The sequence below is a fragment of the Bombus vancouverensis genome, chromosome 6, assembly GCF_051014615.1.
Source record: "Bombus vancouverensis nearcticus chromosome 6, iyBomVanc1_principal, whole genome shotgun sequence".
In the NCBI taxonomy this organism is placed as follows: domain Eukaryota; kingdom Metazoa; phylum Arthropoda; class Insecta; order Hymenoptera; family Apidae; genus Bombus; species Bombus vancouverensis.
Window position 1 is genome coordinate 6,416,894 of NC_134916.1, and position 144,179 is coordinate 6,561,072.

Here is a 144,179-nt window from a genome sequence, read left to right on the forward strand (position 1 = left end):
TATACCATATAACGTAACACGTTATAAGGTTATACCATATAACGTAATACGTTATAACGTAATACCATATAACGTAATACCATATAGCGTAATACGTTATAACGTTATACGATATCACGTTATACTATATAACGTAATACGTTATAACGTTATACCATATAGCGTAATACGTTATAACGTAATACCATATAACGTAATACGTTATAGCGTTATACCATATGACGTTATACCATATAACGTAATACGTTATAACGTTAGACCATATAACGTAATACGTTATGACGTAATGCCATATAACGTAATACGTTATAACATTATACCAGATAACGTAATACGTTATAACGTTATACCATATAACGTAATACGTTATAACGTTATACCATATAACGTAATACGTTATAACTTTATACCATATAACGTAATACGTTATAACGTTATACCATATTACGTAATACCATATAACGTAATACGTTATAACGTTATACCATATTACGTTATACCATATAACGTAATACGTTATAACGTTAGACCATATAACGTAATACGTTATGACGTAATGCCATATAACGTAATACGTTATAACGTTATACCATATAACGTAATACGTTATAACGTTATACCATATTACGTAATACGTTATACCGTTATACCATATTACGTAATACCATATAACGTAATACGTTATAACGTTATACCATATTACGTAATACCATATAACGTAATACGTTATAACGTTATACCATATTGCGTTATACCATATAACGTAATACGTTATAACGTTATAACGTTATACCATATGACGTAATACGTTATAACGTTATACCATATAACGTAATACGTTATAACGTTATACCATATTACGTAATACGTTATAGCGTTATACCATATTACGTAATACCATATAACGTAATACGTTATAACGTTATAACGTTATACCATATGACGTAATACGTTATAACGTTATACCATATAACGTAATACGTTATAACGTTATACCATATTACGTAATACGTTATAACGTTATACCATATTACGTAATACCATATAACGTAATACGTTATAACGTTATACCATATTGCGTTATACCATATAACGTAATACGTTATAACGTTATAACGTTATACCATATGACGTAATACGTTATAACGTTATACCATATAACGTAATACGTTATAACGTAATACCATATAACGTAATACGTTATAACGTTATACCATATGCCGTTATATCATATAACGTAATACGTTATAACGTTATACCATATGCCGCTATACCATATAACGTAATACGTTATATCGTTATACCATATGACGCTATACCACGTAACGTAATACGTTATAACGTTATACCATATGACGTAATACGTTATAACGTTATACCATATAACGTAATACGTTATAACGTTATACCATATTACGTAATACGTTATAACGTTATACCATATTACGTAATACCATATAACGTAATACGTCATAACGTTATACCATATTGCGTTATACCATATAACGTAATACGTTATAACGTTATAACGTTATACCATATGACGTAATACGTTATAACGTTATACCATATTACGTAATACGTTATAACGTTATACCATATTACGTAATACCATATAACGTAATACGTTATAACGTTATACCATATGACGTTATACCATATAGCGTAATACGTTATAACGTTATACGATATCACGTTATACTATATAACGTAATACGTTATAACGTTATACCATATAGCGTAATACGTTATAACGTAATACCATATAACGTAATACGTTATAACGTTATACCATATGACGTTATATCATATAACGTAATACGTTATAACGTTATACCATATGCCGCTATACCATATAACGTAATACGTTATATCGTTATACCATATGACGCTATACCACGTAACGTAATACGTTATAACGTTATACCATATAGCGTAATACGTTATAACGTAATACCATATAACGTAATACGTTATAACGTTATACCATATGACGTTATACCATACAACGTAATACGTTATAACGTTATATCATATAACGTTGTACCATATAACGTAATACATTATAACGTAATGCCATATAACGTAATACGTTATAACGTTATACCATATGACGTTATAGCATATAACGTAATACGTTATAACGTTATACCATATGACGTTATAGCATATAACGTAATACGTTATAACGTTATACCATATGACGTTATACCATATAACGTAATACGTTATAACGTTATACCATATGACGTTGTACCATATAACGTAATACGTTATAACGTTATACCATATAACGTAATACGTTATAACGTTATACCATATTACGTAATACCATATAACGTAATACGTTATAACGTTATACCATATAACGTAATACGTTATAACGTTATACCATATAACGTAATACGTTATAACGTTATACCATATTACGTAATACCATATAACGTACTACGTTATAACGTTATACCATATGACGTTATATCATATAACGTAATACGTTATAACGTTATACCATATGCCGCTATACCATATAACGTAATACGTCATATCGTTATACCATATGACGCTATACCATGTAACGTAATACGTTATAACGTTATACCATATAGCGTAATACGTTATAACGTAATACCATATAACGTAATAAGTTATAACGTTATACCATATGACGTTATACCATATAACGTAATACGTTATAATGTTATACCATATGACGTTGTACCATATCGTAATACGTTATAACGTTATACCATATAACGTAATACGTTATAACGTTATACCATATAACGTAATACGTTATCACGTTATCACGTTATACCGTATCCCGCTATTCCATATAACGTAACACGTTATAAGGTTATACCATATAACGTAATACGTTATAACGTAATACCATATAACGTAATACCATATAACGTAATACGTTATAACGTTATACGATATCACGTTATACCACATAACGTAATACGTTATAACGTTATACCATATAGCGTAATACGTTATAACGTAATACCATATAACGTAATACGTTATATCGTTATACCATATGACGCTATACCATGTAACGTAATACGTTATAACGTTATACCATATGACGTTATAGCATATAACGTAATACGTTATAACGTTATACCATATGACGTTATAGCATATAACGTAATACGTTATAACGTTATACCATATGACGTTATAGCATATAACGTAATACGTTATAACGTTATACCATATGACGTTATACCATATAACGTAATACGTTATAACGTTATACCATATGACGTTGTACCATATAACGTAATACGTTATAACGTTATACCATATAACGTAATACGTTATAACGTTATACCATATTACGTAATACCATATAACGTAATACGTTATAACGTTATACCATATAACGTAATACGTTATAACGTTATACCATATAACGTAATACGTTATAACGTTATACCATATTACGTAATACCATATAACGTACTACGTTATAACGTTATACCATATGACGTTATATCATATAACGTAATACGTTATAACGTTATACCATATGCCGCTATACCATATAACGTAATACGTCATATCGTTATACCATATGACGCTATACCATGTAACGTAATACGTTATAACGTTATACCATATAGCGTAATACGTTATAACGTAATACCATATAACGTAATAAGTTATAACGTTATACCATATGACGTTATACCATATAACGTAATACGTTATAATGTTATACCATATGACGTTGTACCATATCGTAATACGTTATAACGTTATACCATATAACGTAATACGTTATAACGTTATACCATATAACGTAATACGTTATCACGTTATCACGTTATACCGTATCCCGCTATTCCATATAACGTAACACGTTATAAGGTTATACCATATAACGTAATACGTTATAACGTAATACCATATAACGTAATACCATATAACGTAATACGTTATAACGTTATACGATATCACGTTATACCACATAACGTAATACGTTATAACGTTATACCATATAGCGTAATACGTTATAACGTAATACCATATAACGTAATACGTTATATCGTTATACCATATGACGCTATACCATGTAACGTAATACGTTATAACGTTATACCATATAGCGTAATACGTTATAACGTAATTCCATATAACGTAATACGTTATAACGTTATACCATATGACGTTATACCATATAACGTAATACGTTATAACGTTATACCATATGACGTTGTACCATATAACGTAATACGTTATAACGTTATACCATATAACGTAATACGTTATAACGTTATACCATGTAACGTAATACGTTATAACGTTATACCACATAGCGTAATACGTTATAACGTAATACCATATAACGTAATACGTTATAACGTTATACCATATGACGTTATATCATATAACGTAATACGTTATAACGTAATACCATATAACGTAATACGTTATAACGTTATACCATATGACGTTATACCGTATAACGTAATACGTTATAACGTTATACCATATGACGTTGTACCATATAACGTAATACGTTATAACGTTATACCATATAACGTAATACGTTATAACGTTATACCATATTACGTAATACCATATAACGTAATACGTTATAACGTTATACCATATAACGTAATACGTTATAACGTTATACCATATAACGTAATACGTTATAACGTTATACCATATTACGTTATACCATATAACGTAATACGTTATAACGTTATACCATATGACGTTGTACCATATAACGCAATACGTTATAACGTTATACCATATAACGTAATACGTTATAACGTTATACCATATTACGTAATACCATATAACGTAATACGTTATAACGTTATACCATATAACGTAATACCTTATAACGTTATACCATATAACGTAATACGTTATAACGTTATACCATATTACGTAATACCATATAACGTATTACGTTATATCGTTATACCATATGACGCTATACCATGTAACGTAATACGTTATAACGTTATACCATATAGCGTAATACGTTATAACGTAATACCATATAACGTAATACGTTATAACGTTATACCATATGACGTTATACCATATAACGTAATACGTTATAACGTTATACCATATGACGTTGTACCATATAACGTAATACGTTATAACGTTATACCATATAACGTAATACGTTATAACGTTATACCATATAACGTAATACGTTATCACGTTATCACGTTATACCGTATCCCGCTATACCATATGACGTAACACGTTATAAGGTTATACCATATAACGTAATACGTTATAACGTAATACCATATAACGTAATACCATATAACGTAATACGTTATAACGTTATACGATATCACGTTATACCATATAACGTAATACGTTATAACGTTATACCATATAGCGTAATACGTTATAACGTAATACCATATAACGTAATACGTTATATCGTTATACCATATGACGCTATACCATGTAACGTAATACGTTATAACGTTATACCATATAGCGTAATACGTTATAACGTAATACCATATAACGTAATACGTTATAACGTTATACCATATGACGATATACCATATAACGTAATACGTTATAACGTTATACCATATGACGTTGTACCATATAACGTAATACGTTATAACGTTATACCATATATCGTAATACGTTATAACGTTATACCATGTAACGTAATACGTTAAAACGTTATACCACATAGCGTAATACGTTATAACGTAATACCATATAACGTAATACGTTATAACGTTATACCATATGACGTTATATCATATAACGTAATACGTTATAACGTTATACCATATAGCGTAATACGTTATAACGTAATACCATATAACGTAATACGTTATATCGTTATACCATATGACGCTATACCATGTAACGTAATACGTTATAACGTTATACCATATAACGTAATACGTTATAACGTAATACCATATAACGTAATACGTTATAACGTTATACCATATGACGTTATACCATATAACGTAATACGTTATAACGTTATACCATATGACGATGTACCATATAACGTAATACGTTATAACGTTATACCATATAACGTAATACGTTATAACGTTATACCATGTAACGTAATACGTTAAAACGTTATACCACATAGCGTAATACGTTATAACGTAATACCATATAACGTAATACGTTATAACGTTATACCATATGACGTTATATCATATAACGTAATACGTTATAACGTTATACCATATAGCGTAATACGTTATAACGTAATACCATATAACGTAATACGTTATATCGTTATACCATATGACGCTATACCATGTAACGTAATACGTTATAACGTTATACCATATAACGTAATACGTTATAACGTAATACCATATAACGTAAAACGTTATAACGTTATACCATATGCCGCTATACCATATAACGTAATACGTTATATCGTTATACCATATGACGCTACACCACGTAACGTAATACGTTATAACGTTATACCATATAGCGTAATACGTTATAACGTAATACCATATAACGTAATACGTTATAACGTTATACCATATGACGTTATACCATACAACGTAATACGTTATAACGTTATATCATATGACGTTGTTCCATATAACGTAATACATTATAACGTAATGCCATATAACGTAATACGTTATAACGTTATACCATATAACGTAATACGTTATATCGTTATACCATATGACGCTATACCATGTAACGTAATACGTTATAACGTTATACCATATAGCGTAATACGTTATAACGTAATACCATATAACGTAATACGTTATAACGTTATACCATATAACGTAATACGTTATAACGTAATACCATATAACGTAATACGTTATAACGTTATACCATATGACGTCATACCATATAACGTAATACGTTATAACGTTATACCATATGACGTTGTACCATATAACGTAATACGTTATAACGTTATACCATATAACGTAATACGTTATAACGTTATACCATATAACGTAATACGTTATAACGTTATACCATATTACGTAATACCATATAACGTACTACGTTATAACGTTATACCATATGACGTTATATCATATAACGTAATACGTTATAACGTTATACCATATACCGCTATACCATATAACGTAATACGTTATATCGTTATACCATATGACGCTATACCATGTAACGTAATACGTTATAACGTTATACCATATAGCGTAATACGTTATAACGTAATACCATATATCGTAATACGTTATAACGTTATACCATATGACGTTATACCATATAACGTAATACGTTATAACGTTATACCATATGACGTTGTACCATATCGTAATACGTTATAACGTTATACCATATAACGTAATACGTTATAACGTTATACCATATAACGTAATACGTTATCACGTTATCACGTTATACCGTATCCCGCTATTCCATATAACGTAACACGTTATAAGGTTATACCATATAACGTAATACGTTATAACGTAATACCATATAACGTAATACCATATAACGTAATACGTTATAACGTTATACGATATCACGTTATACCATATAACGTAATACGTTATAACGTTATACCATATAGCGTAATACGTTATAACGTAATACCATATAACGTAATACGTTATATCGTTATACCATATGACGCTATACCATGTAACGTAATACGTTATAACGTTATACCATATAGCGTAATACGTTATAACGTAATTCCATATAACGTAATACGTTATAACGTTATACCATATGACGTTATACCATATAACGTAATACGTTATAACGTTATACCATATGACGTTGTACCATATAACGTAATACGTTATAACGTTATACCATATAACGTAATACGTTATAACGTTATACCATGTAACGTAATACGTTATAACGTTATACCACATAGCGCAATACGTTATAACGTAATACCATATAACGTAATACGTTATAACGTTATACCATATGACGTTATATCATATAACGTAATACGTTATAACGTAATACCATATAACGTAATACGTTATAACGTTATACCATATGACGTTATACCATATAACGTAATACGTTATAACGTTATACCATATGACGTTGTACCATATAACGTAATGCGTTATAACGTTATACCATATAACGTAATACGTTATAACGTTATACCATATTACGTAATACCATACAACGTAATACGTTATAACGTTATACCATATAACGTAATACGTTATAACGTTATACCATATAACGTAATACGTTATAACGTTATACCATATTACGTAATACCATATAACGTATTACGTTATATCGTTATACCATATGACGCTATACCATGTAACGTAATACGTTATAACGTTATACCATATTGCGTAATACGTTATAACGTAATACCATATAACGTAATACGTTATAACGTTATACCATATGACGTTATACCATATAACGTAATACGTTATAACGTTATACCATATGACGTTGTACCATATAACGTAATACGTTATAACGTTATACCATATAACGTAATACGTTATAACGTTATACCATATAACGTAATACGTTATCACGTTATCACGTTATACCGTATCCCGCTATACCATATGACGTAACACGTTATAAGGTTATACCATATAACGTAATACGTTATAACGTAATACCATATAACGTAATACGTTATAACGTTATACGATATCACGTTATACCATATAACGTAATACGTTATAACGTTATACCATATAGCGTAATACGTTATAACGTAATACCATATAACGTAATACGTTATATCGTTATACCATATGACGCTATACCATGTAACGTAATACGTTATAACGTTATACCATATAGCGTAATACGTTATAACGTAATACCATATAACGTAATACGTTATAACGTTATACCATATGACGATATACCATATAACGTAATACGTTATAACGTTATACCGTATGACGTTGTACCATATAACGTAATACGTTATAACGTTATACCATATATCGTAATACGTTATAACGTTATACCATGTAACGTAATACGTTAAAACGTTATACCACATAGCGTAATACGTTATAACGTAATACCATATAACGTAATACGTTATAACGTTATACCATATGACATTATATCATATAACGTAATACGTTATAACGTTATACCATATAGCGTAATACGTTATAACGTAATACCATATAACGTAATGCGTTATATCGTTATACCATATGACGCTATACCATGTAACGTAATACGTTATAACGTTTTACCATATAACGTAATACGTTATAACGTAATACCATATAACGTAATACGTTATAACGTTATACCATATGACGTTATACCATATAACGTAATACGTTATAACGTTATACCATATGACGTTGTACCATATAACGTAATACGTTATAACGTTATACCATATAACGTAATACGTTATAACGTTATACCATGTAACGTAATACGTTATAACGTTATACCATATAGCGTAATACGTTATAACGTAATACCATATAACGTAATACGTTATAACGTTATACCATATGACGTTATACCATATAACGTAATACGTAATAACGTTATACCATATGACGTTGTACCATATAACGTAATACGTTATAACGTTATACCATATAGCGTAATACGTTATAACGTAATACCATATAACGTAATACGTTATATCGTTATACCATATGACGCTATACCATGTAACGTAATACGTTATAACGTTATACCATATAGCGTAATACGTTATAACGTAATACCATATAACGTAATACGTTATATCGTTATACCATATGACGCTATACCATGTAACGTAATACGTTATAACGTTATACAATATAGCGTAATACGTTATAACGTAATACCATATAACGTAATACGTTATAACGTTATACCATATGACGTTATACCATATAACGTAATACGTTATAACGTTATACCATATGACGTTGTACCATATAACGTATTACGTTATAACGTTATACCATATAACGTAATACGTTATAACGTTATACCATGTAACGTAATACGTTATAACGTTATACCACATAGCGTAATACGTTATAACGTAATACCATATAACGTAATACGTTATAACGTTATACCATATGACGTTATATCATATAACGTAATACGTTATAACGTAATACCATATAACGTAATACGTTATAACGTTATACCATATGACGTTATACCATATAACGTAATACGTTATAACGTTATACCATATGACGTTGTACCATATAACGTAATACGTTATAACGTTATACCATATAACGTAATACGTTATAACGTTATACCATATGACGTTATACCATATAACGTAATACGTTATAACGTTATACCATATGACGTTGTACCATATAACGTAATACGTTATAACGTTATACCATATAACGTAATACGTTATAACGTTATACCATATAACGTAATACGTTATAACGTTATACCATATGACGTTATATCATATAACGTAATACGTTATAACGTTGTACCATATGACGTTGTACCATATAACGTAATACGTTATAACGTTATACCATATGACGTTATACCATATAACGTAATACGTTATAACGTTATACCATATGACGTTGTACCATATAACGTAATACGTTATAACGTTATACCATATAACGTAATACGTTATAACGTTATACCATATAACGTAATACGTTATCACGTTATCACGTTATACCGTATCCCGCTATACCATATGACGTAACACGTTATAAGGTTATACCATATAACGTAATACGTTATAACGTAACACCATATAACGTAATACCATATAACGTAATACGTTATAACGTTATACGATATCACGTTATACCATATAACGTAATACGTTATAACGTTATACCATATAGCGTAATACGTTATAACGTAATACGTTATAACGTTATACCATATGACGTTGTACCATATAACGTAATACGTTATAACGTTATACCATATAACGTAATACGTTATAACGTTATACCATGTAACGTAATACGTTATAACGTTATACCATATAGCGTAATACGTTATAACGTAATACCATATAACGTAATACGTTATAACGTTATACCATATGACGTTATACCATATAACGTAATACGTAATAACGTTATACCATATGACGTTGTACCATATAACGTAATACGTTATAACGTTATACCATATAGCGTAATACGTTATAACGTAATACCATATAACGTAATACGTTATATCGTTATACCATATGACGCTATACCATGTAACGTAATACGTTATAACGTTATACCATATAGCGTAATACGTTATAACGTAATACCATATAACGTAATACGTTATATCGTTATACCATATGACGCTATACCATGTAACGTAATACGTTATAACGTTATACAATATAGCGTAATACGTTATAACGTAATACCATATAACGTAATACGTTATAACGTTATACCATATGACGTTATACCATATAACGTAATACGTTATAACGTTATACCATATGACGTTGTACCATATAACGTATTACGTTATAACGTTATACCATATAACGTAATACGTTATAACGTTATACCATGTAACGTAATACGTTATAACGTTATACCACATAGCGTAATACGTTATAACGTAATACCATATAACGTAATACGTTATAACGTTATACCATATGACGTTATATCATATAACGTAATACGTTATAACGTAATACCATATAACGTAATACGTTATAACGTTATACCATATGACGTTATACCATATAACGTAATACGTTATAACGTTATACCATATGACGTTGTACCATATAACGTAATACGTTATAACGTTATACCATATAACGTAATACGTTATAACGTTATACCATATGACGTTATACCATATAACGTAATACGTTATAACGTTATACCATATGACGTTGTACCATATAACGTAATACGTTATAACGTTATACCATATAACGTAATACGTTATAACGTTATACCATATAACGTAATACGTTATAACGTTATACCATATGACGTTATATCATATAACGTAATACGTTATAACGTAATACCATATAACGTAATACGTTATAACGTTATACCATATGACGTTATACCATATAACGTAATACGTTATAACGTTATACCATATGACGTTGTACCATATAACGTAATACGTTATAACGTTATACCATATGACGTTATACCATATAACGTAATACGTTATAACGTTATACCATATGACGTTGTACCATATAACGTAATACGTTATAACGTTATACCATATAACGTAATACGTTATAACGTTATACCATATAACGTAATACGTTATCACGTTATCACGTTATACCGTATCCCGCTATACCATATGACGTAACACGTTATAAGGTTATACCATATAACGTAATACGTTATAACGTAACACCATATAACGTAATACCATATAACGTAATACGTTATAACGTTATACGATATCACGTTATACCATATAACGTAATACGTTATAACGTTATACCATATAGCGTAATACGTTATAACGTAATACCATATAACGTAATACGTTATATCGTTATACCATATGACGCTATACCATGTAACGTAATGCGTTATAACGTTATACCATATAGCGTAATACGTTATAACGTAATACCATATAACGTAATACGTTATAACGTTATACCATATGACGTTATATCATATAACGTAATACGTTATAACGTTATACCATATGACGTTGTACCATATAACGTAATACGTTATAACGTTATACCATATATCGTAATACGTTATAACGTTATACCATGTAACGTAATACGTTAAAACGTTATACCACATAGCGTAATACGTTATAACGTAATACCATATAACGTAATACGTTATAACGTTATACCATATAACGTAATACGTTATAACGTTATACCATATTACGTAATACCATATAACGTAATACGTTATAACGTTATACCATATTACGTTATATCATATAACGTAATACGTTATAACGTTATACCATATGCCGCTATACCATATAACGTAATACGTTATATCGTTATACCATATGACGCTATACCATGTAACGTAATACGTTATAACGTTATACCATATGACGTTATATCATATAACGTAATACGTTATAACGTTATACCATATGACGTTATACCATATAACGTAATACGTTATAACGTTATACCATATAACGTAATACGTTATAACGTTATACCATATTACGTAATACCATATAACGTAATACGTTATAACGTTATACCATACAACGTAATACGTTATAACGTTATACCATATGACGTTATATCATATAACGAAATACGTTATAACGTAATACCATATAACGTAATACGTTATAACGTTATACCATATAACGTTATACCATATAACGTAATACGTTATAACGTTATACCATATGACGTTGTACCATATAACGTAATACGTTATAACGTTATACCATATAACGTAATACGTTATAACGTTATACCATATTACGTAATACCATATAACGTAATACGTTATAACGTTATACCATATAACGTAATACGTTATAACGTTATACCATATAACGTAATACGTTATAACGTTATACCATATTACGTAATACCATATAACGTAATACGTTATAACGTTATACCATATGACGTTATATCATATAACGTAATACGTTATAACGTTATACCATATGCCGCTATACCATATAACGTAATACGTTATATCGTTATACCATATGCCGCTATACCATGTAACGTAATACGTTATAACGTTATACCATATAGCGTAATACGTTATAACGTAATACAAATATAACGTAATACGTTATAACGTTATACCATATGACGTTATACCATATAACGTAATACGTTATAACGTTATACCATATGACGTTGTACCATATAACGTAATACGTTATAACGTTATACCATATAACGTAATACGTTATAACGTTATACCATATAACGTAATACGTTATCACGTTATCACGTTATACCGTATCCCGCTATACCATATAACGTAACACGTTATAAGGTTATACCATATAACGTAATACGTTATAACGTAATACCATATAACGTAATACCATATAACGTAATACGTTATAACGTTATACGATATCACGTTATACCATATAACGTAATACGTTATAACGTTATACCATATAGCGTAATACGTTATAACGTAATACCATATAACGTAATACGTTATATCGTTATACCATATGACGCTATACCATGTAACGTAATACGTTATAACGTTATACCATATAGCGTAATACGCTATAACGTAATACCATATAAAGTAATACGTTATAACGTTATACCATATGACGTTATACCATATAACGTAATACGTTACAACGTTATACCATATGACGTTGTACCATATAACGTAATACGTTATAACGTTATACCATATAACGTAATACGTTATAACGTTATACCATGTAACGTAATATGTTATAACGTTATACCACATAGCGTAATACGTTATAACGTAATACCATGTAACGTAATACGTTATAACGTTATACCATATGACGTTATATCATATAACGTAATACGTTATAACGTTATACCATATGACGTTATATCATATAACGTAATACGTTATAACGTTATACCTTATGCAGCTATACCATATAACGTAATACGTTATATCGTTATACCATATGACGCTATACCATGTAACGTAATACGTTATAACGTTATACCATATAGCGTAATACGTTATAACGTAATACCATATAACGTAATACGTTATAACGTTATACCATATGACGTTATACCATATAACGTAATACGTTATAACGTTATACCATATAACGTAATACGTTATAACGTAATACCATATGACGTTGTACCATATAACGTAATACGTTATAACGTTATACCATATAACGTAATACGTTATAACGTTATACCATATGACGTTGTACCATATAACGTAATACGTTATAACGTTATACCATATAACGTAATACGTTATAACGTTATACCATGTAACGTAATATGTTATAACGTTATACCACATAGCGTAATACGTTATAACGTAATACCATGTAACGTAATACGTTATAACGTTATACCATATGACGTTATATCATATAACGTAATACGTTATAACGTTATACCATATGACGTTATATCATATAACGTAATACGTTATAACGTTATACCATATGACGTTATACCATATAACGTAATACGTTATAACGTTATACCATATGACGTTGTACCATATAACGTAATACGTTATAACGTTATACCATATGACGTTATACCATATAACGTAATACGTTATAACGTTATACCATATGACGTTGTACCATATAACGTAATACGTTATAACGTTATACCATATAACGTAATACGTTATAACGTTATACCATGTAACGTAATATGTTATAACGTTATACCACATAGCGTAATACGTTATAACGTAATACCATGTAACGTAATACGTTATAACGTTATACCATATGACGTTATACCATATAACGTAATACGTTATAACGTTATACCATATGACGTTGTACCATATAACGTAATACGTTATAACGTTATACCATATGACGTTATACCATATAACGTAATACGTTATAACGTTATACCATATGACGTTGTACCATATAACGTAATACGTTATAACGTTATACCATATAACGTAATACGTTATAACGTTATACCATATAACGTAATACGTTATAACGTTATACCATATAACGTAATACGTTATAACGTTATACCATATTACGTAATACCATATAACGTAATACGTTATAAAGTTATACCATATAACGTAATACGTTATAACGTTATACCATATTACGTAATACCATATAACGTAATACGTTATAACGTTATACCATATGACGTTATATCATACAACGTAATACGTTATAACGTTATACCATATGACGTTATACCATATAACGTAATACGTTATAACGTTATACCATATGACGTTGTACCATATAACGTAATTCGTTATAACGTTATACCATATAACGTAATACGTTATAACGTTATACCATGTAACGTAATACGTTATAACGTTATACCATATAGCGTAATACGTTATAACGTAATACCATATTACGTAATACGTTATTACGTTATACCATATGACGTTATATCATATAACGTAATACGTTACAACGTTATACCATATGCCGCTATACCATATAACGTAATACGTTATATCGTTATACCATATGACGCTATACCATGTAACGTAATACGTTATAACGTTATACCATATGACGTTGTACCATATAACGTAATACGTTATAACGTTATACCATATAACGTAATACGTTATAACGTTATACCATATAACGTAATACGTTATAACGTTATACCATATGACGTTATATCATATAACGTAATACGTTATAACGTTATACCATATAACGTAATACGTTATAACGTAATACGTTATAGCGTTATACCATATGACGTTATACCATATAACGTAATACGTTATAACGTTAGACCATATAACGTAATACGTTATGACGTAATGCCATATAACGTAATACGTTATAACGTTATACCATATAACGTAATACGTTATAACGTTATACCATATTACGTAATACGTTATAACGTTATACCATATTACGTAATACCATATAACGTAATACGTTATAACGTTATACCATATAACGTAATACGTTATAACGTTATACCACATAACGTAATACGTTATAACGTTATACCATATTACGTAATACCATATAACGTAATACGTTATAACGTTATACCATATAACGTAATACGTTATAACGTTATACCATATTACGTAATACCATATAACGTAATACGTTATAACGTTATACCATATTACGTTATACCATATAACGTAATACGTTATAACGTTATAACGTTATACCATATGACGTTATATCATATAACGTAATACGTTATAACGTTATACCATATAACGTAATACGTTATAACGTTATACCATATAACGTAATACGTTATAACGTAATACGTTATAGCGTTATACCATATGACGTTATACCATATAACGTAATACGTTATAACGTTAGACCATATAACGTAATACGTTATGACGTAATGCCATATAACGTAATACGTTATAACGTTATACCATATAACGTAATACGTTATAACGTTATACCATATTACGTAATACGTTATAACGTTATACCATATTACGAAATACCATATAACGTAATACGTTATAACGTTATACCATATAACGTAATACGTTATAACGTTATACCATATAACGTAATACGTTATAACGTTATACCATATAACGTAATGCGTTATAACGTTATACCATATAACGTAATACGTTATAACGTTATACCAGATAACGTAATACGTTATAACGTTATACGTTATAGCGTTATACCATATGACGTAATACCATATAACATAATACGTTATAACGTTAGACCATATAACGTAATACGTTATAACGTTATACCATATAACGTAATACGTTATAACGTTATACCATATTACGTAATACCATATAACGTAATACGTTATAACGTTATACCATACAACGTAATACGTTATAACGTTATACCATATAACGTAATACGTTATAACGTTATACCATATTACGTAATACCATATAACGTAATACGTTATAACGTTATACCATATGACGTTATATCATACAACGTCATACGTTATAACGTTATACCATATGCCGCTATACCATATAACGTAATACGTTATATCGTTATACCATATGACGCTATACCATGTAACGTAATACGTTATAACGTTATACTATATAGCGTAATACGTTATAACGTAATACCATATAACGTAATACGTTATAACGTTATACCATATGACGTTATACCATATAACGTAATACGTTATAACGTTATACCATATGACGTTGTACCATATAACGTAATACGTTATAACGTTATACCATATAACGTAATACGTTATCACGTTATAACGTTATACCGTATCCCGCTATACCATATAACGTAACACGTTATAAGGTTATACCATATAACGTAATACGTTATAACGTAATACCATATAACGTAATACCATATAGCGTAATACGTTATAACGTTATACGATATCACGCTATACTATATAACGTAATACGTTATAACGTTATACCATATAGCGTAATACGTTATAACGTAGTACCATATAACGTAATACGTTATAGCGTTATACCATATGAAGTTATACCATATAACGTAATACGTTATAACGTTAGACCATATAACGTAATACGTTATGACGTAATGCCATATAACGTAATACGTTATAACATTATACCAGATAACGTAATACGTTATAACGTTATACCATATAACGTAATACGTTATAACGTTATACCATATAACGTAATACGTTATAACTTTATACCATATAACGTAATACGTTATAACGTTATACCATATAACGTAATACGTTATAACGTTATACCATATAACGTAATACGTTATAACGTTATACCATATAACGTAATACGTTATAACGTAATACGTTATAGCGTTATACCATATGACGTTATACCATATAACGTAATACGTTATAACGTTAGACCATATAACGTAATACGTTATGACGTAATGCCATATAACGTAATACGTTATAACGTTATACCATATAACGTAATACGTTATAACGTTATAGCATATTACGTAATACGTTATAACGTTATACCATATTACGTAATACCATATAACGTAATACGTTATAACGTTATACCATATAACGTAATACGTTATAACGTTATACCATATAACGTAATACGTTATAACGTTATACCACATAACGTAATACGTTACAACGTTATACCATATTACGTAATACCATATAACGTAATACGTTATAACGTTATACCATATAACGTAATACGTTATAACGTTATACCATATTACGTAATACCATATAACGTAATACGTTATAACGTTATACCATATTACGTTATACCATATAACGTAATACGTTATAACGTTATAACGTTATACCATATGACGTTATATCATATAAAGTAATACGTTATAACGTTATACCATATAACGTAATACGTTATAACGTTATACCATATAACGTAATACGTTATAACGTTATACCATATGACGTTATATCATATAACGTAATACGTTATAACGTTATACCATATGACGTAATACGTTATAACGTTATACCATATTACGTTATACCATATAACGTAATACGTTATAACGTTATAACGTTATACCATATGACGTTATATCATATAACGTAATACGTTATAACGTTATACCATATAACGTAATACGTTATAACGTTATACCATATAACGTAATACGTTATAACGTAATACGTTATAGCGTTATACCATATGACGTTATACCATATAACGTAATACGTTATAACGTTAGACCATATAACGTAATACGTTATGACGTAATGCCATATAACGTAATACGTTATAACGTTATACCATATAACGTAATACGTTATAACGTTATACCATATTACGTAATACGTTATAACGTTATACCATATTACGTAATACCATATAACGTAATACGTTATAACGTTATACCATATAACGTAATACGTTATAACGTTATACCATATGACGTTGTACCATATAACGTAATACGTTATAACGTTATACCATATAACGTAATACGTTATCACGTTATAACATTATTCCGTATCCCGCTATACCATATAACGTAACACGTTATAAGGTTATACCATATAACGTAATACGTTATAACGTAATACCATATAACGTAATACCATATAGCGTAATACGTTATAACGTTATACGATATCACGTTATACTATATAACGTAATACGTTATAACGTTATACCATATAGCGTAATACGTTATAACGTAATACCATATAACGTAATACGTTATAGCGTTATACCATATGACGTTATACCATATAACGTAATACGTTATAACGTTAGACCATATAACGTAATACGTTATGACGTAATGCCATATAACGTAATACGTTATAACATTATACCAGATAACGTAATACGTTATAACGTTATACCATATAACGTAATACGTTATAACGTTATACCATATAACGTAATACGTTATAACTTTATACCATATAACGTAATACGTTATAACGTTATACCATATTACGTAATACCATATAACGTAATACGTTATAACGTTATACCATATTACGTTATACCATATAACGTAATACGTTATAACGTCAGACCATATAACGTAATACGTTATGACGTAATGCCATATAACGTAATACGTTATAACGTTATACCATATAACGTAATACGTTATAACGTTATACCATATTACGTAATACGTTATAACGTTATACCATATTACGTAATACCATATAACGTAATACGTTATAACGTTATACCATATTACGTAATACCATATAACGTAATACGTTATAACGTTATACCATATTGCGTTATACCATATAACGTAATACGTTATAACGTTATAACGTTATACCATATGACGTAATACGTTATAACGTTATACCATATAACGTAATACGTTATAACGTTATACCATATTACGTAATACGTTATAGCGTTATACCATATTACGTAATACCATATAACGTAATACGTTATAACGTTATAACGTTATACCATATGACGTAATACGTTATAACGTTATACCATATAACGTAATACGTTATAACGTTATACCATATTACGTAATACGTTATAACGTTATACCATATTACGTAATACCATATAACGTAATACGTTATAACGTTATACCATATTGCGTTATACCATATAACGTAATACGTTATAACGTTATAACGTTATACCATATGACGTAATACGTTATAACGTTATACCATATAACGTAATACGTTATAACGTTATACCATATGACGTAATACGTTATAACGTTATACCACATGACGTAATACGTTATAACGTTATACCATATAACGTAATACGTTATAACGTTATACCAGATAACGTAATACGTTATAACGTTGTACGTTATAGCGTTATACCATATGACGTTATACCATATAACGTAATACGTTATAACGTTAGACCATATAACGTAATACGTTATAACGTTATACCATATAACGTAATACGTTATAACGTTATACCATATTACGTAATACCATATAACGTAATACGTTATAACGATATACCATACAACGTAATACGTTATAACGTTGTACCATATAACGTAATACGTTATAACGTTATACCATATTACGTAATACCATATAACGTAATACGTTATAACGTTAAACCATATGACGTTATATCATATAACGTAATACGTTATAACGTTATACCATATGCCGCTATACCATATAACGTAATACGTTATATCGTTATACCATATGACGCTATACCATGAAACGTAATACGTTATAACGTTATACCATATAACGTAATACGTTATAACGTTATACCAGATAACGTAATACGTTATAACGTTATACGTTATAGCGTTATACCATATGACGTTATACCATATAACGTAATACGTTATAACGTTAGACCATATAACATAATACGTTATAACGTTATACCATATAACGTAATACGTTATAACGTTATACCATATTACGTAATACCATATAACGTAATACGTTATAACGATATACCATACAACGTAATACGTTATAACGTTATACCATATAACGTAATACGTTATAACGTTATACCATATTACGTAATACCATATAACGTAATACGTTATAACGTTATACCATATGACGTTATATCATATAACGTAATACGTTATAACGTTATACCATATGCCGCTATACCATATAACGTAATACGTTATATCGTTATACCATATGACGCTATACCATGAAACGTAATACGTTACAACGTTATACTATATAGCGTAATACGTTATAACGTAATACCATATAACGTAATACGTTATAACGTTATACCATATGACGTTATATCATATAACGTAATACGTTATAACGTTATACCATATAACGTAATACGTTATAACGTTATACCATATAACGTAATACGTTATAACGTAATACGTTATAGCGTTATACCATATGACGTTATACCATATGACGTTATACCATATAACGTAATACGTTATAACGTTAGACCATATAACGTAATACGTTATAACGTTATACCATATTACGTAATACGTTATAACGTTATACCATATTACGTAATACCATATAACGTGATACGTTATAACGTTATACCATATAACGTAATACGTTATAACGTAATACGTTATAGCGTTATACCATATGACGTTATACCATATAACGTAATACGTTATAACGTTAGACCATATAACGTAATACGTTATGACGTAATGCCATATAACGTAATACGTTATAACGTTATACCATATAACGTAATACGTTATAACGTTATACCATATTACGTAATACGTTATAACGTTATACCATATTACGTAATACCATATAACGTAATACGTTATAACGTTATACCATATTACGTAATACCATATTACGTAATACGTTATAACGTTATACCATATTGCGTTATACCATATAACGTAATACGTTATAACGTTATAACGTTATACCATATGACGTAATACGTTATAACGTTATACCATATAACGTAATACGTTATAACGTTATACCAGATAGCGTAATACGTTATAACGTTATACGTTATAGCGTTATACCATATGACGTTATACCATATAACGTAATACGTTATAACGTTAGACCATATAACGTAATACGTTATAACGTTATACCATATAACGTAATACGTTATAACGTTATACCATATTACGTAATACCATATAACGTAATACGTTATAACGTTATACCATACAACGTAATACGTTATAACGTTATACCATATAACGTAATACGTTATAACGTTATACCATATTACGTAATACCATATAACGTAATACGTTATAACGTTATACCATATGACGTTATATCATATAACGTAATACGTTATAACGTTATACCGTATGCCGCTATACCATATAACGTAATACGTTATATCGTTATACCATATGACGCTATACCATGAAACGTAATACGTTATAACGTTATACTATATAGCGTAATACGTTATAACGTAATACCATATAACGTAATACGTTATAACGTTATACCATATGACGTTATACCATATAACGTAATACGTTATAACGTTATACCATATGACGTTGTACCATATAACGTAATACGTTATAACGTTATACCATATAACGTAATACGTTATCACGTTATAACGTTATACCGTATCCCGCTATACCATATAACGTAACACGTTATAAGGTTATACCATATAACGTAATACGTTATAACGTAATACCATATAACGTAATACCATATAGCGTAATACGTTATAACGTTATACGATATCACGTTATACTATATAACGTAATACGTTATAACGTTATACCATATAGCGTAATACGTTATAACGTAATACCATATAACGTAATACGTTATAGCGTTATACCATATGACGTTATACCATATAACGTAATACGTTATAACGTTAGACCATATAACGTAATACGTTATGACGTAATGCCATATAACGTAATACGTTATAACATTATACCAGATAACGTAATACGTTATAACGTTATACCATATAACGTAATACGTTATAACGTTATACCATATAACGTAATACGTTATAACTTTATACCATATAACGTAATACGTTATAACGTTATACCATATTACGTAATACCATATAACGTAATACGTTATAACGTTATACCATATTACGTTATACCATATAACGTAATACGTTATAACGTTATAACGTTATACCATATGACGTTATATCATATAACGTAATACGTTATAACGTTATACCATATAACGTAATACGTTATAACGTTATACCATATAACGTAATACGTTATAACGTAATACGTTATAGCGTTATACCATATGACGTTATACCATATAACGTAATACGTTATAACGTTAGACCATATAACGTAATACGTTATGACGTAATGCCATATAACGTAATACGTTATAACGTTATACCATATAACGTAATACGTTATAACGTTATACCATATTACGTAATACGTTATAACGTTATACCATATTACGTAACACCATAAAACGTAATACGTTATAACGTTATACCATATAACGTAATACGTTATAACGTTATACCATATAACGTAATACGTTATAACGTTATACCACATAACGTAATACGTTAAAACGTTATACCATATTACGTAATACCGTATAACGTAATACGTTATAACGTTATACCATATAACGTAATACGTTATAACGTTATACCATATTACGTAATACCATATAACGTAATACGTTATAACGTTATACCATATTACGTTATACCATATAACGTAATACGTTATAACGTTATAACGTTATACCATATGACGTTATATCATATAACGTAATACGTTATAACGTTATACCATATAACGTAATACGTTATAACGTTATACCATATTACGTAATACCATATAACGTAATACGTTATAACGTTATACCATATAACGTTATACCATATAACGTAATACGTTATAACGTAATACGTTATAGCGTTATACCATATGACGTTATACCATATAACGTAATACGTTATAACGTTATACCATATAACGTAATACGTTATAACGTTATACCATATTACGTAATACCATATAACGTAATACGTTATAACGTTATACCATATGACGTTATATCATATAACGTAATACGTTATAACGTTATACCATATGCCGCTATACCATATAACGTAATACGTTATATCGGTATACCATATGACGCTATACCATGTAACGTAATACGTTATAAAGTTATACCATATAGCGTAATACGTTATAACGTTATACCATATAACGTAATACGTTATAACGTTATACCATATTACGTTATACCATATAACGTAATAGGTTATAACGTTATAACGTTATACCATATGACGTTATATCATATAACGTAATTCGTTATAACGTTATACCATATAGCGTAATACGTTATAACGTTATACCATATAACGTAATACGTTATAACGTTATACCATATAACGTAATACGTTATAACGTAATACGTTATAACGTTATACCATATAACGTAATACGTTATAACGTAATACGTTATAACGTTATACCATATAACGTAATACGTTATAACGTTATACCATATAACGTAATACGTTATAACGTTATACCATATAACGTAATACGTTATAACGTTATACCATATTACGTAATACCACATAACGTAATACGTTATAACGTTATACCATATAACGTAATACGTTATAACGTTATACCATATTACGTAATACCATATAACGTAATACGTTATAACGTTATACCATATTACGTTATACCATATAACGTAATACGTTATAACGTTATACCATATAACGTAATACGTTATAACGTAATACGTTATAGCGTTATACCATATGACGTTATACCATATAACGTAATACGTTATAACGTTAGACCATATAACGTAATACGTTATGACGTAATGCCATATATCGTAATACGTTATAACGTTATACCATATTAAGTAATACGTTATAACGTTATACCATATTACGTAATACCATATAACGTAATACGTTATAACGTTATACCATATAACGTAATACGTTATAACGTTATACCATATAACGTAATACGTTATAACGTTATACCAGATAACGTAATACGTTATAACGTTATACCATATAACGTAATACGTTATAACGTTATACCATATGACGTTATATCATATAACGTAATACGTTATAACGTTATACCATATAACGTAATACGTTATAACGTTATACCATATAACGTAATACGTTATAACGTAATACGTTATAGCGTTATACCATATGACGTTATACCATATAACGTAATACGTTATAACGTTAGACCATATAACGTAATACGTTATGGCGTAATGCCATATAACGTAATACGTTATAACATTATACCATATAACGTAATACGTTATAACGTTATACCATATAACGTAATACGTTATAACGTTATACCATATAACGTAATAGGTTATAACGTTATACCAGATAACGTAATACGTTATAACGTTATACCATATAACGTAATACGTTATAACGTTATACCATATGACGTTATATCATATAACGTAATACGTTATAACGTTATACCATATAACGTAATACGTTATAACGTTATACCATATAACGTAATACGTTATAACGTAATACGTTATAACGTTATACCATATAACGTAATACGTTATAACGTAATACGTTATAACGTTATAACATATAACGTTATAACATATAACGTAATACGTTTTAACGTTATACCATATTACGTAATACGTTATAACGTTATACCATATTACGTAATACCATATAACGTAATACGTTATAACGTTATACCATATAACGTAATACGTTATAACGTTATACCATATAACGTAATACGTTATAACGTTATACCATATAACGTAATACGTTATAACGTTAAACCAGATAACGTAATACGTTATAACGTTATACCATATAACGTAATACGTTATAACGTTATACCATATGACGTTATATCATATAACGTAATACGTTATAACGTTATACCATATAACGTAATACGTTATAACGTTATACCATATAACGTAATACCACATAACGTAATACGTTATAACGTTATACCATATAACGTAATACGTTATAACGTTATACCATATTACGTAATACCATATAACGTAATACGTTATAACGTTATACCATATTACGTTATACCATATAACGTAATACGTTATAACGTTATACCATATAACGTAATACGTTATAACGTTATACCATATAACGTAACACGTTATAACGTAATACGTTATAGCGTTATACCATATGACGTTATACCATATAACGTATTACGTTATAACGTTAGACCATATAACGTAATACGTTATGACGTAATGCCATATATCGTAATACGTTATAACGTTACACCATATAACGTAATACGTTATAACGTTATACCATATTACGTAATACGTTATAACGTTATACCATATTACGTAATACCATATAACGTAATACGTTATAACGTTATACCATATAACGTAATACGTTATAACGTTATACCATATAACGTAATACGTTATAACGTTATACCAGATAACGTAATACGTTATAACGTTATACCATATAACGTAATACGTTATAACGTTATACCATATGACGTTATATCATATAACGTAATACGTTATAACGTTATACCATATAACGTAATACGTTATAACGTTATACCATATAACGTAATACGTTATAACGTAATACGTTATAGCGTTATACCATATGACGTTATACCATATAACGTAATACGTTATAACGTTAGACCATATAACGTAATACGTTATGGCGTAATGCCATATAACGTAATACGTTATAACATTATACCAGATAACGTAATACGTTATAACGTTATACCATATAACGTAATACGTTATAACGTTATACCATATAACGTAATACGTTATAACGTTATACCATATAACGTAATACGTTATAACGTTATACCATATTACGTAATACCATATAACGTAATACGTTATAACGTTATACCATATGACGTTATATCATATAACGTAATACGTTATGACGTTATACCATATAACGTAATACGTTATAACGTTACACCATATAACGTAATACGTTATAACGTTATACCATATTACGTAATACGTTATAACGTTATACCATATTACGTAATACCATATAACGTAATACGTTATAACGTTATACCATATAACGTAATACGTTATAACGTTATACCAGATAACGTAATACGTTATAACGTTATACCATATAACGTAATACGTTATAACATTATACCATATGACGTTATATCATATAACGTAATACGTTATAACGTTATAACATATAACGTAATACGTTTTAACGTTATACCATATTACGTAATACGTTATAACGTTATACCATATTACGTAATACCATATAACGTAATACGTTATAACGTTATACCATATAACGTAATACGTTATAACGTTATACCATATAACGTAATACGTTATAACGTTATACCATATAACGTAATACGTTATAACGTTATACCAGATAACGTAATACGTTATAACGTTATACCATATAACGTAATACGTTATAACGTTATACCATATGACGTTATATCATATAACGTAATACGTTATAACGTTATACCATATAACGTAATACGTTATAACGTTATACCATATAACGTAATACGTTATAACGTTATACCATATTACGTAATACCACATAACGTAATACGTTATAACGTTATACCATATAACGTAATACGTTATAACGTTATACCATATTACGTAATACCATATAACGTAATACGTTATAACGTTATACCATATTACGTTATACCATATAACGTAATACGTTATAACGTTATACCATATAACGTAATACGTTATAACGTTATACCATATAACGTAATACGTTATAACGTTATACCATATAACGTAATACGTTATAACGTTATACCATATAACGTAATACGTTATAACGTTATACCATATTACGTAATACCACATAACGTAATACGTTATAACGTTATACCATATAACGTAATACGTTATAACGTTATACCATATTACGTAATACCATATAACGTAATACGTTATAACGTTATACCATATTACGTTATACCATATAACGTAATACGTTATAACGTTATACCATATAACGTAATACGTTATAACGTTATACCATATAACGTAATACGTTATAACGTTATACCATATAACGTAATACGTTATAACGTTATACCAGATAACGTAATACGTTATAACGTTATACCATATAACGTAATACGTTATAACGTTATACCATATGACGTTATATCATATAACGTAATACGTTATAACGTTATACCATATAACGTAATACGTTATAACGTTATACCATATAACGTAATACGTTATAACGTAATACGTTATAACGTTATACCATATGACGTTATACCATATAACGTAATACGTTATAACGTTAGACCATATAACGTAATACGTTATGACGTAATGCCATATATCGTAATACGTTATAACGTTACACCATATAACGTAATACGTTATAACGTTATACCATATTACGTAATACGTTATAACGTTATACCATATTACGTAATACCATATAACGTAATACGTTATAACGTTATACCATATAACGTAATACGTTATAACGTTATACCATATAACGTAATACGTTATAACGTTATACCATATAACGTAATACGTTATAACGTTATACCAGATAACGTAATACGTTATAACGTTATACCATATGACGTTATATCATATAACGTAATACGTTATAACGTTATACCATATAACGTAATACGTTATAACGTTATACCATATAACGTAATACGTTATGACGTAATGCCATCTAACGTAATACGTTATAACGTTATACCATATAACGTAATACGTTATAACGTTATACCATATTACGTAATACGTTATAACGTTATACCATATTACGTAACACCATAAAACGTAATACGTTATAACGTTATACCATATAACGTAATACGTTATAACGTTATACCATATAACGTAATACGTTATAACGTTATACCACATAACGTAATACGTTAAAACGTTATACCATATTACGTAATACCGTATAACGTAATACGTTATAACGTTATACCATATAACGTAATACGTTATAACGTTATACCATATTACGTAATACCATATAACGTAATACGTTATAACGTTATACCATATTACGTTATACCATATAACGTAATACGTTATAACGTTATAACGTTATACCATATGACGTTATATCATATAACGTAATACGTTATAACGTTATACCATATAACGTAATACGTTATAACGTTATACCATATTACGTAATACCATATAACGTAATACGTTATAACGTTATACCATATAACGTAATACGTTATAACGTAATACGTTATAGCGTTATACCATATGACGTTATACCATATAACGTAATACATTATAACGATATACCATATAACGTAATACGTTATAACGTTATACCATATTACGTAATACCATATAACGTAATACGTTATAACGTTATACCATATGACGTTATATCATATAACGTAATACGTTATAACGTTATACCATATGCCGCTATACCATATAACGTAATACGTTATATCGGTATACCATATGACGCTATACCATGTAACGTAATACGTTATAAAGTTATACCATATAGCGTAATACGTTATAACGTTATACCATATAACGTAATACGTTATAACGTTATACCATATTACGTTATACCATATAACGTAATAGGTTATAACGTTATAACGTTATACCATATGACGTTATATCATATAACGTAATTCGTTATAACGTTATACCATATAGCGTAATACGTTATAACGTTATACCATATAACGTAATACGTTATAACGTTATACCATATAACGTAATACGTTATAACGTAATACGTTATAACGTTATACCATATAACGTAATACGTTATAACGTAATACGTTATAACGTTATACCATATAACGTAATACGTTATAACGTTATACCATATAACGTAATACGTTATAACGTTATACCATATAACGTAATACGTTATAACGTTATACCATATAACGTAATACGTTATAACGTTATACCATATTACGTAATACCACATAACGTAATACGTTATAACGTTATACCATATAACGTAATACGTTATAACGTTATACCATATTACGTAATACCATATAACGTAATACGTTATAACGTTATACCATATTACGTTATACCATATAACGTAATACGTTATAACGTTATACCATATAACGTAATACGTTATAACGTAATACGTTATAGCGTTATACCATATGACGTTATACCATATAACGTAATACGTTATAACGTTAGACCATATAACGTAATACGTTATGACGTAATGCCATATATCGTAATACGTTATAACGTTATACCATATTACGTAATACGTTATAACGTTATACCATATTACGTAATACCATATAACGTAATACGTTATAACGTTATACCATATAACGTAATACGTTATAACGTTATACCATATAACGTAATACGTTATAACGTTATACCAGATAACGTAATACGTTATAACGTTATACCATATAACGTAATACGTTATAACGTTATACCATATGACGTTATATCATATAACGTAATACGTTATAACGTTATACCATATAACGTAATACGTTATAACGTTATACCATATAACGTAATACGTTATAACGTAATACGTTATAGCGTTATACCATATGACGTTATACCATATAACGTAATACGTTATAACGTTAGACCATATAACGTAATACGTTATGGCGTAATGCCATATAACGTAATACGTTATAACATTATACCATATAACGTAATACGTTATAACGTTATACCATATAACGTAATACGTTATAACGTTATACCATATAACGTAATACGTTATAACGTTATACCAGATAACGTAATACGTTATAACGTTATACCATATAACGTAATACGTTATAACGTTATACCATATGACGTTATATCATATAACGTAATACGTTATAACGTTATACCATATAACGTAATACGTTATAACGTTATACCATATAACGTAATACGTTATAACGTAATACGTTATAACGTTATACCATATAACGTAATACGTTATAACGTTATACCATATAACGTAATACGTTATAACGTAATACGTTATAACGTTATAACATATAACGTAATACGTTTTAACGTTATACCATATTACGTAATACGTTATAACGTTATACCATATTACGTAATACCATATAACGTAATACGTTATAACGTTATACCATATAACGTAATACGTTATAACGTTATACCATATAACGTAATACGTTATAACGTTATACCATATAACGTAATACGTTATAACGTTAAACCAGATAACGTAATACGTTATAACGTTATACCATATAACGTAATACGTTATAACGTTATACCATATGACGTTATATCATATAACGTAATACGTTATAACGTTATACCATATAACGTAATACGTTATAACGTTATACCATATAACGTAATACCACATAACGTAATACGTTATAACGTTATACCATATAACGTAATACGTTATAACGTTATACCATATTACGTAATACCATATAACGTAATACGTTATAACGTTATACCATATTACGTTATACCATATAACGTAATACGTTATAACGTTATACCATATAACGTAATACGTTATAACGTTATACCATATAACGTAACACGTTATAACGTAATACGTTATAGCGTTATACCATATGACGTTATACCATATAACGTATTACGTTATAACGTTAGACCATATAACGTAATACGTTATGACGTAATGCCATATATCGTAATACGTTATAACGTTACACCATATAACGTAATACGTTTTAACGTTATACCATATTACGTAATACGTTATAACGTTATACCATATTACGTAATACCATATAACGTAATACGTTATAACGTTATACCATATAACGTAATACGTTATAACGTTATACCATATAACGTAATACGTTATAACGTTATACCATATAACGTAATACGTTATAACGTTAAACCAGATAACGTAATACGTTATAACGTTATACCATATAACGTAATACGTTATAACGTTATACCATATGACGTTATATCATATAACGTAATACGTTATAACGTTATACCATATAACGTAATACGTTATAACGTTATACCATATAACGTAATACCACATAACGTAATACGTTATAACGTTATACCATATAACGTAATACGTTATAACGTTATACCATATTACGTAATACCATATAACGTAATACGTTATAACGTTATACCATATTACGTTATACCATATAACGTAATACGTTATAACGTTATACCATATAACGTAATACGTTATAACGTTATACCATATAACGTAACACGTTATAACGTAATACGTTATAGCGTTATACCATATGACGTTATACCATATAACGTATTACGTTATAACGTTAGACCATATAACGTAATACGTTATGACGTAATGCCATATATCGTAATACGTTATAACGTTACACCATATAACGTAATACGTTATAACGTTATACCATATTACGTAATACGTTATGACGTTATACCATATTACGTAATACCATATAACGTAATACGTTATAACGTTATACCATATAACGTAATACGTTATAACGTTATACCATATAACGTAATACGTTATAACGTTATACCATATAACGTAATACGTTATAACGTTATACCAGATAACGTAATACGTTATAACGTTATACCATATAACGTAATACGTTATAACGTTATACCATATGACGTTATATCATATAACGTAATACGTTATAACGTTATACCATATAACGTAATACGTTATAACGTTATACCATATAACGTAATACGTTATAACGTAATACGTTATAGCGTTATACCATATGACGTTATACCATATAACGTAATACGTTATAACGTTAGACCATATAACGTAATACGTTATGGCGTAATGCCATATAACGTAATACGTTATAACATTATACCAGATAACGTAATACGTTATAACGTTATACCATATAACGTAATACGTTATAACGTTATACCATATAACGTAATACGTTATAACGTTATACCATATAGCGTAATACGTTATAACGTTATACCATATTACGTAATACCATATAACGTAATACGTTATAACGTTATACCATATGACGTTATATCATATAACGTAATACGTTATGACGTTATACCATATAACGTAATACGTTATAACGTTACACCATATAACGTAATACGTTATAACGTTATACCATATTACGTAATACGTTATAACGTTATACCATATTACGTAATACCATATAACGTAATATGTTATAACGTTATACCATATAACGTAATACGTTATAACGTTATACCAGATAACGTAATACGTTATAACGTTATACCATATAACGTAATACGTTATAACATTATACCATATGACGTTATATCATATAACGTAATACGTTATAACGTTATAACATATAACGTAATACGTTTTAACGTTATACCATATTACGTAATACGTTATAACGTTATACCATATTACGTAATACCATATAACGTAATACGTTATAACGTTATACCATATAACGTAATACGTTATAACGTTATACCATATAACGTAATACGTTATAACGTTATACCATATAACGTAATACGTTATAACGTTATACCAGATAACGTAATACGTCATAACGTTATACCATATAACGTAATACGTTATAACGTTATACCATATGACGTTATATCATATAACGTAATACGTTATAACGTTATACCATATAACGTAATACGTTATAACATTATACCATATAACGTAATACGTTATAACGTAATACGTTATAACGTTATACCATATAACGTAATACGTTATAACGTAATACGTTATAACGTTATACCATATAACGTAATACGTTATAACGTTATACCATATAACGTAATACGTTATAACGTTATACCATATAACGTAATACGTTATAACGTTATACCATATTACGTAATACCACATAACGTAATACGTTATAACGTTATACCATATAACGTAATACGTTATAACGTTATACCATATTACGTAATACCATATAACGTAATACGTTATAACGTTATACCATATTACGTTATACCATATAACGTAATACGTTATAACGTTATACCATATAACGTAATACGTTATAACGTTATACCATATAACGTAATACGTTATAACGTAATACGTTATAACGTTATACCATATAACGTAATACGTTATAACGTTATACCATATAACGTAATACGTTATAACGTTATACCAGATAACGTAATACGTTATAACGTTATACCATATAACGTAATACGTTATAACGTTATACCATATGACGTTATATCATATAACGTAATACGTTATAACGTTATACCATATAACGTAATACGTTATAACGTTATACCATATAACGTAATACGTTATAACGTAATACGTTATAACGTTATACCATATGACGTTATACCATATAACGTAATACGTTATAACGTTAGACCATATAACGTAATACGTTATGACGTAATGCCATATATCGTAATACGTTATAACGTTACACCATATAACGTAATACGTTATAACGTTATACCATATTACGTAATACGTTATAACGTTATACCATATTACGTAATACCATATAACGTAATACGTTATAACGTTATACCATATAACGTAATACGTTATAACGTTATACCATATAACGTAATACGTTATAACGTTATACCATATAACGTAATACGTTATAACGTTATACCAGATAACGTAATACGTTATAACGTTATACCATATAACGTAATACGTTATAACGTTATACCATATGACGTTATATCATATAACGTAATACGTTATAACGTTATACCATATAACGTAATACGTTATAACGTTATACCATATAACGTAATACGTTATAACGTAATACGTTATAGCGTTATACCATATGACGTTATACCATATAACGTAATACGTTATAACGTTAGACCATATAACGTAATACGTTATGGCGTAATGCCATATAACGTAATACGTTATAACATTATACCAGATAACGTAATACGTTATAACGTTATACCATATAACGTAATACGTTATAACGTTATACCATATAACGTAATACGTTATAACGTTATACCATATAACGTAATACGTTATAACGTTATACCATATTACGTAATACCATATAACGTAATACGTTATAACGTTATACCATATGACGTTATATCATATAACGTAATACGTTATGACGTTATACCATATAACGTAATACGTTATAACGTTATACCATATGACGCTATACCATGTAACGTAATACGTTATAACGTTATACCATATAGCGTAATACGTTATAACGTAATACCATATAACGTAATATGTTATAACGTTATACCATATAACGTAATACGTTATAACGTTATACCATATGCCGCGATACCATATAACGTAATACGTTATATCGTTATACCATGTGACGCTATACCATGTAACGTAATACGTTATAACGTTATACCATATAGCGTAATACGTTATAACGTAATACCATATAACGTAATACGTTATAACGTTATACCATATGACGTTATACCATATAACGTAATACGTTATAACGTTATACTATATGACGTTATACCATATAACGTAATACGTTATAACGTTATACCATATGACGTTGTAGCATATAACGTAATACGTTATAACGTAATGCCATATAACGTAATACGTTATAACGTTATACCATATAACGTAATACGTTATATCGTTATACCATATGACGCTATACCATGTAACGTAATACGTTATAACGTTATACCATATAGCGTAATACGTTATAACGTAATACCATATAACGTAAAACGTTATAACGTTATACCATATGACGTTATACCATATAACGTAATACGTTATAACGTTATACCATATGACGCTATACCATGTAACGTAATACGTTATAACGTTATACCATATAGCGTAATACGTTATAACGTAATACCATATAACGTAATACGTTATAACGTTATACCATATGACGTTATATCATATAACGTAATACGTTATAACGTTATACCATATGCCGCTATACCATATAACGTAATACGTTATATCGTTATACCATATGACGCTATACCATGTAACGTAATACGTTATAACGTTATACCATATAGCGTAATACGTTATAACGTAATACCATATAACGTAATACGTTATAACGTTATACCATATGACGTTATACCATATAACGTAATACGTTATAACGTTATACCATATGACGTTGTACCATATAACGTAATACGTTATAACGTTATACCATATAACGTAATACGTTATAACGTTATACCATGTAACGTAATACGTTATAACGTTATACCATATAGCGTAATACGTTATAACGTAATACCATATAACGTAATACGTTATAACGTTATACCATATAACGTAATACGTTATAACGTTATACCATGTAACGTAATACGTTATAACGTTATACCATATAGCGTAATACGTTATAACGTAATACCATATAACGTAATACGTTATAACGTTATACCATATGACGTTATATCATATAACGTAATACGTTATAACGTTATACCTTATGCCGCTATACCATATAACGTAATACGTTATATCGTTATACCATATGACGCTATACCATGTAACGTAATACGTTATAACGTTATACCATATAGCGTAATACGTTATAACGTAATACCATATAACGTAATACGTTATAACGTTATACCATATGACGTTATACCATATAACGTAATACGTTATAACGTTATACCATATAGCGTAATACGTTATAACGTATTACCATATAACGTAATACGTTATAACGTTATACCATATGAAGTTATACCATATAACGCAATACGTTATAACGTTATACCATATGACGTTGTACCATATAACGTAATACGTTATAACGTTATACCATATAACGTAATACGTTATAACGTTATACCATATAACGTAATACGTTATAACGTTATACCATATGAAGTTATACCATATAACGTAATACGTTATAACGTTATACCATATGACGTTGTACCATATAACGTAATACGTTATAACGTTATACCATATAACGTAATACGTTATAACGTTATACCATGTAACGTAATACGTTATAACGTTATACCATATAGCGTAATACGTTATAACGTAATACCATATAACGTAATACGTTATAACGTTATACCATATGACGTTATATCATATAACGTAATACGTTATAACGTTATACCCTATGCCGCTATAACATATAACGTAATACGTTATATCGTTATACCATATGACGCTATACCATGTAACGTAATACGTTATAACGTTATACCATATAGCGTAATACGTTATAACGTAATACCATATAACGTAAAACGTTATAACGTTATACCATATGCCGCTATACCATATAACGTAATACGTTATATCGTTATACCATATGACGCTATACCATGTAACGTAATACGTTATAACGTTATACCATATAGCGTAATACGTTATAACGTAATACCATATAACGTAATACGTTATAACGTTATACCATATGACGTTATACCATATAACGTAATACGTTATAACGTTATACCATATGACGTTGTACCATATAACGTAATACGTTATAACGTTATACCATATAACGTAATACGTTATAACGTTATACCATGTAACGTAATACGTTATAACGTTATACCATATAGCGTAATACGTTATAACGTAATACCATATAACGTAATACGTTATAACGTTATACCATATGACGTTATATCATATAACGTAATACGTTATAACGTTATACCTTATGCCGCTATACCATATAACGTAATACGTTATATCGTTATACCATATGACGCTATACCATGTAACGTAATACGTTATAACGTTATACCATATAGCGTAATACGTTATAACGTAATACCATATAACGTAATACGTTATAACGTTATACCATATGACGTTATACCATATAACGTAATACGTTATAACGTTATACCATATAGCGTAATACGTTATAACGTATTACCATATAACGTAATACGTTATAACGTTATACCATATGAAGTTATACCATATAACGCAATACGTTATAACGTTATACCATATGACGTTGTACCATATAACGTAATACGTTATAACGTTATACCATATAACGTAATACGTTATAACGTTATACCATATAACGTAATACGTTATAACGTTATACCATATGAAGTTATACCATATAACGTAATACGTTATAACGTTATACCATATGACGTTGTACCATATAACGTAATACGTTATAACGTTATACCATATAACGTAATACGTTATAACGTTATACCATGTAACGTAATACGTTATAACGATATACCATATAGCGTAATACGTTATAACGTAATACCATATAACGTAATACGTTATAACGTTATACCATATGACGTTATATCATATAACGTAATACGTTATAACGTTATACCTTATGCCGCTATACCATATAACGTAATACGTTATATCGTTATACCATATGACGCTATACCATGTAACGTAATACGTTATAACGTTATACCATATAGCGTAATACGTTATAACGTATTACCATATAACGTAATACGTTATAACGTTATACCATATGAAGTTATACCATATAACGTAATACGTTATAACGTTATACCATATGACGTTGTACCATATAACGTAATACGTTATAACGTTATACCATATAACGTAATACGTTATAACGTTATACCATATTACGTAATACCATATAACGTAATAAGTTATAACGTTATACCATATAACGTAATACGTTATAACGTTATACCATATAACGTAATACGTTATAACGTTATACCATATTACGTAATACCATATAACGTAATACGTTATAACGTTATACCATATGACGTTATATCATATAACGTAATACGTTATAACGTTATACCTTATGCCGCTGTACCATATAACGTAATACGTTATATCGTTATACCATATGACGCTATACCATGTAACGTAATACGTTATAACGTTATACCATATAGCGTAATACGTTATAACGTAATACCATATAACGTAATACGTTATAACGTTATACCATATAACGTAATACGTTATAACGTAATACGTTATAACGTTATACCATATAACGTAATACGTTATAACGTAATACGTTATAACGTTATACCATATAACGTAATACGTTATAACGTTATACCATATAACGTAATACGTTATAACGTTATACCATATTACGTAATACCATATAACGTAATACGTTATAACGTTATACCATATTACGTTATACCATATAACGTAATACGTTATAACGTAATACGTTATAACGTTATACCATATAACGTAATACGTTATAACGTTATACCATATAACGTAATACGTTATAATGTTATACCATATAACGTAATACGTTATAACGTTATACCATATTACGTAATACCACATAACGTAATACGTTATAACGTTATACCATATAACGTAATACGTTATAACGTTATACCATATTACGTAATACCATATAACGTAATACGTTATAACGTTATACCATATTACGTTATACCATATAACGTAATACGTTATAACGTTATACCATATAACGTAATACGTTATAACGTTATACCATATAACGTAATACGTTATAACGTAATACGTTATAACGTTATACCATATAACGTAATACGTTATAACGTTATACCATATAACGTAATACGTTATAACGTAATACGTTATAACGTTATACCATATAACGTAATACGTTATAACGTTATACCATATAACGTAATACGTTATAACGTTATACCAGATAACGTAATACGTTATAAAGTTATACCATATAACGTAATACGTTATAACGTTACACCATATGACGTTATATCATATAACGTAATACGTTATAACGTTATACCATATAACGTAATACGTTATAACGTTATACCATATAACGTAATACGTTATAACGTAATACGTTATAACGTAATACGTTATAACGTTATACCATATGACGTTATACCATATAACGTAATACGTTATAACGTTAGACCATATAACGTAATACGTTATGACGTAATGCCATATATCGTAATACGTTATAACGTTACACCATATAACGTAATACGTTATAACGTTATACCATATTACGTAATACGTTATAACGTTATACCATATTACGTAATACCATATAACGTAATACGTTATAACGTTATACCATATAACGTAATACATTATAACGTTATACCATATAACGTAATACGTTATAACGTTATACCATATAACGTAATACGTTATAACGTTATACCAGATAACGTAATACGTTATAACGTTATACCATATAACGTAATACGTTATAACGTTATACCATATGACGTTATATCATATAACGTAATACGTTATAACGTTATACCATATAACGTAATACATTATAACGTTATACCATATAACGTAATACGTTATAACGTAATACGTTATAGCGTTATACCATATGACGTTATACCATATAACGTAATACGTTATAACGTTAGACCATATAACGTAATACGTTATGGCGTAATGCCATATAACGTAATACGTTATAACATTATACCAGATAACGTAATACGTTATAACGTTATACCATATAACGTAATACGTTATAACGTTATACCATATAACGTAATACGTTATAACGTTATACCATATAACGTAATACGTTCTAACGTTATACCATATTACGTAATACCATATAACGTAATACGTTATAACGTTATACCATATGACGTTATATCATATAACGTAATACGTTATGACGTTATACCATATAACGTAATACGTTATAACGTTATACCATATAACGTAATACGTTATAACGTTATACCATATAACGTTGTACCATATAACGTAATACGTTATAACGTAATGCCATATAACGTAATATGTTATAACGTTATACCATATAACGTAATACGTTATAACGTTATACCATATGCCGCGATACCATATAACGTAATACGTTATATCGTTATACCATGTGACGCTATACCATGTAACGTAATACGTTATAACGTTATACCATATAGCGTAATACGTTATAACGTAATACCATATAACGTAATACGTTATAACGTTATACCATATGACGTTATACCATATAACGTAATACGTTATAACGTTATACTATATGACGTTATACCATATAACGTAATACGTTATAACGTTATACCATATGACGTTGTAGCATATAACGTAATACGTTATAACGTAATGCCATATAACGTAATACGTTATAACGTTATACCATATAACGTAATACGTTATAACGTTATACCATATGACGTTATATCATATAACGTAATGCGTTATAACGTTATACCCTATGCCGCTATAACATATAACGTAATACGTTATATCGTTATACCATATGACGCTATACCATGTAACGTAATACGTTATAACGTTATACCATATAGCGTAATACGTTATAACGTAATACCATATAACGTAAAACGTTATAACGTTATACCATATGACGTTATACCATATAACGTAATACGTTATAACGTTATACCATATGACGCTATACCATGTAACGTAATACGTTATAACGTTATACCATATAGCGTAATACGTTATAACGTAATACCATATAACGTAATACGTTATAACGTTATACCATACGACGTTATATCATATAACGTAATACGTTTTAACGTTATACCATATGCCGCTATACCATATAACGTAATACGTTATATCGTTATACCATATGACGCTATACCATGTAACGTAATACGTTATAACGTTATACCATATAGCGTAATACGTTATAACGTAATACCATATAACGTAATACGTTATAACGTTATACCATATGACGTTATACCATATAACGTAATACGTTATAACGTTATACCATATGACGTTGTACCATATAACGTAATACGTTATAACGTTATACCATATAACGTAATACGTTATAACGTTATACCATGTAACGTAATACGTTATAACGTTATACCATATAGCGTAATACGTTATAACGTAATACCATATAACGTAATACGTTATAACGTTATACCATATGACGTTATATCATATAACGTAATACGTTATAACGTTATACCTTATGCCGCTATACCATATAACGTAATACGTTATATCGTTATACCATATGACGCTATACCATGTAACGTAATACGTTATAACGTTATACCATATAGCGTAATACGTTATAACGTAATACCATATAACGTAATACGTTATAACGTTATACCATATGACGTTATACCATATAACGTAATACGTTATAACGTTATACCATATAGCGTAATACGTTATAACGTATTACCATATAACGTAATACGTTATAACGTTATACCATATGAAGTTATACCATATAACGCAATACGTTATAACGTTATACCATATGACGTTGTACCATATAACGTAATACGTTATAACGTTATACCATATAACGTAATACGTTATAACGTTATACCATATAACGTAATACGTTATAACGTTATACCATATGAAGTTATACCATATAACGTAATACGTTATAACGTTATACCATATGACGTTGTACCATATAACGTAATACGTTATAACGTTATACCATATAACGTAATACGTTATAACGTTATACCATGTAACGTAATACGTTATAACGTTATACCATATAGCGTAATACGTTATAACGTAATACCATATAACGTAATACGTTATAACGTTATACCATATGACGTTATATCATATAACGTAATACGTTATAACGTTATACCCTATGCCGCTATAACATATAACGTAATACGTTATATCGTTATACCATATGACGCTATACCATGTAACGTAATACGTTATAACGTTATACCATATAGCGTAATACGTTATAACGTAATACCATATAACGTAAAACGTTATAACGTTATACCATATGACGTTATACCATATAACGTAATACGTTATAACGTTATACCATATGACGCTATACCATGTAACGTAATACGTTATAACGTTATACCATATAGCGTAATACGTTATAACGTAATACCATATAACGTAATACGTTATAACGTTATACCATATGACGTTATATCATATAACGTAATACGTTATAACGTTATACCATATGCCGCTATACCATATAACGTAATACGTTATATCGTTATACCATATGACGCTATACCATGTAACGTAATACGTTATAACGTTATACCATATAGCGTAATACGTTATAACGTAATACCATATAACGTAAAACGTTATAACGTTATACCATATGACGTTATACCATATAACGTAATACGTTATAACGTTATACCATATGACGCTATACCATGTAACGTAATACGTTATAACGTTATACCATATAGCGTAATACGTTATAACGTAATACCATATGACGCTATACCATGTAACGTAATACGTTATAACGTTATACCATATAGCGTAATACGTTATAACGTAATACCATATAACGTAATACGTTATAACGTTATACCATACGACGTTATATCATATAACGTAATACGTTTTAACGTTATACCATATGCCGCTATACCATATAACGTAATACGTTATATCGTTATACCATATGACGCTATACCATGTAACGTAATACGTTATAACGTTATACCAGATAACGTAATACGTTATAAAGTTATACCATATAACGTAATACGTTATAACGTTACACCATATGACGTTATATCATATAACGTAATACGTTATAACGTTATACCATATAACGTAATACGTTATAACGTTATACCATATAACGTAATACGTTATAACGTAATACGTTATAACGTAATACGTTATAACGTTATACCATATGACGTTATACCATATAACGTAATACGTTATAACGTTAGACCATATAACGTAATACGTTATAACGTTATACCAGATAACGTAATACGTTATAAAGTTATACCATATAACGTAATACGTTATAACGTTACACCATATGACGTTATATCATATAACGTAATACGTTATAACGTTATACCATATAACGTAATACGTTATAACGTTATACCATATAACGTAATACGTTATAACGTAATACGTTATAACGTAATACGTTATAACGTTATACCATATGACGTTATACCATATAACGTAATACGTTATAACGTTAGACCATATAACGTAATACGTTATGACGTAATGCCATATATCGTAATACGTTATAACGTTACACCATATAACGTAATACGTTATAACGTTATACCATATTACGTAATACGTTATAACGTTATACCATATTACGTAATACCATATAACGTAATACGTTATAACGTTATACCATATAACGTAATACATTATAACGTTATACCATATAACGTAATACGTTATAACGTTATACCATATAACGTAATACGTTATAACGTTATACCAGATAACGTAATACGTTATAACGTTATACCATATAACGTAATACGTTATAACGTTATACCATATGACGTTATATCATATAACGTAATACGTTATAACGTTATACCATATAACGTAATACATTATAACGTTATACCATATAACGTAATACGTTATAACGTAATACGTTATAGCGTTATACCATATGACGTTATACCATATAACGTAATACGTTATAACGTTAGACCATATAACGTAATACGTTATGGCGTAATGCCATATAACGTAATACGTTATAACATTATACCAGATAACGTAATACGTTATAACGTTATACCATATAACGTAATACGTTATAACGTTATACCATATAACGTAATACGTTATAACGTTATACCATATAACGTAATACGTTCTAACGTTATACCATATTACGTAATACCATATAACGTAATACGTTATAACGTTATACCATATGACGTTATATCATATAACGTAATACGTTATGACGTTATACCATATAACGTAATACGTTATAACGTTATACCATATAACGTAATACGTTATAACGTTATACCATATAACGTTGTACCATATAACGTAATACGTTATAACGTAATGCCATATAACGTAATATGTTATAACGTTATACCATATAACGTAATACGTTATAACGTTATACCATATGCCGCGATACCATATAACGTAATACGTTATATCGTTATACCATGTGACGCTATACCATTTAACGTAATACGTTATAACGTTATACCATATAGCGTAATACGTTATAACGTAATACCATATAACGTAATACGTTATAACGTTATACCATATGACGTTATACCATATAACGTAATACGTTATAACGTTATACTATATGACGTTATACCATATAACGTAATACGTTATAACGTTATACCATATGACGTTGTAGCATATAACGTAATACGTTATAACGTAATGCCATATAACGTAATACGTTATAACGTTATACCATATAACGTAATACGTTATAACGTTATACCATATGACGTTATATCATATAACGTAATACGTTATAACGTTATACCCTATGCCGCTATAACATATAACGTAATACGTTATATCGTTATACCATATGACGCTATACCATGTAACGTAATACGTTATAACGTTATACCATATAGCGTAATACGTTATAACGTAATACCATATAACGTAAAACGTTATAACGTTATACCATATGACGTTATACCATATAACGTAATACGTTATAACGTTATACCATATGACGCTATACCATGTAACGTAATACGTTATAACGTTATACCATATAGCGTAATACGTTATAACGTAATACCATATAACGTAATACGTTATAACGTTATACCATACGACGTTATATCATATAACGTAATACGTTTTAACGTTATACCATATGCCGCTATACCATATAACGTAATACGTTATATCGTTATACCATATGACGCTATACCATGTAACGTAATACGTTATAACGTTATACCATATAGCGTAATACGTTATAACGTAATACCATATAACGTAATACGTTATAACGTTATACCATATGACGTTATACCATATAACGTAATACGTTATAACGTTATACCATATGACGTTGTACCATATAACGTAATACGTTATAACGTTATACCATATAACGTAATACGTTATAACGTTATACCATGTAACGTAATACGTTATAACGTTATACCATATAGCGTAATACGTTATAACGTAATACCATATAACGTAATACGTTATAACGTTATACCATATGACGTTATATCATATAACGTAATACGTTATAACGTTATACCTTATGCCGCTATACCATATAACGTAATACGTTATATCGTTATACCATATGACGCTATACCATGTAACGTAATACGTTATAACGTTATACCATATAGCGTAATACGTTATAACGTAATACCATATAACGTAATACGTTATAACGTTATACCATATGACGTTATACCATATAACGTAATACGTTATAACGTTATACCATATAGCGTAATACGTTATAACGTATTACCATATAACGTAATACGTTATAACGTTATACCATATGAAGTTATACCATATAACGCAATACGTTATAACGTTATACCATATGACGTTGTACCATATAACGTAATACGTTATAACGTTATACCATATAACGTAATACGTTATAACGTTATACCATATAACGTAATACGTTATAACGTTATACCAAATGAAGTTATACCATATAACGTAATACGTTATAACGTTATACCATATGACGTTGTACCATATAACGTAATACGTTATAACGTTATACCATATAACGTAATACGTTATAACGTTATACCATGTAACGTAATACGTTATAACGTTATACCATATAGCGTAATACGTTATAACGTAATACCATATAACGTAATACGTTATAACGTTATACCATATGACGTTATATCATATAACGTAATACGTTATAACGTTATACCCTATGCCGCTATAACATATAACGTAATACGTTATATCGTTATACCATATGACGCTATACCATGTAACGTAATACGTTATAACGTTATACCATATAGCGTAATACGTTATAACGTAATACCATATAACGTAAAACGTTATAACGTTATACCATATGACGTTATACCATATAACGTAATACGTTATAACGTTATACCATATGACGCTATACCATGTAACGTAATACGTTATAACGTTATACCATATAGCGTAATACGTTATAACGTAATACCATATAACGTAATACGTTATAACGTTATACCATATGACGTTATATCATATAACGTAATACGTTATAACGTTATACCATATGCCGCTATACCATATAACGTAATACGTTATATCGTTATACCATATGACGCTATACCATGTAACGTAATACGTTATAACGTTATACCATATAGCGTAATACGTTATAACGTAATACCATATAACGTAATACGTTATAACGTTATACCATATGACGTTATACCATATAACGTAATACGTTATAACGTTATACCATATGACGTTGTACCATATAACGTAATACGTTATAACGTTATACCATATAACGTAATACGTTATAACGTTATACCATGTAACGTAATACGTTATAACGTTATACCATATAGCGTAATACGTTATAACGTAATACCATATAACGTAATACGTTATAACGTTATACCATATGACGTTATATCATATAACGTAATACGTTATAACGTTATACCTTATGCCGCTATACCATATAACGTAATACGTTATATCGTTATACCATATGACGCTATACCATGTAACGTAATACGTTATAACGTTATACCATATAGCGTAATACGTTATAACGTAATACCATATAACGTAATACGTTATAACGTTATACCATATGACGTTATACCATATAACGTAATACGTTATAACGTTATACCATATAGCGTAATACGTTATAACGTATTACCATATAACGTAATACGTTATAACGTTATACCATATGAAGTTATACCATATAACGCAATACGTTATAACGTTATACCATATGACGTTGTACCATATAACGTAATACGTTATAACGTTATACCATATAACGTAATACGTTATAACGTTATACCATATAACGTAATACGTTATAACGTTATACCATATGAAGTTATACCATATAACGTAATACGTTATAACGTTATACCATATGACGTTGTACCATATAACGTAATACGTTATAACGTTATACCATATAACGTAATACGTTATAACGTTATACCATGTAACGTAATACGTTATAACGTTATACCATATAGCGTAATACGTTATAACGTAATACCATATAACGTAATACGTTATAACGTTATACCATATGACGTTATATCATATAACGTAATACGTTATAACGTTATACCTTATGCCGCTATACCATATAACGTAATACGTTATATCGTTATACCATATGACGCTATACCATGTAACGTAATACGTTATAACGTTATACCATATAGCGTAATACGTTATAACGTATTACCATATAACGTAATACGTTATAACGTTATACCATATGAAGTTATACCATATAACGTAATACGTTATAACGTTATACCATATGACGTTGTACCATATAACGTAATACGTTATAACGTTATACCATATAACGTAATACGTTATAACGTTATACCATATAACGTAATACGTTATAACGTTATACCATATTACGTAATACCATATAACGTAATACGTTATAACGTTATACCATATAACGTAATACGTTATAACGTTATACCATATTACGTAATACCATATAACGTAATACGTTATAACGTTATACCATATAACGTAATACGTTATAACGTTATACCATATAACGTAATACGTTATAACGTTATACCATATAACGTAATACGTTATAACGTTATACCATATTACGTAATACCATATAACGTAATACGTTATAACGTTATACCATATTACGTTATACCATATAACGTAATACGTTATAACGTTATAACGTTATACCATATGACGTTATATCATATAACGTAATCCGTTATAACGTTATACCATATAGCGTAATACGTTATAACGTTATACCATATAACGTAATACGTTATAACGTTATACCATATAACGTAATACGTTATAACGTAATACGTTATAACGTTATACCATATAACGTAATACGTTATAACGTTATACCATATTACGTAATACCATATAACGTAATACGTTATAACGTTATAACGTTATAACGTTATACCATATGACGTTATATCAAATAACGTAATACGTTATAACGTTATACCATATAACGTAATACGTTATAACGTTATACCATATAACGTAATACGTTATAGCGTTATACCATATGACGTTATACCATATAACGTAATACGTTATAACGTTAGACCATATAACGTAATACGTTATAACGTAATACGTTATAGCGTTATACCATATGACGTTATACCATATAACGTAATACGTTATAACGTTAGACCATATAACGTAATACGTTATGGCGTAATGCCATATAACGTAATACGTTATAACATTATACCAGATAACGTAATACGTTATAACGTTATACCATATAACGTAATACGTTATAACGTTATACCATATAACGTAATACATTATAACGTTATACCATATAACGTAATACGTTATAACGTTATACCATATAACGTAATACGTTATAACGTTATACCAGATAACGTAATACGTTATAACGTTATACCATATAACGTAATACGTTATAACGTTATACCATATGACGTTATATCATATAACGTAATACGTTATAACGTTATACCATATAACGTAATACGTTATAACGTTATACCATATAACGTAATACGTTATAACGTTATACCATATAACGTAATACGTTATAACGTTATACCATATAACGTAATACGTTATAACGTTATACCATATAACGTAATACGTTATAACGTTATACCATATAACGTAATACGTTATAACGTTATACCATATAACGTAATACGTTATAACGTTATACCATATTACGTAATACCATATAACGTAATACGTTATAACGTTATACCATATGACGTTATATCATATAACGTAATACGTTATGACGTTATACCATATAACGTAATACGTTATAACGTTATACCATATAACGTAATACGTTATAACGTTATACCATATAACGTTGTACCATATAACGTAATACGTTATAACGTAATGCCATATAACGTAATATGTTATAACGTTATACCATATAACGTAATACGTTATAACGTTATACCATATGCCGCGATACCATATAACGTAATACGTTATATCGTTATACCATGTGACGCTATACCATGTAACGTAATACGTTATAACGTTATACCATATAGCGTAATACGTTATAACGTAATACCATATAACGTAATACGTTATAACGTTATACCATATGACGTTATACCATATAACGTAATACGTTATAACGTTATACTATATGACGTTATACCATATAACGTAATACGTTATAACGTTATACCATATGACGTTGTAGCATATAACGTAATACGTTATAACGTAATGCCATATAACGTAATACGTTATAACGTTATACCATATAACGTAATACGTTATAACGTTATACCATATGACGTTATATCATATAACGTAATACGTTATAACGTTATACCCTATGCCGCTATAACATATAACGTAATACGTTATATCGTTATACCATATGACGCTATACCATTTAACGTAATACGTTATAACGTTATACCATATAGCGTAATACGTTATAACGTAATACCATATAACGTAAAACGTTATAACGTTATACCATATGACGTTATACCATATAACGTAATACGTTATAACGTTATACCATATGACGCTATACCATGTAACGTAATACGTTATAACGTTATACCATATAGCGTAATACGTTATAACGTAATACCATATAACGTAATACGTTATAACGTTATACCATATGACGTTATATCATATAACGTAATACGTTTTAACGTTATACCATATGCCGCTATACCATATAACGTAATACGTTATATCGTTATACCATATGACGCTATACCATGTAACGTAATACGTTATAACGTTATACCATATAGCGTAATACGTTATAACGTAATACCATATAACGTAATACGTTATAACGTTATACCATATGACGTTATACCATATAACGTAATACGTTATAACGTTATACCATATGACGTTGTACCATATAACGTAATACGTTATAACGTTATACCATATAACGTAATACGTTATAACGTTATACCATGTAACGTAATACGTTATAACGTTATACCATATAGCGTAATACGTTATAACGTAATACCATATAACGTAATACGTTATAACGTTATACCATATGACGTTATATCATATAACGTAATACGTTATAACGTTATACCTTATGCCGCTATACCATATAACGTAATACGTTATATCGTTATACCATATGACGCTATACCATGTAACGTAATACGTTATAACGTTATACCATATAGCGTAATACGTTATAACGTAATACCATATAACGTAATACGTTATAACGTTATACCATATGACGTTATACCATATAACGTAATACGTTATAACGTTATACCATATAGCGTAATACGTTATAACGTATTACCATATAACGTAATACGTTATAACGTTATACCATATGAAGTTATACCATATAACGCAATACGTTATAACGTTATACCATATGACGTTGTACCATATAACGTAATACGTTATAACGTTATACCATATAACGTAATACGTTATAACGTTATACCATATAACGTAATACGTTATAACGTTATACCATATAACGTAATACGTTATAACGTTATACCATATGAAGTTATACCATATAACGTAATACGTTATAACGTTATACCATATGACGTTGTACCATATAACGTAATACGTTATAACGTTATACCATATAACGTAATACGTTATAACGTTATACCATGTAACGTAATACGTTATAACGTTATACCATATAGCGTAATACGTTATAACGTAATACCATATAACGTAATACGTTATAACGTTATACCATATGACGTTATATCATATAACGTAATACGTTATAACGTTATACCCTATGCCGCTATAACATATAACGTAATACGTTATATCGTTATACCATATGACGCTATACCATGTAACGTAATACGTTATAACGTTATACCATATAGCGTAATACGTTATAACGTAATACCATATAACGTAAAACGTTATAACGTTATACCATATGACGTTATACCATATAACGTAATACATTATAACGTTATACCATATGACGCTATACCATGTAACGTAATACGTTATAACGTTATATCATATAGCGTAATACGTTATAACGTAATACCATATAACGTAATACGTTATAACGTTTATACCATATGACGTTATATCATATAACGTAATACGTTATAACGTTATACCATATGCTGCTATACCATATAACGTAATACGTTATATCGTTATACCATATGACGCTATACCATGTAACGTAATACGTTATAACGTTATACCATATAGCGTAATACGTTATAACGTAATACCATATAACGTAATACGTTATAACGTTATACCATATGACGTTATACCATATAACGTAATACGTTATAACGTTATACCATATGACGTTGTACCATATAACGTAATACGTTATAACGTTATACCATATAACGTAATACGTTATAACGTTATACCATGTAACGTAATACGTTATAACGTTATACCATATAGCGTAATACGTTATAACGTAATACCATATAACGTAATACGTTATAACGTTATACCATATGACGTTATATCATATAACGTAATACGTTATAACGTTATACCTTATGCCGCTATACCATATAACGTAATACGTTATATCGTTATACCATATGACGCTATACCATGTAACGTAATACGTTATAACGTTATACCATATAGCGTAATACGTTATAACGTAATACCATATAACGTAATACGTTATAACGTTATACCATATGACGTTATACCATATAACGTAATACGTTATAACGTTATACCATATAGCGTAATACGTTATAACGTATTACCATATAACGTAATACGTTATAACGTTATACCATATGAAGCTATACCATATGAAGTTATACCATATAACGCAATACGTTATAACGTTATACCATATGACGTTGTACCATATAACGTAATACGTTATAACGTTATACCATATAACGTAATACGTTATAACGTTATACCATATAACGTAATACGTTATAACGTTATACCATATGAAGTTATACCATATAACGTAATACGTTATAACGTTATACCATATGACGTTGTACCATATAACGTAATACGTTATAACGTTATACCATATAACGTAATACGTTATAACGTTATACCATGTAACGTAATACGTTATAACGTTATACCATATAGCGTAATACGTTATAACGTAATACCATATAACGTAATACGTTATAACGTTATACCATATGACGTTATATCATATAACGTAATACGTTATAACGTTATACCTTATGCCGCTATACCATATAACGTAATACGTTATATCGTTATACCATATGACGCTATACCATGTAACGTAATACGTTATAACGTTATACCATATAGCGTAATACGTTATAACGTATTACCATATAACGTAATACGTTATAACGTTATACCATATGAAGTTATACCATATAACGTAATACGTTATAACGTTATACCATATGACGTTGTACCATATAACGTAATACGTTATAACGTTATACCATATAACGTAATACGTTATAACGTTATACCATATAACGTAATACGTTATAACGTTATACCATATTACGTAATACCATATAACGTAATACGTTATAACGTTATACCATATAACGTAATACGTTATAACGTTATACCATATTACGTAATACCATATAACGTAATACGTTATAACATTATACCATATAACGTAATACGTTATAACGTTATACCATATAACGTAATACGTTATAACGTTATACCATATTACGTAATACGTTATAACGTTATACCATATTACGTAATACCATATAACGTAATACGTTATATCGTTATACCATATAACGTAATACGTTATAACGTTATACCATATAACGTAATACGTTATAACGTTATACCATATAACGTAATACGTTATAACGTTATACCAGATAACGTAATACGTTATAACGTTATACCATATGACGTTATATCATATAACGTAATACGTTATAACGTTATACCATGTAACGTAATACGTTATAACGTTATACCTTATAACGTAATACGTTATAACGTAATACGTTATAGCGTTATACCATATGACGTTATACCATATAACGTAATACGTTATAACGTTATACCATATGACGTTGTAGCATATAACGTAATACGTTATAACGTAATGCCATATAACGTAATACGTTATAACGTTATACCATATAACGTAATACGTTACAACGTTATACCATATGACGTTATATCATATAACGTAATACGTTATAACGTTATACCATATGCCGCTATACCATATAACGTAATACGTTATATCGTTATACCATATGACGCTATACCATGTAACGTAATACGTTATAACGTTATACCATATAGCGTAATACGTTATAACGTAATACCATATAACGTAATACGTTATAACGTTATACCATATGACGTTATATCATATAACGTAATACGTTATAACGTTATACCATATGCCGCTATACCATATAACGTAATACATTATATCGTTATACCATATGACGCTATACCATGTAACGTAATACGTTATAACGTTATACCATATAGCGTAATACGTCATAACGTAATACCATATAACGTAATACGTTATAACGTTATACCATATGACGTTATACCATATAACGTAATACGTTATAACGTTATACCATATGACGTTGTACAATATAACGTAATACGTTATAACGTTATACCATATAACGTAATACGTTATAACGTTATACCATGTAACGTAATACGTTATAACGTGATACCATATAGCGTATTACGTTATAACGTAATACCATATAACGTAATACGTTATAACGTTATACCATATAACGTAATACGTTATAACGTTATACCAGATAACGTAATACGTTATAACGTTATACCATATGACGTTATATCATATAACGTAATACGTTATAACGTTATACCATGTAACGTAATACGTTATAACGTTATACCTTATAACGTAATACGTTATAACGTAATACGTTATAGCGTTATACCATATGACGTTATACCATATAACGTAATACGTTATAACGTTAGACCATATAACGTAATACGTTATGGCGTAATGCCATGTAACGTAATACGTTATAACATTATTCCAGATAACGTAATACGTTATAACGTTATACCATATAACGTAATACGTTATAACGTTATACCATATAACGTAATACGTTATAACGTTATACCATATAACGTAATACGTTATAACGTTATACCATATAACGTAATACGTTATAACGTTATACCATATTACGTAATACCATATAACGTAATACGTTATAACGTTATACCATATTACGTTATACCACATAACGTAATACGTTATGACGTTTTAACGTTATACCATATGACGTAATACGTTATAACGTTATACCATATAACGTAATACGTTATAACGTTATGCCATATAACGTAATACGTTATAACGTTATACCATATGACGTTATATCATATAACGTAATACGTTATGACGTTATACCATATGACGTAATACGTTATAACGTTATACCATATAACGTAATACGTTATAACGTTATACCATATAACGTTGTACCATATAACGTAATACGTTATAACGTAATGCCATATAACGTAATATGTTATAACGTTATACCATATAACGTAATACGTTATAACGTTATACCATATGCCGCGATACCATATAACGTAATACGTTATATCGTTATACCATATGACGCTATACCATGTAACGTAATACGTTATAACGTTATACCATATAGCGTAATACGTTATAACGTAATACCATATAACGTAATACGTTATAACGTTATACCATATGACGTTATACCATATAACGTAATACGTTATAACGTTATACCATATGACGTTATACCATATAACGTAATACGTTATAACGTTATACCATATGACGTTGTAGCATATAACGTAATACGTTATAACGTAATGCCATATAACGTAATACGTTATAACGTTATACCATATAACGTAATACGTTACAACGTTATACCATATGACGTTATATCATATAACGTAATACGTTATAACGTTATACCATATGCCGCTATACCATATAACGTAATACGTTATATCGTTATACCATATGACGCTATACCATGTAACGTAATACGTTATAACGTTATACCATATAGCGTAATACGTTATAACGTAATACCATATAACGTAATACGTTATAACGTTATACCATATGACGTTATATCATATAACGTAATACGTTATAACGTTATACCATATGCCGCTATACCATATAACGTAATACATTATATCGTTATACCATATGACGCTATACCATGTAACGTAATACGTTATAACGTTATACCATATAGCGTAATACGTCATAACGTAATACCATATAAGGTAATACGTTATAACGTTATACCATATGACGTTATACCATATAACGTAATACGTTATAACGTTATACCATATGACGTTGTACAATATAACGTAATACGTTATAACGTTATACCATATAACGTAATACGTTATAACGTTATACCATGTAACGTAATACGTTATAACGTGATACCATATAGCGTATTACGTTATAACGTAATACCATATAACGTAATACGTTATAACGTTATACCATATGACGTTATGCCATATAACGTAATACGTTATAACGTTATACCATATGACGTTATATCATATAACGTAATACGTTATGACGTTATACCATATGACGTAATACGTTATAACGTTATACCATATAACGTAATACGTTATAACGTTATACCATATAACGTTGTACCATATAACGTAATACGTTATAACGTAATGCCATATAACGTAATATGTTATAACGTTATACCATATAACGTAATACGTTATAACGTTATACCATATGCCGCGATACCATATAACGTAATACGTTATATCGTTATACCATATGACGCTATACCATGTAACGTAATACGTTATAACGTTATACCATATAGCGTAATACGTTATAACGTAATACCATATAACGTAATACGTTATAACGTTATACCATATGACGTTATACCATATAACGTAATACGTTATAACGTTATACCATATGACGTTATACCATATAACGTAATACGTTATAACGTTATACCATATGACGTTGTAGCATATAACGTAATACGTTATAACGTAATGCCATATAACGTAATACGTTATAACGTTATACCATATAACGTAATACGTTACAACGTTATACCATATGACGTTAGACCATATAACGTAATACGTTATAACGTTATACCATATAGCGTAATACGTTATAACGTAATACCATATAACGTAATACGTTATAACGTTATACCATATGACGTTATACCATATAACGTAATACGTTATAACGTTATACCATATGACGTTATACCATATAACGTAATACGTTATAACGTTATACCATATGACGTTATATCATATAACGTAATACGTTATGACGTTATACCATATGACGTAATACGTTATAACGTTATACCATATAACGTAATACGTTATAACGTTATACCATATAACGTTGTACCATATAACGTAATACGTTATAACGTAATGCCATATAACGTAATATGTTATAACGTTATACCATATAACGTAATACGTTATAACGTTATACCATATGCCGCGATACCATATAACGTAATACGTTATATCGTTATACCATATGACGCTATACCATGTAACGTAATACGTTATAACGTTATACCATATAGCGTAATACGTTATAACGTAATACCATATAACGTAATACGTTATAACGTTATACCATATGACGTTATACCATATAACGTAATACGTTATAACGTTATACCATATGACGTTATATCATATAACGTAATACGTTATAACGTTATACCATATGCCGCTATACCATATAACGTAATACGTTATATCGTTATACCATATGACGCTATACCATGTAACGTAATACGTTATAACGTTATACCATATAGCGTAATACGTTATAACGTAATACCATATAACGTAATACGTTATAACGTTATACCATATGACGTTATATCATATAACGTAATACGTTATAACGTTATACCATATGCCGCTATACCATATAACGTAATACGTTATAACGTTATACCATATAGCGTAATACGTTATAACGTAATACCATATAACGTAATACGTTATAACGTTATACCATATGACGTTATACCATATAACGTAATACGTTATAACGTTATACCATATGACGTTATATCATATAACGTAATACGTTATAACGTTATACCATATGCCGCTATACCATATAACGTAATACGTTATATCGTTATACCATATGACGCTATACCATGTAACGTAATACGTTATAACGTTATACCATATAGCGTAATACGTTATAACGTAATGCCATATAACGTAATATGTTATAACGTTATACCATATAACGTAATACGTTATAACGTTATACCATATGCCGCGATACCATATAACGTAATACGTTATATCGTTATACCATATGACGCTATACCATGTAACGTAATACGTTATAACGTTATACCATATAGCGTAATACGTTATAACGTAATACCATATAACGTAATACGTTATAACGTTATACCATATGACGTTATACCATATAACGTAATACGTTATAACGTTATACCATATGACGTTATACCATATAACGTAATACGTTATAACGTTATACCATATGACGTTATATCATATAACGTAATACGTTATAACGTTATACCATATGCCGCGATACCATATAACGTAATACGTTATAACGTTATACCATATGACGTTGTAGCATATAACGTAATACGTTATAACGTAATGCCATATAACGTAATACGTTATAACGTTATACCATATAACGTAATACGTTACAACGTTATACCATATGACGTTATATCATATAACGTAATACGTTATAACGTTATACCATATGCCGCTATACCATATAACGTAATACGTTATATCGTTATACCATATGACGCTATACCATGTAACGTAATACGTTATAACGTTATACCATATAGCGTAATACGTTATAACGTAATACCATATAACGTAATACGTTATAACGTTATACCATATGACGTTATACCATATAACGTAATACGTTATAACGTTATACCATATAGCGTAATACGTTATAACGTATTACCATATAACGTAATACGTTATAACGTTATACCATATGAAGTTATACCATATGAAGTTATACCATATAACGCAATACGTTATAACGTTATACCATATGACGTTGTACCATATAACGTAATACGTTATAACGTTATACCATATAACGTAATACGTTATAACGTTATACCATATAACGTAATACGTTATAACGTTATACCATATGAAGTTATACCATATAACGTAATACGTTATAACGTTATACCATATGACGTTGTACCATATAACGTAATACGTTATAACGTTATACCATATAACGTAATACGTTATAACGTTATACCATGTAACGTAATACGTTATAACGTTATACCATATAGCGTAATACGTTATAACGTAATACCATATAACGTAATACGTTATAACGTTATACCATATGACGTTATATCATATAACGTAATACGTTATAACGTTATACCTTATGCCGCTATACCATATAACGTAATACGTTATATCGTTATACCATATGACGCTATACCATGTAACGTAATACGTTATAACGTTATACCATATAGCGTAATACGTTATAACGTATTACCATATAACGTAATACGTTATAACGTTATACCATATGAAGTTATACCATATAACGTAATACGTTATAACGTTATACCATATGACGTTGTACCATATAACGTAATACGTTATAACGTTATACCATATAACGTAATACGTTATAACGTTATACCATATAACGTAATACGTTATAACGTTATACCATATTACGTAATACCATATAACGTAATACGTTATAACGTTATACCATATAACGTAATACGTTATAACGTTATACCATATTACGTAATACCATATAACGTAATACGTTATAACATTATACCATATAACGTAATACGTTATAACGTTATACCATATAACGTAATACGTTATAACGTTATACCATATAACGTAATACGTTATAACGTTATACCATATTACGTAATACCATATAACGTAATACGTTATAACGTTATACCATATTACGTTATACCATATAACGTAATACGTTATAACGTTATAACGTTATACCATATGACGTTATATCATATAACGTAATCCGTTATAACGTTATACCATATAGCGTAATACGTTATAACGTTATACCATATAACGTAATACGTTATAACGTTATACCATATAACGTAATACGTTATAACGTTATACCATATTACGTAATACCATATAACGTAATACGTTATAACGTTATAACGTTATAACGTTATACCATATGACGTTATATCAAATAACGTAATACGTTATAACGTTATACCATATAACGTAATACGTTATAACGTTATACCATATAACGTAATACGTTATAGCGTTATACCATATGACGTTATACCATATAACGTAATACGTTATAACGTTAGACCATATAACGTAATACGTTATGACGTAATGCCATATAACGTAATACGTTATAACGTTATACCATATAACGTAATACGTTATAACGTTATACCATATTACGTAATACGTTATAACGTTATACCATATTACGTAATACCATATAACGTAATACGTTATATCGTTATACCATATAACGTAATACGTTATAACGTTATACCATATAACGTAATACGTTATAACGTTATACCATATAACGTAATACGTTATAACGTTATACCAGATAACGTAATACGTTATAACGTTATACCATATGACGTTATATCATATAACGTAATACGTTATAACGTTATACCATGTAACGTAATACGTTATAACGTTATACCTTATAACGTAATACGTTATAACGTAATACGTTATAGCGTTATACCATATGACGTTATACCATATAACGTAATACGTTATAACGTTAGACCATATAACGTAATACGTTATGGCGTAATGCCATGTAACGTAATACGTTATAACATTATTCCAGATAACGTAATACGTTATAACGTTATACCATATAACGTAATACGTTATAACGTTATACCATATAACGTAATACGTTATAACGTTATACCATATAACGTAATACGTTATAACGTTATACCATATAACGTAATACGTTATAACGTTATACCATATTACGTAATACCATATAACGTAATACGTTATAACGTTATACCATATTACGTTATACCACATAACGTAATACGTTATGACGTTTTAACGTTATACCATATGACGTAATACGTTATAACGTTATACCATATAACGTAATACGTTATAACGTTATGCCATATAACGTAATACGTTATAACGTTATACCATATGACGTTATATCATATAACGTAATACGTTATGACGTTATACCATATGACGTAATACGTTATAACGTTATTCCATATAACGTAATACGTTATAACGTTATACCATATAACGTTGTACCATATAACGTAATACGTTATAACGTAATGCCATATAACGTAATATGTTATAACGTTATACCATATAACGTAATACGTTATAACGTTATACCATATGCCGCGATACCATATAACGTAATACGTTATATCGTTATACCATATGACGCTATACCATGTAACGTAATACGTTATAACGTTATACCATATAGCGTAATACGTTATAACGTAATACCATATAACGTAATACGTTATAACGTTATACCATATGACGTTATACCATATAACGTAATACGTTATAACGTTATACCATATGACGTTATACCATATAACGTAATACGTTATAACGTTATACCATATGACGTTGTAGCATATAACGTAATACGTTATAACGTAATGCCATATAACGTAATACGTTATAACGTTATACCATATAACGTAATACGTTACAACGTTATACCATATGACGTTATATCATATAACGTAATACGTTATAACGTTATACCATATGCCGCTATACCATATAACGTAATACGTTATATCGTTATACCATATGACGCTATACCATGTAACGTAATACGTTATAACGTTATACCATATAGCGTAATACGTTATAACGTAATACCATATAACGTAATACGTTATAACGTTATACCATATGACGTTATATCATATAACGTAATACGTTATAACGTTATACCATATGCCGCTATACCATATAACGTAATACATTATATCGTTATACCATATGACGCTATACCATGTAACGTAATACGTTATAACGTTATACCATATAGCGTAATACGTCATAACGTAATACCATATAACGTAATACGTTATAACGTTATACCATATGACGTTATACCATATAACGTAATACGTTATAACGTTATACCATATGACGTTGTACAATATAACGTAATACGTTATAACGTTATACCATATAACGTAATACGTTATAACGTTATACCATGTAACGTAATACGTTATAACGTGATACCATATAGCGTATTACGTTACAACGTAATACCATATAACGTAATACGTTATAACGTTATACCATATGACGTTATGCCATATAACGTAATACGTTATAACGTTATACCATATGACGTTATATCATATAACGTAATACGTTATGACGTTATACCATATGACGTAATACGTTATAACGTTATACCATATAACGTAATACGTTATAACGTTATACCATATAACGTTGTACCATATAACGTAATACGTTATAACGTAATGCCATATAACGTAATATGTTATAACGTTATACCATATAACGTAATACGTTATAACGTTATACCATATGCCGCGATACCATATAACGTAATACGTTATATCGTTATACCATATGACGCTATACCATGTAACGTAATACGTTATAACGTTATACCATATAGCGTAATACGTTATAACGTAATACCATATAACGTAATACGTTATAACGTTATACCATATGACGTTATACCATATAACGTAATACGTTATAACGTTATACCATATGACGTTATACCATATAACGTAATACGTTATAACGTTATACCATATGACGTTGTAGCATATAACGTAATACGTTATAACGTAATGCCATATAACGTAATACGTTATAACGTTATACCATATAACGTAATACGTTACAACGTTATACCATATGACGTTATACCATATAACGTAATACGTTATAACGTTATACCATATAGCGTAATACGTTATAACGTAATACCATATAACGTAATACGTTATAACGTTATACCATATGACGTTATACCATATAACGTAATACGTTATAACGTTATACCATATGACGTTATACCATATAACGTAATACGTTATAACGTTATACCATATGACGTTATATCATATAACGTAATACGTTATGACGTTATACCATATGACGTAATACGTTATAACGTTATACCATATAACGTAATACGTTATAACGTTATACCATATAACGTTGTACCATATAACGTAATACGTTATAACGTAATGCCATATAACGTAATATGTTATAACGTTATACCATATAACGTAATACGTTATAACGTTATACCATATGCCGCGATACCATATAACGTAATACGTTATATCGTTATACCATATGACGCTATACCATGTAACGTAATACGTTATAACGTTATACCATATAGCGTAATACGTTATAACGTAATACCATATAACGTAATACGTTATAACGTTATACCATATGACGTTATACCATATAACGTAATACGTTATAACGTTATACCATATGACGTTATATCATATAACGTAATACGTTATAACGTTATACCATATGCCGCTATACCATATAACGTAATACGTTATATCGTTATACCATATGACGCTATACCATGTAACGTAATACGTTATAACGTTATACCATATAGCGTAATACGTTATAACGTAATACCATATAACGTAATACGTTATAACGTTATACCATATGACGTTATATCATATAACGTAATACGTTATAACGTTATACCATATGCCGCTATACCATATAACGTAATACGTTATAACGTTATACCATATAGCGTAATACGTTATAACGTAATACCATATAACGTAATACGTTATAACGTTATACCATATGACGTTATACCATATAACGTAATACGTTATAACGTTATACCATATGACGTTATATCATATAACGTAATACGTTATAACGTTATACCATATGCCGCTATACCATATAACGTAATACGTTATATCGTTATACCATATGACGCTATACCATGTAACGTAATACGTTATAACGTTATACCATATAGCGTAATACGTTATAACGTAATGCCATATAACGTAATATGTTATAACGTTATACCATATAACGTAATACGTTATAACGTTATACCATATGCCGCGATACCATATAACGTAATACGTTATATCGTTATACCATATGACGCTATACCATGTAACGTAATACGTTATAACGTTATACCATATAGCGTAATACGTTATAACGTAATACCATATAACGTAATACGTTATAACGTTATACCATATGACGTTATACCATATAACGTAATACGTTATAACGTTATACCATATGACGTTATACCATATAACGTAATACGTTATAACGTTATACCATATGACGTTATATCATATAACGTAATACGTTATAACGTTATACCATATGCCGCGATACCATATAACGTAATACGTTATAACGTTATACCATATGACGTTGTAGCATATAACGTAATACGTTATAACGTAATGCCATATAACGTAATACGTTATAACGTTATACCATATAACGTAATACGTTACAACGTTATACCATATGACGTTATATCATATAACGTAATACGTTATAACGTTATACCATATGCCGCTATACCATATAACGTAATACGTTATATCGTTATACCATATGACGCTATACCATGTAACGTAATACGTTATAACGTTATACCATATAGCGTAATACGTTATAACGTAATACCATATAACGTAATACGTTATAACGTTATACCATATGACGTTATATCATATAACGTAATACGTTATAACGTTATACCATATGCCGCTATACCATATAACGTAATACATTATATCGTTATACCATATGACGCTATACCATGTAACGTAATACGTTATAACGTTATACCATATAGCGTAATACGTCATAACGTAATACCATATAACGTAATACGTTATAACGTTATACCATATGACGTTATACCATATAACGTAATACGTTATAACGTTATACCATATGACGTTGTACAATATAACGTAATACGTTATAACGTTATACCATATAACGTAATACGTTATAACGTTATACCATGTAACGTAATACGTTATAACGTGATACCATATAGCGTATTACGTTATAACGTAATACCATATAACGTAATACGTTATAACGTTATACCATATGACGTTATATCATATAACGTAATACGTTATAACGTTATACCTTATGCCGCTATACCATATAACGTAATACGTTATATCGTTATACCATATGACGCTATACCATGTAACGTAATACGTTATAACGTTATACCATATAGCGTAATACGTTATAACGTAATACCATATAACGTAATACGTTATAACGTTATACCATATGACGTTATACCATATAACGTAATACGTTATAACGTTATACCATATGACGTTGTACCATATAACGTAATACGTTATAACGTTATACCATATAACGTAATACGTTATAACGTTATACCATGTAACGTAATACGTTATAACGTTATACCATATAGCGTAATACGTTATAACGTAATACCATATAACGTAATACGTTATAACGTTATACCATATGACGTTATATCATATAACGTAATACGTTATAACGTTATACCTTATGCCGCTATACCATATAACGTAATACGTTATATCGTTATACCATATGACGCTATACCATGTAACGTAATACGTTATAACGTAATGCCATATAACGTAATATGTTATAACGTTATACCATATAACGTAATACGTTATAACGTTATACCATATGCCGCGATACCATATAACGTAATACGTTATATCGTTATACCATATGACGCTATACCATGTAACGTAATACGTTATAACGTTATACCATATAGCGTAATACGTTATAACGTAATACCATATAACGTAATACGTTATAACGTTATACCATATGACGTTATACCATATAACGTAATACGTTATAACGTTATACCATATGACGTTGTACCATATAACGTAATACGTTATAACGTTATACCATATAACGTAATACGTTATAACGTTATACCATGTAACGTAATACGTTATAACGTTATACCATATAGCGTAATACGTTATAACGTAATACCATATAACGTAATACGTTATAACGTTATACCATATGACGTTATATCATATAACGTAATACGTTATAACGTTATACCTTATGCCGCTATACCATATAACGTAATACGTTATATCGTTATACCATATGACGTTATATCATATAACGTAATACGTTATGACGTTATACCATATGACGTAATACGTTATAACGTTATACCATATAACGTAATACGTTATAACGTTATACCATATAACGTTGTACCATATAACGTAATACGTTATAACGTAATGCCATATAACGTAATATGTTATAACGTTATACCATATAACGTAATACGTTATAACGTTATACCATATGCCGCGATACCATATAACGTAATACGTTATATCGTTATACCATATGACGCTATACCATGTAACGTAATACGTTATAACGTTATACCATATAGCGTAATACGTTATAACGTAATACCATATAACGTAATACGTTATAACGTTATACCATATGACGTTATACCATATAACGTAATACGTTATAACGTTATACCATATGACGTTATATCATATAACGTAATACGTTATAACGTTATACCATATGCCGCTATACCATATAACGTAATACGTTATATCGTTATACCATATGACGCTATACCATGTAACGTAATACGTTATAACGTTATACCATATAGCGTAATACGTTATAACGTAATACCATATAACGTAATACGTTATAACGTTATACCATATGACGTTATATCATATAACGTAATACGTTATAACGTTATACCATATGCCGCTATACCATATAACGTAATACGTTATAACGTTATACCATATAGCGTAATACGTTATAACGTAATACCATATAACGTAATACGTTATAACGTTATACCATATGACGTTATACCATATAACGTAATACGTTATAACGTTATACCATATGACGTTATATCATATAACGTAATACGTTATAACGTTATACCATATGCCGCTATACCATATAACGTAATACGTTATATCGTTATACCATATGACGCTATACCATGTAACGTAATACGTTATAACGTTATACCATATAGCGTAATACGTTATAACGTAATGCCATATAACGTAATATGTTATAACGTTATACCATATAACGTAATACGTTATAACGTTATACCATATGCCGCGATACCATATAACGTAATACGTTATATCGTTATACCATATGACGCTATACCATGTAACGTAATACGTTATAACGTTATACCATATAGCGTAATACGTTATAACGTAATACCATATAACGTAATACGTTATAACGTTATACCATATGACGTTATACCATATAACGTAATACGTTATAACGTTATACCATATGACGTTATACCATATAACGTAATACGTTATAACGTTATACCATATGACGTTATATCATATAACGTAATACGTTATAACGTTATACCATATGCCGCGATACCATATAACGTAATACGTTATAACGTTATACCATATGACGTTGTAGCATATAACGTAATACGTTATAACGTAATGCCATATAACGTAATACGTTATAACGTTATACCATATAACGTAATACGTTACAACGTTATACCATATGACGTTATATCATATAACGTAATACGTTATAACGTTATACCATATGCCGCTATACCATATAACGTAATACGTTATATCGTTATACCATATGACGCTATACCATGTAACGTAATACGTTATAACGTTATACCATATAGCGTAATACGTTATAACGTAATACCATATAACGTAATACGTTATAACGTTATACCATATGACGTTATATCATATAACGTAATACGTTATAACGTTATACCATATGCCGCTATACCATATAACGTAATACATTATATCGTTATACCATATGACGCTATACCATGTAACGTAATACGTTATAACGTTATACCATATAGCGTAATACGTCATAACGTAATACCATATAACGTAATACGTTATAACGTTATACCATATGACGTTATACCATATAACGTAATACGTTATAACGTTATACCATATGACGTTGTACAATATAACGTAATACGTTATAACGTTATACCATATAACGTAATACGTTATAACGTTATACCATGTAACGTAATACGTTATAACGTGATACCATATAGCGTATTACGTTATAACGTAATACCATATAACGTAATACGTTATAACGTTATACCATATGACGTTATATCATATAACGTAATACGTTATAACGTTATACCTTATGCCGCTATACCATATAACGTAATACGTTATATCGTTATACCATATGACGCTATACCATGTAACGTAATACGTTATAACGTTATACCATATAGCGTAATACGTTATAACGTAATACCATATAACGTAATACGTTATAACGTTATACCATATGACGTTATACCATATAACGTAATACGTTATAACGTTATACCATATGACGTTGTACCATATAACGTAATACGTTATAACGTTATACCATATAACGTAATACGTTATAACGTTATACCATGTAACGTAATACGTTATAACGTTATACCATATAGCGTAATACGTTATAACGTAATACCATATAACGTAATACGTTATAACGTTATACCATATGACGTTATATCATATAACGTAATACGTTATAACGTTATACCTTATGCCGCTATACCATATAACGTAATACGTTATATCGTTATACCATATGACGCTATACCATGTAACGTAATACGTTATAACGTTATACCATATAGCGTAATACGTTATAACGTATTACCATATAACGTAATACGTTATAACGTTATACCATATGAAGTTATACCATATAACGTAATACGTTATAACGTTATACCATATGACGTTGTACCATATAACGTAATACGTTATAACGTTATACCATATAACGTAATACGTTATAACGTTATACCATATAACGTAATACGTTATAACGTTATACCATATTACGTAATACCATATAACATAATACGTTATAACGTTATACCATATAACGTAATACGTTATAACGTTATACCATATGATGCAATACCATATAACGTATTACGTTATATCGTTATACCATATGACGCTATACCATGTAACGTAATACGTTATAACGTTATACCATATAGCGTAATACGTTATAACGTAATACCATATAACGTAATACGTCATAACGTTATACCATATGACGTTATACCATATAACGTAATACGTTATAACGTTATACCATATGGCGTTGTACCATATAACGTAATACGTTATAACGTTATACCATATAACGTAATACGTTATAACGTTATACCATGTAACGTAATACGTTATAACGTTATACCATATAGCGTAATACGTTATAACGTAATACCATATAACGTAATACGTTATAACGTTATACCATATGACGTTATATCATATAACGTAATACGTTATAACGTTATACCTTATGCCGCTATACCATATAACGTAATACGTTATATCGTTATACGATATGACGCTATACCATGTAACGTAATACGTTATAACGTTATACCATATAGCGTAATACGTTATGACGTAATACCATATAACGTAATACGTTATAACGTTATACCATATGACGTTATACCATATAACGTAATACGTTATAACGTTCATACCATATGACGTTGTACCATATAACGTAATACGTTATAACGTTATACCATATAACGTAATACGTTATAACGTTATACCATATGACGTTATATCATATAACGTAATACGTTATAACGTTATACCTTATGCCGCTATACCATATAACGTAATACGTTATACCGTTATACCATATGACGCTATACCATATAACGTAACACGTTATAATGTTATACCATATAACGTAATACGTTATAACGTAATACCATATAACGTAATACCATATAGCGTAATACGTTATAACGTTATACGATATCACGTTATACTATATAACGTAATACGTTATAACGTTATGCCATATAGCGTAATACGTTATAACGTAATACCATATAACGTAATACGTTATAGCGTTATACCATATGACGTTATACCATATAACGTAATACGTTATAACGTTAGACCATATAACGTAATACGTTATGACGTAATGCCATATAACGTAATACGTTATAACATTATACCAGATAACGTAATACGTTATAACGTTATACCATATAACGTAATTCGTTATAACGTTATACCATATAACGTAATACGTTATAACGTTATACCATATAACGTAATACGTTATAATGTTATACCATATTACGTAATACCATATAACGTAATACCATATAACGTAATACGTTATAACGTTATACCATATTACGTTATACCATATAACGTAATACGTTATAACGTTATAACGTTATACCATATGACGTTATATCATATAACGTAATACGTTATAACGTTATACCATATAGCGTAATACGTTATAACGTTATACCATATAACGTAATACGTTATAACGTTATACCATATAACGTAATACGTTATAACGTAATACGTTATAACGTTATACCATATAACGTAATACGTTATAACGTTATACCATATAACGTAATACGTTATAACGTTATACCATATAACGTAATACGTTATAACGTTATACCATATTACGTAATACCATATAACGTAATACGTTATAACGTTATACCAGATAACGTAATACGTTATAACGTTATACCATATTACGTAATACCATATAACGTAATACGTTATAACGTTATACCATATGACGTTATACCATATAACGTAATACGTTATAACGTTATACCATATGACGCTATACCATGTAACGTAATACGTTATAACGTTATACCATATAGCGTAATACGTTATAAGGTAATACGATATAACGTAATACGTTATAACGTTATACCATATGACGTTATATCATATAACGTAATACGTTATAACGTTATACCATATGCCGCTATACCATATAACGTAATACGTTATATCGTTATACCATATGACGCTGTAACATGTAACGTAATACGTTATAACGTTATACCATATAGCATAACACGTTATAACGTAATACCATATAACGTAATACGTTATAACGTTATACCATATGACGTTACACCATATAACGTAATACGTTATAACGTTATACCATATGACGTTGTACCATATAACGTAATACGTTATAACGTTATACCATATAACGTAATACGTTATACCGTTATACCATGTAACGTAATACGTTATAACGTTATACCATATAGCGTAATACGTTATAACGTAATACCATATGACTTTATACCATATAACGTAATACGTTATAACGTTATACCATATGACGTTGTACCATATAACGTAATACGTTTTAACGTTATACCATATAACGTAATACGTTATAACGTTATACCATATTACGTAATACCATATAACGTAATAAGTTATAACGTTATACCATATAACGTAATACGTTATAACGTTATACCATATAACGTAATACGTTATAACGTTATACCATATTACGTAATACCATATAACGTAATACGTTATAACGTTATACCATATGACGTTATATCATATAACGTAATACGTTATAACGTTATACCTTATGCCGCTGTACCATATAACGTAATACGTTATATCGTTATACCATATGACGCTATACCATGTAACGTAATACGTTATAACGTTATACCATATAGCGTAATACGTTATAACGTAATACCATATAACGTAATACGTTATAACGTTATACCATATGACGTTATACCATATAACGTAATACGTTATAACGTTATACCATATGACGTTGTACCATATAACGTAATACGTTATAACGTTATACCATATAACGTAATACGTTATAACGTTATACCATGTAACGTAATACGTTATAACGTTATACCATATTACGTAATACCATATAACGTAATACGTTATAACGTTATACCATATAACGTAATACGTTATAACGTTATACCATATGCCGCGATACCATATAACGTAATACGTTATATCGTTATACCATATGACGCTATACCATGTAACGTAATACGTTATAACGTTATACCATATAGCGTAATACGTTATAACGTAATACCATATAACGTAATACGTTATAACGTTATACCATATGACGTTATATCATATAACGTAATACGTTATAACGTTATACCATATGCCGCTATACCATATAACGTAATACGTTATAACGTTATACCATATAGCGTAATACGTTATAACGTAATACCATATAACGTAATACGTTATAACGTTATACCATATGACGTTATACCATATAACGTAATACGTTATAACGTTATACCATATGACGTTATATCATATAACGTAATACGTTATAACGTTATACCATATGCCGCTATACCATATAACGTAATACGTTATATCGTTATACCATATGACGCTATACCATGTAACGTAATACGTTATAACGTTATACCATATAGCGTAATACGTTATAACGTAATGCCATATAACGTAATATGTTATAACGTTATACCATATAACGTAATACGTTATAACGTTATACCATATGCCGCGATACCATATAACGTAATACGTTATATCGTTATACCATATGACGCTATACCATGTAACGTAATACGTTATAACGTTATACCATATAGCGTAATACGTTATAACGTAATACCATATAACGTAATACGTTATAACGTTATACCATATGACGTTATACCATATAACGTAATACGTTATAACGTTATACCATATGACGTTATACCATATAACGTAATACGTTATAACGTTATACCATATGACGTTATATCATATAACGTAATACGTTATAACGTTATACCATATGCCGCGATACCATATAACGTAATACGTTATAACGTTATACCATATGACGTTGTAGCATATAACGTAATACGTTATAACGTAATGCCATATAACGTAATACGTTATAACGTTATACCATATAACGTAATACGTTACAACGTTATACCATATGACGTTATATCATATAACGTAATACGTTATAACGTTATACCATATGCCGCTATACCATATAACGTAATACGTTATATCGTTATACCATATGACGCTATACCATGTAACGTAATACGTTATAACGTTATACCATATAGCGTAATACGTTATAACGTAATACCATATAACGTAATACGTTATAACGTTATACCATATGACGTTATATCATATAACGTAATACGTTATAACGTTATACCATATGCCGCTATACCATATAACGTAATACATTATATCGTTATACCATATGACGCTATACCATGTAACGTAATACGTTATAACGTTATACCATATAGCGTAATACGTCATAACGTAATACCATATAACGTAATACGTTATAACGTTATACCATATGACGTTATACCATATAACGTAATACGTTATAACGTTATACCATATGACGTTGTACAATATAACGTAATACGTTATAACGTTATACCATATAACGTAATACGTTATAACGTTATACCATGTAACGTAATACGTTATAACGTGATACCATATAGCGTATTACGTTATAACGTAATACCATATAACGTAATACGTTATAACGTTATACCATATGACGTTATATCATATAACGTAATACGTTATAACGTTATACCTTATGCCGCTATACCATATAACGTAATACGTTATATCGTTATACCATATGACGCTATACCATGTAACGTAATACGTTATAACGTTATACCATATAGCGTAATACGTTATAACGTAATACCATATAACGTAATACGTTATAACGTTATACCATATGACGTTATACCATATAACGTAATACGTTATAACGTTATACCATATGACGTTGTACCATATAACGTAATACGTTATAACGTTATACCATATAACGTAATACGTTATAACGTTATACCATGTAACGTAATACGTTATAACGTTATACCATATAGCGTAATACGTTATAACGTAATACCATATAACGTAATACGTTATAACGTTATACCATATGACGTTATATCATATAACGTAATACGTTATAACGTTATACCTTATGCCGCTATACCATATAACGTAATACGTTATATCGTTATACCATATGACGCTATACCATGTAACGTAATACGTTATAACGTTATACCATATAGCGTAATACGTTATAACGTATTACCATATAACGTAATACGTTATAACGTTATACCATATGAAGTTATACCATATAACGTAATACGTTATAACGTTATACCATATGACGTTGTACCATATAACGTAATACGTTATAACGTTATACCATATAACGTAATACGTTATAACGTTATACCATATAACGTAATACGTTATAACGTTATACCATATTACGTAATACCATATAACATAATACGTTATAACGTTATACCATATAACGTAATACGTTATAACGTTATACCATATGATGCAATACCATATAACGTATTACGTTATATCGTTATACCATATGACGCTATACCATGTAACGTAATACGTTATAACGTTATACCATATAGCGTAATACGTTATAACGTAATACCATATAACGTAATACGTCATAACGTTATACCATATGACGTTATACCATATAACGTAATACGTTATAACGTTATACCATATGGCGTTGTACCATATAACGTAATACGTTATAACGTTATACCATATAACGTAATACGTTATAACGTTATACCATGTAACGTAATACGTTATAACGTTATACCATATAGCGTAATACGTTATAACGTAATACCATATAACGTAATACGTTATAACGTTATACCATATGACGTTATATCATATAACGTAATACGTTATAACGTTATACCTTATGCCGCTATACCATATAACGTAATACGTTATATCGTTATACCATATGACGCTATACCATGTAACGTAATACGTTATAACGTTATACCATATAGCGTAATACGTTATGACGTAATACCATATAACGTAATACGTTATAACGTTATACCATATGACGTTATACCATATAACGTAATACGTTATAACGTTCATACCATATGACGTTGTACCATATAACGTAATACGTTATAACGTTATACCATATAACGTAATACGTTATAACGTTATACCATATGACGTTATATCATATAACGTAATACGTTATAACGTTATACCTTATGCCGCTATACCATATAACGTAATACGTTATACCGTTATACCATATGACGCTATACCATATAACGTAACACGTTATAATGTTATACCATATAACGTAATACGTTATAACGTAATACCATATAACGTAATACCATATAGCGTAATACGTTATAACGTTATACGATATCACGTTATACTATATAACGTAATACGTTATAACGTTATGCCATATAGCGTAATACGTTATAACGTAATACCATATAACGTAATACGTTATAGCGTTATACCATATGACGTTATACCATATAACGTAATACGTTATAACGTTAGACCATATAACGTAATACGTTATGACGTAATGCCATATAACGTAATACGTTATAACATTATACCAGATAACGTAATACGTTATAACGTTATACCATATAACGTAATTCGTTATAACGTTATACCATATAACGTAATACGTTATAACGTTATACCATATAACGTAATACGTTATAATGTTATACCATATTACGTAATACCATATAACGTAATACCATATAACGTAATACGTTATAACGTTATACCATATTACGTTATACCATATAACGTAATACGTTATAACGTTATAACGTTATACCATATGACGTTATATCATATAACGTAATACGTTATAACGTTATACCATATAGCGTAATACGTTATAACGTTATACCATATAACGTAATACGTTATAACGTTATACCATATAACGTAATACGTTATAACGTAATACGTTATAACGTTATACCATATAACGTAATACGTTATAACGTTATACCATATAACGTAATACGTTATAACGTTATACCATATAACGTAATACGTTATAACGTTATACCATATTACGTAATACCATATAACGTAATACGTTATAACGTTATACCAGATAACGTAATACGTTATAACGTTATACCATATTACGTAATACCATATAACGTAATACGTTATAACGTTATACCATATGACGTTATACCATATAACGTAATACGTTATAACGTTATACCATATGACGCTATACCATGTAACGTAATACGTTATAACGTTATACCATATAGCGTAATACGTTATAAGGTAATACGATATAACGTAATACGTTATAACGTTATACCATATGACGTTATATCATATAACGTAATACGTTATAACGTTATACCATATGCCGCTATACCATATAACGTAATACGTTATATCGTTATACCATATGACGCTGTAACATGTAACGTAATACGTTATAACGTTATACCATATAGCATAACACGTTATAACGTAATACCATATAACGTAATACGTTATAACGTTATACCATATGACGTTGTACCATATAACGTAATACGTTATAACGTTATACCATATAACGTAATACGTTATACCGTTATACCATGTAACGTAATACGTTATAACGTTATACCATATAACGTAATACGTTATAACGTTATACCATATAACGTAATACGTTATAACGTTATACCATATTACGTAATACCATATAACGTAATACGTTATAACGTTATACCATATGACGTTATATCATATAACGTAATACGTTATAACGTTATACCTTATGCCGCTGTACCATATAACGTAATACGTTATATCGTTATACCATATGACGCTATACCATGTAACGTAATACGTTATAACGTTATACCATATAACGTAATACGTTATATCGTTATACCATATGACGCTATACCATGTAACGTAATACGTTATAACGTTATACCATATAGCGTAATACGTTATAACGTAATACCATATAACGTAATACGTTATAACGTTATACCATATGACGTTATACCATATAACGTAATACGTTATAACGTTATACCATATGACGTTGTACCATATAACGTAATACGTTATAACGTAATACCATATAACGTAATACGTTATAACGTTATACCATATGACGTTATATCATATAACGTAATACGTTATAACGTTATACCTTATGCCGCTATACCATATAACGTAATACGTTATATCGTTATACCATATGACGCTATACCATGTAACGTAATACGTTATAACGTTATACCATATAGCGTAACACGTTATAACGTAATACCATATAACGTAATACGTTATAACGTTATACCATATGACGTTATACCATATAACGTAATACGTTATAACGTTATACCATATGACGTTGTACCATATAACGTAATACGTTATAACGTTATACCATATAACGTAATACGTTATAACGTTATACCATATAGCGTAATACGTTATAACGTTATACCATATAGCGTAATACGTTATAACGTAATACCATATAACGTAATACGTTATAACGTTATACCATATGACGTTATATCATATAACGTAATACGTTATAACGTTATACCTTATGCCGCTATACCATATAACGTAATACGTTATATCGTTATACCATATGACGCTATACCATGTAACGTAATACGTTATAACGTTATACCATATAGCGTAATACGTTATAACGTATTACCATATAACGTAATACGTTATAACGTTATACCATATGACGTTATACCATATAACGTAATACGTTATAACGTTATACCATATGACGTTGTACCATATAACGTAATACGTTATAACGTTATACCATATAACGTAATACGTTATAACGTTATACCATATAACGTAATACGTTATAACGTTATACCATATTACGTAATACCATATAACGTAATACGTTATAACGATATACCATATAACGTAATACGTTATAACGTTATACCATATGCCGCGATACCATATAACGTAATACGTTATATCGTTATACCATATGACGCTATACCATGTAACGTAATACGTTATAACGTTATACCATATAACGTAATACGTTATAACGTTATACCATATAGCGTAATACGCTATAACGTAATACCATATAATGTAATACGTTATAACGTTATACCATATGACGTTATATCATATAACGTAATACGTTATAACGTTATACCTTATGCCGCTATACCATATAACGTAATACATTATATCGTTATACCATATGACGCTATACCATGTAACGTAATACGTTATAACGTTATACCATATAGCGTAATACGTTATAACGTAATACCATATAACGTAATACGTTATAACGTTATACCATATGACGTTATACCATATAACGTAATACGTTATAACGTTATACCATATGACGTTGTACCATATAACGTAATACGTTATAACGTTATACCATATAACGTAATACGTTATAACGTTATACCATGTAACGTAATACGTTATAACGTTATACCATATAGCGTAATACGTTATAACGTAATACCATATAACGTAATACGTTATAACGTTATACCATATGACGTTATATCATATAACGTAATACGTTATAACGTTATACCTTATGCCGCTATACCATATAACGTAATACGTTATATCGTTATACCATATGACGCTATACCATGTAACGTAATACGTTATAACGTTATACCATATAGCGTAATACGTTATAACGTATTACCATATAACGTAATACGTTATAACGTTATACCATATGACGTTATACCATATAACGTAATACGTTATAACGTTATACCATATGACGTTGTACCATATAACGTAATACGTTATAACGTTATACCATATAACGTAATACGTTATAACGTTATACCATATAACGTAATACGTTATAACGTTATACCATATTACGTAATACCATATAACGTAATACGTTATAACGATATACCATATAACGTAATACGTTATAACGTTATACCATATGCCGCGATACCATATAACGTAATACGTTATATCGTTATACCATATGACGCTATACCATGTAACGTAATACGTTATAACGTTACACCATATGCCGCTATAGCATATAACGTAATACGTTATATCGTTATACCATATGACGCTATACCATGTAACGTAATACGTTATAACGTTATACCGTATATCGTAATACGTTATAACGTAATACCATATAACGTAATACGTTATAACGTTATACCATATGACGTTATACCATATAACGTAATACGTTATAACGTTATACCATATGACGTTGTACCATATAACGTAATACGTTATAACGTTATACCATATAACGTAATACGTTATAACGTTATACCATATTACGTAATACCATATAACGTAATAAGTTATAACGTTATACCATATAACGTAATACGTTATAACGTTATACCATATAACGTAATACGTTATAACGTTATACCATATTACGTAATACCATATAACGTAATACGTTATAACGTTATACCATATGACGTTATATCATATATCGTAATACGTTATAACGTTATACCTTATGCCGCTGTACCATATAACGTAATACGTTATATCGTTATACCATATGACGCTATACCATGTAACGTAATACGTTATAACGTTATACCATATAGCGTAACACGTTATAACGTAATACCATATAACGTAATACGTTATAACGTTATACCATATGACGTTGTACCATATAACTTAATACGTTATAACGTTATACCATATAACGTAATACGTTATAACGTTATACCATATTACGTAATACCATATAACGTAATAAGTTATAACGTTATACCATATAACGTAATACGTTATAACGTTATACCATATAACGTAATACGTTATAACGTTATACCATATTACGTAATACGTTATAACGTTATACCATATGACGTTGTACCATATAACGTAATACGTTTTAACGTTATACCATATGACGTAATACGTTATAACGTTATACCATATAACGTAATACGTTATAACGTTATGCCATATAACGTAATACGTTATAACGTTATACCATATGACGTTATATCATATAACGTAATACGTTATGACGTTATACCATATGCCGCGATACCATATAACGTAATACGTTATATCGTTATACCATATGACGCTATACCATGTAACGTAATACGTTATAACGTTATACCATATAGCGTAATACGTTATATCGTAATACCATATAACGTAATACGTTATAACGTTATACCATATGACGTTATACTATATAACGTAATACGTTATAACGTTATACCATATTACGTAATACCATATAACGTAATACGTTATAACGATATACCATATAACGTAATACGTTATAACGTTATACCATATGCCGCGATACCATATAACGTAATACGTTATATCGTTATACCATATGACGCTATACCATGTAACGTAATACGTTATAACGTTACACCATATGCCGCTATAGCATATAACGTAATACGTTATATCGTTATACCATATGACGCTATACCATGTAACGTAATACGTTATAACGTTATACCGTATATCGTAATACGTTATAACGTAATACCATATAACGTAATACGTTATAACGTTATACCATATGACGTTATACCATATAACGTAATACGTTATAACGTTATACCATATGACGTTGTACCATATAACGTAATACGTTATAACGTTATACCATATAACGTAATACGTTATAACGTTATACCATATTACGTAATACCATATAACGTAATAAGTTATAACGTTATACCATATAACGTAATACGTTATAACGTTATACCATATAACGTAATACGTTATAACGTTATACCATATTACGTAATACCATATAACGTAATACGTTATAACGTTATACCATATGACGTTATATCATATATCGTAATACGTTATAACGTTATACCTTATGCCGCTGTACCATATAACGTAATACGTTATATCGTTATACCATATGACGCTATACCATGTAACGTAATACGTTATAACGTTATACCATATAGCGTAACACGTTATAACGTAATACCATATAACGTAATACGTTATAACGTTATACCATATGACGTTGTACCATATAACTTAATACGTTATAACGTTATACCATATAACGTAATACGTTATAACGTTATACCATATTACGTAATACCATATAACGTAATAAGTTATAACGTTATACCATATAACGTAATACGTTATAACGTTATACCATATAACGTAATACGTTATAACGTTATACCATATTACGTAATACGTTATAACGTTATACCATATGACGTTGTACCATATAACGTAATACGTTTTAACGTTATACCATATGACGTAATACGTTATAACGTTATACCATATAACGTAATACGTTATAACGTTATGCCATATAACGTAATACGTTATAACGTTATACCATATGACGTTATATCATATAACGTAATACGTTATGACGTTATACCATATGCCGCGATACCATATAACGTAATACGTTATATCGTTATACCATATGACGCTATACCATGTAACGTAATACGTTATAACGTTATACCATATAGCGTAATACGTTATAACGTAATACCATATAACGTAATACGTTATAACGTTATACCATATGACGTTATACCATATAACGTAATACGTTATAACGTTATACCATATGACGTTGTACCATATAACGTAATACGTTATAACGTTATACCATATAACGTAATACGTTATAACGTTATACCATATAGCGTAATACGTTATAACGTTATACCATATAGCGTAATACGTTATAACGTAATACCATATAACGTAATACGTTATAACGTTATACCATATGACGTTATATCATATAACGTAATACGTTATAACGTTATACCTTATGCCGCTATACCATATAACGTAATACGTTATATCGTTATACCATATGACGCTATACCATGTAACGTAATACGTTATAACGTTATACCATATAGCGTAATACGTTATAACGTATTACCATATAACGTAATACGTTATAACGTTATACCATATGACGTTATACCATATAACGTAATACGTTATAACGTTATACCATATGACGTTGTACCATATAACGTAATACGTTATAACGTTATACCATATAACGTAATACGTTATAACGTTATACCATATAACGTAATACGTTATAACGTTATACCATATTACGTAATACCATATAACGTAATACGTTATAACGATATACCATATAACGTAATACGTTATAACGTTATACCATATGCCGCGATACCATATAACGTAATACGTTATATCGTTATACCATATGACGCTATACCATGTAACGTAATACGTTATAACGTTATACCATATAACGTAATACGTTATAACGTTATACCATATAGCGTAATACGCTATAACGTAATACCATATAATGTAATACGTTATAACGTTATACCATATGACGTTATATCATATAACGTAATACGTTATAACGTTATACCTTATGCCGCTATACCATATAACGTAATACATTATATCGTTATACCATATGACGCTATACCATGTAACGTAATACGTTATAACGTTATACCATATAGCGTAATACGTTATAACGTAATACCATATAACGTAATACGTTATAACGTTATACCATATGACGTTATACCATATAACGTAATACGTTATAACGTTATACCATATGACGTTGTACCATATAACGTAATACGTTATAACGTTATACCATATAACGTAATACGTTATAACGTTATACCATGTAACGTAATACGTTATAACGTTATACCATATAGCGTAATACGTTATAACGTAATACCATATAACGTAATACGTTATAACGTTATACCATATGACGTTATATCATATAACGTAATACGTTATAACGTTATACCTTATGCCGCTATACCATATAACGTAATACGTTATATCGTTATACCATATGACGCTATACCATGTAACGTAATACGTTATAACGTTATACCATATAGCGTAATACGTTATAACGTATTACCATATAACGTAATACGTTATAACGTTATACCATATGACGTTATACCATATAACGTAATACGTTATAACGTTATACCATATGACGTTGTACCATATAACGTAATACGTTTTAACGTTATACCATATGACGTAATACGTTATAACGTTATACCATATAACGTAATACGTTATAACGTTATGCCATATAACGTAATACGTTATAACGTTATACCATATGACGTTATATCATATAACGTAATACGTTATAACGTTATACCATATGCCGCGATACCATATAACGTAATACGTTATATCGTTATACCATATGACGCTATACCATGTAACGTAATACGTTATAACGTTACACCATATGCCGCTATAGCATATAACGTAATACGTTATATCGTTATACCATATGACGCTATACCATGTAACGTAATACGTTATAACGTTATACCGTATATCGTAATACGTTATAACGTAATACCATATAACGTAATACGTTATAACGTTATACCATATGACGTTATACCATATAACGTAATACGTTATAACGTTATACCATATGACGTTGTACCATATAACGTAATACGTTATAACGTTATACCATATAACGTAATACGTTATAACGTTATACCATATTACGTAATACCATATAACGTAATAAGTTATAACGTTATACCATATAACGTAATACGTTATAACGTTATACCATATAACGTAATACGTTATAACGTTATACCATATTACGTAATACCATATAACGTAATACGTTATAACGTTATACCATATGACGTTATATCATATATCGTAATACGTTATAACGTTATACCTTATGCCGCTGTACCATATAACGTAATACGTTATATCGTTATACCATATGACGCTATACCATGTAACGTAATACGTTATAACGTTATACCATATAGCGTAACACGTTATAACGTAATACCATATAACGTAATACGTTATAACGTTATACCATATGACGTTGTACCATATAACTTAATACGTTATAACGTTATACCATATAACGTAATACGTTATAACGTTATACCATATTACGTAATACCATATAACGTAATAAGTTATAACGTTATACCATATAACGTAATACGTTATAACGTTATACCATATAACGTAATACGTTATAACGTTATACCATATTACGTAATACGTTATAACGTTATACCATATGACGTTGTACCATATAACGTAATACGTTTTAACGTTATACCATATGACGTAATACGTTATAACGTTATACCATATAACGTAATACGTTATAACGTTATGCCATATAACGTAATACGTTATAACGTTATACCATATGACGTTATATCATATAACGTAATACGTTATGACGTTATACCATATGCCGCGATACCATATAACGTAATACGTTATATCGTTATACCATATGACGCTATACCATGTAACGTAATACGTTATAACGTTATACCATATAGCGTAATACGTTATAACGTAATACCATATAACGTAATACGTTATAACGTTATACCATATGACGTTATACCATATAACGTAATACGTTATAACGTTATACCATATGACGTTATACCATATAACGTAATACGTTATAACGTTATACCATATGACGTTGTAGCATATAACGTAATACGTTATAACGTAATGCCATATAACGTAATACGTTATAACGTTATACCATATAACGTAATACGTTATAACGTTATACCATATGACGTTATATCATATAACGTAATACGTTATAACGTTATACCATATGCCGCTATACCATATAACGTAATACGTTATATCGTTATACCATATGACGCTATACCATGTAACGTAATACGTTATAACGTTATACCATATAGCGTAATACGTTATAACGTAATACCATATAACGTAATACGTTATAACGTTATACCATATGACGTTATATCATATAACGTAATACGTTATAACGTTATACCATATGCCGCTATACCATATAACGTAATACATTATATCGTTATACCATATGACGCTATACCATGTAACGTAATACGTTATAACGTTATACCATATAGCGTAATACGTTATAACGTAATACCATATAACGTAATACGTTATAACGTTATACCATATGACGTTATACCATATAACGTAATACGTTATAACGTTATACCATATGACGTTGTACAATATAACGTAATACGTTATAACGTTATACCATATAACGTAATACGTTATAACGTTATACCATGTAACGTAATACGTTATAACGTGATACCATATAGCGTATTACGTTATAACGTAATACCATATAACGTAATACGTTATAACGTTATACCATATGACGTTATATCATATAACGTAATACGTTATAACGTTATACCTTATGCCGCTATACCATATAACGTAATACGTTATATCGTTATACCATATGACGCTATACCATGTAACGTAATACGTTATAACGTTATACCATATAGCGTAATACGTTATAACGTAATACCATATAACGTAATACGTTATAACGTTATACCATATGACGTTATACCATATAACGTAATACGTTATAACGTTATACCATATGACGTTGTACCATATAACGTAATACGTTATAACGTTATACCATATAACGTAATACGTTATAACGTTATACCATGTAACGTAATACGTTATAACGTTATACCATATAGCGTAATACGTTATAACGTAATACCATATAACGTAATACGTTATAACGTTATACCATATGACGTTATATCATATAACGTAATACGTTATAACGTTATACCTTTTGCCGCTATACCATATAACGTAATACGTTATATCGTTATACCATATGACGCTATACCATGTAACGTAATACGTTATAACGTTATACCATATAGCGTAATACGTTATAACGTAATACCATATAACGTAATACGCTATAACGTTATACCATATGACGTTATACCATATAACGTAATACGTTATAACGTTATACCATATGACGTTGTACCATATAACGTAATACGTTATAACGTTATACCATATAACGTAATACGTTATAACGTTATACCATGTAACGTAATACGTTATAACGTTATACCATATAGCGTAATACGTTATAACGTAATACCATATAACGTAATACGTTATAACGTTATACCATATGACGTTATATCATATAACGTAATACGTTATAACGTTATACCTTATGCCGCTATACCATATAACGTAATACGTTATATCGTTATACCATATGACGCTATACCATGTAACGTAATACGTTATAACGTTATACCATATAGCGTAATACGTTATAACGTATTACCATATAACGTAATACGTTATAACGTTATACCATATGAAGTTATACCATATAACGTAATACGTTATAACGTTATACCATATGACGTTGTACCATATAACGTAATACGTTATAACGTTATACCATATAACGTAATACGTTATAACGTTATACCATATAACGTAATACGTTATAACGTTATACCATATTACGTAATACCATATAACATAATACGTTATAACGTTATACCATATAACGTAATACGTTATAACGTTATACCATATGATGCAATACCATATAACGTATTACGTTATATCGTTATACCATATGACGCTATACCATGTAACGTAATACGTTATAACGTTATACCATATAGCGTAATACGTTATAACGTAATACCATATAACGTAATACGTCATAACGTTATACCATATGACGTTATACCATATAACGTAATACGTTATAACGTTAAACCATATGGCGTTGTACCATATAACGTAATACGTTATAACGTTATACCATATAACGTAATACGTTATAACGTTATACCATGTAACGTAATACGTTATAACGTTATACCATATAGCGTAATACGTTATAACGTAATACCATATAACGTAATACGTTATAACGTTATACCATATGACGTTATATCATATAACGTAATACGTTATAACGTTATACCTTATGCCGCTATACCATATAACGTAATACGTTATATCGTTATACCATATGACGCTATACCATGTAACGTAATACGTTATAACGTTATACCATATAGCGTAATACGTTATGACGTAATACCATATAACGTAATACGTTATAACGTTATACCATATGACGTTATAACATATAACGTAATACGTTATAACGTTATACCATATGACGTTGTACCATATAACGTAATACGTTATAACGTTATACCATATAACGTAATACGTTATAACGTTATACCATATGACGTTATATCATATAACGTAATACGTTATAACGTTATACCTTATGCCGCTATACCATATAACGTAATACGTTATACCGTTATACCATATGACGCTATACCATATAACGTAACACGTTATAATGTTATACCATATAACGTAATACGTTATAACGTAATACCATATAACGTAATACCATATAGCGTAATACGTTATAACGTTATACGATATCACGTTATACTATATAACGTAATACGTTATAACGTTATGCCATATAGCGTAATACGTTATAACGTAATACCATATAACGTAATACGTTATAGCGTTATACCATATGACGTTATACCATATAACGTAATACGTTATAACGTTAGACCATATAACGTAATTCGTTATGACGTAATGCCATATAACGTAATACGTTATAACATTATACCAGATAACGTAATACGTTATAACGTTATACCATATAACGTAATTCGTTATAACGTTATACCATATAACGTAATACGTTATAACGTTATACCATATAACGTAATACGTTATAATGTTATACCATATTACGTAATACCATATAACGTAATACCATATAACGTAATACGTTATAACGTTATACCATATTACGTTATACCATATAACGTAATACGTTATAACGTTATAACGTTATACCATATGACGTTATATCATATAACGTAATACGTTATAACGTTATACCATATAGCGTAATACGTTATAACGTTATACCATATAACGTAATACGTTATAACGTTATACCATATAACGTAATACGTTATAACGTAATACGTTATAACGTTATACCATATAACGTAATACGTTATAACGTTATACCATATAACGTAATACGTTATAACGTTATACCATATAACGTAATACGTTATACCGTTATACCATATTACGTAATACCATATAACGTAATACGTTATAACGTTATACCAGATAACGTAATACGTTATAACGTTATACCATATTACGTAATACCATATAACGTAATACGTTATAACGTTATACCATATGACGTTATACCATATAACGTAATACGTTATAACGTTATACCATATGACGCTATACCATGTAACGTAATACGTTATAACGTTATACCATATAGCGTAATACGTTATAAGGTAATACGATATAACGTAATACGTTATAACGTTATACCATATGACGTTATATCATATAACGTAATACGTTATAACGTTATACCATATGCCGCTATACCATATAACGTAATACGTTATATCGTTATACCATATGACGCTGTAACATGTAACGTAATACGTTATAACGTTATACCATATAGCATAATACGTTATAACGTAATACCATATAACGTAATACGTTATAACGTTATACCATATGACGTTACACCATATAACGTAATACGTTATAACGTTATACCATATGACGTTGTACCATATAACGTAATACGTTATAACGTTATACCATATAACGTAATACGTTATACCGTTATACCATGTAACGTAATACGTTATAACGTTATACCATATAGCGTAATACGTTATAACGTAATACCATATAACCTTATACGTTATAACGTTATACCATATGACGTTATATCATATAACGTAATACGTTATAACGTTATGCCATATGCCGCTATAGCATATAACGTAATACGTTATATCGTTATACCATATGACGCTATACCATGTAACGTAATACGTTATAACGTTATACCATATATCGTAATACGTTATAACGTAATACCATATAACGTAATACGTTATAACGTTATACCATATGACTTTATACCATATAACGTAATACGTTATAACGTTATACCATATGACGTTGTACCATATAACGTAATACGTTATAACGTTATACCATATAACGTAATACGTTATAACGTTATACCATATTACGTAATACCATATAACGTAATAAGTTATAACGTTATACCATATAACGTAATACGTTATAACGTTATACCATATAACGTAATACGTTATAACGTTATACCATATTACGTAATACCATATAACGTAATACGTTATAACGTTATACCATATGACGTTATATCATATAACGTAATACGTTATAACGTTATACCTTATGCCGCTGTACCATATAACGTTTTACGTTATATCGTTATACCATATGACGCTATACCATGTAACGTAATACGTTATAACGTTATACCATATAGCGTAATACGTTATAACGTAATACCATATAACGTAATACGTTATAACGTTATACCATATGACGTTATACCATATAACGTAATACGTTGTAACGTTATACCATATGACGTTGTACCATATAACGTAATACGTTATAACGTTATACCATATAACGTAATACGTTATAACGTTATACCATGTAACGTAATACGTTATAACGTTATACCATATTACGTAATACCATATAACGTAATACGTTATAACGTTATACCATATAACGTAATACGTTATAACGTTATACCATATGCCGCGATACCATATAACGTAATACGTTATATCGTTATACCATATGACGCTATACCATGTAACGTAATACGTTATAACGTAATGCCATATAACGTAATACGTTATAACGTTATACCATATAACGTAATACGTTATAACGTTATACCATATTACGTAATACCATATAACGTAATACGTTATAACGTTATACCATATGACGTTATATCATATAACGTAATACGTTATAACGTTATACCTTATGCCGCTGTACCATATAACGTAATACGTTATATCGTTATACCATATGACGCAATACCATGTAACGTAATACGTTATAACGTTATACCATATAGCGTAATACGTTATAACGTAATACCATATAACGTAATACGTTATAACGTTATACCATATGACGTTGTACCATATAACGTAATACGTTATAACGTTATACCATATTACGTAATACCATATAGCGTAATAAGTTATAACGTTATACCATATAACGTAATACGTTATAACGTTATACCATATAACGTAATACGTTATAACGTTATACCATATTACGTAATACCATATAACGTAATACGTTATAACGTTATACCATATGACGTTATATCATATAACGTAATACGTTATAACGTTATACCTTATGCCGCTGTACCATATAACGTAATACGTTATATCGTTATACCATATGACGCTATACCATGTAACGTAATACGTTATAACGTTATAACATATAGCGTAATACGTTATAACGTAATACCATATAACGTAATACGTTATAACGTTATACCATATGACGTTATACCATATAACGTAATACGTTATAACGTTATACCATATGACGTTGTACCATATAACGTAATACGTTATAACGTTATACCATATAACGTAATACGTTATAACGTTATACCATGTAACGTAATACGTTATAACGTTATACCATATTACGTAATACCATATAACGTAATACGTTATAACGTTATACCATATAACGTAATACGTTATAACGTTATACCATATGCCGCGATACCATATAACGTAATACGTTATATCGTTATACCATATGACGCTATACCATGTAACGAAATACGTTATAACGTAATGCCATATAACGTAATACGTTATAACGTTATACCATATAACGTAATACGTTATAACGTTATACCATATGACGTTACATCATATAACGTAATACGTTATAACGTTATACCGTATGCCGCTATACCATATAACGTAATACGTTATATCGATATACCATATGACGCTATACCATGTAACGTAATACGTTATAACGTTATACCATATAGCGTAATACGTTATAACGTAATACCATATAACGTAATACGTTATAACGTTATACCATATGACGTTATACCATATAACGTAATACGTTATAACGTTATACCATATGACGTTATACCATGTAACGTAATACGTTATAACGTTATACCATATAGCGTAATACGTTATAACGTAATACCATATAACGTTATACGTTATAACGTTATACCATATGACGTTATATCATATAACGTAATACGTTATAACGTTATACGATATGCCGCTATACCATATAACGTAATACGTTATATCGTTATACCATATGACGCTATACCATGTAACGTAATACGTTATAACGTTATACCATATAGCGTAATACGTTATAACGTAATACCATATAACGTAATACGTTATAGCGTTATACCATATGACGTTATACCATATAACGTAATACGTTATAACGTTAGACCATATAACGTAATACGTTATGACGTAATGCCATATAACGTAATACGTTATAACATTATACCAGATAACGCAATACGTTATAACGTTATACCATATAGCGTAATACGTTATGACGTAATGCCATATAACGTAATACGTTATAACATTATACCAGATAACGCAATACGTTATAACGTTATACCATATAACGTAATACGTTATAACGTTATACCATATAACGTAATACGTTATAACGTTATACCATATAGCGTAATACGTTATAACGTAATACCATATAACGTAATACGTTATAACGTTATACCATATGACGTTATACCATATAACGTAATACGTTATAACGTTATACCATATGACGCTATACCATGTAACGTAATACGTTTTAACGTTAGACCATATAACGTAATACGTTGTGACGTAAAGCCATATAACGTAATACGTTATAACATTATACCAGATAACGCAATACGTTATAACGTTATACCATATAACGTAATACGTTATAACGTTATACCATATAGCGTAATACGTTATAACGTAATACCATATAACGTAATACGTTATAACGTTATACCATATGACGTTATACCATATAACGTAATACGTTATAACGTTATACCATATGACGCTATACCATGTAACGTAATACGTTATAACGTTATACCATATAGCGTAATACGTTATAACGTAATACCATATAACGTAATACGTTATAACGTTATACCATATGACGTTGTACCATATAACGTAATACGTTATAACGTAATGCCATATGACGTTGTACCATATAACGTAATACGTTATAACGTTATACCATATGCCGCTATACCATATAACGTAATACGTTATATCGTTATACCATATGACGCTATACCATGTAACGTAATACGTTATAACGTTATACCATATAGCGTAATACGTTATAACGTAATACCATATAACGTAATACGTTATAACGTTATACCATATGACGTTATACCATATAACGTAATACGTTATAACGTTATACCATATGACGTTGTACCATATAACGTAATACGTTATAACGTAATACCATATAACGTAATACGTTATAACGTTATACCATATGACGTTATATCATATAACGTAATACGTTATAACATTATACCTTATGCCGCTATACCATATAACGTAATACGTTATATCGTTATACCATATGACGCTATACCATGTAACGTAATACGTTATAACGTTATACCATATAGCGTAACACGTTATAACGTAATACCATATAACGTAATACGTTATAACGTTATACCATATGACGTTATACCATATAACGTAATACGTTATAACGTTATACCATATGACGTTGTACCATATAACGTAATACGTTATAACGTTATACCATATAACGTAATACGTTATAACGTTATACCATATAGCGTAATACGTTATAACGTAATACCATATAACGTAATACGTTATAACGTTATACCATATGACGTTATATCATATAACGTAATATGTTATAACGTTATACCTTATGCCGCTATACCATATAACGTAATACGTTATATCGTTATACCATATGACGCTATACCATGTAACGTAATACGTTATAACGTTATACCATATAGCGTAATACGTTATAACGTAATACCATATAACGTAATACGTTATAACGTTATACCATATGACGTTATACCATATAACGTAATACGTTATAACGTTATACCATATGACGTTGTACCATATAACGTAATACGTTATAACGTTATACCATATAACGTAATACGTTATAACGTTATACCATGTAACGTAATACGTTATAACGTTATACCATATAGCGTAATACGTTATAACGTAATACCATATAACGTAATACGTTATAACGTTATACCATATGACGTTATATCATATAACGTAATACGTTATAACGTTATACCTTATGCCGCTATACCATATAACGTAATACGTTATATCGTTATACCATATGACGCTATACCATGTAACGTAATACGTTATAACGTTATACCATATAGCGTAATACGTTATAACGTATTACCATATAACGTAATACGTTATAACGTTATACCATATGACGTTATACCATATAACGTAATACGTTATAACGTTATACCATATGACGTTGTACCATATAACGTAATACGTTATAACGTTATACCATATAACGTAATACGTTATAACGTTATACCATATAACGTAATACGTTATAACGTTATACCATATTACGTAATACCATATAACGTAATACGTTATAACGATATACCATATAACGTAATACGTTATAACGTTATACCATATGCCGCGATACCATATAACGTAATACGTTATATCGTTATACCATATGACGCTATACCATGTAACGTAATACGTTATAACGTTATACCATATAACGTAATACGTTATAACGTTATACCATATAGCGTAATACGTTATAACGTAATACCATATAATGTAATACGTTATAACGTTATACCATATGACGTTATATCATATAACGTAATACGTTATAACGTTATACCTTATGCCGCTATACCATATAACGTAATACATTATATCGTTATACCATATGACGCTATACCATGTAACGTAATACGTTATAACGTTATACCATATAGCGTAATACGTTATAACGTAATACCATATAACGTAATACGTTATAACGTTATACCATATGACGTTATACCATATAACGTAATACGTTATAACGTTATACCATATGACGTCGTATCATATAACGTAATACGTTATAACGTTATACCATATAACGTAATACGTTATAACGTTATACCATGTAACGTAATACGTTATAACGTTATACCATATGACGTTATACCATATAACGTAATACGTTATAACGTTATACCATATGACGTTGTACCATATAACGTAATACGTTATAACGTTATACCATATAACGTAATACGTTATAACGTTATACCATGTAACGTAATACGTTATAACGTTATACCATATAGCGTAATACGTTATAACGTAATACCATATAACGTAATACGTTATAACGTTATACCATATGACGTTATATCATATAACGTAATACGTTATAACGTTATACCTTATGCCGCTATACCATATAACGTAATACGTTATATCGTTATACCATATGACGCTATACCATGTAACGTAATACGTTATAACGTTATACCATATGACGTTATACCATATAACGTAATACGTTATAACGTTATACCATATGACGTTGTACCATATAACGTAATACGTTATAACGTTATACCATATAACGTAATACGTTATAACGTTATACCATATAACGTAATACGTTATAACGTTATACCATATTACGTAATACCATATAACGTAATACGTTATAACGATATACCATATAACGTAATACGTTATAACGTTATACCATATGCCGCGATACCATATAACGTAATACGTTATATCGTTATACCATATGACGCTATACCATGTAACGTAATACGTTATAACGTTATACCATATAACGTAATACGTTATAACGTTATACCATATAGCGTAATACGTTATAACGTAATACCATATAATGTAATACGTTATAACGTTATACCATATGACGTTATATCATATAACGTAATACGTTATAACGTTATACCTTATGCCGCTATACCATATAACGTAATACATTATATCGTTATACCATATGACGCTATACCATGTAACGTAATACGTTATAACGTTATACCATATAGCGTAATACGTTATAACGTAATACCATATAACGTAATACGTTATAACGTTATACCATATGACGTTATACCATATAACGTAATACGTTATAACGTTATACCATATGACGTTGTACCATATAACGTAATACGTTATAACGTTATACCATATAACGTAATACGTTATAACGTTATACCATGTAACGTAATACGTTATAACGTTATACCATATAGCGTAATACGTTATAACGTAATACCATATAACGTAATACGTTATAACGTTATACCATATGACGTTATATCATATAACGTAATACGTTATAACGTTATACCTTATGCCGCTATACCATATAACGTAATACGTTATATCGTTATACCATATGACGCTATACCATGTAACGTAATACGTTATAACGTTATACCATATGACGTTGTACCATATAACGTAATACGTTATAACGTTATACCATATAACGTAATACGTTATAACGTTATACCATATTACGTAATACCATATAACGTAATAAGTTATAACGTTATACCATATAACGTAATACGTTATAACGTTATACCATATAACGTAATACGTTATAACGTTATACCATATTACGTAATACCATATAACGTAATACGTTATAACGATATACCATATAACGTAATACGTTATAACGTTATACCATATGCCGCGATACCATATAACGTAATACGTTATATCGTTATACCATATGACGCTATACCATGTAACGTAATACGTTATAACGTTACACCATATGCCGCTATAGCATATAACGTAATACGTTATATCGTTATACCATATGACGCTATACCATGTAACGTAATACGTTATAACGTTATACCGTATATCGTAATACGTTATAACGTAATACCATATAACGTAATACGTTATAACGTTATACCATATGACGTTATACCATATAACGTAATACGTTATAACGTTATACCATATGACGTTGTACCATATAACGTAATACGTTATAACGTTATACCATATAACGTAATACGTTATAACGTTATACCATATTACGTAATACCATATAACGTAATAAGTTATAACGTTATACCATATAACGTAATACGTTATAACGTTATACCATATAACGTAATACGTTATAACGTTATACCATATTACGTAATACCATATAACGTAATACGTTATAACGTTATACCATATGACGTTATATCATATATCGTAATACGTTATAACGTTATACCTTATGCCGCTGTACCATATAACGTAATACGTAATATCGTTATACCATATGACGCTATACCATGTAACGTAATACGTTATAACGTTATACCATATAGCGTAACACGTTATAACGTAATACCATATAACGTAATACGTTATAACGTTATACCATATGACGTTGTACCATATAACGTAATACGTTATAACGTTATACCATATAACGTAATACGTTATAACGTTATACCATATTACGTAATACCATATAACGTAATAAGTTATAACGTTATACCATATAACGTAATACGTTATACCATATAACGTAATACGTTATAACGTTATACCATATTACGTAATACCATATAACGTAATACGTTATAACGTTATACCATATGACGTTATATCATATAACGTAATACGTTATAACGTTATACCTTATGCCGCTGTACCATATAACGTAATACGTTATATCGTTATACCATATGACGCTATACCATGTAACGTAATACGTTATAACGTTATACCATATAGCGTAATACCTTATAACGTAATACCATATAACGTAATACGTTATAACGTTATACCATATGACGTTATACCATATAACGTAATACGTTATAACGTTATACCATATGACGTTGTACCATATAACGTAATACGTTATAACGTTATACCATATAACGTAATACGTTATAACGTTATACCATGTAACGTAATACGTTATAACGTTATACCATATTACGTAATACCATATAACGTAATACGTTATAACGTTATACCATATAACGTAATACGTTATAACGTTATACCATATGCCGCGATACCATATAACGTAATACGTTATATCGTTATACCATATGACGCTATACCATGTAACGTAATACGTTATAACGTAATGCCATATAACGTAATACATTATAACGTTATACCATATAACGTAATACGTTATAACGTTATACCATATGACGTTACATCATATAACGTAATACGTTATAACGTTATACTATATGCCGCTATACCATATAACGTAATACGTTATATCGATATACCATATGACGCTATACCATGTAACGTAATACGTTATAACGTTATACCATATAGCGTAATACGTTATAACGTAATACCTTATAACGTAATACGTTATAACGTTATACCATATGACGTTATACCATATAACGTAATACGTTATAACGTTATACCATATGACGCTATACCATGTAACGTAATACGTTATAACGTTATACCATATAGCGTAATACGTTATAACGTAATACCATATAACGTAATACGTTATAACGTTATACCATATGACGGTATATCATATAACGTAATACGTTATAACGTTATACCATATGCCGCTACACCATATAACGTAATACGTTATATCGTTATACCATATGACGCTATACCATGTAACGTAATACGTTATAACGTTATACCATATAGCGTAATACGTTATAACGTAATACCATATAACGTAATACGTTATAACGTTATACCATATGACGTTATACCATATAACGTAATACGTTATAACGTTATACCATATGACGTTGTACCATATAACGTAATACGTTATAACGTTATACCATATAACGTAATACGTTATAACGTTATACCATGTAACGTAATACGTTATAACGTTATACCATATAGCGTAATACGTTATAACGTAATACCATATAACGTTATACGTTATAACGTTATACCATATGACGTTATATCATATAATGTAATACGTTATAACGTTATACGATATGCCGCTATACCATATAACGTAATACGTTATATCGTTATACCATATGACGCTATACCATGTAACGTAATACGTTATAACGTTATACCATATAGCGTAATACGTTATAACGTAATACCATATAACGTAATACGTTATAGCGTTATACCATATGACATTATACCATATAACGTAATACGTTATAACGTTAGACAATATAACGTAATACGTTATGACGTAATGCCATATAACGTAATACGTTATAACATTATACCAGATGACGCAATACGTTATATCGTTATACCATATAGCGTAATACGTTATGACGTAATGCCATATAACGTAATACGTTATAACATTATACCAGATAACGCAATACGTTATAACGTTATACCATATAACGTAATACGTTATAACGTTATACCATATAACGTAATACGTTATAACGTTATACCATATAGCGTAATACGTTATAACGTAATACCATATAACGTAATACGTTATAACGTTATACCATATGACGTTATACCATATAACGTAATACGTTATAACGTTATACCATATGACGCTATACCATGTAACGTAATACGTTATAACGTTAGACCATATAACGTAATACGTTCTGACGTAAAGCCATATAACGTAATACGTTATAACATTATACCAGATAACGCAATACGTTATAACGTTATACCATATAACGTAATACGTTATAACGTTATACCATATAGCGTAATTCGTTATAACGTAATACCATATAACGTAATACGCTATAACGTTATACCATATGACGTTATACCATATAACGTAATACGTTATAACGTTATACCATATGACGCTATACCATGTAACGTAATACGTTATAACGTTATACCATATAGCGTAATACGTTATAACGTAATACCATATAACGTAATACGTTATAACGTTATACCATATGACGTTGTACCATATAACGTAATACGTTATAACGTAATGCCATATGACGTTGTACCATATAACGTAATACGTTATAACGTTATACCATATGCCGCTATACCATATAACGTAATACGTTATATCGTTATACCATATGACGCTATACCATGTAACGTAATACGTTATAACGTTATACCATATAGCGTAATACGTTATAACGTAATACCATATAACGTAATACGTTATAACGTTATACCATATGACGTTATACCATATAACGTAATACGTTATAACGTTATACCTTATGCCGCTATACCATATAACGTAATACGTTATATCGTTATACCATATGACGCTATACCATGTAACGTAATACGTTATAACGTTATACCATATAGCGTAACACGTTATAACGTAATACCATATAACGTAATACGTTGTAACGTTATACCATATGACGTTATACCATATAACGTAATACGTTATAACGTTATACCATATGACGTTGTACCATATAACGTAATACGTTATAACGTTATACCATATAACGTAATACGTTATAACGTTATACCATATAGCGTAATACGTTATAACGTAATACCATATAACGTAATACGTTATAACGTTATACCATATGACGTTATATCATATAACGTAATACGTTATAACGTTATACCTTATGCCGCTATACCATATAACGTAATACGTTATATCGTTATACCATATGACGCTATACCATGTAACGTAATACGTTATAACGTTATACCATATAGCGTAATACGTTATAACGTAATACCATATAACGTAATACGTTATAACGTTATACCATATGACGTTATACCATATAACGTAATACGTTATAACGTTATACCATATGACGCTGTACCATATAACGTAATACGTTATAACGTTATACCATATAACGTAATACGTTATAACGTTATACCATGTAACGTAATACGTTATAACGTTATACCATATAGCGTAATACGTTATAACGTAATACCATATAACGTAATACGTTATAACGTTATACCATATGACGTTATATCATATAACGTAATACGTTATAACGTTATACCTTATGCCGCTATACCATATAACGTAATACGTTATATCGTTATACCATATGACGCTATACCATGTAACGTAATACGTTATAACGTTATACCATATAGCGTAATACGTTATAACGTATTACCATATAACGTAATACGTTATAACGATATACCATATGACGTTATACCATATAACGTAATACGTTATAACGTTATACCATATGACGTTGTACCATATAACGTAATACGTTATAACGTTATACCATATAACGTAATACGTTATAACGTTATACCATATAACGTAATACGTTATAACGTTATACCATATTACGTAATACCATATAACGTAATACGTTATAACGATATACCATATAACGTAATACGTTATAACGTTATACCATATGCCGCGATACCATATAACGTAATACGTTATATCGTTATACCATATGACGCTATACCATGTAACGTAATACGTTATAACGTTATACCATATAACGTAATACGTTATAACGTTATACCATATAGCGTAATACGTTATAACGTAATACCATATAACGTAATACGTTATAACGTTATACCATATGACGTTATATCATATAACGTAATACGTTATAACGTTATACCTTATGCCGCTATACCATATAACGTAATACGTTATATCGTTATACCATATGACGCTATACCATGTAACGTAATACGTTATAACGTTATACCATATAGCGTAATACGTTATAACGTAATACCATATAACGTAATACGTTATAACGTTATGCCATATGACGTTATACCATATAACGTAATACGTTATAACGTTATACCATATGACGTTGTACCATATAACGTAATACGTTATAACGTTATACCATATAACGTAATACGTTATAACGTTATACCATGTAACGTAATACGTTATAACGTTATACCATATAGCGTAATACGTTATAACGTAATACCATATAACGTAATACGTTATAACGTTATACCATATGACGTTATATCATATAACGTAATACGTTATAACGTTATACCTTATGCCGCTATACCATATAACGTAATACGTTATATCGTTATACCATATGACGTTATACCATATAACGTAATACGTTATAACGTTATACCATATGACGTTGTACCATATAACGTAATACGTTATAACGTTATACCATATAACGTAATACGTTATAACGTTATACCATATGACGTTATACCATATAACGTAATACGTTATAACGTTATACCATATGACGTTGTACCATATAACGTAATACGTTATAACGTTATACCATATAACGTAATACGTTATAACGTTTTACCATATAACGTAATACGTTATAACGTTATACCATATTACGTAATACCATATAACGTAATACGTTATAACGATATACCATATAACGTAATACGTTATAAGGTTATACCATATGCCGCGATACCATATAACGTAATACGTTATATCGTTATACCATATGACGCTATACCATGTAACGTAATACGTTATGACGTTACACCATATGCCGCTATAGCATATAACGTAATACGTTATATCGTTATACCATATGACGCTATACCATGTAACGTAATACGTTATAACGTTATACCGTATACCGTAATGCGTTATAACGTAATACCATATAACGTAATACGTTATAACGTTATACCATATGACGTTATACCATATAACGTAATACGTTATAACGTTATACCATATGACGTTGTACCATATAACGTAATACGTTATAACGTTATACCATATAACGTAATACGTTATAACGTTATACCATATTACGTAATACCATATAACGTAATAAGTTATAACGTTATACCATATAACGTAATACGTTATAACGTTATACCATATAACGTAATACGTTATAACGTTATACCATATTACGTAATACCATATAACGTAATACGTTATAACGTTATACCATATGACGTTATATCATATAACGTAATACGTTATAACGTTATACCTTATGCCGCTGTACCATATAACGTAATACGTTATATCGTTATACCATATGACGCTATACCATGTAACGTAATACGTTATAACGTTATACCATATAGCGTAATACGTTATAACGTAATACCATATAACGTAATACGTTATAACGTTATACCATATGACGTTGTACCATATAACGTAATACGTTATAACGTTATACCATATAACGTAATACGTTATAACGTTATACCATATTACGTAATACCATATAACGTAATAAGTTATAACGTTATACCATATAACGTAATACGTTATAACGTTATACCATATAACGTAATACGTTATAACGTTATACCATATTACGTAATACCATATAACGTAATACGTTATAACGTTATACCATATGACGTTATATCATATAACGTAATACGTTATAACGTTATACCTTATGCCGCTGTACCATATAACGTATTACGTTATATCGTTATACCATATGACGCTATACCATGTAACGTAATACGTTATAACGTTATACCATATAGCGTAATACGTTATAACGTAATACCATATAACGTAATACGTTATAACGTTATACCATATGACGTTATACCATATAACGTAATACGTTATAACGTTATACCATATGACGTTGTACCATATAACGTAATACGTTATAACGTTATACCATATAACGTAATACGTTATAACGTTATACCATGTAACGTAATACGTTATAACGTTATACCATATTACGTAATACCATATAACGTAATACGTTATAACGTTATACCATATAACGTAATACGTTATAACGTTATACCATATGCCGCGATACCATATAACGTAATACGTTATATCGTTATACCATATGACGCTATACCATGTAACGTAATACGTTATAACGTAATGCCATATAACGTAATACATTATAACGTTATACCATATAACGTAATACGTTATAACGTTATACCATATGACGTTACATCATATAACGTAATACGTTATAACGTTATACTATATGCCGCTATACCATATAACGTAATACGTTATATCGATATACCATATGACGCTATACCATGTAACGTAATACGTTATAACGTTATACCATATAACGTAATACGTTATAACGTTTTACCATATAACGTAATACGTTATAACGTTATACCATATTACGTAATACCATATAACGTAATACGTTATAACGATATACCATATAACGTAATACGTTATAAGGTTATACCATATGCCGCGATACCATATAACGTAATACGTTATAACGTTATACCATATGACGTTGTACCATATAACGTAATACGTTATAACGTTATACCATATAACGTAATACGTTATAACGTTATACCATATGACGTTATACCATATAACGTAATACGTTATAACGTTATACCATATGACGTTGTACCATATAACGTAATACGTTATAACGTTATACCATATAACGTAATACGTTATAACGTTTTACCATATAACGTAATACGTTATAACGTTATACCATATTACGTAATACCATATAACGTAATACGTTATAACGATATACCATATAACGTAATACGTTATAAGGTTATACCATATGCCGCGATACCATATAACGTAATACGTTATAACGTTATACCATATGACGTTGTACCATATAACGTAATACGTTATAACGTTATACCATATAACGTAATACGTTATAACGTTATACCATGTAACGTAATACGTTATAACGTTATACCATATAGCGTAATACGTTATAACGTAATACCATATAACGTTATACGTTATAACGTTATACCATATGACGTTATATCATATAATGTAATACGTTATAACGTTATACGATATGCCGCTATACCATATAACGTAATACGTTATATCGTTATACCATATGACGCTATACCATGTAACGTAATACGTTATAACGTTATACCATATAGCGTAATACGTTATAACGTAATACCATATAACGTAATACGTTATAGCGTTATACCATATGACATTATACCATATAACGTAATACGTTATAACGTTAGACAATATAACGTAATACGTTATGACGTAATGCCATATAACGTAATACGTTATAACATTATACCAGATGACGCAATACGTTATATCGTTATACCATATAGCGTAATACGTTATGACGTAATGCCATATAACGTAATACGTTATAACATTATACCAGATAACGCAATACGTTATAACGTTATACCATATAACGTAATACGTTATAACGTTATACCATATAACGTAATACGTTATAACGTTATACCATATAGCGTAATACGTTATAACGTAATACCATATAACGTAATACGTTATAACGTTATACTATATGACGTTATACCATATAACGTAATACGTTATAACGTTATACCATATAACGTAATACGTTATAACGTTATACCATATAGCGTAATACGTTATAACGTAATACCATATAACGTAATACGTTATAACATTATACCATATGACGTTATACCATATAACGTAATACGTTATAACGTTATACCATATGACGCTATACCATGTAACGTAATACGTTATAACGTTAGACCATATAACGTAATACGTTCTGACGTAAAGCCATATAACGTAATACGTTATAACATTATACCAGATAACGCAATACGTTATAACGTTATACCATATAACGTAATACGTTATAACGTTATACCATATAGCGTAATTCGTTATAACGTAATACCATATAACGTAATACGCTATAACGTTATACCATATGACGTTATACCATATAACGTAATACGTTATAACGTTATACCATATGACGCTATACCATGTAACGTAATACGTTATAACGTTATACCATATAGCGTAATACGTTATAACGTAATACCATATAACGTAATACGTTATAACGTTATACCATATGACGTTGTACCATATAACGTAATACGTTATAACGTAATGCCATATGACGTTGTACCATATAACGTAATACGTTATAACGTTATACCATATGCCGCTATACCATATAACGTAATACGTTATATCGTTATACCATATGACGCTATACCATGTAACGTAATACGTTATAACGTTATACCATATAGCGTAATACGTTATAACGTAATACCATATAACGTAATACGTTATAACGTTATACCATATGACGTTATACCATATAACGTAATACGTTATAACGTTATACCTTATGCCGCTATACCATATAACGTAATACGTTATATCGTTATACCATATGACGCTATACCATGTAACGTAATACGTTATAACGTTATACCATATAGCGTAACACGTTATAACGTAATACCATATAACGTAATACGTTGTAACGTTATACCATATGACGTTATACCATATAACGTAATACGTTATAACGTTATACCATATGACGTTGTACCATATAACGTAATACGTTATAACGTTATACCATATAACGTAATACGTTATAACGTTATACCATATAGCGTAATACGTTATAACGTAATACCATATAACGTAATACGTTATAACGTTATACCATATGACGTTATATCATATAACGTAATACGTTATAACGTTATACCTTATGCCGCTATACCATATAACGTAATACGTTATATCGTTATACCATATGACGCTATACCATGTAACGTAATACGTTATAACGTTATACCATATAGCGTAATACGTTATAACGTAATACCATATAACGTAATACGTTATAACGTTATACCATATGACGTTATACCATATAACGTAATACGTTATAACGTTATACCATATGACGCTGTACCATATAACGTAATACGTTATAACGTTATACCATATAACGTAATACGTTATAACGTTATACCATGTAACGTAATACGTTATAACGTTATACCATATAGCGTAATACGTTATAACGTAATACCATATAACGTAATACGTTATAACGTTATACCATATGACGTTATATCATATAACGTAATACGTTATAACGTTATACCTTATGCCGCTATACCATATAACGTAATACGTTATATCGTTATACCATATGACGCTATACCATGTAACGTAATACGTTATAACGTTATACCATATAGCGTAATACGTTATAACGTATTACCATATAACGTAATACGTTATAACGATATACCATATGACGTTATACCATATAACGTAATACGTTATAACGTTATACCATATAACGTAATACGTTATAACGTTATACCATATGACGTTATACCATATAACGTAATACGTTATAACGTTATACCTTATGCCGCTATACCATATAACGTAATACGTTATATCGTTATACCATATGACGCTATACCATGTAACGTAATACGTTATAACGTTATACCATATAGCGTAACACGTTATAACGTAATACCATATAACGTAATACGTTGTAACGTTATACCATATGACGTTATACCATATAACGTAATACGTTATAACGTTATACCATATGACGTTGTACCATATAACGTAATACGTTATAACGTTATACCATATAACGTAATACGTTATAACGTTATACCATATAGCGTAATACGTTATAACGTAATACCATATAACGTAATACGTTATAACGTTATACCATATGACGTTATATCATATAACGTAATACGTTATAACGTTATACCTTATGCCGCTATACCATATAACGTAATACGTTATATCGTTATACCATATGACGCTATACCATGTAACGTAATACGTTATAACGTTATACCATATAGCGTAATACGTTATAACGTAATACCATATAACGTAATACGTTATAACGTTATACCATATGACGTTATACCATATAACGTAATACGTTATAACGTTATACCATATGACGCTGTACCATATAACGTAATACGTTATAACGTTATACCATATAACGTAATACGTTATAACGTTATACCATGTAACGTAATACGTTATAACGTTATACCATATAGCGTAATACGTTATAACGTAATACCATATAACGTAATACGTTATAACGTTATACCATATGACGTTATATCATATAACGTAATACGTTATAACGTTATACCTTATGCCGCTATACCATATAACGTAATACGTTATATCGTTATACCATATGACGCTATACCATGTAACGTAATACGTTATAACGTTATACCATATAGCGTAATACGTTATAACGTATTACCATATAACGTAATACGTTATAACGATATACCATATGACGTTATACCATATAACGTAATACGTTATAACGTTATACCATATGACGTTGTACCATATAACGTAATACGTTATAACGTTATACCATATAACGTAATACGTTATAACGTTATACCATATAACGTAATACGTTATAACGTTATACCATATTACGTAATACCATATAACGTAATACGTTATAACGATATACCATATAACGTAATACGTTATAACGTTATACCATATGCCGCGATACCATATAACGTAATACGTTATATCGTTATACCATATGACGCTATACCATGTAACGTAATACGTTATAACGTTATACCATATAACGTAATACGTTATAACGTTATACCATATAGCGTAATACGTTATAACGTAATACCATATAACGTAATACGTTATAACGTTATACCATATGACGTTATATCATATAACGTAATACGTTATAACGTTATACCTTATGCCGCGATACCATATAACGTAATACGTTATATCGTTATACCATATGACGCTATACCATGTAACGTAATACGTTATAACGTTATACCATATAGCGTAATACGTTATAACGTAATACCATATAACGTAATACGTTATAACGTTATGCCATATGACGTTATACCATATAACGTAATACGTTATAACGTTATACCATATGACGTTGTACCATATAACGTAATACGTTATAACGTTATACCATATAACGTAATACGTTATAACGTTATACCATGTAACGTAATACGTTATAACGTTATACCATATAGCGTAATACGTTATAACGTAATACCATATAACGTAATACGTTATAACGTTATACCATATGACGTTATATCATATAACGTAATACGTTATAACGTTATACCTTATGCCGCTATACCATATAACGTAATACGTTATATCGTTATACCATATGACGTTATACCATATAACGTAATACGTTATAACGTTATACCATATGACGTTGTACCATATAACGTAATACGTTATAACGTTATACCATATAACGTAATACGTTATAACGTTATACCATATGACGTTATACCATATAACGTAATACGTTATAACGTTATACCATATGACGTTGTACCATATAACGTAATACGTTATAACGTTATACCATATAACGTAACACGTTATAACGTTTTACCATATAACGTAATACGTTATAACGTTATACCATATTACGTAATACCATATAACGTAATACGTTATAACGATATACCATATAACGTAATACGTTATAAGGTTATACCATATGCCGCGATACCATATAACGTAATACGTTATATCGTTATACCATATGACGCTATACCATGTAACGTAATACGTTATGACGTTACACCATATGCCGCTATAGCATATAACGTAATACGTTATATCGTTATACCATATGACGCTATACCATGTAACGTAATACGTTATAACGTTATACCGTATACCGTAATGCGTTATAACGTAATACCATATAACGTAATACGTTATAACGTTATACCATATGACGTTATACCATATAACGTAATACGTTATAACGTTATACCATATGACGTTGTACCATATAACGTAATACGTTATAACGTTATACCATATAACGTAATACGTTATAACGTTATACCATATTACGTAATACCATATAACGTAATAAGTTATAACGTTATACCATATAACGTAATACGTTATAACGTTATACCATATAACGTAATACGTTATAACGTTATACCATATTACGTAATACCATATAACGTAATACGTTATAACGTTATACCATATGACGTTATATCATATAACGTAATACGTTATAACGTTATACCTTATGCCGCTGTACCATATAACGTAATACGTTATATCGTTATACCATATGACGCTATACCATGTAACGTAATACGTTATAACGTTATACCATATAGCGTAATACGTTATAACGTAATACCATATAACGTAATACGTTATAACGTTATACCATATGACGTTGTACCATATAACGTAATACGTTATAACGTTATACCATATAACGTAATACGTTATAACGTTATACCATATTACGTAATACCATATAACGTAATAAGTTATAACGTTATACCATATAACGTAATACGTTATAACGTTATACCATATAACGTAATACGTTATAACGTTATACCATATTACGTAATACCATATAACGTAATACGTTATAACGTTATACCATATGACGTTATATCATATAACGTAATACGTTATAACGTTATACCTTATGCCGCTGTACCATATAACGTATTACGTTATATCGTTATACCATATGACGCTATACCATGTAACGTAATACGTTATAACGTTATACCATATAGCGTAATACGTTATAACGTAATACCATATAACGTAATACGTTATAACGTTATACCATATGACGTTATACCATATAACGTAATACGTTATAACGTTATACCATATGACGTTGTACCATATAACGTAATACGTTATAACGTTATACCATATAACGTAATACGTTATAACGTTATACCATGTAACGTAATACGTTATAACGTTATACCATATTACGTAATACCATATAACGTAATACGTTATAACGTTATACCATATAACGTAATACGTTATAACGTTATACCATATGCCGCGATACCATATAACGTAATACGTTATATCGTTATACCATATGACGCTATACCATGTAACGTAATACGTTATAACGTAATGCCATATAACGTAATACATTATAACGTTATACCATATAACGTAATACGTTATAACGTTATACCATATGACGTTACATCATATAACGTAATACGTTATAACGTTATACTATATGCCGCTATACCATATAACGTAATACGTTATATCGATATACCATATGACGCTATACCATGTAACGTAATACGTTATAACGTTATACCATATAGCGTAATACGTTATAACGTAATACCTTATAACGTAATACGTTATAACGTTATACCATATGACGTTATACCATATAACGTAATACGTTATAACGTTATACCATATGACGCTATACCATGTAACGTAATACGTTATAACGTTATACCATATAGCGTAATACGTTATAACGTAATACCATATAACGTAATACGTTATAACGTTATACCATATGACGGTATATCATATAACGTAATACGTTATAACGTTATACCATATGCCGCTACACCATATAACGTAATACGTTATATCGTTATACCATATGACGCTATACCATGTAACGTAATACGTTATAACGTTATACCATATAGCGTAATACGTTATAACGTAATACCATATAACGTAATACGTTATAACGTTATACCATATGACGTTATACCATATAACGTAATACGTTATAACGTTATACCATATGACGTTGTACCATATAACGTAATACGTTATAACGTTATACCATATAACGTAATACGTTATAACGTTATACCATGTAACGTAATACGTTATAACGTTATACCATATAGCGTAATACGTTATAACGTAATACCATATAACGTTATACGTTATAACGTTATACCATATGACGTTATATCATATAATGTAATACGTTATAACGTTATACGATATGCCGCTATACCATATAACGTAATACGTTATATCGTTATACCATATGACGCTATACCATGTAACGTAATACGTTATAACGTTATACCATATAGCGTAATACGTTATAACGTAATACCATATAACGTAATACGTTATAGCGTTATACCATATGACATTATACCATATAACGTAATACGTTATAACGTTAGACAATATAACGTAATACGTTATGACGTAATGCCATATAACGTAATACGTTATAACATTATACCAGATGACGCAATACGTTATATCGTTATACCATATAGCGTAATACGTTATGACGTAATGCCATATAACGTAATACGTTATAACATTATACCAGATAACGCAATACGTTATAACGTTATACCATATAACGTAATACGTTATAACGTTATACCATATAACGTAATACGTTATAACGTTATACCATATAGCGTAATACGTTATAACGTAATACCATATAACGTAATACGTTATAACGTTATACCATATGACGTTATACCATATAACGTAATACGTTATAACGTTATACTATATGCCGCTATACCATATAACGTAATACGTTATATCGATATACCATATGACGCTATACCATGTAACGTAATACGTTATAACGTTATACCATATAGCGTAATACGTTATAACGTAATACCTTATAACGTAATACGTTATAACGTTATACCATATGACGTTATACCATATAACGTAATACGTTATAACGTTATACCATATGACGCTATACCATGTAACGTAATACGTTATAACGTTATACCATATAGCGTAATACGTTATAACGTAATACCATATAACGTAATACGTTATAACGTTATACCATATGACGGTATATCATATAACGTAATACGTTATAACGTTATACCATATGCCGCTACACCATATAACGTAATACGTTATATCGTTATACCATATGACGCTATACCATGTAACGTAATACGTTATAACGTTATACCATATAGCGTAATACGTTATAACGTAATACCATATAACGTAATACGTTATAACGTTATACCATATGACGTTATACCATATAACGTAATACGTTATAACGTTATACCATATGACGTTGTACCATATAACGTAATACGTTATAACGTTATACCATATAACGTAATACGTTATAACGTTATACCATGTAACGTAATACGTTATAACGTTATACCATATAGCGTAATACGTTATAACGTAATACCATATAACGTTATACGTTATAACGTTATACCATATGACGTTATATCATATAATGTAATACGTTATAACGTTATACGATATGCCGCTATACCATATAACGTAATACGTTATATCGTTATACCATATGACGCTATACCATGTAACGTAATACGTTATAACGTTATACCATATAGCGTAATACGTTATAACGTAATACCATATAACGTAATACGTTATAGCGTTATACCATATGACATTATACCATATAACGTAATACGTTATAACGTTAGACAATATAACGTAATACGTTATGACGTAATGCCATATAACGTAATACGTTATAACATTATACCAGATGACGCAATACGTTATATCGTTATACCATATAGCGTAATACGTTATGACGTAATGCCATATAACGTAATACGTTATAACATTATACCAGATAACGCAATACGTTATAACGTTATACCATATAACGTAATACGTTATAACGTTATACCATATAACGTAATACGTTATAACGTTATACCATATAGCGTAATACGTTATAACGTAATACCATATAACGTAATACGTTATAACGTTATACCATATGACGTTATACCATATAACGTAATACGTTATAACGTTATACCATATAACGTAATACGTTATAACGTTATACCATATAGCGTAATACGTTATAACGTAATACCATATAACGTAATACGTTATAACGTTATACCATATGACGTTATACCATATAACGTAATACGTTATAACGTTATACCATATGACGCTATACCATGTAACGTAATACGTTATAACGTTAGACCATATAACGTAATACGTTCTGACGTAAAGCCATATAACGTAATACGTTATAACATTATACCAGATAACGCAATACGTTATAACGTTATACCATATAACGTAATACGTTATAACGTTATACCATATAGCGTAATTCGTTATAACGTAATACCATATAACGTAATACGCTATAACGTTATACCATATGACGTTATACCATATAACGTAATACGTTATAACGTTATACCATATGACGCTATACCATGTAACGTAATACGTTATAACGTTATACCATATAGCGTAATACGTTATAACGTAATACCATATAACGTAATACGTTATAACGTTATACCATATGACGTTGTACCATATAACGTAATACGTTATAACGTAATGCCATATGACGTTGTACCATATAACGTAATACGTTATAACGTTATACCATATGCCGCTATACCATATAACGTAATACGTTATATCGTTATACCATATGACGCTATACCATGTAACGTAATACGTTATAACGTTATACCATATAGCGTAATACGTTATAACGTAATACCATATAACGTAATACGTTATAACGTTATACCATATGACGTTATACCATATAACGTAATACGTTATAACGTTATACCTTATGCCGCTATACCATATAACGTAATACGTTATATCGTTATACCATATGACGCTATACCATGTAACGTAATACGTTATAACGTTATACCATATAGCGTAACACGTTATAACGTAATACCATATAACGTAATACGTTGTAACGTTATACCATATGACGTTATACCATATAACGTAATACGTTATAACGTTATACCATATGACGTTGTACCATATAACGTAATACGTTATAACGTTATACCATATGACGTTATACCATATAACGTAATACGTTATAACGTTATACCATATGACGTTGTACCATATAACGTAATACGTTATAACGTTATACCGTATAACGTAATACGTTATAACGTTATACCATATAACGTAATACGTTATAACGTTATACCATATTACGTAATACCATATAACGTAATACGTTATAACGTTATACCATATGACGTTACATCATATAACGTAATACGTTATAACGTTATACCATATGCCGCTATACCATATAACGTAATACGTTATATCGATATACCATATGACGCTATACCATGTAACGTAATATGTTATAACGTTATACCATATAGCGTAATACGTTATAACGTAATACCATATAACGTAATACGTTATAACGTTATACCATATGACGTTATACCATATAACGTAATACGTTATAACGTTATACCATATGACGCTATACCATGTAACGTAATACGTTATAACGTTATACCATATAGCGTAATACGTTATAACGTAATACCATATAACGTAATACGTTATAACGTTATACCATATGACGGTATATCATATAACGTAATACGTTATAACGTTATACCATATGCCGCTACACCATATAACGTAATACGTTATATCGTTATACCATATGACGCTATACCATGTAACGTAATACGTTATAACGTTATACCATATAGCGTAATACGTTATAACGTAATACCATATAACGCAATACGTTATAACGTTATACCATATGACGTTATACCATATAACGTAATACGTTATAACGTTATACCATATGACGTTGTACCATATAACGTAATACGTTATAACGTTATACCATATAACGTAATACGTTATAACGTTATACCATGTAACGTAATACGTTATAACGTTATACCATATAGCGTAATACGTTATAACGTAATACCATATAACGTTATACGTTATAACGTTATACCATATGACGTTATATCATATAACGTAATACGTTATAACGTTACACGATATGCCGCTATACCATATAACGTTATACGTTATATCGTTATACCATATGACGCTATACCATGTAACGTAATACGTTATAACGTTATACCATATAGCGTAATACGTTATAACGTAATACCATATAACGTAATACGTTATAGCGTTATACCATATGACATTATACCATATAACGTAATACGTTATAACGTTAGACAATATAACGTAATACGTTATGACGTAATGCCATATAACGTAATACGTTATAACATTATACCAGATAACGCAATACGTTATAACGTTATACCATATAGCGTAATACGTTATGACGTAATGCCATATAACGTAATACGTTATAACATTATACCAGATAACGCAATACGTTATAACGTTATACCATATAACGTAATACGTTATAACGTTATACCATATAACGTAATACGTTATAACGTTATACCATATAGCGTAATACGTTATAACGTAATACCATATAACGTAATACGTTATAACGTTATACCATATGACGTTATACCATATAACGTAATACGTCATAACGTTATACCATATGACGCTATACCATGTAACGTAATACGTTATAACGTTAGACCATATAACGTAATACGTTGTGACGTAAAGCCATATAACGTAATACGTTATAACATTATACCAGATAACGCAATACGTTATAACGTTATACCATATAACGTAATACGTTATAACGTTATACCATATAGCGTAATTCGTTATAACGTAATACCATATAACGTAATACGTTATAACGTTATACCATATGACGTTATACCATATAACGTAATACGTTATAACGTTATACCATATGACGCTATACCATGAAACGTAATACGTTATAACGTTATACCGTATAGCGTAATACGTTATAACGTAATACCATATAACGTAATACGTTATAACGTTATACCATATGACGTTGTACCATATAACGTAATACGTTATAACGTAATGCCATATGACGTTGTACCATATAACGTAATACGTTATAACGTTATACCATATGCCGCTATACCATATAACGTAATACGTTATATCGTTATACCATATGACGCTATACCATGTAACGTAATACGTTATAACGTTATACCATATAGCGTAATACGTTATAACGTAATACCATATAACGTAATACGTTATAACGTTATACCATATGACGTTATACCATATAACGTAATACGTTATAACGTCATACCATATGACGTTGTACCATATAACGTAATACGTTATAACGTAATACCATATAACGTAATACGTTATAACGTTATACCATATGACGTTATATCATATAACGTAATACGTTATAACGATATACCTTATGCCGCTATACCATATAACGTAATACGTTATATCGTTATACCATATGACGCTATACCATGTAACGTAATACGTTATAACGTTATACCATATAGCGTAATACGTTATAACGTAATACCATATAACGTAATACGTTATAACGTTATACCATATGACGTTATACCATATAACGTAATACGTTATAACGTTATACCATATGACGTTGTACCATATAACGTAATAAGTTATAACGTTATACCATATAACGTAATACGTTATAACGTTATACCATATAGCGTAATACGTTATAACGTAATACCATATAACGTAATACGTTATAACGTTATACCATATGACGTTATATCATATAACGTAATACGTTATAACGTTATACCTTATGCCGCTATACCATATAACGTAATACGTTATATCGTTATACCATATGACGCTATACCATGTAACTTAATACGTTATAACGTTATACCATATAGCGTAATACGTTATAACGTAATACCATATAACGTAATACGTTATAACGTTATACCATATGACGTTATACCATATAACGTAATACGTTATAACGTTATACCATATGACGTTGTACCATATAACGTAATACGTTATAACGTTATACCATATAACGTAATACGTTATAACGTTATACCATGTAACGTAATACGTTATAACGTTATACCATATAGCGTAATACGTTATAACGTAATACCATATAACGTAATACGTTATAACGTTATACCATATGACGTTATATCATATAACGTAATACGTTATAACGTTATACCTTATGCCGCTATACCATATAACGTAATACGTTATATCGTTATGCCATATGACGCTATACCATGTAACGTAATACGTTATAACGTTATACCATATAGCGTAATACGTTATAACGTATTACCATATAACGTAATACGTTATAACGTTATACCATATGACGTTATACCATATAACGTAATACGTTATAACGTTATACCATATGACGTTGTACCATATAACGTAATACGTTATAACGTTATACCATATAACGTAATACGTTATAACGTTATACCATATTACGTAATACCATATAACGTAATACGTTATAACGATATACCATATAACGTAATACGTTATAACGTTATACCATATGCCGCGATACCATATAACGTAATACGTTATATCGTTATACCATATGACGCTATACCATGTAACGTAATACGTTATAACGTTATACCATATAACGTAATACGTTATAACGTTATACCATATAGCGTATTACGTTATAACGTAATACCATATAACGTAATACGTTATAACGTTATACCATATGACGGTATATCATATAACGTAATACGTTATAACGTTATACCATATGCCGCGATACCATATAAGGTAATACGTTATATCGTTATACCATATGACGCTATACCATGTAACGTAATACGTTATAACGTTATACCATATAGCGTAATACGTTATAACGTAATACCATATAACGTAATACGTTATAACGTTATACCATATGACGTTATATCATATAACGTAATACGTTATAACGTTATACCTTATGCCGCTATACCATATAACGTAATACGTTATATCGTTATACCATATGACGCTATACCATGTAACGTAATACGTTATAACGTTATACCATATAGCGCAATACGTTATAACGTATTACCATATAACGTAATACGTTATAACGTTATACCATATGACGTTATACCATATAACGTAATACGTTATAACGTTATACCATATGACGTTGTACCATATAACGTAATACGTTATAACGTTATACCATATAACGTAATACGTTATAACGTTATACCATATAACGTAATACGTTATAACGTTATACCATATTACGTAATACCATATAACGTAATACGTTATAACGTTATACCATATGCCGCGATACCATATAACGTAATACGTTATATCGTTATATCATATGACGCTATACCATGTAACGTAATACGTTATAACGTTATACCTTATGCCGCTATACCATATAACGTAATACCTTATATCGTTATACCATATGACGCTATACCATGTAACGTAATACGTTATAACGTTATACCATATAGCGTAATACGTTATAACGTAATACCGTATAACGTAATACGTTATAACGTTATACCATATGACGTTATACCATATAACGTAATACGTTATAACGTTATACCATATGACGTTGTACCATATAACGTAATACGTTATAACGTTATACCATATAGCGTAATACGTTATAACGTAATACCATATAACGTAATACGTTATAACGTTATACCATATGACGTTATATCATATAACGTAATACGTTATAACGTTATACCTTATGCCGCTATACCATATAACGTAATACGTTATATCATTATACCTTATGACGCTATACCATGTAACGTAATACGTTATAACGTTATACCATATAGCGTAATACGATATAACGTAATACCATATAACGTAATACGTTATAACGTTGTACCATATGACGTTATACCATATAACGTAATACGTTATAACGTTATACCATGTAACGTAATACGTTATAACGTTATACCATATAGCGTAATACGTTATAACGTAATACCATATAACGTAATACGTTATAACGTTATACCATATGACGTTATATCATATAACGTAATACGTTATAACGTTATACCTTATGCCGCTATACCATATAACGTAATACGTTATATCGTTATACCATATGACGCTATACCATGTAACGTAATACGTTATAACGTTATGCCATATAGCGTAATACGTTATAACGTAATACCATATAACGTAATACGTTATAACGTTATACCATATGACGTTATATCATATAACGTAATACGTTATAACGTTATTCCTTATGCCGCTATACCATATAACGTAATACGTTATATCGTTATACCATATGACGCTATACCATGTAACGTAATACGTTATAACGTTATACCATATAGCGTAATACGTTATAACGTATTACCATATAACGTAATACGTTATAACGTTATACCATATGACGTTATACCATATAACGTAATACGTTATAACGTTATACCATATGACGTTGTACCATATAACGTAATACGTTATAACGTTATACCATATAACGTAATACGTTATAACGTTATACCATATAACGTAATACGTTATAACGTTATACCATATTACGTAATACCATATAACGTAATACGTTATAACGTTATACCATATAACGTAATACGTTATAACGTAATACCATATGCCGCGATACCATATAACGTAATACGTTATATCGTTATAGCATATGACGCTATACCATGTAACGTAATACGTTATAACGTAATGCCATATAACGTAATACGTTATAACGTTATACCATATAACGTAATACGTTATAACGTTATACCATATAACGTAATACCATATAACGTAATACGTTATAACGTTATACCATATGACGTTATATCATATAACGTAATACGTTATAACGATATACCATATGCCGCTATACCATATAACGTAATACGTTATATCGTTATACCATATGACGCTATACCATGTATCGTAATACGATATAACGTTATACCATATAGCGTAATACGTTATAACGTAATACCATATAACGTAATACGTTATAACGTTATACCATATGACGTTATACCATATAACGTAATACGTTATAACGTTATACCATATGACGCTATACCATGTAACGTAATACGTTATAACGTTATACCATATAGCGTAATACGTTATAAGGTAATACCATATAACGTAATACGTTATAACGTTATACCATATGACGTTATATCATATAACGTAATACGTTATAACGTTATACCATATGCCGCTATACCATATAACGTAATACGTTATATCGTTATACCATATGACGTTGAACCATATAACGTAATAAGTTATAACGTTATACCATATAACGTAATACGTTATAACGTTATACCATGTAACGTAATACGTTATAACGTTATACCATATAGCGTAATACGTTATAGCGTAATACCATATAACGTTATACGTTATAACGTTATACCATATGACGTTATATCATATAACGTAATACGTTATAACGTTATACCATATGCCGCTATAGCATATAACGTAATACGTTATATCGTTATACCATATGACGCTATACCATGTAACGTAATACGTTATAACGTTATACCATATAGCGTAATACGTTATAACGTAATACCATATAAAATATTACGTTATAACGTTATACCATATGACGTTATACCATATAACGTAATACGTTATAACGTTATACCATATGACGTTGTACCATATAACGTAATACGTTATAACGTTATACCATATAACGTAATACGTTATAACGTTATACCATTTTACGTAATACCATATAACGTAATAAGTTATAACGTTATACCATATAACGTAATACGTTATAACGTTATACCATATAACGTAATACGTTATAACGTTATACCATATTACGTAATACCATATAACGTAATACGTTATAACGTTATACCATATGACGTTATATCATATAACGTAATACGTTATAACGTTATACCTTATGCCGCTATACCATATAACGTAATACGTTATATCGTTATACCATATAGCGTAATACGTTATAACGTAATACCATATAACGTAATACGTTATAACGTTATACCATATGACGTTATATCATATAACGTAATACGTTATAACGTTATTCCTTATGCCGCTATACCATATAACGTAATACGTTATATCGTTATACCATATGACGCTATACCATGTAACGTAATACGTTATAACGTTATACCATATAGCGTAATACGTTATATCGTTATAGCATATGACGCTATACCATGTAACGTAATACGTTATAACGTAATGCCATATAACGTAATACGTTATAACGTTATACCATATAACGTAATACGTTATAACGTTATACCATATAACGTAATACGTTATAACGTTATACCATATGACGTTATATCATATAACGTAATACGTTATAACGTTATACCATACGCCGCTATACCATATAACGTAATACGTTATATCGTTATACCATATGACGCTATACCATGTAACGTAATACGTTATAACGTTATACCATATAGCGTAATACGTTATAACGTAATACCATATAACGTAATACGTTATAACGTTATACCATATGTCGTTATACCATATAACGTAATACGTTATAACGTTATACCATATGACGCTATACCATGTAACGTAATACGTTATAACGTTATACCATATAGCGTAATACGTTATAAGGTAATACCATATAACGTAATACGTTATAACGTTATACCATATGACGTTATATCATATAACGTAATACGTTATAACGTTATACCATATGCCGCTATACCATATAACGTAATACGTTATATCGTTATACCATATGACGCTGTACCATGTAACGTAATACGTTATAACGTTATACCATATAGCGTAATACGTTATAACGTAATACCATATAACGTAATACGTTATAACGTTATACCATATGACGTTATACCATATAACGTAATACATTATAACGTTATACCATACGCCGCTATACCATATAACGTAATACGTTATATCGTTATACCATATGACGCTATACCATGTAACGTAATACGTTATAACGTTATACCATATAGCGTAATACGTTATAACGTAATACCATATAACGTAATACGTTATAACGTTATACCATATGACGTTATACCATATAACGTAATACGTTATAACGTTATACCATATGACGCTATACCATGTAACGTAATACGTTATAACGTTATACCATATAGCGTAATACGTTATAAGGTAATACCATATAACGTAATACGTTATAACGTTATACCATATGACGCTATACCATGTAACGTAATACGTTATAACGTTATACCATATAGCGTAATACGTTATAACGTAATACCATATAACGTAATACGTTATAGCGTTATACCATATGACATTATACCATATAACGTAATACGTTATAACGTTAGACAATATAACGTAATACGTTATGACGTAATGCCATATAACGTAATACGTTATAACATTATACCAGATAACGCAATACGTTATAACGTTATACCATATAGCGTAATACGTTATGACGTAATGCCATATAACGTAATACGTTATAACATTATACCAGATAACGCAATACGTTATAACGTTATACCATATAACGTAATACGTTATAACGTTATACCATATAACGTAATACGTTATAACGTTATACCATATAGCGTAATACGTTATAACGTAATACCATATAACGTAATACGTTATAACGTTATACCATATGACGTTATACCATATAACGTAATACGTCATAACGTTATACCATATGACGCTATACCATGTAACGTAATACGTTATAACGTTAGACCATATAACGTAATACGTTGTGACGTAAAGCCATATAACGTAATACGTTATAACATTATACCAGATAACGCAATACGTTATAACGTTATACCATATAACGTAATACGTTATAACGTTATACCATATAGCGTAATTCGTTATAACGTAATACCATATAACGTAATACGTTATAACGTTATACCATATGACGTTATACCATATAACGTAATACGTTATAACGTTATACCATATGACGCTATACCATGAAACGTAATACGTTATAACGTTATACCATATAGCGTAATACGTTATAACGTAATACCATATAACGTAATACGTTATAACGTTATACCATATGACGTTGTACCATATAACGTAATACGTTATAACGTAATGCCATATGACGTTGTACCATATAACGTAATACGTTATAACGTTATACCATATGCCGCTATACCATATAACGTAATACGTTATATCGTTATACCATATGACGCTATACCATGTAACGTAATACGTTATAACGTTATACCATATAGTGTAATACGTTATAACGTAATACCATATAACGTAATACGTTATAACGTTATACCATATGACGTTATACCATATAACGTAATACGTTATAACGTTATACCATATGACGTTGTACCATATAACGTAATACGTTATAACGTAATACCATATAACGTAATACGTTATAACGTTATACCATATGACGTTATATCATATAACGTAATACGTTATAACGATATACCTTATGCCGCTATACCATATAACGTAATACGTTATATCGTTATACCATATGACGCTATACCATGTAACGTAATACGTTATAACGTTATACCATATAGCGTAATACGTTATAACGTAATACCATATAACGTAATACGTTATAACGTTATACCATATGACGTTATACCATATAACGTAATACGTTATAACGTTATACCATATGACGTTGTACCATATAACGTAATACGTTATAACGTTATACCATATAACGTAATACGTTATAACGTTATACCATATAGCGTAATACGTTATAACGTAATACCATATAACGTAATACGTTATAACGTTATACCATATGACGTTATATCATATAACGTAATACGTTATAACGTTATACCTTATGCCGCTATACCATATAACGTAATACGTTATATCGTTATACCATATGACGCTATACCATGTAACTTAATACGTTATAACGTTATACCATATAGCGTAATACGTTATAACGTAATACCATATAACGTAATACGTTATAACGTTATACCATATGACGTTATACCATATAACGTAATACGTTATAACGTTATACCATATGACGTTGTACCATATAACGTAATACGTTATAACGTTATACCATATAACGTAATACGTTATAACGTTATACCATATGACGTTATACCATATAACGTAATACGTTATAACGTTATACCATATGACGTTGTACCATATAACGTAATACGTTATAACGTTATACCATATAACGTAATACGTTATAACGTTATACCATATTACGTAATACCATATAACGTAATACGTTATAACGATATACCATATAACGTAATACGTTATAACGTTATACCATATGCCGCGATACCATATAACGTAATACGTTATATCGTTATACCATATGACGCTATACCATGTAACGTAATACGTTATAACGTTATACCATATAACGTAATACGTTATAACGTTATACCATATAGCGTATTACGTTATAACGTAATACCATATAACGTAATACGTTATAACGTTATACCATATGACGGTATATCATATAACGTAATACGTTATAACGTTATACCATATGCCGCGATACCATATAACGTAATACGTTATATCGTTATACCATATGACGCTATACCATGTAACGTAATACGTTATAACGTTATACCATATAGCGTAATACGTTATAACGTAATACCATATAACGTAATACGTTATAACGTTATACCTAATGACGTTATATCATATAACGTAATACGTTATAACGTTATACCTTATGCCGCTATACCATATAACGTAATACGTTATATCGTTATACCATATGACGCTATACCATGTAACGTAATACGTTATAACGTTATACCATATAGCGTAATACGTTATAACGTATTACCATATAACGTAATACGTTATAACGTTATACCATATGACGTTATACCATATAACGTAATACGTTATAACGTTATACCATATGACGTTGTACCATATAACGTAATACGTTATAACGTTATACCATATAACGTAATACGTTATAACGTTATACCATATAACGTAATACGTTATAACGTTATACCATATTACGTAATACCATATAACGTAATACGTTATAACGTTATACCATATGACGTTATACCATATAACGTAATACGTTATAACGTTATACCATATGACGCTATACCATGAAACGTAATACGTTATAACGTAATACCATATAACGTAATACGTTATAACGTTATACCATATGACGTTATACCATATAACGTAATACGTTATAACGTTATACCATATGACGTTGTACCATATAACGTAATACGTTATAACGTAATACCATATAACGTAATACGTTATAACGTAATACCATATAACGTAATACGTTATAACGTTATACCATATGACGTTATATCATATAACGTAATACGTTATAACGATATACCTTATGCCGCTATACCATATAACGTAATACGTTATATCGTTATACCATATGACGCTATACCATGTAACGTAATACGTTATAACGTTATACCATATAGCGTAATACGTTATAACGTAATACCATATAACGTAATACGTTATAACGTTATACCATATGACGTTATACCATATAACGTAATACGTTATAACGTTATACCATATGACGTTGTACCATATAACGTAATACGTTATAACGTTATACCATATAACGTAATACGTTATAACGTTATACCATATAGCGTAATACGTTATAACGTAATACCATATAACGTAATACGTTATAACGTTATACCATATGACGTTATATCATATAACGTAATACGTTATAACGTTATACCTTATGCCGCTATACCATATAACGTAATACGTTATATCGTTATACCATATGACGCTATACCATGTAACTTAATACGTTATAACGTTATACCATATAGCGTAATACGTTATAACGTAATACCATATAACGTAATACGTTATAACGTTATACCATATGACGTTATACCATATAACGTAATACGTTATAACGTTATACCATATGACGTTGTACCATATAACGTAATACGTTATAACGTTATACCATATAACGTAATACGTTATAACGTTATACCATGTAACGTAATACGTTATAACGTTATACCATATAGCGTAATACGTTATAACGTAATACCATATAACGTAATACGTTATAACGTTATACCATATGACGTTATATCATATAACGTAATACGTTATAACGTTATACCTTATGCCGCTATACCATATAACGTAATACGTTATATCGTTATGCCATATGACGCTATACCATGTAACGTAATACGTTATAACGTTACACCATATAGCGTAATACGTTATAACGTATTACCATATAACGTAATACGTTATAACGTTATACCATATGACGTTATACCATATAACGTAATACGTTATAACGTTATACCATATGACGTTGTACCATATAACGTAATACGTTATAACGTTATACCATATAACGTAATACGTTATAACGTTATACCATATTACGTAATACCATATAACGTAATACGTTATAACGATATACCATATAACGTAATACGTTATAACGTTATACCATATGCCGCGATACCATATAACGTAATACGTTATATCGTTATACCATATGACGCTATACCATGTAACGTAATACGTTATAACGTTATACCATATAACGTAATACGTTATAACGTTATACCATATAGCGTATTACGTTATAACGTAATACCATATAACGTAATACGTTATAACGTTATACCATATGACGGTATATCATATAACGTAATACGTTATAACGTTATACCATATGCCGCGATACCATATAACGTAATACGTTATATCGTTATACCATATGACGCTATACCATGTAACGTAATACGTTATAACGTTATACCATATAGCGTAATACGTTATAACGTAATACCATATAACGTAATACGTTATGACGTTATACCATATGACGTTATATCATATAACGTAATACGTTATAACGTTATACCTTATGCCGCTATACCATATAACGTAATACGTTATATCGTTATACCATATGACGCTATACCATGTAACGTAATACGTTATAACGTTATACCATATAGCGTAATACGTTATAACGTATTACCATATAACGTAATACGTTATAACGTTATACCATATGACGTTATACCATATAACGTAATACGTTATAACGTTATACCATATGACGTTGTACCATATAACGTAATACGTTATAACGTTATACCATATAACGTAATACGTTATAACGTTATACCATATAACGTAATACGTTATAACGTTATACCATATTACGTAATACCATATAACGTAATACGTTATAACGTTATACCATATGCCGCGATACCATATAACGTAATACGTTATATCGTTATATCATATGACGCTATACCATGTAACGTAATACGTTATAACGTTATACCTTATGCCGCTATACCATATAACATAATACCTTATATCGTTATACCATATGACGCTATACCATGTAACGTAATACGTTATAACGTTATACCATATAGCGTAATACGTTATAACGTAATACCGTATAACGTAATACGTTATAACGTTATACCATATGACGTTATACCATATAACGTAATACGTTATAACGTTATACCATATGACGTTGTACCATATAACGTAATACGTTATAACGTTATACCATATAGCGTAATACGTTATAACGTAATACCATATAACGTAATACGTTATAACGTTATACCATATGACGTTATATCATATAACGTAATACGTTATAACGTTATACCTTATGCCGCTATACCATATAACGTAATACGTTATATCATTATACCTTATGACGCTATACCATGTAACGTAATACGTTATAACGTTATACCATATAGCGTAATACGATATAACGTAATACCATATAACGTAATACGTTATAACGTTATACCATATGACGTTATACCATATAACGTAATACGTTATAACGTTATACCATGTAACGTAATACGTTATAACGTTATACCATATAGCGTAATACGTTATAACGTAATACCATATAACGTAATACGTTATAACGTTATACCATATGACGTTATATCATATAACGTAATACGTTATAACGTTATACCTTATGCCGCTATACCATATAACGTAATACGTTATATCGTTATACCATATGACGCTATACCATGTAACGTAATACGTTATAACGTTATGCCATATAGCGTAATACGTTATAACGTAATACCATATAACGTAATACGTTATAACGTTATCCCATATGACGTTATATCATATAACGTAATACGTTATAACGTTATTCCTTATGCCGCTATACCATATAACGTAATACGTTATATCGTTATACCATATGACGCTATACCATGTAACGTAATACGTTATAACGTTATACCATATAGCGTAATACGTTATAACGTATTACCATATAACGTAATACGTTATAACGTTATACCATATAACGTAATACGTTATAACGTTATACCATATGACGTTGTACCATATAACGTAATACGTTATAACGTTATACCATATAACGTAATACGTTATAACGTTATACCATATAACGTAATACGTTATAACGTTATACCATATTACGTAATACCATATAACGTAATACCATATGCCGCGATACCATATAACGTAATACGTTATATCGTTATAGCATATGACGCTATACCATGTAACGTAATACGTTATAACGTAATGCCATATAACGTAATACGTTATAACGTTATACCATATAACGTAATACGTTATAACGTTATACCATATGCCGCTATACCATATAACGTAATACGTTATATCGTTATACCATATGACGCTATACCATGTAACGTAATACGATATAACGTTATACCATATAGCGTAATACGTTATAACGTAATACCATATAACGTAATACGTTATAACGTTATACCATATGACGTTATACCATATAACGTAATACGTTATAACGTTATACCATATGACGCTATACCATGTAACGTAATACGTTATAACGTTATACCATATAGCGTAATACGTTATAAGGTAATACCATATAACGTAATACGTTATAACGTTATACCATATGACGTTATATCATATAACGTAATACGTTATAACGTTATACCATATGCCGCTATACCATATAACGTAATACGTTATATCGTTATACCATATGACGCTGTACCATGTAACGTAATACGTTATAACGTTATACCATATAGCGTAATACGTTATAACGTAATACCATATAACGTAATACGTTATAACGTTATACCATATGACGTTATACCATATAACGTAATACGTTATAACGTTATACCATATGACGTTGTACCATATAACGTAATAAGTTATAACGTTATACCATATAACGTAATACGTTATAACGTTATACCATGTAACGTAATACGTTATAACGTTATACCATATAGCGTAATACGTTATAGCGTAATACCATATAACGTTATACGTTATAACGTTATACCATATGACGTTATATCATATAACGTAATACGTTATAACGTTATACCATATGCCGCTATAGCATATAACGTAATACGTTATATCGTTATACCATATGACGCTATACCATGTAACGTAATACGTTATAACGTTATACCATATAGCGTAATGCGTTATAACGTAATACCATATAAAATATTACGTTATAACGTTATACCATATGACGTTATACCATATAACGTAATACGTTATAACGTTATACCATATGACGTTGTACCATATAACGTAATACGTTATAACGTTATACCATATAACGTAATACGTTATAACGTTATACCATTTTACGTAATACCATATAACGTAATAAGTTATAACGTTATACCATATAACGTAATACGTTATAACGTTATACCATATAACGTAATACGTTATAACGTTATACCATATTACGTAATACCATATAACGTAATACGTTATAACGTTATACCATATGACGTTATATCATATAACGTAATACGTTATAACGTTATACCTTATGCCGCTATACCATATAACGTAATACGTTATATCGTTATACCATATAGCGTAATACGTTATAGCGTAATACCATATAACGTAATACGTTATAACGTTATACCATATGACGTTATATCATATAACGTAATACGTTATAACGTTATTCCTTATGCCGCTATACCATATAACGTAATACGTTATAACGTTATACCATATGTCGTTGTACCATATAACGTAATACGTTATAACGTTATACCATATAACGTAATACGTTATAACGTTATACCATATAACGTAATACGTTATAACGTTATACCATATTACGTAATACCATATAACGTAATACGTTATAACGTTATACCATATAACGTAATACGTTATAACGTAATACCATATGCCGCGATACCATATAACGTAATACGTTATATCGTTATAGCATATGACGCTATACCATGTAACGTAATACGTTATAACGTAATGCCATATAACGTAATACGTTATAACGTTATACCATATAACGTAATACGTTATAACGTTATACCATATAACGTAATACGTTATAACGTTATACCATATGACGTTATATCATATAACGTAATACGTTATAACGTTATACCATACGCCGCTATACCATATAACGTAATACGTTATATCGTTATACCATATGACGCTATACCATGTAACGTAATACGTTATAACGTTATACCATATAGCGTAATACGTTATAACGTAATACCATATAACGTAATACGTTATAACGTTATACCATATTACGTAATACCATATAACGTAATACGTTATAACGTTATACCATATAACGTAATACGTTATAACGTAATACCATATGCCGCGATACCATATAACGTAATACGTTATATCGTTATACCATATGACGCTATACCATGTAACGTAATACGTTATAACGTTATACCATATAGCGTAATACGTTATAACGTATTACCATATAACGTAATACGTTATAACGTTATACCATATAACGTAATACGTTATAACGTAATACCATATGCCGCGATACCATATAACGTAATACGTTATATCGTTATAGCATATGACGCTATACCATGTAACGTAATACGTTATAACGTAATGCCATATAACGTAATACGTTATAACGTTATACCATATAACGTAATACGTTATAACGTTATACCATATAACGTAATACGTTATAACGTTATACCATATGACGTTATATCATATAACGTAATACGTTATAACGTTATACCATATAACGTAATACGTTATAACGTTATACCATATGACGTTATATCATATAACGTAATACGTTATAACGTTATTCCTTATGCCGCTATACCATATAACGTAATACGTTATATCGTTATACCATATGACGCTATACCATGTAACGTAATACGTTATAACGTTATACCATATAGCGTAATACGTTATAACGTATTACCATATAACGTAATACGTTATAACGTTATACCATATAACGTAATACGTTATAACGTTATACCATATGACGTTGTACCATATAACGTAATACGTTATAACGTTATACCATATAACGTAATACGTTATAACGTTATACCATATAACGTAATACGTTATAACGTTATACCATATTACGTAATACCATATAACGTAATACGTTATAACGTTATACCATATAACGTAATACGTTATAACGTAATACCATATGCCGCGATACCATATAACGTAATACGTTATATCGTTATAGCATATGACGCTATACCATGTAACGTAATACGTTATAACGTAATGCCATATAACGTAATACGTTATAACGTTATACCATATAACGTAATACGTTATAACGTTATACCATATAACGTAATACCATATAACGTAATACGTTATAACGTTATACCATATGACGTTATATCATATAACGTAATACGTTATAACGTTATACCATATGCCGCTATACCATATAACGTAATACGTTATATCGTTATACCATATGACGCTATACCATGTAACGTAATACGATATAACGTTATACCATATAGCGTAATACGTTATAACGTAATACCATATAACGTAATACGTTATAACGTTATACCATATGACGTTATACCATATAACGTAATACGTTATAACGTTATACCATATGACGCTATACCATGTAACGTAATACGTTATAACGTTATACCATATAGCGTAATACGTTATAAGGTAATACCATATAACGTAATACGTTATAACGTTATACCATATGACGTTATATCATATAACGTAATACGTTATAACGTTATACCATATGCCGCTATACCATATAACGTAATACGTTATAACGTTATACCATATGACGTTGTACCATGTAACGTAATACGTTATAACGTTATACCATATAGCGTAATACGTTATAACGTAATACCATATAACGTAATACGTTATAACGTTATACCATATGACGTTATATCATATAACGTAATACGTTATAACGTTATACCTTATGCCGCTATACCATATAACGTAATACGTTATATCGTTATACCATATGACGCTATACCATGTAACGTAATACGTTATAACGTTATGCCATATAGCGTAATACGTTATAACGTAATACCATATAACGTAATACGTTATAACGTTATCCCATATGACGTTATATCATATAACGTAATACGTTATAACGTTATTCCTTATGCCGCTATACCATATAACGTAATACGTTATATCGTTATACCATATGACGCTATACCATGTAACGTAATACGTTATAACGTTATACCATATAGCGTAATACGTTATAACGTATTACCATATAACGTAATACGTTATAACGTTATACCATATAACGTAATACGTTATAACGTTATACCATATGACGTTGTACCATATAACGTAATACGTTATAACGTTATACCATATAACGTAATACGTTATAACGTTATACCATATAACGTAATACGTTATAACGTTATACCATATTACGTAATACCATATAACGTAATACGTTATAACGTTATACCATATAACGTAATACGTTATAACGTAATACCATATGCCGCGATACCATATAACGTAATACGTTATATCGTTATAGCATATGACGCTATACCATGTAACGTAATACGTTATAACGTAATGCCATATAACGTAATACGTTATAACGTTATACCATATAACGTAATACGTTATAACGTTATACCATATGCCGCTATACCATATAACGTAATACGTTATATCGTTATACCATATGACGCTATACCATGTAACGTAATACGATATAACGTTATACCATATAGCGTAATACGTTATAACGTAATACCATATAACGTAATACGTTATAACGTTATACCATATGACGTTATACCATATAACGTAATACGTTATAACGTTATACCATATGACGCTATACCATGTAACGTAATACGTTATAACGTTATACCATATAGCGTAATACGTTATAAGGTAATACCATATAACGTAATACGTTATAACGTTATACCATATGACGTTATATCATATAACGTAATACGTTATAACGTTATACCATATGCCGCTATACCATATAACGTAATACGTTATATCGTTATACCATATGACGCTGTACCATGTAACGTAATACGTTATAACGTTATACCATATAGCGTAATACGTTATAACGTAATACCATATAACGTAATACGTTATAACGTTATACCATATGACGTTATACCATATAACGTAATACGTTATAACGTTATACCATATGACGTTGTACCATATAACGTAATAAGTTATAACGTTATACCATATAACGTAATACGTTATAACGTTATACCATGTAACGTAATACGTTATAACGTTATACCATATAGCGTAATACGTTATAGCGTAATACCATATAACGTTATACGTTATAACGTTATACCATATGACGTTATATCATATAACGTAATACGTTATAACGTTATACCATATGCCGCTATAGCATATAACGTAATACGTTATATCGTTATACCATATGACGCTATACCATGTAACGTAATACGTTATAACGTTATACCATATAGCGTAATACGTTATAACGTAATACCATATAAAATATTACGTTATAACGTTATACCATATGACGTTATACCATATAACGTAATACGTTATAACGTTATACCATATGACGTTGTACCATATAACGTAATACGTTATAACGTTATACCATATAACGTAATACGTTATAACGTTATACCATTTTACGTAATACCATATAACGTAATAAGTTATAACGTTATACCATATAACGTAATACGTTATAACGTTATACCATATAACGTAATACGTTATAACGTTATACCATATTACGTAATACCATATAACGTAATACGTTATAACGTTATACCATATGACGTTATATCATATAACGTAATACGTTATAACGTTATACCTTATGCCGCTATACCATATAACGTAATACGTTATATCGTTATACCATATAGCGTAATACGTTATAACGTAATACCATATAACGTAATACGTTATAACGTTATACCATATGACGTTATATCATATAACGTAATACGTTATAACGTTATTCCTTATGCCGCTATACCATATAACGTAATACGTTATAACGTTATACCATATGTCGTTGTACCATATAACGTAATACGTTATAACGTTATACCATATAACGTAATACGTTATAACGTTATACCATATAACGTAATACGTTATAACGTTATACCATATTACGTAATACCATATAACGTAATACGTTATAACGTTATACCATATAACGTAATACGTTATAACGTAATACCATATGCCGCGATACCATATAACGTAATACGTTATATCGTTATAGCATATGACGCTATACCATGTAACGTAATACGTTATAACGTAATGCCATATAACGTAATACGTTATAACGTTATACCATATAACGTAATACGTTATAACGTTATACCATATAACGTAATACGTTATAACGTTATACCATATGACGTTATATCATATAACGTAATACGTTATAACGTTATACCATACGCCGCTATACCATATAACGTAATACGTTATATCGTTATACCATATGACGCTATACCATGTAACGTAATACGTTATAACGTTATACCATATAGCGTAATACGTTATAACGTAATACCATATAACGTAATACGTTATAACGTTATACCATATTACGTAATACCATATAACGTAATACGTTATAACGTTATACCATATAACGTAATACGTTATAACGTAATACCATATGCCGCGATACCATATAACGTAATACGTTATATCGTTATACCATATGACGCTATACCATGTAACGTAATACGTTATAACGTTATACCATATAGCGTAATACGTTATAACGTATTACCATATAACGTAATACGTTATAACGTTATACCATATAACGTAATACGTTATAACGTAATACCATATGCCGCGATACCATATAACGTAATACGTTATATCGTTATAGCATATGACGCTATACCATGTAACGTAATACGTTATAACGTAATGCCATATAACGTAATACGTTATAACGTTATACCATATAACGTAATACGTTATAACGTTATACCATATAACGTAATACGTTATAACGTTATACCATATGACGTTATATCATATAACGTAATACGTTATAACGTTATACCATATAACGTAATACGTTATAACGTTATACCATATGACGTTATATCATATAACGTAATACGTTATAACGTTATTCCTTATGCCGCTATACCATATAACGTAATACGTTATATCGTTATACCATATGACGCTATACCATGTAACGTAATACGTTATAACGTTATACCATATAGCGTAATACGTTATAACGTATTACCATATAACGTAATACGTTATAACGTTATACCATATAACGTAATACGTTATAACGTTATACCATATGACGTTGTACCATATAACGTAATACGTTATAACGTTATACCATATAACGTAATACGTTATAACGTTATACCATATAACGTAATACGTTATAACGTTATACCATATTACGTAATACCATATAACGTAATACGTTATAACGTTATACCATATAACGTAATACGTTATAACGTAATACCATATGCCGCGATACCATATAACGTAATACGTTATATCGTTATAGCATATGACGCTATACCATGTAACGTAATACGTTATAACGTAATGCCATATAACGTAATACGTTATAACGTTATACCATATAACGTAATACGTTATAACGTTATACCATATAACGTAATACCATATAACGTAATACGTTATAACGTTATACCATATGACGTTATATCATATAACGTAATACGTTATAACGTTATACCATATGCCGCTATACCATATAACGTAATACGTTATATCGTTATACCATATGACGCTATACCATGTAACGTAATACGATATAACGTTATACCATATAGCGTAATACGTTATAACGTAATACCATATAACGTAATACGTTATAACGTTATACCATATGACGTTATACCATATAACGTAATACGTTATAACGTTATACCATATGACGCTATACCATGTAACGTAATACGTTATAACGTTATACCATATAGCGTAATACGTTATAAGGTAATACCATATAACGTAATACCTTATAACGTTATACCATATGACGTTATATCATATAACGTAATACGTTATAACGTTATACCATATGCCGCTATACCATATAACGTAATACGTTATATCGTTATACCATATGACGCTGTACCATGTAACGTAATACGTTATAACGTTATACCATATAGCGTAATACGTTATAACGTAATACCATATAACGTAATACGTGATAACGTTATACCATATGACGTTATACCATATAACGTAATACGTTATAACGTTATACCATATGACGTTGTACCATATAACGTAATAAGTTATAACGTTATACCATATAACGTAATACGTTATAACGTTATACCATGTAACGTAATACGTTATAACGTTATACCATATAGCGTAATACGTTATAGCGTAATACTATATAACGTTATACGTTATAACGTTATACCATATGACGTTATATCATATAACGTAATACGTTATAACGTTATACCATATGCCGCTATAGCATATAACGTAATACGTTATATCGTTATACCATATGACGCTATACCATGTAACGTAATACGTTATAACGTTATACCATATAGCGTAATACGTTATAACGTAATACCATATAAAATATTACGTTATAACGTTATACCATATGACGTTATACCATATAACGTAATAGGTTATAACGTTATACCATATGACGTTGTACCATATAACGTAATACGTTATAACGTTATACCATATAACGTAATACGTTATAACGTTATACCATTTTACGTAATACCATATAACGTAATAAGTTATAACGTTATACCATATAACGTAATACGTTATAACGTTATACCATATAACGTAATACGTTATAACGTTATACCATATTACGTAATACCATATAACGTAATACGTTATAACGTTATACCATATGACGTTATATCATATAACGTAATACGTTATAACGTTATACCTTATGCCGCTATACCATATAACGTAATACGTTATATCGTTATACCATATAGCGTAATACGTTATAACGTAATACCATATAACGTAATACGTTATAACGTTATACCATATGACGTTATATCATATAACGTAATACGTTATAACGTTATTCCTTATGCCTTTATACCATATAACGTAATACGTTATAGCGTTATACCATATGACGCTATACCATGTAACGTAATACGTTATAACGTTATACCATATAGCGTAATACGTTATAACGTATTACCATATAACGTTATATATACCATATGACGTTATACCATATAACGTAATACGTTATAACGTTATACCATATGACGTTGTACCATATAACGTAATACGTTATAACGTTATACCATATAACGTAATACGTTATAACGTTATACCATATAACGTAATACGTTATAACGTTATACCATATTACGTAATACCATATAACGTAATACGTTATAACGTTATACCATATAACGTAATACGTTATAACGTAATACCATATGCCGCGATACCATATAACGTAATACGTTATATCGTTATAGCATATGACGCTATACCATGTAACGTAATACGTTATAACGTAATGCCATATAACGTAATACGTTATAACGTTATACCATATAACGTAATACGTTATAACGTTATACCATATAACGTAATACGTTATAACGTTATACCATATGACGTTATATCATATAACGTAATACGTTATAACGTTATACCATACGCCGCTATACCATATAACGTAATACGTTATATCGTTATACCATATGACGCTATACCATGTAACGTAATACGTTATAACGTTATACCATATAGCGTAATACGTTATAACGTAATACCATATAACGTAATACGTTATAACGTTATACCATATGACGTTATACCATATAACGTAATACGTTATAACGTTATACCATATGACGCTATACCATGTAACGTAATACGTTATAACGTTATACCATATAGCGTAATACGTTATAAGGTAATACTATATAACGTAATACGTTATAACGTTATACCATATGACGTTATATCATATAACGTAATACGTTATAACCTTATACCATATGCCGCTATACCATATAACGTAATACGTTATATCGTTATACCATATGACGCTGTACCATGTAACGTAATACGTTATAACGTTATACCATATAGCGTAATACGTTATAACGTAATACCATATAACGTAATACGTTATAACGTTATACCATATGACGTTATACCATATAACGTAATACATTATAACGTTATACCATATGACGTTGTACCATATAACGTAATAAGTTATAATGTTATACCATATAACGTAATACGTTATAACGTTATACCATGTAACGTAATACGTTATAACGTTATACCATATAGCGTAATACGTTATAGCGTAATACCATATAACGTTATACGTTATAACGTTATACCATATGACGTTATATCATATAACGTAATACGTTATAACCTTATACCATATGCCGCTATAGCATATAACGTAATACGTTATATCGTTATACCATATGACGCTATACCATGTAACGTAATACGTTATAACGTTATACCATATAGCGTAATACGTTATAACGTAATACCATATAACATAATACGTTATAACGTTATACCACATGACGTTATACCATATAACGTAATACGTTAGAACGTTATACCATATGACGTTGTACCATATAACGTAATACGTTATAACGTTATACCATATTACGTAATACCATATAACGTAATAAGTTATAACGTTATACCATATAACGTAATACGTTATAACGTTATACCATATAACGTAATACGTTATAACGTTATACCATATTACGTAATACCATATAACGTAATACGTTATAACGTTATACCATATGACGTTATACCATATAACGTAATACGTTATAACGTTATACCATATGACGTTGTACCATATAACGTAATAAGTTATAACGTTATACCATATAACGTAATACGTTATAACGTTATACCATGTAACGTAATACGTTATAACGTTATACCATATAGCGTAATACGTTATAGCGTAATACCATATAACGTTATACGTTATAACGTTATACCATATGACGTTATATCATATAACGTAATACGTTATAACGTTATACCATATGCCGCTATAGCATATAACGTAATACGTTATATCGTTATACCATATGACGCTATACCATGTAACGTAATACGTTATAACGTTATACCATATAGCGTAATACGTTATAACGTAATACCATATAAAATATTACGTTATAACGTTATACCATATGACGTTATACCATATAAACGTAATACGTTATAACGTTATACCATATGACGTTGTACCATATAACGTAATACGTTATAACGTTATACCATATAACGTAATACGTTATAACGTTATACCATTTTACGTAATACCATATAACGTAATAAGTTATAACGTTATACCATATAACGTAATACGTTATAACGTTATACCATATAACGTAATACGTTATAACGTTATACCATATTACGTAATACCATATAACGTAATACGTTATAACGTTATACCATATGACGTTATATCATATAACGTAATACGTTATAACGTTATACCTTATGCCGCTATACCATATAACGTAATACGTTATATCGTTATACCATATAGCGTAATACGTTATAACGTAATACCATATAACGTAATACGTTATAACGTTATACCATATGACGTTATATCATATAACGTAATACGTTATAACGTTATTCCTTATGCCGCTATACCATATAACGTAATACGTTATATCGTTATACCATATGACGCTATACCATGTAACGTAATACGTTATAACGTTATACCATATAGCGTAATACGTTATAACGTATTACCATATAACGTTATATATACCATATGACGTTATACCATATAACGTAATACGTTATAACGTTATACCATATGACGTTGTACCATATAACGTAATACGTTATAACGTTATACCATATAACGTAATACGTTATAACGTTATACCATATAACGTAATACGTTATAACGTTATACCATATTACGTAATACCATATAACGTAATACGTTATAACGTTATACCATATAACGTAATACGTTATAACGTAATACCATATGCCGCGATACCATATAACGTAATACGTTATATCGTTATAGCATATGACGCTATACCATGTAACGTAATACGTTATAACGTAATGCCATATAACGTACTACGTTATAACGTTATACCATATAACGTAATACGTTATAACGTTATACCATATAACGTAATACGTTATAACGTTATACCATATGACGTTATATCATATAACGTAATACGTTATAACGTTATACCATATGCCGCTATACCATATAACGTAATACGTTATATCGTTATACCATATGACGCTATACCATGTAACGTAATACGTTATAACGTTATACCATATAGCGTAATACGTTATAACGTAATACCATATAACGTAATACGTTATAACGTTATACCATATGACGTTATACCATATAACGTAATACGTTATAACGTTATACCATATGACGCTATACCATGTAACGTAATACGTTATAACGTTATACCATATAGCGTAATACGTTATAAGGTAATACCATATAACGTAATACGTTATAACGTTATACCATATGACGTTATATCATATAACGTAATACGTTATAACGTTATACCATATGCCGCTATACCATATAACGTAATACGTTATATCGTTATACCATATGACGCTGTACCATGTAACGTAATACGTTATAACGTTATACCATATAGCGTAATACGTTATAACGTAATACCATATAACGTAATACGTTATAACGTTATACCATATGACGTTATACCATATAACGTAATACATTATAACGTTATACCATATGACGTTGTACCATATAACGTATTAAGTTATAACGTTATACCATATAACGTAATACGTTATAACGTTATACCATGTAACGTAATACGTTATAACGTTATACCATATAGCGTAATACGTTATAGCGTAATACCATATAACGTTATACGTTATAACGTTATACCATATGACGTTATATCATATAACGTAATACGTTATAACGTTATACCATATGCCGCTATAGCATATAACGTAATACGTTATATCGTTATACCATATGACGCTATACCATGTAACGTAATACGTTATAACGTTATACCATATAGCGTAATACGTTATAACGTAATACCATATAACATAATACGTTATAACGTTATACCACATGACGTTATACCATATAACGTAATACGTTATAACGTTATACCATATGACGTTGTACCATATAACGTAATACGTTATAACGTTATACCATATTACGTAATACCATATAACGTAATAAGTTATAACGTTATACCATATAACGTAATACGTTATAACGTTATACCATATAACGTAATACGTTATAACGTTATACCATATTACGTAATACCATATAACGTAATACGTTATAACGTTATACCATATGACGTTATATCATATAACGTAATACGTTATAACGTTATACCTTATGCCGCTATACCATATAACGTAATACGTTATATCGTTATACCATATGACGCTATACCATGTGACGCAATACGTTATAACGTTATACCATATAGCGTAATACGTTATAACGTAATACCATATAACGTAATACGTTATAACGTTATACCATATGACGTTATACCATATAACGTAATACGTTATAACGTTATACCATATGACGTTGTACCATATAACGTAATAAGTTATAACGTTATACCATATAACGTAATACGTTATAACGTTATACCATGTAACGTAATACGTTATAACGTTATACCATATAGCGTAATACGTTATAGCGTAATACCATATAACGTTATACGTTATAACGTTATACCATATGACGTTATATCATATAACGTAATACGTTATAACGTTATACCATATGCCGCTATAGCATATAACGTAATACGTTATATCGTTATACCATATGACGCTATACCATGTAACGTAATACGTTATAACGTTATACCATATAGCGTAATACGTTATAACGTAATACCATATAACATAATACGTTATAACGTTATACCATATGACGTTATACCATATAACGTAATACGTTATAACGTTATACCATATGACGTTGTACCATATAACGTAATACGTTATAACGTTATACCATATAACGTAATACGTTATAACGTTATATCATATTACGTAATACCATATAACGTAATAAGTTATAACGTTATACCATATAACGTAATACGTTATAACGTTATACCATATAACGTAATACGTTATAACGTTATACCATATTACGTAATACCATATAACGTAATACGTTATAACGTTATACCATATGACGTTATATCATATAACGTAATACGTTATAACGTTATACCTTATGCCGCTATACCATATAACGTAATACGTTATATCGTTATACCATATGACGCTATACCATGTAACGCAATACGTTATAACGTTATACCATATAGCGTAATACGTTATAACGTAATACCATATAACGTAATACGTTATAACGTTATACCATATGACGTTATACCATATAACGTAATACGTTATAACGTTATACCATATGACGTTGTACCATATAACGTAATACGTTATAACGTTATACCATATAACGTAATACGTTACAACGTTATACCATATAACGTAATACGTTATAACGTTATACCATATGCCGCGATACCATATAACGTAATACGTTATATCGTTATACCATATGACGCTATACCATGTAACGTAATACGTTATAACGTTATACCATATAGCGTAATACGTTATAACGTAATACCATATAACGTAATACGTTATAACGTTATACCATATGACGTTATATCATATAACGTAATACGTTATAACGTTATACCATATGCCGCTATACCATATAACGTAATACGTTATATCGTTATACCATATGACGCTGTACCATGTAACGTAATACGTTATAACGTTATACCATATAGCGTAATACGTTATAACGTAATACCATATAACGTAATACGTTATAACGTTATACCATATGACGTTATACCATATAACGTAATACGTTATAACGTTATACCATATGACGTTGTACCATATAACGTAATAAGTTATAACGTTATACCATATAACGTAATACGTTATAACGTTATACCATGTAACGTAATACGTTATAACGTTATACCATATAGCGTAATACGTTATAGCGTAATACCATATAACGTTATACGTTATAACGTTATACCATATGACGTTATATCATATAACGTAATACGTTATAACGTTATACCATATGCCGCTATAGCATATAACGTAATACGTTATATCGTTATACCATATGACGCTATACCATGTAACGTAATACGTTATAACGTTATACCATATAGCGTAATACGTTATAACGTAATACCATATAAAATATTACGTTATAACGATATACCATATGACGTTATACCATATAACGTAATAGGTTATAACGTTATACCATATGACGTTGTACCATATAACGTAATACGTTATAACGTTATACCATATAACGTAATACGTTATAACGTTATACCATTTTACGTAATACCATATAACGTAATAAGTTATAACGTTATACCATATAACGTAATACGTTATAACGTTATACCATATAACGTAATACGTTATAACGTTATACCATATT